Raw genomic sequence first — 115,736 nt, 5'->3', positions numbered from 1 at the left:
CAGTTCATCCTAATCTAGCAGAATACATAACACAACTTAAATTCAAATGAAGTGAGATCTCTATTAATGCTAGCATTCAATTGCCCATTCATAACCAGTATAAGACGTAGACCTGAAAAGAAATGAAAAGTTTAAAGATTGCCAAAAAACTATTAGTTACACACATTTTTGAAATCTAAGGATTTGATAAGTTACAACTTAGCATAATTATTTCTATCACATATATGGAGGTAAAAATATCTGTATTATATAAAGGTTTTTGCTATAATTAATTAGATTGAAATTAATAAAGCAAGGAGCACACTGGCTACAATTAAAATTTATATATATATATATATATATATATATATATATATATATATATATATATATATAAGGCTTAAATTAGTGTATATGGTTCGAACAAGGAAGTCTCACAAAAAGCGTATAGTAATACTCATGAATATTGATGATGCAATAAAGTTCATCGTTAACCCTCATCAAAATATGCAGAAAAATTAATGTAGTCTAGAATGCAAGCCTAGTTTGTCTCCAATGACATTGGTTGTAAACATACATCAAACATGTTGTAAACATTAACTGAGAAGGCAAGTAAACAAAGAGGGGATTTTGTTATTCCAAGTTCAATATATTCAATCAAAAAATTAAATTGCAAAGTTCAATTAATAAAAGGGTAGTAACCCCTAATTTGTCCACATAGGTTCTATCCCAATTCCTCTTAAGGTTTAATACTCTTTCTCTTTTTCTGAATTAGGTTAATTTAACAAGCAAAAATTAACCTTAAATTTCTATACGAAATTAAGCAAATCAATAAGCTCCAATCTCTCTTCCCCAAGATAAAGCGACTTAAGTATTAAACTCAGAGTTAAGCAAACCAAGTCAGAACCTCATTAAAATGAATTAGGGTTAATTAAGCAATACCCTCTCATTCAACCATTAATTTAGTTCAAGAGATTGGGAGAAAAAGAAATTCATGAAGAAGGGATTCGTATTAACATTGAAAAGCCTAGAAATTCAAGAATCTATATGAACTCACTAGGAATTATAAGGAAATTAGCCCTCTATGAGGATGGGTCTCACTATTACAAGATGAAAATAAAGAAAAACTAATGACTTCAATGTAAAAATCAAAGAGAAGTAAGAAGAAATAGAAAATCAAACTCTAGGATGTGGCCTTGGCTGTCACCCAAAGCTGACCTAGCTCTGCAAAAATGTCCCTTAAACGGAAAAAATCTAAAGTGGTAAAAAGTTGTAACCCTAAAATGGTAAAAATCTATTTATATTAAGTTTGACGTCTTTCATATTAATTATTCTCACTCATAAGAGTAAACACGCACAACATCCATAAGCTTCCTTCCCTCTGTAGTGATTACTTTCGTGTATAAAAGTAGTTACTTAGGACGCGCGTAATCACTATTGCTTGCATGAGTAAACACGCGCAGGGTCCTTCACCTTGAGGCTTTTTCAAGTGTTTACTATCGCTTACGAGAGTAAACACGCGCAGGTCTGGGTGCATCCTTTGGCTCTGGAGTGATCACTACACCATGCTTGAGAGTGGTGGCCTGTCCTTTAGAATTGGCTCTCTAAAGTGATTACTATGGCGCTGAGAGTGGTTACTCTCACTTAATATTTTCCCAAGAGCTAAAAATCTAAGCGATTTGCCTAGAAATTCCTGCACAATTAATTAAATGATCAAAATTATAAAATATATTTATAGAAATTAGTGTAAATTAAACAAAACTTAGGAAAGGTATGATATTTAATCTAAATGAGATTTTTATGTATTTATCATTTCTAAATCCATTTTTTTAATAAAAATCTATAAACAAATAAATAAAATATCTATAAAATATGGATTCATCAAATATGCAATCACAAAATACCATTATGTGAATCATAATTCATAATGTTAGAAAATAGAATAATCAATTAAGGGTAGGGAGCATATTTTAGAACTCGTAAGGAAAGGTGTTTTTTTAATTCAAGCTGTGAAAGGTGTTGTTACGAGACATGTTAAAATTTGCATACATTTTTAAAGAGATAAACATATATTTGAATTGACAAACTAAAAAGGTTCCTCCTTTCATACAATCCCTATTCAAGGATTAACATAGTATAGACATTTTAAAAGATACGACTTACAGTACCCCAAACAAGAATACAAAAAATAATTTCTTTCAACAGACTTATTCATCATGTAGTTAAAACGTAAAAAGGCATAAACTTCCATTCTTAATCCATGCATAGGACCTCAGTTTATATTGACAAAAAGGAAATCAAGGTCATTTACTAAATATTGTAAAATAAGCATACAATTACAAATCTACACTATAGTTACTCGTTACAATCATTACAATTTTTTTTACATTCATTCAAGTCTATAAACATGATTTTAAATCCCTAAATATAGATGTAAAAATATCATAGTGCAACTTTATCAATAAATTCAAAATAGAATTTCACATATACAACTTTCAAAATTCAATATGAACGTCACTGTACATAATTCCCTTAGATAACTTACATATAAACGTCTAAGATTTCAATTCTTACAAGGTGGCAATACACACTCAACCATAGAATGAGGTCCCTACTAATCACTCGGCTGGTGTAAGTTGAATGTCTAGGAAACTGTATCTACAACTTAAAACACTGTATTACAGGGAGGGAGTCTAAAAAAAATCATTTTTTTATTATGTGAAGAATGTGCGCTCTCATATTAACGTGGCGCTGCGTACCAAACTTGGTTGGGAAAATCATGCAAAGGATAAAGAAAGGTGGTATATGAGGTGGTAATGACATGCAACAAAGTTTTAACCATGATCACTCACCATCCAAGCAATTAAGAATATTTTTCATTCACCAAATAATTCAGAAGCGCGAGGAGATAAAGGAAAACATCATGCATGCAATTTGGTTGGTCCATTCTGTAGTATAGAGAGTTGAATAATGTTGATGATGCATTACTTCACATGAGATAATTAGAAAGAGCAGCACTCCACCTTACCTTAGCTTGATCGCAGGAAAGATGAAGAAGTGTAAAGGCTCCCTTTTTCTGATGTAAGATCTTGGGTAAAGAACTTGTGGTCTGCTGGCGTGGATGATTATAAGAAGGAAGCTTGGACAAGCAAGATGATGAGGCAAGTGCAGTTTAGAAGGTGACACTTAAGCTCTCTGTCCTCTTGGTGTCTCTCTCTAATGATGTTTCTTTTTTAAGAAAAAAATGAGGCAAGGAAGGGTGAGTCTCCTTTTTTACGCGTATTAGCATGCAAGGCTAAACAATAGGCTAATGCTCACTAGTTCACCTTCCTTCATCAAACACTACCTTTTTATTAAGGGCAATTATGAGGAGTCACCATCTAACCAGTCATTAAAACTCATCTTTACTCTTTCTCCTTTCACTGTGAAATTTCTACGTGACACTCACTTGCCTCCACTAAGTTATTAAGCCTCTTCATCTTACCAAAGCTATTCACACCATGCATAAAGTTACAATGACAACTGTCTAATGTAGGAGCATTTTAAGACGGGAGAGAAAATAGGAAACATTAATTAAGTGTAGATTTAGTGAAAAAAAAGTGCATGCAATTTGATGGTTAGTCTGAAAGGTGTGCTTATTGGGATCTTTAAGTGCAGGTGGCTAACTATAATGATTTGAATCATAAGGGATTGATTATGTAGCTATCTTTTAAAATTCCTTCATGAGCTTAATGTAGGGAGGGAGAATAAATATAGAATGGGTTTAATTGGTAATTAATAGGGTATATGAAGGGAGTTTGGCTAGGAAAAGTGGCGCATAGGAAAGGAAAGGGTTATATGAAGTGCAATTCATAAGGGTAGTGACAAAACAATAGCAAACCTAGGTTTTGTAGTATAGAGTCAAACCTACGTCAATTTACAGATACACATTTTCAGTCAAATTCAATTTTAGGTTTTATTTTAAAATATGCAAATAAGATTTTTGGGATTTTAAAAATTACAAATTAATTAAATTAAATTATGGACAGAATTAAAGTGAGTAAAAATGAATTAAGAAACATCAATCCACAGAATACCAATTGCGTGTAACTCCAGCTATCACATTATCTAACGATTTAAATCTACGTTTGAACAATCACCCAATTCAATTATTAATTTAATCGAATAACCTAATTGAATAGAGTTACAAATTAAATCAAATAATCATTTAACCTAATTCACCTTAATTATCAAATCAAAGCATCAATCGAGTCCTAATTTGAATTCTAACAACAAAAAAGTTAATTACGATTGCAATACACAATTCTAAGATTAGAGAGAAAAGAGAACAAACTCGGAGTAATTTAGCGCATAACTCAAGTCAAAATTACGACGTTTGGATTCTACAGATTAACTGTGATGACAACCATAAACCGTTTCGCCGAATTAAATGATCTTGAATTGGATTTCACACAATAAAAATGAAATTATTAGGGCACAAATAGGAATTGAAATAAGAAGAAAATTAATAAAAAGTGAAAATAGAATAGAGATGGAAAATGACGCCACAATCGCAAGATTGATAAGCCCAAGAACGATCACCACAAGAGTCTTGGCCTCTTGATAAGATCAAAGAAAATTGGCTCACTTAAGAACCTAGAGTCACACGCTCTCACAAGAGTATTCAATCTCAAATTGTATTCAAAACTAATTAAAAGTGTGTTTACAAGAGCTTATATATGCCTAATGCTTGTAAACTAATACTAACGCAAACCCTAATGGGCTTCTTGTGAGATAAACTAAATTCAAATAAACTAAATAAAATAACAAGATTTTATCCTAAATAATAACTCAAAATAAGTAATGACTAATATTAAAATAAATAAACTAAACATAATAATTAAATCCTAATAAAACTCGTTAGAGTCCAAATCCTCTAAGCATATGTAATTGATTATCTTGGGCTTTTCTAACTCAAAATTAAGCTCCCTTTCAAATAAGACAGCAACAATCTTTTCTAAGTCTCCATTTATTCTTTTTACCCTTGCCCTTGGGCCTTCCTTGATTCTCATCAATCCCTCATTCTTCAAGAGAATTTGCCCTCAAATTTGACTCTTTATTATCTACATCAAAGAGAAATAAATCAGATACATTAAAAGTAGCACTAACACCATATTCACCTGGTAAGTCCACTTTGTATGCATTATCCCCAATCCTCTCTAAGACTTGGAATGGTCCATCCCCTCTTGGCTCAAGCTTTGACTTTCTTTGTATAGGAAATCTCTCCTTATGCATGTGTACCCAAACCCAATCTCCGGGTTCAAATATCACTCTCTTCCTTCCCTTATTGGCATATTTTGCCTTTTGTTCCACTTTCTTTTCAATTTGAGCCTTCACCTTTTCATGCAACTTTTTAACAAATTCAGCCTTGGCATTGCCATCCTTATGTACTAAAGACGCAACATTAGGAAGTGGCAATAAATCAAGCGGGGTAAGAGGATTAAATCTATAAACAACCTCAAAGGGTGAATGCAGGGTAGTTGAATGAAATGTCCTATTATATGCAAATTCAATATGAGACAAGCATTATCCCATGATTTGAAAATTTTTTTTACCATAGTCCTGAGGAGAGTAGTTAAGCTACCATTTACTACCTCTGTTTGTCCATCTGTTTGTGGGTGACATTTGGTAGAGAATAGAAGTTTGGTTCCAAGTTTTTGCCACAAGGTCCTCCAGAAGTGACTTAGAAACTTCGAATCTCTATCTGAAACAATACTTCTTGGCAAACCATGCAACCTTACAACCTCTTTGAAGTATAGGTCCGCAATATGTGTAGCATCATCTACTTTCCTACATGGAATAAAATGAGCCATCTTTGAAAATCGGTCCACAACCACAAATATGGAGTCCTTGCCATTCTTTGTCCTTGGCAAACCTACAATGAAGTCCATAGAAACATCAATCCAAGGGTAATCTGGAACAGGTAATGGAGTATAAAGGCCATGAGAATTTACCTTGGATTTAGCCCTCTTGCACACAACACACCTTTCACAAAATTTATAAACATAATGTTTCATTTTAGGCCAAAAGAAATGTTCTTGCAATATCATTAAAGTTTTAGCCACACCAAAGTGTCCCATCAAACAACCCTCATGTTTCTCTCATAAGCAAGTCACGAATTGAGCATTTAGGCACACACAATTTATTCCCCTTAAACAAATACCCATCATGCTTGTAAAACCCATCATGAGCTCCCTTTTCACAAGATGCATATAATTCAGCAAAGTCAGCATCATGCACATATAGTTCCTTTACATGTTTAAATCCAAGCAATTTTGTATCAAGCATAGAAAGCAACACATAACGCCTAGATAATGCATCAGCCACTACATTCATTTTACCTTGCTTATGCTTAATAACATAAGGGAATTGTTCTAGGAACTCTACCAACTTAGCATGCCTTTTATTTAATTTCCCTTTACCCTTAAGATATTTCAATGATTCATGGTCACTATGGATCACAAATTCTTTAGATAAAAGATAATGTTGCCATATTTGGAGTACCCTAATCAAAACATAGAGTTCTTTATCATAAGTAGGATACTTTAAGCATGCTCCATTAAGCTTTTCACTAAAGTAAGCAACGGGATGTCCCTCTTGCGTCAAAACAACCCCTATCCCAACATTAGATGCATCACACTCCAATTCAAAAGATTTAGCAAAATTAGGGAGTGCAAGTATCGGTGCATGCATAAGCTTATTCTTCAAAGTATTAAAGGCTTCCTGTTGCTCCCTTTCCCATTTAAAACACATATTTTTCTTAACAACTTCATTTAAGGGTGCGGCAATGGTACTAAAATCTCTCACAAAGCGCCTATAAAAGCTTGCTAACCCATGAAAGCTCCTCACTTCACTCACAGTCCTAGGGGTTGGCCAATCTTTAATGGCTTTAACCTTTTCCTCATCCACATGCACACCTTTAGAATTAACAACAAAGCCAAGAAAAATTACATGATCTATACAAAATGTGCACTTTTCAATGTTTGCATACAATTGTTCATGTCTTAAAACCTCCAACACACACCTCAAATGCAACATATGCTCATCAACATATTTGCTGTAAATTAAGATATCATCAAAGTAAACAACAACAAATTTTTCTAAGAAGTTCCTAAGCGTATGATTCATTAAGCGCATAAAGGTGCTAGGTGCATTAGTCAACCCAAATGGCATAACCAACCATTCATACAAGTCATATTTAGTTTTAAAAGTTGTTTTCCATTCATCCCCTTCCCTTATTCTTATTTGGTGATATCCACTCTTAAGATCAATCTTAGAAAAATAACAAGCACGAAATAATTCATCAAGTAAATCATCCAAACGGGGTATGGGGTGTCTATACTTTACAGTAATAATATTGATGGCACGACAATCAGTATACATCCTCCAACTTCCATCTTTCTTGGGTACCAAAATGACTGGTACAGCACAAGGGCTCAGGCTTTCCTTCACTTATCCTTTCTCTAACAATCCTTCTACTTGTTTTTGAATCTCTTGAGTTTCTTGAAGATTGCTCCTGTATGCAGGTCGATTGGGCAAGGTTGCCCCTGGAATCAAGTCAATTTGATGTTCTATCACTCTAATTAGAGGTAGGCTGTGAGGCACTTCTTTAGGGAAAACATCTTCAAATTCCTGCAAAAGAGAAGAAATACCACTAGGCAAAGTATTATTAGCAAAAGAATTAATATAATCACTATGAGGACTTTCTTTACATAAAAGTAAATACATAGGCCGAGAGGCCAATAACGCTTTTCTCACCTTTTTTTTTTACAAATAAATTTTCTCTCATTTCATGTTGACTTTTTTCTTCACTTTTCTTTTCACTCTCATATTTTTCATTTGGAAGTGTCCTCACTTTTTCCCCTTTCTTTTTAAGTTTCTCCTCAAACTCACTCTTTTTCTTTTCATCTTTTCTCTCTTGCTCTCTTCTCAACCTCATGAGTATTTGATCCTCACACACTTGACTAGGAGTCATGGGCACTAGAGTGATTGTGCACCCTTTATGTATAAATGTGAACTTGTTGGAATGACTATCATGAATAGCTTTCTTGTCAAACTGCCAAGATCTTCCTAAGAGTATATGACTTGCTTCCATAGGCACTACATCACACAAGACATCATCTTTATACTTGCCAATAGAAAAAGTAATTAAACCTTGTCTATTAACAACCAACTCCCCTTCATCACTCAACCATTGTAGCTTTTAAGGCTTGGGGTGAGGAGTAGTAATAAGGTTCAATTTCTCAATAAGTCGAATACTAGCCACATTGGTACAACTAGCACCATCAACAATAAGAGAACAAACCTTTCCAAGTACCAAACATCTTGAATGAAAAATATTTTCTCTTTGTGTGGTATCATCCTCCTTAGCTAAACTACCCAAGAGACGCCTTACCATAAGCAAATCTCCCTCGTGGTATAAAGCTTCAAACTCACTATACTCTTTACTTGAAGCGTGTGATGATTGAGATGAACTAGCGCTTGAGATATCACTATTCTCTCTCAAAATCATGGTTTTCTTGTTCGGACATTGTGATGCAATATGACCCTTTCCAAGGCACTTGAAGCATTTAATTTTCCTATGTGGAGAAGTAAAAGAAATAGAAGCACTAGTAGGATTAAAAGAAGTTTTAGGTGAAGATTTACCACTTTGGACAATCATGTCCTTAGTTAATGTTTCCCCCTTCTTCACTCCTTCCTTCCATCCTTCTGAGTTATAGGAGGAGAAACTCTTCCTTAAAGTACCCTTTCTCTTTAGTTGTACTTCTACTTTAATAGCTTGGTGAACCAAATCTTCAAGTTTCACAAAGGGATGGAGTTTCACTATGTCACGGATGTCATGGTTCAACCCATTTAAGAAACGGGCCATTGTTGCTTCTCTTTCTTCAAATACATTAGCTCGTATCATGGCAACTTCCATTTCTTTATAATAGTCATCAACATTTTTACCACCTTGTCTCAAACCTTGAAGCTTTGTATGAAGCTCTCTATTGTAGTATGTAGGAACAAATCTCCTACGCATTAGGTTCTTCATTTCAATCCATGTATCTACAGGCTCCTCATCATATCTCCTTCGGTCCCTTTGAATTTGATCCCACCACACCAAAGCGTAGTCATGAAATTCTAGGGAGGCCACCTTTACTTTCTTTTCTTCACTATAATCATGGCATGAAAATACTTACTTTATCTTCAATTCCCACTCTAAGTATGCTTCAACATCATTCCTTCCATGAAAACTAGGAATCTTTATTTTAACTCCACCAATTCTCTCATTTTCTCTTATTCTTACATCCTCTCTTCTCCTTCTTTGATTCCTCCTCTCTCTATTATCTCTCCACCTATCATACCTCCTTTCTTCATCATCTCTCCTATTTCTTCTTCTTTCTCTTGAAGAACTACTAGAGTCTCCATGGGCATGTGGGGAACGATCACGTGACCACCTTCTTGCATTACTTGCCAACGCCTCTTGAACATTCCTTATTGCGTCATTTTGCCTCTCAAATATGTTTTCAAATCTTTGAGCAAGTCTTTCGACTTGCGAGGTAGGAGTGCTCTCTCTGTTTGATCCTCCTTCTTGAGACATTCTACAAAACAATAAAAGTTAATGCAAAAAGAAAAGGTTCTCTCCACTCGCTAAGTGTTTTCACTCAGTAGATATTCACTCGTGTTTCACTCTAAATTGGCTTTTGTGTAAGGATTTCTCTCTTGCCTTTTTCCCCTCAAGTGTTCTCAAGAGTTCTTAAGGAAGTCAACCTTCAATCCACATAATTAACCAAAATTAAGAGACGATCAATCAATGAGAATCAACTGAAGCCAACAAAAGAAAACTCTAAGACAAAACTAAGGAAGCCAACAAGACAATAGAAAAAAAAAAGACTAAATCAGAAATAAGCACACTCAAAAATAGATTACAAATAAGACAAAATTGGATAATTTAAAGAAGATTATGTAACGTTAAACAACTACTATTTTTTTTTTGGTATGGAATCAAGCAAAATAAGTGAAAGATTGGAAGAAATATATCAAAAACACACTTTTGTATGTTGCAATTTTTTTTTGTAGTATATTTTTTTTCTCTTTATTTTTAATGAGCAACGTGCGATGAACAGTACTTTTCAATCCAATTCTAACCAAAGCTCTTTGATACCAATTGATGACAACCACAAATCGTGTCGCCGAATTAAACGATCTTGAATTGGATTTCACACAATAAAAATGAAATTATTATGGCACAAATAGGAATTGAAATAAGAAGAAAATTAATAAAAAGTGAAAATAGAATAGAGATAGAAAATGGCGCCACAATCGCAAGATTGATAAGCTAAGGAACGATCGCCACAAGAGTCTTGGCCTCTTGATAAGATCAAAGAAAATTGGCTCACTTAAGAACCTAGAGGCACACGCTCTCACAAGAGTATTCAATCTCAAATTGTATTCAAAACTAATTAAAAGTGTGTTTATAAGAGGTTATATATGGCTAATGCTTGTAAACTAATACTAACGCAAACCCTAATGGGCTTCTTGTACCAACAACCCTAAACCTAGAGTCACACGTTCTCACAAGAGTATTCAATCTCAAATTGTATTCAAAACTAATTAAAAGTGTGTTTACAGGAGCTTATATATGCCTAATGCTTGTAAACTAATACTAACGCAAACCCTAATGGGCTTCTTGTACCAACAAGTCTAAATTCAAATAAACTAAATAAAATAACAAGATTTTATCCTATATAATAACTCAAAATAAGTAATGACTAATATTAAAATAAATAAACTAAACATAATAATTAAATCCTAATAAAACTCGTTAGAGTTCAAATCCTCTAAGCTTATGGAATTGATTATCTTGAGCTTTTCTAACTCAAAATTGAGCTCTCTTTCAAATAAGACAGCAACAATCTTTTCTAAGTCTCCATTTATTCTTTTTGCCTTTGCCCTTGTCATTGTCCTTGAAGCTCTTCTAATGCCTTCAAGTCTCTGTCTTCAGTGGGCCTTCCTTGATTCTCATCAGAATGAGAGGTTTAGCCTTCCATTAAAATGCTTACCCGACGCAAGAATGAGAAAAGAACAAGAGAATTTGAGAAAAAGTAAAAACAAAAATTCTTATTTCGACTAAGTCTCAAAATCTCAAAGCGTCTAATCACATCTCCAATTCAAAATCTTATTAGTCTATTTATAGGTTCTGATTAGGGTAAATTAAGTGGCCAAAATGCAGGCCTCAATAATATCTCAAAGTCCAAATACAATTATTAAATAACAAGGATTCAAATGCAATCCCGCAACAATATTCAATAAATCTGCCTTAACTTTAAAAAATCATAAAAAAATTGAAAAAAAACTTGAAATCCAGTGATCCATATATGCATTTTGAAGTCTTAGATGTATAGAATTCAATGCAACTAGAATCAGCCAAAAATGATATCTGCAGAAAAAGTTATAGTCAAAAGACTGGTCAGAGGTTAGAATAACAAAAAATACAAAATTAAAGCATTTATTTGTAACAAACCCAATTTATTCAAATAATTAGAAAATGATAACAACTCTAAAAATAAAGCATATGAAAAGTGTTTATTAATCAAAATAAAACTATAAATATAAACCTAAAATATGTCACATCAGTAGATGACTATAATGATTTGAATCGTAAGAGATTGATCATGTCACTATCTTTTAAAATTCCTTCATGAGCTCAATATAGGAAAGGAGAATAAATATAGAAAGAGTTTAATGGGGTAATTAATATGGTATATGAAAGGGATTTGGCTAGGAAAAGTGGCGCATAAGAAATGGAGGAATTATATGAAGTGCAGTTCATAGGGGTAGTGACAAAACAATAGCAAACGACTAGCTTATGATTGGCGCCACTTCCATTGGAGCATTTAAAAGGCACAAGGATTATTAATTAAAACAAGTAAGGAAAATTATACATTTTTCCCTTGCAATCCTCACATAAATTCAAGGCACGAAGAAAGGTAACTTCCAAGAGCATATTCTGTAGATAAGTGGACAATAATCATACCATTATTACTATAGTTTAAGAATTTTTATTTTGTGTGGGTTGGAAAAAGGTGGAATATGAAAGGTTTCTAATTTATTTGATTACTCAAGGAAGTATCATGAGGCATTTATTATTGTGAGGGATAGAAGTAAAAATAAAAATATGTTTACTCGTGTACTACTAGAACAAATTAAGGTATACATTTCCTCCCTCTACCTTATTTTAGTCTCAGAATTTATTAAAAGGAACTAGGTAATTGAAGGCATAAAGGTGGGAGTGAGATCCAATGAAGCGTAAAGACTAACACACAGAAATATTAATTAAAATTTACTAAGATAGACCTTAAAATCTCTCTTCTAGCACTTTATACTTATGGTCCTCATACAAAAATAAAAAATAAAAAATCCACTATCAAGAGAAGGGAAAGGCGGGATTCAGCACTTGTACTTAGTATGAAATCAAAGTATTTGAAATCTAAGCTAAAATGTCCACACAGTAACTGATATATCATATTTATTATTTACACTTATAGTTTTATTTTGATTTATAAATACTTTTCATATGCTTTATTTTTAGATTTTTTATCATTTTCTATATATTTGAATGAATTGGAGTTGTTACAAATAAATACTTTAATTTTGAATTTTTGGTTATTCTGACCTCTTATTACTCTTTTGGCCATAACCTTTTTCTACAGATATAGTTTTTGGCTGATTCCAGTTGTATTGGATTTTACATATCCATGGCTTTGAAATGCATATATGGATCGCTAGATTTGGAGTTGTTTTCGATTTTTTATGATTTTTTGAAATTGAGGCAGATTTGATGAATCTTGTTGCGGGATTGCATTTGGACCCTTGTTATTTAATAATTGTATTTGGGCTGTTAGATATAATTGAGGCCCAAATTTTGTCTATTTTATTTATCCTAATTAGAACCTATAAATAGATTAATAAGGTTTTGAATTAAGACAGTGTGTGCAAGCGCGTGTGATTAGACACTTTCAGTTTTTAAAATTTGGCCGAAATAATAATCCTTATTTTTACTTTCTCTTAAATTCTCTGGTTCTCTTCTTGTTCTCACGTGGGTTAAGTGCTTCGATGGAAGGCTAAACCTACCGTTCAATCTGTAGAATCCGAACACTGTAATTCTGATTTCAGTTCTGGGTCGAATTGCTCCGAGTTTCTTGTCTTTTTATCTAAATTCAGATTTGTGTATTGCGATCGTGATTAACTTTTCTGTTGTTATAATTAAAATTAGGATTCAATTGATATTCTAATTTGATAATTAATTCGAGTTAGGTGAAATGATAATTTGATCTAATTCGTGATTTAGTTCAATTAGATTATTCGATTGAATTAATAATCGGATTAGGTAAATGTTTAAACTTAGATTAAAATCTTTAGATACTGTGATAATCAGAGTCACACGTATTTGGTATTCTGTGGATTGATATTTCTTCATTTATTTTTACTCAAATTTATTCTGTTTGTAGTTTAATTTAATTAATTTGTAGATTTCAAACTCCCAAAAGTTTACATATATTTCTTAAAAGAAAATCTAAAATTGAATTTAATTGAAAATGTGTCTCTGTAAATCGACCTAGGTTTAGCTCTATATTACAAAATGTAAAGCCCCAAATTTTGTAATATTATTTGATTATTAATATATGTGTGTGAATTGATGTTTGAATGTGCATTTTATTATGTGATGAGATGGATGTGATTATGATGATAATGAGCATTGAATGGTGGTGTGAATATGTGCATAAGTACGTATAGATATGCGTACGTTTGTATAACATGATTGAAAGATGAATGTGGACTTGTAGTTAGATTGGAAATATAGGCTAAGTGTGTGTTGCAACGGTGCTCTTGCTATAGTGAGAAGGCCCTGAGCGTAGAGTATGAATCCATGACATTCTTGCTATAGCGAGAGGATTCTCACTGTAACGAGAAAGTTCTAGGAGAAATGGTCGATTCTGTTACGTTCTTGCTATAGCGAGAAAGCAATAGAGAGGGGTGTATTTCTGGGCTGCAGTCTTACTATAGCGAGAGGGTCTCGCTATAGGAAGATTCTGTGGAAACCAGAGTGCAGTTTTCTCTAAGATTTTCGCTGTAGCGAGAGGGGTGTCGTTGATGGCTTGCTGTAACAAGAGTGTCGCGACCAGAAGGATATTTGAGGGTTTTACGGTTTGAAAAATTCATTTTTCATTCCTCTCTTCAAACTCTCTTTGAGTCTCTCAACTCAAAACCCTATTTCACCGATTAAATTGCCTCCCAAGATGTTTCGGTGTAAGATTGAAGGTTGGAATCACGTTTGGAGCATTTGGATGTGAGTTTTAATGGCTAGGATTTTGGTTTTCATTCTTATTCCTTATTCTTTCAATTTCTCATGGAGTTTTCCATGTGTTTAGGACAAAATCTATTTGAGGAGCACGTTTATTGTTGATTTTGTGTTTAGGTCTTCGATTTGAGGTAGGGGGACTCTACCCTATCTCTTTATGCCTAGAATTTGTTTGTATGGTTATGGTTATGAATATTGAATAGGGTATATGATGAAATGAATTGATTGGTATGGATTGTGATAGAAAATATTGCGTGTTTGAATATAATGTGATTGATGTTGAATATGATGCGTGAGGAAATGGTTGAACCCGTTGTGGGTGATTGTATGTGGTTGTAATCCATTGAATATGATGTTTGATAGTGGTATTTCAAATAACTTTCTACACCTAAAAATTGTCAGCTACCTTAAATTACCGATTGAACCAATTCCTAATTTTCAAGTGCAAGTTGGTAATGTAAATTCTCTTGCGGCTCAAGGAATGATTCATGAGTGGTAGTTAAGATCCAGGGTCAACAATTGAAGCTCCATGTGTATTTATTGCTTATGTCTAGAATTGATCTTGTACTTGGCGTTGCATAATTGGCAACCTTAGGCCCTCATTCTTGAATTATAGCACTTTAATATTGAAATTTTACTTGAGTCATAAGTTTATTGCCTTGATGGTAAGAGACCTACTTTACCTAGCTCTACCTAATTCAATTACCTTAGGAGAATGCACTGTCCGCATGCAATATCATAAATGTTTGCCTTGCACTTTTAATACTCTAACTATCCTCAAGATGTATGGTTAGATCTTCCCATAGATATAGAGCTTAAATTGGCAATCTTGCTGCATATGCGTAGAGAGGTTTTTTTTTTTTTTTTTTTGTCCCATGTGCTTACCTCCAAACATAAATCAAAATCATTCAATTCCATTGCAAGCAAGTGTTGGTCTGTCAAGGTGAGGCCTTATAGGTATCCCCACATCCAAAAATAATAAATTGAACAAATAGTGCAAGACATGTTGGATGATGGTGTAACGCTTTAAATTTTGTAATATTAATTATTATTATATATACATAAATGTGCATGGATGTTGGAATGTGCACTCGAGTGTGTGATAAGTATTGAATGGTGATATATATATATATATATATATATATATATATATATATATATATATATATATATCTGTGTGTGTGTGTGTGTGTGATAAATGTGGATGCTCATTATGCATCGAGATTGACTATACTGAACTGTTTGAAATAGGCTGAGTATAGGGTGTTATGGGTTCTTGCTGCAGCGAGAGAGGTTTCACTGTAGTGAGAGAGCCTTGAGAGGAAGGCGTGAAACTGTCGCCTTCTCGTTGTAGTGAAAGGTCCTTCACTACATCGAGAAAGCGACAGTTTGTGGTGCAATTATGAGTGCAGTCTCGCTATAGCAAGATTTTGCAGAAACCAAGATATAGTGTCCTCTAAAATTTTCACTGTGGCTACAAGGGGCGTCGCTGTAGTAAGAGATACCTCGCTGCAGCGAGAGTGTCTGGCTGTAGCGAGAATGTCGCGACTAGAGGGGTATTTGAAGGGGGTTAGTGTTTGAGAAATTCATTTCTCATTCCTCTCTTCAAAATCTCTTCGATTCTCTCGACCAAAAATCCTATTTAACCAATTAAATTAACTCCAAAGTGGTTCGGGAGTTAGAGCGAAGGTTGAATTTGTGTTGGAAACGCTTGGAGGTAAGTTTTAATGGTTAAAGTTTCGGTTTCTTATTCTCATTCTCTATTTTCTCAGTTTTCCTTGGTTCTCATGGGATTCTTCCACGTAATTAGGACTAAGTTCGTGTGAGGAGTCTTTTTCATCGTTGATTCATGCGTGGGTCTTCAATTTGAGGTAAGGGAAAACTTTACCCTATCTCATTATGTTTGAATGCCATGTAAATTGCTATGCAATGCCATGTGGATGGTTGGAATGTGTTTGTTTGGTAGAATTGATTGTAATGAGATTGTGGTAGAAAGATTGAATAAAGTATAGTGTGTATGATGGAATAAATTGATGAATGTAAATTATGTTGAAATGTTGTGTATATGAAATAGTTGTGCGTTAAATATAACGCAAATAAATATAGGCATTTGTGCCATGTACTGTGAATGAATGTGGGCCTGTGTGCTGTATGAGAATATGAATATCGTATGTAATTGAAATGTGTGTGAATGAGGTATGTTAAATGCAGTTGTAAATATGTTATGAATGATTCAACGATATACTGGAGGTGTGGAAGATGGGGACAGTAGAAATACTTTAGGAAAGAGAGAGTGGTGGTGACACTAACAGTAAGCGTGGGTGCACCACATGCCACACACTCTCCTCCTAACTAGACCTCTGACCAACACCTTTGCCGAGCGACTTGTGACCGCACATGTGGTATCCGTGATGTGGGGGTAACCTATGGCCATCCATGGTGTGAAACTGTGATCACAGTGCCACAGTGAGCGTGACTACGTGCAGTGAGTGCACGTGTGTGAAATGTTATTAGTGCAGTGAGTGCACCGGTTGTAACTTGAAATGGAGTGTATGATGAGTGTTGTATGTGATTGATAATACTTGAGTAGAATATATTAGAATACATGTAAGTGTGCAAGGTGAGTCTCTATGTTGTTTGTGTGATGGATAGTGTAGAGTACTCACCTTTACATTTGTTTTTCAAGTGACCAAGACGATTAACACCGGGTTCAGTGAAGGAATGGATGAAATTGCTATAAGGCTTAGATTTTATTTTGAAGTTTTGATGTAATTGAATTGGACCTGTAGTAGTTATTGATATAAAACTTGTAATCCCTTATTATTTTGAAAAACTTTGATGAAACTCTGTATTGAAAAATTATATTTAAATAAAATTTTAATTATTTTCATTTTACGAAATTTATTATTTTTGAAATTAAATTAAGGTATTACATATGGTATTATTGTGCTTAGCACAAGCCCTTTCTTTTCATCTATCATTCTTGTCAAAAAGAAATATGGTACTTAGAGATTTTCTATAAATTGCATAATTTTAAATACAATTATAATTAAGGACAATTTTCCAATTTCAATAGTGAATGAATTACGTGATGAGTTATTTGAAGCGAAATATTTCTTCAACCTAGACTTGAGATTAGGTTATCACCAAATCTTTATAAATATGGAAGATAAACATAAAATTACCTTTAGAACTTACCAAGGCCACTGCGAATGGCTAGTAATGTTATTTGAACTTATCAATCCCAAACACCTTCCAAAACTTATGAATAAAGTCTTTTGTGGCTTGCTTGAGAAAATTTGTCCTTGTATTCTTTTATGACATCTTAGTCTACACTCCATTTTGATAAACTTATTTACATAATTAAAAGTGGTTTTGTAACTTTGGCAGAAGAACAAGTTATTTGCAAAGTTATCGAATTGCACTTTTGGGTTGCAACAAATAGAGTATTTGGGCCAGGTTTTTGACGAAGGAACCTATAACTAAACTATGTACTGTATGAGGATAAATTGTTTGAGGTAAACTATGATCCACAGTAAAATCAATGCAATTCAGTTGATACGGTACCATTTTGAAGCGCAAATAAAAAAAAAAAAAAAAAACAAACATATAAGCAAGCATTTTATCTGCATATCAAATCTTCAAATGGAAATTTCAAAGTCCTACATATAATTCATTAACAAAAGAAAATTGTACGAAAGAAATGAATTTCTAGTTACAGTAAGTAGAGTGAAATTTATAGGTATATGTTCTGTGGGTTGAAGTTGGGCCGCTCTTATACATACGACACCATACTCTTCTATCACTCCCCATAGGCCATGGATCACGCACAATATTATTTACATCTGAAAAGACAACAATATTGAAACAATTGTATCATATGTGTTTCTTATTTACATTGTGGCCAATCCCCTTACGGTACGAAGAGGTTTTGAGTGGTGTGAGAATTAGCATGAATATATAAAATTTCTATATAAAAAAAAAACTCTAATGCTCAGATAAAAGAGTTTAGTACAAATTTTTCATGTAAGACAATAAATAATGTTCTTGAGATTTGAAGTTTTACTTATCTTATATAGACCTTTATGTTATTTTTAAAATAAAAATTTTATTGTTGTTCGAATCTAAGTTACCAATTACGTAGCAATGAGTTTAATGTTCATGATAAATTTTAGACATAAAAATTACATTACGAGATAGATGTTACTGATTGAATTTCAATACAAATGTCGATAATATTACCCTAGAACAAATTAGAATAATTATTTAAATGTGATACCTAATTTTAGGTTTGTTAGCTTGATTTATTAAAATCAAATCATAAATAAAATATCTCGTTGTATATGAGCAAGATTTAGATAATATTTGTAAAAAAAAAAAAAAAAGCATCAAATATTTCAATTCATATTTATACACACAATTTAGAAAAAAGCAATTAAAAAGAAGCAGCATAACACTGTACATCAAAATAAGTGGATATCTAAAACAAATTTTATTATTTATAATATTAAAATTAATATTATATATATATATATATATATTCTCAAAATATATTTCATTTACTAATAATACACTTTTAGCCATCCATTTTCAGTGTTTAAAAATTATTTTCCATCTTAAAAATACAATTGAATAGTTTATCAAGAAAATCAGTTAAAAAAAAAAAAGAACGTGTGTCTGAAATCCTAAATACATACACTTTATTCTTTATTCTACAATTGTTAATTTATCGAGCATTTGTTACGTCATTTAGTTATCTGTAAAAGAAGATTAAAATCACTACGAAACCAAAAATAGTTGCTTAGTGGGCACGTTCTGAAAATCGCTAAGCAGACAAGTGAAACATTCTACCGATCAATCATCACATGATTAAGAGCAAGAAAGAATTACTTTTAAAAAAGTCTATCTAAAAAATAATTACTTTAAAATAAGCTAATCTAAAGATGGTTATTTTTAATAATTCTTTTTCAGAAAAAAAATGTATCTTTAAGATAAGTTAATTCAAAGGTTAAAATCTAATTAACTAATTACCCAAAAACAAATATAATTAATCACTACTACACATAGAACCGGTCGATCCAGCACCCGGTTCACAAAGTTAAACAGATATTTTTTAAATAAAAAAAAAGTTCACAAATTTTAATTAAATAAATAAAAGATAGGCGTACATCGTACTCATCTTTCAGTGAGGTAAATAATCTTTTAAAAAAATTATTATTTGAATCAAAAGACCTCTCTTTTTTAAAACTGCAGTGACCCTTCCTTTTTATTTTTTTGCTACCAATTTTTTTACGCAAATTAATTGATATAAACTTTTGACTTTTACATTGTACATATATATTTTAATTTAAGTAAAATTTGAAGTTTAAAAATTAAAAATTCTAAAATTATTAGGATAAATCATTTTACTTTTTATCAATTGCGTCAAACCTCGTAAATGAATAAAATATAATTTTAAACTATATACAATGCGCATCTTCTACTAAAATAAATAAATAAATAAAAATAAAAAAATCAAGTTGTCATCACTTGATAACTGTGTTTCGCTTGGATTCACACACTCACTCGTTTAGTTGAGTGGAAAAAAGGTGGAAGAAAAATAAAATTCAAATTAAAACAGAAAAAGGGTTTAATTTTTTATCTTTAGAACTCTTTTTAAAAAAAATTTCAACTAAAGAAAATAAAAAAAATTGTAATTATTTTATGCTGAAAAAAAATTGTAATTATTGTTGCTCTTTTTATATAAACAAATCATTAAGATGGGCAACATTCTTTTTTGTTCTTTTCGGTCCACAGATTGCCAACATTCAAGAACAGAGTAAAACCGCAGAGGACTGTGGCAGAATAAAAGCGCTAAGCTCTTTCGTTTTATTGATTCTCATGTCGTTTTCACTGTCTTATTAAAAACATAGGATGCATGTGCTGGCACTACTATCCACCACTTTAACTAGATTTTCTTTCTTTCTTTTTTATAATATAATAATTTATACACATATTGTCTCATCTATGTTCTATTTAATTTGCAACACATTTAATATCAAATTAATATTTTTATTAGCTGTTGAGTTGGAAGTTAATTCTATTTTCTAATTCATTTAATAATAAAAATTCCAATCAATACTAAACACAGTAAAGCACTTATAAATTACTGCTAAAATGTTTTTTTTAACATGATACACGGAGTTGAGAATGAATCATCACATGTTCCATAAGACCGTTGATCAATAATCTCTTTCTTTCCTTTTGTATGATTGAAATGTGTCGCCTGGCTTTAATAGCAAGACTTGCAGATGTCTTGAAGCCAAAGGGTGACTAGCAGATTCAAGATTTGGAGGAAAAAATGGTTAAAACTGGGAACCTGAGTCTAAAAGAATGGAACTAGGTTACCCACAAAGTGCATTTAGGAAGTGGAAGTGAAGAAAGTTAGGACCACACGATGAAAATGGTAATCCTATCCATTTGAACAGTGAGCTGAGTCAGCACCGAACATCATCGATCGGATAAACGAACATCTTACAACATTGACTTGTACAACCTAATCCACATTCCGCCATTCACAGCAATTAACCGTATATTACATTTACGTCTTCCATACACTCTCAACTCTCAACTCTCAACTCTCAACTTCCCTTCTTCTGTCTATTTAAGGACACTCACAGCTCTGTCTCTTCAAGCCTTATCCTCCTTCAATCTCTCTCCTATCTATCCAACAACACTTCCCACTTCTTATCTATCGAATCAAATCCACCAAAATTGTTGTCAATCATACATACCACAGCTGAAAACAGAGGACTCTGTTCTTGTGCTGCAAAAATGGCTTCCCTCTATGAAGTGCTTGGGATTTCAGTGGGTGCAAGCTGCCTCGAAATAAAGGCTGCTTACAGAAAGCTTGCTAGAACGTGCCACCCTGATGTTGTGGCCATGAATCAGAAGGAAAGCTCAGCTAACCAGTTCATGATGATTCATTCAGCTTATTCAACACTCTCTGACCCAGAGAAGCGAGCACAATATGATAGAGAAATCTATAGAGTAAGAAGATCAGCGAATATAGCTTCCATGTCAGGAAGAAATCAGACATTTTCCTATGCCGGAAGGAAATGGGAAACGGACCAATGTTGGTAGCAGTAGCATACCATATAAAGAATTAACCATTTTGTTCTTTTCTTTAGTATAATTATGTAGGCGCACTTCCTTGTACATGGTTGATGGCCTTGGGTGCTGCAATTTGATCCATTCGTTAATGATAACCATTGTTTCCTCTGTTCAACAAGTCTTTTCTCTCAATCAGTCACCACTCACCTGCTTTCACTGCTGATACAAAATTATATATTAATGATCTTATATTTAAGCCCAAAAAATATAAAATAAAATTATATATATATATATTCTTTTTGGGTAAAAAAAAAGAAAAAGATGATAGCATTATACCAAGCTGAAAAAATAGGGCTAGAAATTCATAAAGCTCGAACAAATCGTTTCTTGTAAATTAGCATTTGAAACTGAATTGGATTTAATTTTTTAACGTAGTATTAAATTTATTCAATTTAAATGTTACTAAAAACATGTCAAGCTTGATTTTTTAATAAACATCGGCCGAAATGAACTAGAGATTTATGGCACATTATAACTTTAAGTGCAATTTGGATAAATTTATACATAAATTTTTATAAGAGAAAAAATTAATATAAAAATTTAATAATAATTTTTTAAAAATAAAGAAAACTTTAATTTAAACAATAAAAACTTATAAATTCTTCAGAAAAGTAGATCAACACCGGATATGATATTATCTAAGAAGAGAGAAGACAAAATGACAAATAGTGTCTTAAGGGAGGCACGGGGTACCCACGCCCGGGCCACGAAGGTAGGTGGCTTTTTTTGCCCTTGAATGGTTAATTTGAAAAGAAAATGTCAAAATAAGCCTCCATTCAAAGAAATTTCCTGTCTGGGGTTGGAGTGCATGTGGCAGTGAAGTCGTCCAGCATAAGGGCGACACTCAAAGTAAAAAGCGTCCACTTATTAGACGACATAGGTGAAATCGTCCAAAAGAGAGACGACACACGTCTGACGTGGTGACCTATGACAGTATCGTCCCTGTTTGAGCCGACATAGCTTGTGTCGATATATATTGGACGATTTTAATGTCGTCCATAACATAAGCGATTTTAATGTTACCTCGAGTAAAAATTTTGTCTTTACCCAAGTTAGAATGTGTATATATAGTAGGATGAAGCTCGAAAGAAAATGCAAGTAGCGAGAAGAAAGTGTGGAGCTGAGCAGGAATAACAGTGAGCAGCTGGACAAAAATAACAGTGTGAAGCTGGACAAGAAATAATAACTATTGAGCAATCAGGTTAGATTTTAAGTATTATAAATATATAATTTATTTTTAATAGTTATGTAGAAATTTTAATTTGAATAATAATATTTAATTTATATTTTAATGGCTTTTAAATATTAATGTTGTAATTTAATTTTTGTTGTTATGTTTGGAAATAAGGCAGATAACATATAATGTAAAAAATTAAATATTTAAATATTTGTAATTACAAATAAATTTAAAAATATATTTTGTTATATTATAAATTAATTTATAAATAAGCTTGGTTTATTTTAAATGCAGGATGAATGAAATTGTTGTTATATTATATTCAAATGGTAGAATATATGAAGGAAATGAGGATATAATTTTTGAAGGGCAAAAAAAGATGATTAAGATAGAATGTGGGATCACATTTGAGATGTTTAAACAGAAGATCCACACAAAGCTGAAATTGTCAAGTTGTCACGTAATTTTTAGATTAATTTCTCGAATTTTAGTTGGGACAAATGGTCGATATCATACAACTTTAGATGTATGTGACGATGAAGACATAGATTGCATGATAAGTGCGTGTCAACAACCACATCATAGGAATGTATTTGAGATATATGTGAATGTTGCGGTGGGTGAAACATCTTCTGCTGTGGCACGTCCATTAGAAGTGAATTTATCAGTCTCACAACTTCATGGAAGTGATGATGATGATGATGATGATGATTATGCACAAAGAGAAGGTAATATGAATTTAATAATTTTTAAATTTGAAAAATTGATGCTGCAAATGCTATTAATAATATAAGTTTACAATGTACAGATGAAGATGATGAAGATGATGAATATGAAGATGAAGAAAATATTTCATTAAATGATTTTTCTGATACTAAGACAGATGATGATTGTGATTCAATGATCAATATGGAGGGTATTGTAAGAGTTAGTTTACCGCAACAACAACATGGAGGTATGTTTTTTGTAGAACTTATAGTTGTAGTAATGTATAAATTGTTATTCATGGTATAAAATTGACGAATGAATTGTTGTAATGCAGAAACTACATTGCCCTTTTGGAATATAACCCCACATTACAGTCATATTAATTGGGAACACCCTGATGAAGAATTAGATTTTTTTGGAATGAATGAAGCGCAATCATGGAAGGAAGGAGATGCATTATATGTTGGACAACTATTTGATACTAAAGAAGATGTAAGAATGGCTATAAAACATTATGCCATGAGGAAGCAACAAAATTTTTTTGTGGTGGAGTCAAATGCAACAACATATGTTGTGAAGTGTGTCAATCACAATAGTGGATGTCCCTGGAAAGTTCGAGCATCGTTGCCAAAAAATGCAGACAAGTGAAAAATTATAAAGTGGGGTGGTGCCCATACGTGCTTAAATGCTTCAATCTCTCAAGACCACCAAAAGTTGGATTCCAAATTTATTTGCTCATGCATTCTTGGTATGTTTAATTTAATATTAAATTAGAGAAATTTGAAATAGGAAAAATTTACTAATTTTCATCGTATTACATCCCAACAAATTTAATAATGAGCTCTTAATATATGACATGCAGGTATGGTAAAAGAAGAACCATCAGTGCCTATTTCGTTAATTCAAGAGAGAATTAGTGGTCAATTTGGATATTCAATTTCATATAAGAAGGCATGGAAAGCAAAACAAAAAGCAATTGTTACTGTATTTGGTGATTGGGACGAATCTTATGCTGCATTGCTAAGGTGGCTAGAGTACATGCAATTACATGCTCCTGGATCTGTATACAAAATTGAAACAACTGATTATGTTGAAGGTCACACCGTGGATAATAGATATCGAGTTTTTTATCGGTTGTATTGGTCGTTCAAGCAATGTCATGAAGCTTTCAACTTTTGTAAGCCTATAATACAGATAGATGGAACATTTTTGTACAGTAAGTACCGACAAACTTTGCTAATTACTACGACTCAAGATGGAAACAACTGTGTGCTTCCCATTGCGTTTGCCATTGTCAAAGGAGAAACCTTATCTGCATGGGAATGGTTTTTAGCCATGATTCGTATACATGTGCAAATAAGGCAGGGCTATGTTTGATCTCAGATCGATATCAAAGTATAAAAGGTGCAGTCTCTAACCCACATCTAGGTTGGCAACCTCCAAATGCTTATCATGTTTATTGCATTCATCACATTGCAAGCAATTTCAATCGACGATTCAAAAATATCATGTTGAAGAAAAAACTAATTCAATTAGGTACGTGTTCTTCGTATTTGGTTCATTTAACCTTTAATATATCAAGAATATATTTAACCTATGCATTCAAATTTTTTCTGTTAAATGCAGGATATACACCATCAAAACATATTTTTGAATCTAAGCTTAATACGTTTCGATCACAATCACCTGAAATTCAGAGTTTGATAGATAATATATCCAAGGAAAAGTGGAGCTTGGCTTATGATGATGAAGGACGTCGTTATGGCCACATGACAACAAATTTGTCTGAGTCCGTAAATAAAATTTTGAAAGGGGCAAGAAACCTTCCTATTACTGCCTTGGTCAAAGTTATGTATGCACGATTAGTAGAATATTTTGTGAAGCGTGGTGAAACCGCAATGCATGAGGTTAACAATGGAGGAAAATACTGTCAAAAATTAATGGAAGCTATGGAAAAAAATCAACAAGAAGCATCTTCACATCAAGTTCGGCGGTATGACATACAAAGAACAAAGTTTGAGGTTGAAGAGGCATTTAATCCAGTGACACAAAGGGGTGGTCATAAGTGGACAGTCATATTGTCCACACGTTATTATCAATGCGGAAAATTTAAGGCATTCTGATATCCATGCTCACATGTCATAGCTGTTTGTGCTCATATGAGCATAGATTTTTGGCAATATGTGAATCCTGTTTATACTATACAGTATGTTATGAACGCATATTCATCTCAGTGGTGGCCTCTTGGAAATGAAAGTAATATTTTACATAATAATGAGTGGAAGTTAGTACCAGATGTGGAAAGAACACGAGGTAAAGGAAGACCAAAGGCTACCCGAATTAGGAATGAAATGAATTGGGTCGAGTCACAACCACGACAAAGATGTAGATTGTGTCGACAACATGGTCATAACCAACGTCATTGTCCTCAGCATAATGATTGTAATCAGCAGTAGATGATACAAGATGTTGTTTTTCAAGAAAGATTGTTGTTGTTAATGTACTAATGGTGTTTTCATGTACTTTGTTGGTAATGCTTATCATGGTGTATTGATGTACCTTGTTGTTAATGCTTATCATGGTGTTGTACTGTACTTTGTTGTTAATGTCAATAAGGGTGTAACACGTATTTCCTTGTTAATGTTTTAACTAACTTTGTACGATATAGGGTGAATTAGCAATATATGTTATATATAGATAATATGTTCCAGTAATGCAAATAAAAAGGGTGCAACATCAAGTTAGAACTTATACATTTTTTTACATCCATCTATACGAAGCCTTATTTGAATAGCAATGTTCTGAAGAGTTATAGTACATTCTCCAGGAGGCATGTGAAACGTATGAGTCTCTGGCCTCCATCTTTCTACCAATGCTGTAATAAGATGTAGGTCAATAGGAAAGCATGCCAACTGAGCTACCCCAGCAAATCCAGCTAAGGTCAGATGAGGAAGAATCTCCATTAGAACCCCTTCCATGCCAGCCGGTATGAAATGACTCTGTCTCACCTTCAGAATTGGGTGCTCACGTCCATCCCAAATATGTTCTGATACGTGAACATACTGAAACCTCAATAATGAACCATCCTCCGGCCCAGGATTTAAAACCCTACTCTGCGATGAAGATGATGTCATCTGAAATGAAATTTGTCAACTTAAACTTCAATTACGTATGTTAAAATTAATAATATCAAAAACTCTATTCAATTAGTACATGAGTTTTATTACAATTTCAAAATTTAAAAATAACTCTAAAATTTATTTCATTTAATTATTATATTGTTAAATTTTATTAACATTTTAAAAACTTTTACATTTTATTTTACAATTATAATATGTAGCAATAAATATAATTACATGCACTCTTTTAAATATCAAAATTTACAATTACAACAAATAAAAAAATACATTAATTTAAATATTATATATAATTTTTAATATACTTTTTTCTTTCTGTAATTCAACCACAAAATTATTATTTTCTTAATTTCATTAAAGTGTTCCCTCACAATACTTAAAGTTTACTCCTATTTAAAGTTTAATTTCATTTTTATATTAATTTTTCCAAATTTTTAACGATTCAATAATTATGCTGGACAAGAAATAAAATAAAAAAAAACATTGTTTCTAAAATTTTGTACAAGTTTTTATGTTAAAGGTTGGCAAAAAAAAATTTAAAGATGTTTTATTTTTTGGATTATAAGGAATATTAGTTTTGACAATAGTTCTCACAAGATATCAAGTAATATATAATATTTTTTTCTCTTAATTTATCAATTAATTAAAATAAAAATTCTTTAATATAATAATTAATACATATTATTGATTACATTTTTAAACAACTAATTATAAATAATAACACATATATTATGTAATTTGTAATAATAAAACTTCTGTTATGTTAATTTTCATAAAATTATTATTATCTTCATTTATTATAATTATTCAATAATTACATTGTGTTTACTATATCTAATATTTTTAATTTCACTAATTTTTTTATATATCAATGTACTATCAAATAATTAAAATATATTATTTCTTCTATATTAATTATTTAATATTTTCAGTGCATTCTATATATATTTTTTCATGTTCATGTTTTTTATTTTTTTCTAAATAATATATTTATATATATTATTCTTTCCTCTTAATTTATCAAGTTATTAAAATATTATTTTATTTCAAATTTTATAATTAATATATTTTATGGATTACTATAATTTTTTTTTACATTTCTGAACTACTAATTATAATAAATAATAACATATATATTATATATTTTCTAATATAATTTATCTAATATATTATTTGTGACAGAATAAAAAAATTAATTAATAAATTCTTTAAATATTAAAATAAAAAACTTGTACACCTCCGTAGCTTTGTAAACAAGTTTGAAGGAACCTTCTTCTTCACCAGCACCCTTCACTCACGAGCATCTACCCACAATTTCACCTGCATCACAGATTCAATATTACATACATTTGCAATTTTATTGTTAAAAAGCAAAATCTATTCAAAATATTAATCTCAATACCTTTTTAATAATCTTTTACTATAAAACCTTAATACCAGAATCTAATAAAATGGTTCAGAAACGCAAGAAAAGTTGTGTTATTTTTTTTCCGGCAACTACATTCTGCAAGCGAAACGGAGAAGATGGAGGAGAAGGGTGAAGCCCACGCCCAAACGGTCAAAATTCTCTGGCACGTGGACCAATTAAATTAGTGTCGTCCCTGACCAAGACGACACTACTGAATCATCCCGGACACGACCGACATTAAGGTCGCCTCTGACTCAGACGACTCTGTAGGATTTGTACACGTGGCTTTGTTCATCCACAGCCGTCCATTCAAATTAGTGTCGTCTGGTAATTGGACGTTTTTACTTTTTGGTGTCGTCTGTCTCATGAACGACTTTACTGTCACGTGTCCACACAACCCCAGACAGGAAATTTCTTTACATGCATGCTTATTCTGGCATTTTCTTTTCAAATTAACCCTAAAAGGGCAAAAAAGCCAAGGTAGGTCCATCCCTTCCACATCCCACATCATTTTCTGAAAAATTAAAAATTGGCAAGGGATCTGCAGCAAAAAGACAACTGAAACAGGAAGAACACCTTTGTTCGGAAAGGAGCCATGGCCCCCCTACGCCCAAATTTTTAACTTCTTTAACTTTATATGTAAAATCCTATATATGCAATAAAATAATCTTCAAACTTATTTAATTTCTGATCATTTATCATAAGTTTGCATATAAAGTTCCTATTGTCTTAAGATATGGAAAGGACGTTTCACATACAATGACATTCAGTCTAAATTAGAATTTTTTACACCAATTTAGTAATTTTATTCTAACATGTAAAATTCACGACTTCTAGAGATTAATAAAATTTTGAGGCTTAATTTACTGTCGTAATTTATTTTGTGTATAAAATTACCATACATAAAATAATTCTTGAAACTTTAAACTTATGAAATAAATTGTTATTATACATATAAAATTTAATAAATGACAAAAAATAGTTTTTTTTATTAGTATTTTGTGTATTAATCATTCAAATAAGAATTGTCTAACTCCGCGAAACAGCGGAGCAATTGTTGCGGGCTGGCCAAAGTAAATTCTGGGAAATGTTACTTTCATGTAAGTTTTCCTCACGTAACTCATACATACTTTATATTATCAGCATCTCTTTTGTCGTATCATTTTTTTGTATACATATAAATGACGCTAAGTTATATGAGTGTAAATTATAAGTAGAGTTACCATTGATTGCAGTTGCAGATAGATTGTAATGACTTTCCATATGATAGATAAGTAGAGTAGATATGTCTAGACTAATTACATTTTATTCAACGTCTTCACGTTGTAGGAAAAAATATATTTCTTATACTAACCGAGCAAAAATAACGTGTGTGCTAGACAAATTACAACCGACTAAGATATTTTTCTTTGGTGTGAATGTGTCTGTTTTTCTACCAAAGTACCGCATGTTCTTCCATCATGGGTGCGTGACAGATCTGTCCTACAAACTCTACAATAGTACAAACACACACGTAAAGCAGAGTTAGACTCCATGTTATTATTATGAATGAGCTGAAATGACATGGCAGTTACGTTTTCGATTAGAATTCCTAATCAGAACCTATAAATAGACTAATAAGATTCTGAATTAGGGAGAAAATTAGACACTTTGAGATTCTGAGACTTAGTAAAAATAAGAATCTTTGTTTTTACTTTCTCTCGAACTCTCATTTTTTTCTCATTCTTGCGCGGGTTAAGCGTTTCGATGGAACCTCTCGTTCAATCCGCAGAATTCAAACGCTATAATTTTGACTTGAGTTCTACTCTAATTGCTCTGAGTTTGTACTCTTTTTCTCTCTAATCTCAAAATTATTTATTGCGATCGTGATTGACTTTTTTGTTGTTAGATTTCAAATTAGGACTCGATTGATGCTTTAATTTAATAATTAATGCGAATTAGGTTAAATGATTATTTGTTTTAATTCGTAACTATATTCAATTAGGTTATTCGATTGAATTAATAATTGAATTGGGTGATTGTTCAAACGTGGATTTAAATCTTTAGATACTATAATAGTCGAAGTTACACGCAATTAGTATTCTATGAATTGATGTTTCTTAATTAATTTTAACTCACTTTAATTTTGTTCGTAATTTAATTTGATTAATTGCAATTTTCAAAACCCCAAAAAAGCTTATTTGTATTTTTTAAAAAAAACAAAACCTAAAATTGAATTTGACTGAGAATGTATCTCCGTGAATCGACTTAGGTTTGACTCTATACTACAAAACTTTTAGAAAACTTAGTTGTTTTGATAGTGACTCGGCATCGTCTATCAAATTGGCATCGTTGTCAGGGACGCATTGTTGGTTTTGATTCGTTTTAGGATTTAGTATTGCGTTTTCACTTTCTAATTCGTAATTTTATTTTCGTCTTTGTTTCATTTTTGTCTATGTTACCGCGATTTGATATTCTTATTTGTTAGTTATATAGAGTGTGTTTAATTTCAATTTTTGTCACTTTATTTTTGTTTCGTTAAATTTAACTGTTTTAGTGCATTTTAAATTTTGAAGTTTAGATTTTGAATTTTGAATTTTGAATTTTGAATTTTGAATTGTAGATTCAGATTTTATATTTTTAAATATTAGATTAATAACGTATTGTTGCATAATTGCGTTTCAATGTAGAAAGTAACATTGGGTTAAATATTGCAGAATTGTGTTTCAATGCAGATTTTATATTTTTAAATATTGGATTAAAGAGAAAAATAACATTGGGTTCTAAAGATTCAATGTAGAAAGTAGAGATATATTTATGGGTCATATACTATGTACATCAGTTAGATTAAACATTTGATATAAACTGTAACGTTTAAGAAGAAATAAGTTTCAATATTGATTAAGTAGAAAGCTAATGTAGAAAGTGGTGAGGTATTTAAAAAAATTTAAATTGTACATCTGGTGGAGGTGAGGACTGATGTGAAAAAAATATATAATGTATGAAATTCACTTTTTAAATCAGATGTCCATAATTGATTTTGATAGTCTTGGCTCTCAAATTAGATTTAGATTTATTTGTTTTATACGTGTGATGTAACATATTTTATGTTTATATTTAATGTTTTATTTTGATTAATAAACACTTTTCATATGCTCTATTTTTATATTTTTTACTATTTTCTACTTATTTGAATAAATTGGGCCTATTACAAATAAATGCTTTTATTTTGAATTTTCGATTATTCTGATCTCTTACTACTCTTTTGGCCATAACTTTTTCTACAGACATCATTTTTGACTGATTCTAGCTGCATTGGATTCTATATATTCAGGACTTCAAAATGCATATATAGATTGCTAGATTTGGAGTTTTTTTCTATTTTTTATGATTTTTTGAAGTTGAAACAGATTTGCTGAATCTTATTGCGAGATTGCATTTGAACCCTTGTTATTTAATAATTGTATTTGGGCTTTTAGATATTATTAAGGCCCGCATTTTGGCCACTTAATTTACCCAAATCAAAACTTATAAATAGACTAATAAGGTTCTGAATTGGGAAAGGAGAGTGATTAGACACTTTGAGCTTTTGAGACTTGGCCAAAATAAGAATCATTGCTTTTACTTTCTCTCGAACTCTCTCGTTCTTTTCTCATTCTTGTGTGAGTTAAGTATTTCGATGGAATGCTAAACCTCTTGTTCAATCTGCGGAATCCAAATGTTGTAGTTCTGACTTGGGTTCTGTGCTAATTGCTTCGAGTTTGTTATCTTTTTCTCTCTAATCTCAGAATTATTTATTGCAATCGTGATTGACTTTTCTGTTGTTAGATTTTAAATTAGGACTTGATTGATGCTCTAATTTGATAATTAGTGCGAATTAGGTTAAATAATTATTTGATTTAATTCGTAACTCTATTTAATTAGGTTATTCGATTAAATTAATAATTGAATTGGGTGATTGTTCAAACGTGGATTTAAATCTTTAGATACTGTGATAGTCAAAGTTACACGCAATTGGTATTCTGTGGATTGATATTTCTTAATTCATTTTTTACTCACTTTAATTCTATTCGTAATTTAATTTGATTAATTGCAATTTTCAAAACCCCCAAAACCTTATTTGCATTTTTTAAAAGAAAATCTAAAATTGAATTTGACTGAAAATGTGTCTCTGTGAATCGACCTAGGTTTGGCTCTATACTACAAAATCTTTAGAAAACTTAGTTATTTTGATAGCAGCTCGGAAATCGTCTATCAATGTGCATGGTGTTTCAGCTGACATGTAATTGAAAGAAGTCGCTCACAACCGTCTACCTTCCTGACAGTTATTGCACTTCATGTAAAAAAAGCAGAAAGAGGAATACTGAACGTGGACATTTGTGGTTGACCTTTGAATCCCATATTTGAGGGTTTTACTGTAAAGAAGATCAATGACGAATAATTTGAAGAAAAGTGCAACTAAAGGTTAATTTGTTCTTCATTTTACGGAGGACCAAAGTCTAGGTTTTTATAAAAGTTTGTGTGAAGTTGGTTTGTATTGTATAAATCTCATTGTGCATATAAGTATTGGGATGGTTTTGTTACATATGTTAACATATATTAGGTTTAATTTGATGGGCTCTTTGCAAAATGTATGATATGTTGTATAGGCAAAGTACTGATTATCACCATAATTGTTAAGTTCATGTATTGGTGGGATTGAACCTCGTATGAGATGTGTATGTTTGTGGGCTTTATTACAAGTGTAAAAGTAGGATGAGGGTTGTTGGTTTATGTAGTGACGGCAATCATACCTTCACATTGGTTTACTTATATTATTATCGTTAATTGTGAATGTTTAATGTAATTAATCATGTGTATTGAAGTAATATTTACTTACCTTGTGTGCAGTGTATTTTAATGGCATCTACCCTAAACCCAAATCACTATAGTTTTATTTGTCATTTCATTCGGGAGAGGTTATTTAGTTAGTTAAAAGTAATGAATAGTGTAGATTTTAAATGTTACAATATGAAAATAAAGGTATTTGACTAGTTTGTAATATAAATTTTGGTTATAGCATTTGCCAAAAATTCCAGCCATTTTTTTCTAGATCATGGTTTAATGAGATTCCTCAAATTATTTGTCTGCATGACCTAGTTGGTACAACTATAAGAGTAGATGTAACAAGAGTTGAAACAAAATCGTGGCTTAGCCATGGATGGGAAACATTGGGCAAAGTATATGATTTAAAGAACAAGGGTTGGTTGAAATTTTATTATACAGGAGGAGAGTACTTTTAGATGAGAGTGTATGATAGCTTCCTAATTGAAATAGATTCTCCAAAACAAAAAATATTTTATGAAACTCCATCTTAATGTATAGAGGAAGCACAAATGGTGCTTTTGGTGATATTTTGGTTCATGAAATTGAGAACAACAGGTTCCATTTTTCATTTCAGAAATGTGTTTCTGTATTTCAGCGCAACAACTTCTTTGTAAGTTGTTTGTGTTAGTTTGGAAAATGTTTTAGCATGAACAAATTGGACATGTTAATGTTATTATATTGAGGAATAGCTAAATTTATTGTGGACAGCTTTTGCTAACCAATTTCTGTTATGAAGTTTTGGCTCAGAAGCCATCATTGGGCATTTCAACTTGCTATTTCCTCGTCAACATTGCATTCCTTTACAACAACCTGTAACATATATAAATAATACACATGTTTACTGGAATATAACAACTATGGTTATTCACTGAAATACACAGAGCCTTCACAAACCTCTTTGTTTCCATCCTCATTTCCAGGCAAATTCATGTTCAACTTTCTCTTATAATAGGTATTTTTCACCTTTCCCAATCCCTTCGTCATCCTAGTCTCCTTTATCTTTGCACTGCAAATTCTTGTTAGCCTTTGTCTTTAACTAAGTATTTCACCCCTTCTGACCAAAAACCCTACCACTTTGTTACCTCTCTCACCAAGGCTTCGTTTTCTGCTAATTCAATTTCTTTCTATTCTCACATATCTCATACCCTATAATTCAACACTGGAATTGACCATAATGTCCTTTCAATCAAGGACGGCATTGGCTTCTTACCATCTTACTAAATGACTTGTTTTTGGTAAATACAATTCAACCAGTGTATAATAATATAATATGCCACACAATTAAATCGATTTTGTAGGTCACCAATGTAAAAACAATACAAAATGGATAGTTTCTACAACAGTTCAATTATTAACAAATGTTAAATTGTCGCCATGGTTTACCAAATGTGTCATGGTTATTTACATCGGTTGTGTGCTGAACTGATGTCATAATACGACCACCTTTTACATATTGCGTATACAGTTTATTTGCATTGGTTGTGTGCTAAAGTGATGTCATAAAATGGGCACTTTTTACAATTAGCTCATAAACATATATGCATCGGATGTATGATAATAAGTTGTTAATGCCCTTTCAGAACAAAAAGTATTAGTTTTACGTTGTTACCCCTCTTCATCTGCCTCACTCATAACTTCTCTCAGCATTTGTTAACCTTTTCAATCTTTATTCTTAGTCATCTATTTTTAAACTACTCTGATCAATGTCTCAATTATGAGTCGCTTATGGGAAAGCAATGCTTTCAAACCAATACACTTATTACAAAAGAAGGGAAAATATTAGAATTACCAAAAAAAAAAAAAAAATCATTTTAGAGAAGTGCACATAATTCCTCACAAAGCAAGACATTCAACGAGGCAATGAGCTTGGCCTACTTCTGGGCACAGCACCAAAACAAAACAAGAAAACTTCATTTCAAGAATCTTCAGTTGCGTAAAGACACCGAGAGGGGAAGCTTATGTCAATGGGATGCTGCTATAATATTGCTAAGTAACACTTTGATTGGACCCCGAGCGGACATGAATTTACATTTTATTCAAATATTGTAGTATTAACTTTAATAGTTTTATTATCTTATGATTAATTTTTATTTAATTAAGAATTAAAATGTAATACAAATATAGTGTTGTCTTTCTCATCATTTAAGAACATATTTAACGCTTCATTTATATCAAGTTAATGTCAATATTAAAATATTGAGTCTATGTTCTTTTCTTTCATCAACGACAAAATCACCGTAATTTCAACATTTAAATAATATGTTTTGAATATTATTTAATAATAACAAATTAATAAAACTAAAATAATATGAGCTATATCTTTATTGTTGTTATTAAAATTTAAAATTAAATACAATTTTGTAGGAATTATTTGAAACTAAAGTATATTTAAGTCTTTGTGAAATTATTTCTATATTTAGACAAACCCTTCAAGTTGCTAGCTGCCTTAATTTTCACTTTGAAATATTCCATACAATTTTGCTTAAAATTAAATTCATACATTCCGTGGATGTTTCAATCTTCAGAATAAAGAGATTAACTGAGAAGACATTTTTTTTTTTAGTGCAACATTCAAGAATCAAGACAATAATAGATAACTATGTATTTATAATTATTTACGGTAACTTTATTTTTCAGTAAAACAAATAAATTTAAAAGTAGTATGTGATTGAATTTTATATATTCTTAATAGTATGTTTTTAATAAAATTAGTGATGTGAATGAGTAATTTTTAAATAAAATAAAAAATAGAAAAGAAGAAGAAGAATGATGAAGAAATATTAAAAGTAAATAAAAAGATTAAATAATAATTAAATTGAAAGTACATTGCAAGTAAAAGAATATACAAGTTTCAACTGAAATAGGATATTGTTAACCTCTTTCAATTAGGTCTAACATGCGTAGAATGTTGTCAATTGTCGATATATTAAATTCAAGTTTCTAAGTGAAATGTCCAAAGCGTTCCCAATTGTCAATTACTAAATTCAAGAGTCTAAGTGAAGAAGTCGTAACCTTAATCATATCGTCTAAAATTCTATTTATAGATAAGTCCAATAATTGCTTAAAAGGGTAAGTGTCTTATATGAATTGTTATGTTTTAAATATGATGTTTGTATTGTTCTAATTCGTTGTTCATATTTTATTATTATAGAGAAAATTTTCTATTTGTCCACCAGACAACATGTGAGATGCAGTATTATTGAAAAATTCTCTTAACAAGATCCGTGCTAGTATGAATAAACCAAATTGTTTATAAAATCATGTTTTTGATACACTATATGAATACTAGAGAAGTAAACAAATTTAAAAAAAAAAACACACACACACAAGCAAAAACAAACCGAAGTATCTAACTATGGAGGATTTGAAGGGTCACTCCACACTGTAGTTCTAATACCACTTCTAAACAAAGAGCTAATTTGGTTAAGTTTTATCTTTGTACTTTTAAACTTTATTATAACATTTATTTTGTATCATACAATCATTTGTAATTTATGTCTATACACACTTTGTATTAATATGTGTTATTGCATTTGTCTTAGACAAAGTTAACTGAAAATGCTCCTATTCCATCATAGTTATTTCATCATACACACCAACATAAGAAGGATAAGACCTAGGTGAATAAAAAAGTTGCACATATAAACGTCAGTTACACTTTTATGTAATTTTTCAATGTTTATTGTATGCTTTTAAGCTTATTATCTTATACTATTATTTTCAAACAGACAGAATTTACACGCATGTGATAGGAAGCAACACAAATATCATCTTTTTAAGGAACCCCTCCACCGAGTAAGTTAGAGGTGTGATGTGAGGTAGCTGGAACATAAAAAAGGAAGAGTATATGGCCTTGGATTGGAGTCCAGTGTGGTAGCTAGGAGACATTTTTATCATGGTTCAAGTACTTCATCATTCGAGTATGAAGAGAGGAACTTCAAGAATTAAAAAAAATTTAGAAGAAGTTCAAAATGAAAGGGATTACCTTCGTACTAAGGTAGCAAATATTGAGATAAATATTCAATTGATAACTAATTGTTACGAAAAATGATGGAAAAGATGGACTTCCAACCTTCTAATTTAGAATAATGCAACTTATTTGTAAAGAAGCAATAAATGAGGAGTCAGAATAAAATATTTAATGTTTGTTACCTTATATTATTATTTCTTTTTCTAGTGTGTGTTGAGTTAGAGACTTATGTATTGTGTATTGTGTATGTAATGATAGACTAATAATTTGTATTGTGTTTTAAAGACTTATGTATAATTATGTATGGAATTAGAGACTTATATAACGTGTATTGTGTATGCTAAAAGATGTCCATCATATTTAAAGGTTATTGTTATTACTGATTATGTATATGTGTCTGCGAGCTGCTGAATCAGTCTCTACAATCTGTCATCAAGACCGATCACATAATTCATCTCAAAATTGGTCACAAAATTTGTTTCTAAAATAGTTACTAAAATTGGTTTCAAGGAAAATTTAGTCACTAATTCAGTCTCTAGAATTAATAATTAATTAAATCTCTAAAATTAGTCACTAATTCAGTTTCTAAAGTCGATCACTAAATCAATCTTTAAAGTTAGTTACTAAATTAATCTCTAAAGTCAGTCACTAAATCAGTTTCTAAAATCGGTCATTAAATCCATTACTAAAGTCAATCACTAATTTAGTCTTTAAAATCTAATTCAGTGACTAAAGTCGGTCACTATTTCAGTTTCTAAATTCTGTCACTAACACAGTCTCTAAAATCAATTATTAATTCAATCTTTAAATTTGGTGTCTAAATTATTAGTCACTAAATCCATCATTAACCATTAACCACCATATATTTAGCAACTTAACAATATCAGTCAGAAAATCAATTACTACTTAGTTTAGCAACCGAAATTTTTTATTAATGACTAAAAAATCAGTGACAAATAATTATTTTTCTTGTAGTAAAACACTTTTTGTAACCGTTATTACTACATTATCTTTGCCACATGTTTTTACCTGTAATCATTAATATCCACTATCAATGTATTAAATTTTTTATATAAATCTTCCAATTTTTTTGAAATCTTTGTACTTGAAATACTTCACCTTCAAAAATAGTTTGAATTAATTTTTTTAAGAAATATTCTTTAACTTATTTTTCACTACATTTGTTGATGATTGCAATATTTTTTGAAAATACATAAAAAAAATCTCTTCAATCACTTTGATGATATAATACTTTACAACTTGTAAGAAGTCATGAGTTTGCAAGAAAACTCATCAAAATATCATCTTCTCTTCAACTAGAAATTCAATGTTTTTTTATCATAATTAGCTCAAAAAAATTTGTCAAAATGTCTCTTTGCATTCTTTTTTAGCAAAAACTCACTTTTCACCGCAACTTTTTAAGAAACTTGTGAAAAAAGAATGCTCAGAATTCCATCATCATCCGGGCCATAAAAGTGAAACTTTAATAATAAATTTTTTTTACCTTAACTTCAAATAAAAGACTCATTTCAACGAAATATATTTTTTAAGAAGAATAAATCTGATGCCTAAGATTTTTTTTTTAAGTAAAAATAGCTAACAAACATTGGTCAAGGTAAAAAAAATCATTTTTTTAAGAAAAATTATATATCTTGGAGAATTTTATTTTTCCTAAACACTATGTTAGAGATGGGATTAAAAAATTTGCATAGATGATCAATTGAATTGATGTAATGAACTATTGAGTTAATAGTTTAATTGATTAAGTATTGATTAAATTACATGTGTATATATATATATAATACAAAGTAAATTAAGCATAGCAATAGCAAGTTAGTTACATATTTTTTTAATAAACTCTTGTTGTCTAAAAAATTCATATTATACGTACATCTACTGATAAAAACTTTATAATATGGAGATTACTTTGTGAATTCTTTATAAACATTTTAAAATACATCTAATATGTATTCGTTAATAGAACAATATTCTTATTTACAAACGATTCATTTGTGAATTAACGTGAAAATAAAAGTACCTACGCAGCATAAATTACGCTTGAAAAAAATTAAAATGGAAGTTTAATTTTCGTAGCGATGGATTTGACATTGTAGTGCACGGGAAAACAAATTAAAGAAATGACATCTGAATTTACAAAGATATATTGTACGCGTGGCCTTCCGCCGCTTTCCTTTTTCCTAATTTTTTTTATAATAGGAAAATGAAAAAACAAAAATCAAAACACCTTATCAGCTATTTATGTTTTTTAATTTTAAAAATTAATTATTTTAAAAACTTAGGTTGACAAATAAATTTTAATTATTTTTTATTTTTAAAAAGAAAAATATATTTATAAAATGAAACAATCTCTTATGTTGTTAGCAGTTTTTTTTTTATTGTTTTGGGGTTTGAAATATTTGTTATTGCCATTTGAGAAAAAGCTAACGTAGTTAATTATTAGGAGATGCTATTTAAGGGAAAGCTATTTTAATTTGTTATTTAATAATTATAAAAATAAAAATATGATATTTTTTACATATTTATTATAATATAGTTTTCCAAAAAATGTTAATAGCAATTTATAGAGAAACAAAACTACAGTAGCATGCTCTGGAGTTTCAGGTGACCCAAACTTTTAAAAAGACACCAATGACAATTTTTGAAGCAACAATACTAAGTTAAATATCGTTAAGATTTCAGGTGTTCAAATTAGACCTGAGTAACAACCGAAAGCCCGCCTAAATCTAAGTTGACTGAAAGTCAAAGAATACTAATTGAGTAGGTTGGATTGGGTACGAGTTAAGTTGGATTTTATTTTTTGACTAAATAGGATTAATTTGATCATAAATGAGTTGTTATTTATGTAATTGACTAAATTTGTTCCATCTCAACCGAACAAAATCATTAATCACTCAAAGAACTCATTATAATTTATCTTTTTTTTTTTTTTCTTCCATTCTCACATTCTTTTTGCTCAACCAATATCTGAAGATCACACTCAACTTTGAACCAATTTTTCAAACCCATTAAATATGCTAACTTTACTAATTTTTTATCTATCCACGAGCTTATTTATCATTCTTTACTCAAAATATACTTCAAAGTTGGGTATTTGGACAATACCTATTTGATTTTTTGGTGAGAAAGATGAAGGGTCGTGGCCAATGTCGAAGGAGAAAGAAAACAACAAGTGAAGAAGAACCATTGCACTTAGTTCTCCTTCCTGGACTCCTCTTCTTCCCTATTTACTCTTTTAATTTTCTATTTTTTATTTTTCAATGTATTTTTGTGTCTCTGCATTGCTTAAGCACAATGTATTTTTGTGCTTCTTCACTACTTGCTTGAGCTCTCCACAAAAAGAGAACAAAGATAAATATGATCAAGAGTTACAAATTAATCAAACCCACCTAATCTATGCACATAAATATTCAAACCAAAATCTTGAGTTACTCGATAACTTGATTGTCGAAATTGGCTAAAAATTTAAAATAATTGATTTACTTTGGTTTTGAATTTTACCAACCAAATTCGACCATTACCCACCCATAACTCATATATTGTTCAAAAAATGTCAATGACGATTCTTACCTAGGTCAACAAATCTTTACAGCAATTGTCACGTTGCTGCTGAGCTTTGTAAAATTACTAATAGCGAGTTTTGACCATAGCATGTCTTTGCATGGAGGTTAAACATGGAATAGATAAAGGTAAAAAACCCAAAATCGCTGGGTGAGAGAAAATAGGATAACTATAAAAAAGAAAAAAAAACACAAAATAAAATTACACATTATATGAAATATATAAACATGTTAGTTTTGCATGTAAATGTCAAGCCTTTACTTGTATTTATTATAATCTTACCATTGAAATAAATGGACCAAAAATTGTTATTGACAACTTTTAAAAAATAAAAAACTTTTCTAACAGTCAAAGGTTGTGAATACTATTTTTTTTTTATATTTTTAACTTTTTTTTTCAAAAACTCACCAATAAAGATTTTGTTTAAATTATTATTTTTATCATCCTAAAATTGTCAATAACAACTTTTACATAAAAATATTATATTTTGATAATTTCATAAAAAAATGACTTTACTGTTGTACTTGAAACTAAAATATAGTAAAGGCATAGTAAAATGTGTTTACATTGTTAAAAGTATATTTATAATTTTTTTTATTAACTTTTAAAATTTAATTAAATCTTAATTTTAATATGTTATCAAAGTTTATTTATTTTGAATATTAGATAACATATAAATATTTATTTTTGCAAACTTCACACGATAAATATTCAATCTTAAACGTGAAGAAAGTATTACAATTTTTCATACCAGTTAAAGATGTAACTAAATTATTTTTTTTTACAAAATTTAAACAATAATGTTTAAAAACGAGTTAAAATGCTAAAAAAAATTAAACCTAATTTTTAAAGTGATATGTTCAAAATCGCATTTAAATATCCATAAAATTACGTTAACACAAAATTATAATTAATAATATGAAATTAAACATAAATTTGTGGCGGATCAAATTGAATATAAACATATGCTACTAAAAAATTCCCAAATGTGTGCTGGGGGAGTAAATGTAAGCTAAAAGATATGGTTCTCCTTTATCTCAGTTAAAAAAATAATTTGGAATTATAAATATATTTAAATAAAATTGTATATTTAAATTTAATTATATTTTAACCATTTAAAATTAAATAGATTATTAAAATCCTTTTAGCTTGTAGGTGAAGCATGACCCTTCTCACTCTAATGAGTGCAGATTTTGTAAGATGGTCCGTGACGAAGGTGAATATAATTCAGTGAAATTAACAATTTTGAAATAAATGAAAGAAGAGTAATCTATTATATCTATGAGATGCAACGTTCTACCTAAGTATGATGTGACCTTAAGCCACCAATTTCACATCATGCACAAATTCATGCTTCCTAAAGTTAAGGATTACCAATGGCCGCGATTTGGAACCCTAAAAGCGCACAAAACCTCACATGCAATGGGTTATTTCGTGGTCCTGACGTCAAATTAATTATTAAATTTGTTTGTTTCAATTTGTATAATGGCTTTTATTTAAATAATATAATTTTAAAAATTATTTCTGAAAATAAAGTCAATTAAAAATTATTTGTTTTTCAGAGCATTTTTTGTCAAATTAGTAGATACATTAAATTTTATAATACTATATTTTTTTTATTTTCTAAACTGGTATCACACATATATCTACATATATATTTACTTTAATAATGACACGTATCAAATGTTAAACGGGTATCTAGTCTTTATAATAATAGTGTTATTTTTATTTTTCAGCGACGCCGTTATTTACGTGTTAAGTATAATACTCCATGAAATATTGAGACGTGGTATTAATTTAAAATTATTTAAAATTATAAATTTAAAAATACTTAAGATTTAAATTTAAAAACATTTAAAATATAATTTAAAAAATTAAATTATGAATTTAAAAAATATTTAAAATTATAAATAAAAAATAATTAAGATTATTTTTAGATTAATTAATACTAAAATTTTATATTTTTAATATAAAAATATTTTAATAAATAAAATATTTTCTTTTATTTCTTGCTTAAACTTTGCGTTGCGTTAACTGTAATTAAACTCGAGACTGAACTTTCTATAATCTCAATTACTCATACTACAAGTATTGATTATGTAAATGAAACAATAGAAAAGAAGATAAAAACGTAATTTAACTTTGGCGAAGAGTGAGTTTTGAAATACCCATTTGTATATAATATATATATATATATATATAAACAAGGTTATTTGAAAATAAAATTAAAAGTTTTTTTAAATAATTTAGTAAATTGAAAAGCTAAATAAAGTTGAAATCAAATTAAAAATAAAAAATTAATTATAAAAGATTCTTAATTAATATTTTTTCTATTTTAATAATATTTACATTCACTGAATGCTTTAAAAAAATTAATCAATCCAACAATTGTCTTCCAAGCATGATATTTTTGTCGAGGACAAAATGACTTTTCACTTTGGGGCGAAGGGACATTGCAAAATTGGCATGGTGGACTTTCTTTTGGAGGCGCGTGTCTCGAATATGCCATTGGCATAGACGAGGGAAGGTGCGAGAGAAAGCATTATTATTATTAGCAGTAGTATTATTATGATATGATTATTAAGGAGGGAAGGAGAATGATTGAGCATGATGAGCAATGGATTTGAAACGTCCTCCTTAATGCAGTTTGGACCAACCAATTCCGCCTACTATATATAACCAAAACAATTCACGCCATTTTTACATAAAACTTGCAGAAAAACCCGTTACACCATCCTCCCCTGTAATTCTCCCTTCACGGCGGCGCCACCAAGCATGTAGAACATGCTGACACATCCCCACCGCCCGGACCCAGACCCTCCTGGGCGCCATCCACAACGCTTCCATTTCAAAATAGGGAAATGTTGATAAGATTCCAATGACAAACAAAACCCCTATTTTGGCATCGAAAACGTAACCTTGGAACTTGTTTAATTATCTCTGGTCCTGTTGTTGTGTTTTGGGGGCAGAGGTAACTATCACCGACCGTAACCATGTCGAGCATCGTCAAGGAGATCCTTGCGGGGCCAATACAGATGGCGGACCAGGTGTCAAAAATGGCGGAAGAGGCACAGAATTTCAGACAGGAATGTCTGGAACTCAAGGGCAAAACAGAGAAGCTGGCGGGCCTCCTCCGCCAAGCCGCAAGAAACAGCAACGACCTCTACGAACGCCCCACCAGGCGCATCATAGACGACACCGAACAAGTACTTGACAAAGCCCTCGTACTCGTCACCAAATGTCGCGCCAACAGCCTCGTCAAACGACTCTTCACCATTATCCCCGCCACCGCCTTTCGCAAAACCTCCATGCAGCTCGAGAATTCCCTCGGCGACGTCCAATGGCTTTTAAGAGTCTCTGCTTCTGCAGACGAACGCGACGACGAATATTTGGGTCTGCCTCCTATCGCTGCCAACGAACCCATTCTCTGCCTCATTTGGGAACAGATTGCGATTCTTCTTTCTGGGTGTTCCTTGGAGGAACGTTCTGACGCTGCTGCTTCATTGGTTTCTCTCGCTCGTGATAACGACCGTTACGGTAGACTCATTCTGGAGGAAGGTGGGGTTCCGCCGCTTCTTAAATTGCTCAAGGAAGGCAAGACGGAGGGTCAAGAAAACGCGGCCAGGGCAATTGGGTTGCTGGGAAAGGACCCAGAAAGCGTGGAGCACATTGTGAATGCTGGGGTTTGCAATGTGTTTGCGAAAATCCTCAAAGAAGGCTCCATGAAAATTCAGATTGTGGTTGCATGGGCTATTTCGGAGCTGGCTTCGCATCACCCCAAATGTCAGGATCACTTTTCTCAAAACAACGTTATACGTTTGCTGGTTGGCCACCTCGCGTTTGAGACCATTCAAGAGCATAGCAAGTACGCTATTGCCACCAAACAGAACAACATGTCGTCTATTCATTCCGTTGTGATGGCAAGCAGCGCCCCCAATAAGAAAACCGTTCAAGATAACGATGATAAACAGGGTATTGCTCATCCAATGGGGAACCAAACGAGTTCCCAGATGCACAATGTGGTCACCAACACAATGGCTATAAGGGGACAGGGACAGGGACATGAACAGGGAAATAATGGCAAACCAAAACATGGGAATTCCTCGCATGTCTCAATAACTGGAACTAGCATCAAGGGGAGGGAATACGAAGATCCAGCAACAAAGGCCCAGATGAAGGCCATGGCAGCTAGGTCCCTCTGGCAACTGTGTAAGGGAAACCTCACTATCTGTCGGAACATAACAGAATCAAGAGCTCTTCTTTGCTTTGCTGTTTTAATGGACAAGGGTTGTGAAGAAGTGCAATCCTATTCGGCAATGGCATTGATGGAAATCACGGCACTGGCAGAGCAACACTCGGAACTTAGACGCTCAGCGTTCAAGCCAACTTCCCCTGCTGCCAAAGCCGTTATGGAGCAGTTTCTGAAGATCATTGAGAAGGGTGAGTCTGATTTGCTCATTCCATGTGTGAGAGCTGTTGGGAACTTGGCAAGGACTTTCAGAGCCACCGAAACAAGATTAATTGCCCCTTTGGTGAGGTTACTGGACGAAAGAGAACCGGAAGTTTTGATGGAAGCAGCAATTGCACTCAACAAGTTTGCTTGTAACGAAAACTATCTCCACGAGACTCATTGCAACGCCATCATAGAAGCAGGTGGTGCAAAGCATTTGATTCAGCTAGTGTATTTCGGAGAGCAAATGGTGCAAATCCCTTCTATGACTCTTCTGTGTCACGTGGCGCTGAACGTGCCCAAGAACGAGACTCTTGCGCAAGAAGAGGTTCTGATTGTACTTGAGTGGGGCACGAAGCAAGCTCATCTAGTTGGAGAACCATCGATTGCAGCGCTACTACCAGAAGCCAAAAGTAGGTTGGAACTCTATCAATCAAGAGGTACCAGGGGATTCCACTGATTCATCGACGTATCCGCACAACACCGAAATCCTTAACTCTTGTCATTTTTGTCGTAGGGGGTTTTGTTTTGCTTTTGACACGCTTGGACGAGTGTAGTGTACATAGGTTACTAATCCATTAGCAAATGCTTTCTTCTTGTCCAAAATCTCTTGTTTTGGTGTCCAAATGTCTGCAACTGCAAGTTTTATGCGCAACACCCAATTAAAATTAATACCTCTTATATTCTCCCAATACTTTATCTTACATTCAAGTTTTTTATTTCTTTTTTCCCTGTTTCTCACTTTCCTTAACTTGAACAGTAAAATATATATATAAAAAAAACATGTATGATATTACCTGTTTTACAATTAAAAATAATTTTTCATAAAAATAAAAATTTTAACAAATGAATGGTTCACATTAATTTATATACATATTTAATCATATTTAACGATTCCAGATTAACAAAGGAATGATTCATATTTAATTTATATATAAATGTGTGAAAGAGTGAGTGAAAAAATGAAAATTAAAGAAAATATTTGGTAGAATATTAATTTTATTTTTTAATTAATGCCGTTATTTAATTTGTTCTGGCAAAGGTACCCTTTATATATTTTATTAATTTGTAACTCCCAATTATTATAGTTGGTTTGATGTGATCGAAAGAGAAAATAAAGGTTTGTTGGAATATATATATTGAGGGTCAGTGTCACAGTGATTGCATCATGAGCGGCCTTTGGGAAGTAAGGAGGCTTGGGTTGTGCACGTTGAAATCTAGGAGGGAATGGTTTGTGTAATTTTTGAGAGAGCTCCATTTTGCATTTTTTTTTAACACTCTTATTAAAAAAATTATAATTTTTTTTATCGAAAACATTTTTTATGATGACTCTAAAAGAATACCTTTGCAAATTTATTTCTGTATTCTCAAAAATTAATTTAAAAATTTATTTTTAAAAATTTTTAGAAATAGTTAATGATTATATAAACTACTTTTTAAAAATATAAAAACTTAATTTTAGAAATTGATTTTCGTAAGTGCAGAATCCTAATTTCAAAAGCTTGTTTTTAGAAATATTTAATAATTATGGTAATTAGTTTTCGAAAGTATAGAAACTCAATTTCTAAAATTAATTTTTAAAAGTGTAAAACTTAATTTTAAAAATTTATTTTTGGAAATGTAAAATTTAATTTTAAAAATTTATTTTTATAAATAGTTAATAATTCTGGAAATTGATTTTTAAAAGTGTAAAAACTTAATTTTGAAAATCAAGTTCAAAAGTGTAAAATCTTAATTTTAAAAAATTATTTTAGAAATAATTAATAATTTATTTTTAAAAGGTTAAAAACTTAATTTTTATGTTAATTTTTAAAAGCACATGATTCTAATTCCAGAATTTTTTTTTGAAAGACTAATCACATTAATAGGTCAACAGAAGCTAATAAAAATATCATTTTTCACGTTCAAAATAATAAAAATACTTAAAGAGTAATGATACTTGAGATACGTTCAATGAAGAGGGTGAGAAAGAACCATAAAAATTTAAACAATAAATAAAAAAATACAATGCAGGAGTGACTTTCTAAAAAGAGAAAACAATTTTAAATTTTTTAAAATAAAAATAAAAATTATTCTTAAATTTATTTTAAGGAAAAATTATAAACAAAATTAATTAAGTATAAAACGAAAAAATAAAGGTGCAGAAAACAATTCCAATTTTTAACGGAAGTAAAATTAAGTGCAAGAAATTGTTGTAGTCCTTCTCTTTAAAAATATTAAATTAAACATAAAAATAATATGATTTTAAATGCGGTTGTTTCATTTTTTTTTTCATGGAACTGAAGGTTAATTTAAAAAAAATGCTTTTAATATGATTGTTTAATTTTTTAAAAAAAATAAATTTTTATTCAATTGTTTTTAAAATTTTGTTTAAAAATGAAACTATAACTTGTTTTGTAAAATAAAAGTTGTTTTCATAATTAGAAAACAGATAAAATATAACTTCTATATTTCATAATTTTTTATAACAAATTCAATTTTTAATATATTGTTGAAAAAGAAAATTGAGGTTTAAAAAGAAAAAGAACTTTGTAACGGACGGAATATAAATCCAATTCCCCTGAAAACATTAAAAAAAAATGATATACAAGTACGGCAATTTAAAACAAATATAAATAGCTCGTGGATAGAGTTTTAAAATGAAGAGTATTGAAAAACAATGTCACGTAGAAGTATTTAAAAAAATGATTATAATAAAGTTGCCTAATGTTTACACTTTTTGACGTGTAATGTAATTACTTTTTAAAACTAGTATTATGCTTGATTACTTATTTTTATTACTAAATTTCTTATACTGATATAAATATATTCCATTATTTATACTAATTCGTATGTGATTAATATTATAATATATGCGTAAATAACTAACTATATATAGAGGGATATAGATTTGGGTAGACAAAAAGATAAAGATAAGGCAAAACGATGAAAAAAGATAGGGAAATAATCACTTTATCCGTAGGAGTGGGAATGGCTGAACAAATATAAATAGCCTAAATCAGCATCTAAAATCTAAAACCAACGTGAGTTCCTTCTCTGTGTTCACGAATGGTTATTCTCTTCTCTCCTTTTCCAACTCAAATACATAACTGTGCCTCCCTAATCGTGCCCAATGTGTCGTTGTGCAACGGGCTGGTGGCCGCTGTTTTTGTCAGGGTGTTTGTTGATTGCTGCTTTAACTACGTTTGACTATGCATCACCTGGATTTTTCATTTTCTTGGGTTGCATGTTGGCATTGATCGTATGGTATTGGGCAAATTTTCTTCTATTAAATCATGGAGAGCAGCACCAGTTACCCGAGAATGAGATAAGAGAATCTCAGAACACAAGGACGAGAGATATTGAATCTGAGTTTACATATAATTCTTTATCCATGATCGGGTCTCGCTTTATGATCAGCAGAGTAATGGCTCCAAGGCAACAACACTATCGGCAAGAAGCACGATTTTTTCCTTTTGCCCCCAAAGCACATATTGCTAGATTAGCCATGAGAGCCTTGCCTCCTACGAAAAGTTTCAATCTAGGTGAGGACAAAACCACTGAATCAGAACGTGATTGTGCCATTTGCATGGAGGAATTTAAGATCGGCGAATTGATTCAACCCTTTGGAGTCTGTGTCCATGAGTTTCATTCCTCTTGTGTTAACTCTTGGTTACACTCTGGAAAAACTACTTGTCCTATTTGCCGTGAGGAATTGTCAATTGCTATCCACTAGAGGCACACACAGTGAGATCATGTTTTTTGTTTATACTTTTTTTAATTAGTGAAAGACAATGTTTTCTGTTTATACTTTTTAAATTAGTGAAAGACAAGGTAGAATTTAGTGAAACTTTTTGTGTTTATGCTGCGTATGTGACATGGTTATTATTCCCTAACTTGTTGGCATAAACAGTTCGTATGATGTTTAACAGTATGATCCAAATCGTCCTTTGTTAAAGGATCTGATAACAGTTGTGTTTCACGTCAGATAGATGTGTGATGTTTGGCTTATGGTCATGAGGAAACAATGTTGCCACGTTTAGTTCAATTTATTTTGAACAGAATATTATTATATAATACAAAAAAAAAATTGGAACGAATCATTGGGTGGTCTTGAGTAATGAGTCAAGGAATAAACGGTATGTAAATGTAGGCGGAAATCACGTCATTTATTTCGCTTTCAGTTTTCGAAAAATTGTTGTTTTTTTGGTTTTATTATTTGTCTGAATAAACACCGAATTGCTCTTTAATTAATAGCGATGAGTGGAATCGAATTAATACTGATTTCTAAAGCATAGTGCAACTAAAGCATGGTTTCATGCGGATAATGAGAAGATTAATGATGATAGGCTACCAATGCATAAAAAGCAGCGAGAACCCTGGAATTTGATTTCCGATTCCAATATAACAAATTCTGTGGTTTCTTTGTTGCAATTTTGATTTCCTCCGTGTTAAACAATCAAAGTTCCTTAGAATATGCTTTTAGGTCTCCAATGAATTTAGCTTTAGAAGTGAGCTAAAATATGAGTTAACATATCTTCAACAATTTTGATTATTCTCCACGATCCTTTTCACTTTCTCCAAATAACTCCCCTTCAACAAGTTCACATCACCATTCTCGTGCTCTCGCTTCCAATGCCTAGCATCATTTTTAACTATTTTACTACATAATATACATTATATATATATTGTAATGTTAAAAATAATGAAATATTTGTGAGTGAGACGTGAACCCAATAGTTAGTTTATTGTTTTTAATATTTAAATTTTAAAATTTAGTAGCAATTTAAAATTGTTATTAAATATTAACAAATCATAGCAAATTTAGTTTTTTTTTCGTCAATTTTAACTTTAGTTTGTTAATCAACTAAATGAAATTTAAAGATAAATAAAATTTTTATTTAATTAATGCTAATGAGTGATTTTTTTTTTTATGTTAGAATTTGGTCCTAAATGTAACAAACAATACACTCTAAGAAATTTGATTTAAAAAAACTAAATGCTCTAAAATTAATAGTACTGATTTGTAATTGAAATAATTAAAATAAAAAAAATTACTTGTGATTTCCTTTGGCAAACAAATCAGAGTTCCTCAAGCTAGCTTTAGAAGTGAGTTAAAATATCTTCTAAAATTTAGATATTTACATATCAAGGAGAGTTCTTTTTTCACCTTTTATTTTTTTTTCTCTTGAGACTATATTTAAAGATAAAACATGCATCAAGTTAATCTATTGAATGCAACTATTAGTTTAAAAAATCATAATAATTAATTAATATACATTAAATGCAGATTAAAACTGAAAAGAGTATTCTAATGAATCCTATTATACATTTAAAATATTTTTGTTGTAATATTATTATTATTTTTCCATATCATATCACTTATCTCAAGTTTCATTTAAAGACTTAGAATTTAAATCTTAATTGTGAAAAATTTATTGATGACTAAATTAGATTTTTTTTAATGTTATTGTAATGGCATAGACCAAAATTTAATTTTTTTAAAGTATAAAGACTAATTAATATTCTTAAATTATTTGTGTATTTTAACCTTAAAATATTTATATTTTTTAAGTTATAAAACTTGTTAAATTTTAAAATATTCATATAATATATCTTTAATTTTTATAAATATTTTAGTTTAATAATCTTCATATAACTTACAGTAGATTTATTAGTTAATGATATAAATGTGTTCTCTCTTTGAATGTATTCGAAATCTATTAAATTTAAAAATAATTATACAAAATTTTAAAAGTTTTATTTGAAATTAAAAATATCCGTATAATGTATAAAAAAATTATTTGTTAAAAGAAGGGAAAAACAAAAGAGGTACCTAGATGAATGTGAGAATCAAATGTGCAAGTACTTTTAAAATTAGTTTTATAAATTTTAATCTTGAAGACACATTTTAAACAATAAAAGAAAGCATTATAGAAACAATATTTGTTATAAAAAGCAAAACACGCAAGAAACATTATTAATAAAAAAAATATAATTTTAGTGAATTAAAATTGATATTAATAAAATAAAATATCGATCTCTTTGGTGATTTAATTTCTATTAACAGGCGTTACTCTAAATAAAGATAAATGGAAAGTATCGTTTCGAATCGCTGCAAATTAGATCATGCATTTTATAAATCGAAACATAAACGGTTTAGGAGTCAGAGACAACTGTGAATTGTTTAATTTTAAAATTTAAAATGTAATGTCATTAACTGAAAACTTAGGGATAAGAAGTGCATCATTTTAGAACTGATTATAATTAAATTAACTTGTGGGGGGTAAATCCTAAGTGATAAAGGCATAACCGTGTGAAGAGATATTTTGGGGAAGGGTGAGAAACAGGAGGAGGGACATAAATAAGTAAAGAATACAGAAAACAAAGTTAAAAAGGGTAAAGAAGGAGCGTTGACCAGTCCACTGGGATGAGGAAGAAGGATCCAACGATCAATATGCACGATGTAATGAGGCAGCGTCCCCCAACCGCAAGATGAAGTTGCGAATCCAAATCGATTTGGTTTAGAAGGGTCGGAGACCCGGGCCCACAATGAAAAGCCCAATAATAAAATAATGAAATGGTGACGTGTCGATCCCTAATGGCGAGTGGTGGAGATATAAAAGGAGGCTTCCCTCAAGGGGTAGCCCTAAAGAGAGGGTTTGAGAGAAAGAATCGAAGATGAGTGGAAGAGTGAGTGGGAAGGTGAAGTGGTTCAATGACCAGAAGGGGTTTGGATTCATAACCCCTGACGATGGTAGCGAAGAACTCTTCGTTCACCAGTCCCAAATACGATCCGAAGGGTTTCGGAGTCTCGCTGAAGGAGAATCCGTCGAGTTTGCCATAGATTCTGACTCTGACGGTCGCTCTAAGGCCGTTGATGTAACCGGCCCCGATGGCACTAACCTCCAGGGGAGCCGTCGCGGCGGTGGTCCCGGCGGAGGCAACAGGGGCTATGGTGGTGGAAGAGGCGGTGGTTACGGTGGTGGTTACGGCGGCGGCGGCGGACGTGGAGGTGGAGGTGGAAGAGGAGGTGGTGGTGGCGGGGCTTGTTATAACTGCGGCGAGTCGGGTCACATGGCTAGGGACTGCTACCAGGGTGGCGGTGGAGGTAGGTACGGAGGCGGGGGTGGGGGTGGCGGCGGCGGCGGAGGAGGCTGCTACAACTGTGGGGAGTCTGGGCATTTCGCGAGAGATTGCCCTACAAATGCCCGTTGAGATTACAGTATAATGTGTTTGGTCTTTGCTTTTGTTAGGATATTGGGATGGGGTGGGGTTTTTGGGGTGGTTTATGGTTTGTGGTTCGGTTCAAGTGTTTTGTTTTGAATTAGTTTTAGGGGTTTTAATGAAGGATTTATCCAGATGTGGTTTTTTATATTATATGCAAGTTAGGTGTGGTTGGGACTTGGAATTGGATTTTGTTTTATGGCTTCGTGTAATGTGGGGTTTTTGTGAAACCCTCATATCATTGCTCTCTGTAAACAAAATCTGCTTGCTCTTACGTTTTGCTTTCATTAAACGTCTGATTTCGTTTATCACTGCTTTATTCAATGTTTCTGCTTTAAATTCTGGTGATTTGGCTTGAAGATTGTGTGGTGTCGTTTGGGTATGTGATTGTTGGTACTGAGACAACGAATGATTAAATCAAGCGTAGTTTGTTTATTTTTCGCCGGACTAGTGTTTTTAGTTTTTGTTTTTGTTTTCTGAGGATCCAATCTGCTGATTAAACCATTGTTTGACATGTGTTAATATGTTGTCTCGATGTCCGGCTTGTTCTGAATAATGCGTCTGTGCAACCGAAAAATTCAGAAAGCCTTTTGGGAATAGAATTAATTTACTATCCATCTTCTTTCTGATAATTGTTAGACATTGTGCAGGACGAGTTACGCTACACTACTAAATTGTGGTTTTTACCCCCAAATCATAATTTCAAAAGTTGGATATTGTGGAATAAAATCAGTGATGTGATTGTGAGAAGAACATACTTATGCAAAAACTGATAAACTTATGAATTGAATTCCCGCAAGCAGCTGCTGCACTACTCAATCATTCTAGTTCTTTTGTTATTGTTTTATACTCCTAATTTGACTGATGAAATGTGTAAAAGCTTAGTAGATCCCGACATTTTTAAAAGTAGCTGTGCTAGTTTTTTCTAAAGAAGTCTTGTGCATTTTTTAGTTGGAATCGTTTCCAGATTTGGTTGAAATATCATGTGAAAAAAGTTTTAATAAATCTTATATAAAATAAGTTTTTTATTTAGACGTGCCCACTGAAGAGTGATTTTTGTAATAGTCTATATGAATTGTATAAAAGAATTGTTTTTTAAAAGGTAAATGTATAAAACGGATATAAAGTTATGGGTTATGCTTACTTTTGCGTTAAGTAATTAATTAATATGGATAGAGTAAGAAAAAAAAGTTAAACTAATAATTTTAATTATTTTTATTACGTCTTTGCTTTTATAAAAAAACACAAAAAAATAAATTATTTTTTAATTAATACAAAATAAGAGTGAATAGTATTTTTAATATTTTTAAAATAATAAAGAAATAATGTTTTTCAAACAAACTAAATTTAATGTCATTTTACTGATTTTTCAAAATTCTCAATTGATTTTAATGATAAATTTTTAATGTAACCCAATTAAATATAAATTATTATATTTGGCTTTTGTTTGAATTTCTTAACAAAATAATAATAAATCTTGAAAACCAATTTCAGTATCAAATATCTCGTCAAGATCAATTGCTACAATCTTGAATTTAATATATTTATCTTTTATTCCAACTATCTTAAATCTAAAGTAGGATATATAAGTTAGAAATTTACTTATTCGGAAATTATTTTGTGGCTTTATTACGATATTTTATCTGATTTTTTGTATCCCACTTATTATCTGTTAAAACTCACTATTTGATATAAAAAATAAAAGCTATACAGTATAAAATATTAGATAAAAAAGGGGCTTCCTTGTATTGGAATACGCTATTATTCCCTTTCTCTACAAATTTTATAACAAAAAAAAACGATTATGAACTTAAAAATATTAGATAAATAAATTTTAAACAAATTCACAACTGCTGAATTTATAAAAATATGAATAACCGGTAATTTAAATTATGAGACTATAAAATAGTTTGGTATTATAACTTGATAAATAAAAATATCTATGAGCATAAATATTTGATTTGATTTGGACTAGCAATCTAGCAAGTTTAATATCTAAAATTTAAAATTTAATATGGGAAAAAATAAAAAAAAATTGAAATATCAGTTTGATTTTTGCATTATATATATATATATATATATATATATTAGATTGGTTTATAAGTCTCTGATTGGGTCACAAAACAGTCCATATTAAAAGCCCGAAAACCATATCCTACAAATGCTTAAAGAGATCTGTGTTTGGGCTTGATTCTCCTGTAAACCCAATCTTCTTCTTATTCTCTGGTTTTTGACCCAATATGCAAAAAGGGATCCGTTTGGATTTTTGACCAGTTTCCCTCCATTTATTCATCAAGCAGACTCTCATTATTTAGTCACAATGATCTCTGGATTTCTAACCAGAAAAGCTTCATGTCAGATGCTTTTTAATGGCATTTTTTCAAAGGAGATGGTAACATAAATAGAAAAGTAAAATAGCAAAGGGCAAAGCCTAAAACAATTCAATCCAACATGCTAATATTATACTACATGACAATTTATTATAATTAGTCTAATTATAAGTGATAATAACTTGCCAAAAAAATTGCATTTGATAATAGGAAGAGCGCATTAAAAGGGAGAATTATAACACTGTTTAAAAAATCCTAGACTGAAAACTATATTGTAACCCAAAAAAAAATCTAAAAAGTATGTCAGAGCTATATACAATGTTTAATGCTCATTGTTTTCATTTTCATTTTTATAAAGTTAAATTATTATAATCTCTTTTTATTTTAAAAGAATTGTATAAAAATGTTAAAAATGCAATAAAAATGTTGTTTTTACTATTTCTATATAAATATTTTTTAAAAGGTAAAATTAGGTGAATTTTATATAATTCAATTTTGTTGTTCATGATTTAGATTTTTTATCAAATTTTATGGAGTGGTTTTTCTTTTCTCACTTGTTGCTTAATTATAAATTTGTGTTTTTTTTTCCCAGTTCCCGTCAGTAACACATAATGTGGTGATTAAGTTAATTTGTTCACTTTGGCTTCCCATTCACCGGCATTCAAAAGTCATTGCAGGTTAATTTCTGACAACCTTCTATGCATGTAACACCATGCATCCCAAATTCAGAGTGTAGAATTATTTTTTGTTTGTTTGAAAGTCTGATTCAACCACTAAATATTTAAAATAATTTGTGAGACTACAGAGATCAAACAACTTAAGTCTTGAAAATAAAATAAAAAAATATTTTTTTCCTTTACGAAACACATTTATTTTAGTTTTTTTTATATATATTTTGTTTGTAAGTATCATTTTACCCTGAAAAAGAATAAGTGAACATGGTTTTATAAAGTTAAAAAACAATGAAAAAAATTTAAAAATTAAAATATTCAACCTAGGGTAGGTGGGTAGGAATTAAAAGACGGCAAAAGAGAACCTTAAAGTAAAAAAGGGATCTGCTGCGTGAAATTTGCAAGCTTACAATAATGGAGTTCAATATACAGAAGGTTCCGAGTTCCAAGAAGAATGAATGGCTCCGTTACTCTTGTCTTATTTCATTCAACAAAAAGTAGATGAAGTTCACTCCTTTAACAGAAAAAAGATAAAATTCAATTGAATCCAAAAATGGCGTATTTGAATCAGCCTTAAATCCTCTCAAAGATAACTACATTTTAACTCGAAGTTACACAGTACGTTGAAACATGTTTTAATATTGTAATCACATTAAAATGCACATAAAATCAATCTTTTAATGCTATTATATTTATGTTTATAAATTTTGTAACCTATTTTTTTTTTCGAAAAATAGAGGAGCATGTCTCCAAAGTCGATAGCATGGTGTGTTTGGGGGGGGGGAAAAGGAGAGCCACTTAAACCAATTAAGGAGAGAAGATGAACTTTAACTGAAAAGTTTCTATGCTTTGTTAATTGTTACTATGGTTTGCAGTAATTTGTTGTTTTCCTTGATATTCTTTTATCGTTCTTTCCCGGGTTTTGCATGCCTGTTGCATGAAAAAAGCTGTGTATGGTCTCAGAACTCGCATGAAAGGTCTGTTTACTTTAATAGATGGAAGATTGCATTGTCACTGTTTATTCCACTAACCTTTCGTGGGAAGGAGATGTATAATTATTAGATTCCCCACCCAACTCTCAGCATATGTTGCATTATATATATATATATATATATATATATATATATATATATATAGTGTCAATATATTACTACAGTGTATAGCAGCCTTATTTGTTGGCTCAACACATGCATGTACGTCACAGTAAATATTGTTTCCCTTTGTTCTTTAATTGTTTTGGTTTTGTTTGATTTGGGCTTCTCCTTTTCTTTCATAAACTCAGCTCTCTCTGCTGCTCTTTGAATCCTTGAAAAAGTGTGGCGAAGCAAAAGAAAGATGCTCTGGATTCTGGAACTATAGTTCCCATATCGAAGCTCAACTTTACACCTTTATTTCATCTCTAATCATTTTCAAGCCTGCTCACTCTTTGTTGTAGAGCAAAAAGGTAGTGAGTTTCATTTTACGTTTTGCATTTCCGAGGACATGGATCACCATAGCTTTCTTTGCTTTTGTCACTTCAATTTTGGAAACTTTTCAGTCTCGCAAAATTAAGATTTAACCAATACAGAGTTGTACTTGAATTACTTTTACGTTTTGGCTAAACAAAATGTAATACAATAAAAATCAATAAATTATATTATATTTTATTGAATATTTCTGTTTTTCTTTCATTATTATTTTGAAAAAAAATAAATTGATATTTTTGTTTAACAATCTTTTTTTCCTTCTTTTCAACCATATCTCAATAAAATGTCCAAATAATGATATGATGTTTTTAATCTTTTCATTCTATTTAATTTATACCACAATTTTATTTCATTATTTAGTATCCAAAATTAGCCTTTAAATTCCTTAGCATAGTGCAGTTGCACTAGTAAACAAGTTCATACTGAAATTTAAGAGGCTTAGACACAATTATTAGTGTTATTTCATAATAAACAATGTCATTTAATCTCATTAATCGCTTTAGATTTTAATCATTAAAATAAAAGCAATAATCATTAAGATAATACATCGGTTTTGTCTACTAAAAGTTTTGTCCTACTTAATTTGCGCCTGCACAATGTAACAAACCAAGAACTCACCAAAAATATAACTGAACGTTGTAACTTTTATTTCGTTTCTAAGCATTTTCATGATCTAAGCACATTGCCAAATAAGCTGGCAACAACTGGCAACGAATTAAGTTGTTTCTGATAGTTGATTAGCAAAGTTACTTAGCTGATTTCCCTCTTTGTACGGCTAGCTACATTCTAAGTAAACTTTTCGATTATTATAATATATTGAGTACACTGTGATTGTTCTTCAAATTCAATGATTCAATATCAAGAATAACTACACTACTGAATATTCATGCAACTCATCATCAAATATTCGACGATAGCCTTAAGTTCCTAGGCATAGAGGCATGGGTACAAGTTGCACCAGTAAACAAGTGTATATAATGAATTTGTGATTGCAAAATGTAGCCTAAAATCCCTTACAGAAAATAAGACGATTGAAACATTTTTATTTCATCTGAAAGTTACACATCTATAATCATTTTGAAGATCTAAGTGTAGGTAGAATGTTTCACTTGAGTAATTAATAGCAAGTAAAGGCACAAACGTTATATCCTCGTTTAATTGAGTTTATTAACCCTCTAAATTATTAAACGAACAAGTATTAAATATTTTTAATATTTGTAAGACATTAAATAATTTATTTTTTATTTAATACTATCTTCATATAGCAGGGAGAGTATTAACAGGAGACATTATTGTAAAAATGATCATACAACAGCGTCATGTTTAATCAGTTAAAACACAGACAAACTTTGTGCAATTTCATAAAACTTTTTTTGTTTTATAATTTTTTTTGGTTCATCTTATCAAAGCTGCCCATGACAAAGTGCTCAACTACCTTAAGACTATATAAAGAGAAAGAAATTGAAGAAGAATATGTTATGTTTATGACACGGCCAATACATCATAAATGCAGGGCATGACTGAACTGTGATTTATCATTCTCCATAACAATAACATGCATTGCCCCATTAAACATTAATCAATGCTCAGTGGCCATGATGAGGGTGGTGAAGAGGCGAAGGTGCGGTGGCATTGAGCTGTTGTGACGGCATAGGTGGTAAGGGTGGTGGGGGACATTGGTAGCACTTTGTGAAGAGTCCAAATGTGTCAATCTGGTGAATGAAATTAACCATACTGGCCCACCCACCAAATCCAAAGCCAACCACTAATACCCACACCACCACAAATGAGTTTATAATGTACGTTCCCACCCATCTTCCAACAAATTTGGGAGGTTGTTCCACCGCATTCTGCATCACAGCCATTCAAATTTAATAATAATTGATCAAAGCCTAACTATACAAAATGTAGAATATTCTCCAATATTTATGCGTTTGTCTTTAGGTTATGCAATATATTTTTTGGTTAATTGAACCAAATTAAATTAAAATAGTGCCTATATAGTAAATGAAAGAAAGGATGATAAGGAAGAAATCAGAAAAATATCAAGAAATGATCGGTTTAGGAGAAAATCCCGGGTTCGGTCTGCTAGACGGTGACCATACGCTAATACTTCACAATCATAATTTTCCTTTCCTTATCTTATTCCGTTGGTTTTAGACACAGTAAAAGCAAACAGAAAGAAATCGGAATAGATTACTTAAAATAATGAATGGAATAAATTCTAACACTGCCACGCTGCTGCCAAGTCAAACTATTGGGTTCCGACAATAGTGTTTCAGACATTGGAAGACCCACATGGCTGGCTACCTCTTTTTTGGTCCTACATGTGTTTATTTTGAATTTGTTTTCTTGTTTAGTTTAACTCTCTCTTTTGCTACTCAATAAATGACTAAAATGTTCGAATTTATAGGTACGAATGAACGTATTTGTTCTAGTACTTGTAGGAGGGAAGTTAAAGCAATATCAAAAGACCGTGAGGTACATAGAACAATTTTTTAACGGTGATAAGATTGTTATGAAAATCATTTAAAGTATATGCGGGAGTATAAAATTTTATTGAATACCTATTCATGTTTAAATGCATGGAATGAATTAGAAATTACAGACCAAAATTATTACTTAAACCATGTATTGAAGAATGATATGTATATGTGACATGAAAAATATATATAGTACCTGTCGGGCAGAGGGTGATTTGAAGGTGAAGATGTGAGCAAGGGCGGGGATGATGTAAACGGTGAAGCTAACAAGGAGAGAGCCAACGGTGGAGTTGATGGGACCAAAGAAGGGGAATATGATGGCTAAGAACCATATAGGGATCACCACCGGCAATCTAACCAATGCACGTTTGCACAGGCTCTTGCATTCGTGCATCCCTATTGCCTTCTCCCACACGAAGTATAATGGGGTGCATGCAAACCCGAATGTTATAAACTGCAATTCTCATCATTCAATTTAATTAGTATTATTAATTAAATAAAAATGTGATCCAAAATATTATATAGTATGCATGTATATATAATGTGTAATATGTAGTAATAACCGATAATAGATGTGTAATGAATGAATATATATGCTTGCCTGGTGTATTAGCATTAAAATGACAGCCATGTCTCGGAAGGGTGATCTTGGGAGGAGAGCAAAAGCATTGGAGTGATTTAGAAGCATGTCTCCAAATGCCCAATACACTGCTGCTGCCGATGGAAGCGTCAGTGTCAGCACATACAGGGTAGCCAGTAAGTATATGGCTTTGAACTTCTGAGGCTTCCACATAGCGTGCATTATCTCCCTGTACCAGTACATGTACCATTAATATATTTATTCATTTCATTTTATTTTACAATAATTAGTAGCATATAATTATAGTAATTACCAAAGTAATAATAATAATAATAATAACCCTTCTTGCCTAGCTGGTTATTTTGCGCAGCCAAAGTAATCTTAGGTGTCGTTGAATTTATCTTTGGGGCTTGCTAACCTACTCATGATAAGGAATGCATAATTTTTAATTAAATTATGTTTTTTATATATAACTAGAATAAAGGCGCTGATAAAGATACCACTTTTCTTTTGGGTAAAAAGAGATCAGAGAATAAGAGAAGGGAATAATTTGGGCCAAGGTTTGATTTTGCTGATCTGTGAGAAGAGACCTGAAAGCTAAGAAGTAGCAATCACTGAGGAAAGCTGGATCTCTCAGGGAGGGTCCTTCTCATGATAAAAAGCATCTAAGCATAGAACCATTTTAGAGAAAGAGCCTTGGCTTTCTCCAACCCAAAAAGAAACTCAAGAATAACAAAGAAAAAAGGCCACTTTTTTGCCTCCCACGCCTACCGAGGGTATTTTGGGCAAGCGCGCTACTGTTATGGAATACTGAATATTTTTCGTTTTTTATTTTTGGAAACAAAAATAACTTTATGTAATAACTAATAGCCTAAGATGAAGTTATGGGTATTTTCATCCTTTAATAGGGAAAAAGAAAATGACTTTAAGATGGGTCATTATATCTATGTTCAGATTATGTCTACAAAAGTCCAGGTTTAGTCATTATCAACACCAAGTTTAGCCCGAATTGTTGCATTGTTATTTCGCTTTCCCGTTTGGCATTATCTTAATTAGACTCTACTAACTAGTTATTCGTCCAAAGACAAGGCCAAGTGGTGAGAAAGAAACGTGGGCATATTTGTGAAAACGTAAAAGACACGAATATATATCTAAGATTGTCTTACACAGTAACAGCATGTCCCCCGAATGTGTAGAGAATGTTTGTGGCCCCCGTAAAATATAGAACCAATTTGGTCGGACCCGAATGCTTAACTCCGTCCACCTATACAATCATATTAACATTAGGAAAGCATACTATTACTATTATAATAATATATAATTTGCATATAATTAATAGTTTAATATCAGCAATAAGAAACAATACTTCTAGATTTTAATAAATAATCAATTATTTGTAACTAGGATTATTACCTGACCGTGAAGGAGAGAGGCAACTGTGAGGTACCAAGCAGTGTAAGTGGTCATGAGGAGGCCCAAAAAGGACCAGATTCTGTAGTTGTGAAAGGAAGGAATAAAGACAGTGGTGGCACAGCATGCTCCGAAGATGTAAGTCCAAGTCCTCTTGTCCAGATTGTCATTAATGTAATATATGTTGCTGAACAACATTAAAACAATATTCACACCCCAATGAAGTTGCAGCAGGTAGATTATTATCAGACATGCATGTGATGTGGGTTCCTTGTTTTAACTTAGATAAAATATATGTTATTATAATAAAGATAAATGTTCCATCTAGCTACAACTAATAAATAACGAAGAAAGAGTTAAAGGAAGGGCATTGAGTTGGAGTAGGTACCTTGCACAAGCTATGAGTTGTATAACAGATCCAAACAGAAGAAATGTGCAGTTAAAGGCCAAACCCACGTTTCTCCAATGCTTCCCGAGGAGCCCATCAAGAACCTCAAACCACTGCATAATTAATTTGTTTAAAACCAAAGTTAAACTTAAACTTGAATCAAGCGGTTGTACTTTGAACAATTAAATTAAATGACGTTAACTTGGGGGTTGAACCTGGATGACATGGTTCCGGAAGTTAACTTTTTCTCTCTCTTTTCTTGTTCTGTATTCAACGTAGAGTATGCTAATGAGGTAAGCAGTCCAGCTACCCAGCAAACCGTAGAATAGTTGAAAAAGTATGCCAGAGAGCATTCCCAGCTGGGAAAATGAATATGGCAACGTAAGCAGAACTTGAGCCACCTGACATGCATCAGAAAACCATTTATATCATTAACAACATAAAGAAAGAAAGCACATGGTGTTGTTGGATTCATATGCTCTATGGAATGGAACAAAAGATACAGCGTTCTCAAAAACATAAACATGGAAAGGATTTAAAAGAATATATTTTTAGAAGTAACCGACCTGGTTGGAAGCACAGCTAAACCAAGCATCATAAACAGAACCACCATGCCACAAGAAGCTTGATAACCTTGATTTTACGTCCTTGGGCTTCCCTTCAGTTTCCATTTCCACATAGTTCCCTGCTATCACTGTTTCTACCAGCTTATCCGATGCCATATTCTTTGTCTTTCAGATATCTGGATTACTTTGGCTTTCTTTCCACTCTGAGGTCTCTCAACTATTGTATTATGGTCCACTCTAGCTCCTTTATGTTGATATTCTTTACAGTGATGGGTTTGAGACTTTAAAAAATGCTAGGTGGGTGTGGAGTGGTTGAGGTTGGAAACGAGGATGGAGAGGAGTTTTGGAGTGGTGATATATATACAAGACAAGACACAAAAGGGTTCTCGAAGGTTGGGAGAGACTGTGTATGAAAGGTATTGTAGAGAGCGGTTTTGGGAAGTGAGTAAATCCGCTTTTTGAAGAACTAAAAGTAAAAGCTCCCGAGGTGCTTTGACGAAATCCCTTGGTTTTGGAGTCCCTTTTTGTAATTACAAATTTTATTATTTACCTGAATGCTCACGTCTTGGTTTGTTTGGTCATGACCCATTAGTCATTAACATAAGTTTATTTAAATTATATGATTAAAAGGGTCTGAAATGACATATTTTACTAGCTACTTAGGAAGCGTGATGGCTTGTGCGCACGAGCGGGCCTCTCGCTTCCCGAGTTGATGATAATTGCAAATTTCCCTTTACCCAATTTCACTGTTTTCTTTATTTAATTTGCTCAATTTGTGAATATTGTTTAATTGGTTTAAGATCGGATAGAGCTGAACGAACACTATAGTTATACAGTTGTTTTTCCTCCAATGTTCGGTGTTGAGGACTCAAAAGGTTCCACCCTTCAATTTGAATGGCTTTACATTTGCCAAAGTTGAATCTAGCTTGCTTTGTTGATAGTTTTATAGGAGGCACAAATGAAATTTCAACCAACCTTGTCCACACCTTTGTCTTAGCTTAATTCTTAGTATTGGAATGTGGAAAACAGAAGGGCTAACACGGCACATCAAAAGTAAGTTTGTTGGAGAACAAGGTCAATTTTGGAGAGGACAAAAGGATGAAAAAAGAAATAAGCAAATGAAGGAGTGTGGGAAATAATAACATACTAGACCGCATCATTGCAGCCAAACGGGCGTGGTCGCTTTGCAAGTCGAAGAAAGCTGCTTTTATCACATGGCCAACTCTTTGTAGACTCGAGGATCCCTTCCACCAAATTCCATGCTCAAAACCCAATTAAAACTCTTATATTCCACATGCAATATTTTTAATTGCATTTGTATGTGCATAAAAATAATATAATGGCATAGGGGGTTGAACTAGGACAAATACATAGATACAACATTGGTAGAATTGTTAGATCATGTGCCCCTTCCCAGCTGCACCTCTAAATTGTTAATATTTATCTCGTTTTTATTTGGTACACTAATATATTCTCTAATATCTCCTTGAAAGAAAAAATATTCTGTGTATATTATCTTAATCCTATAGATTCTCTCTGTTTTTTTTCCTTCATCCAAAATATAACTGCTGCCATTAAGATTTTCTTATTCTTTTTGTTACAGTGCCACTTTTTTTTACCCTCAAATAAAACAAATAAATAAAACCAACCTTTCTTTAGTTGTGTCATATATTTATTCAGCAATTTTGAACCACTAAAAACTACATAGAAATACATCATATTTCATGGGTTGGTAAAATGGTTCATTTCTTTCAGCCCTCGTTTTCATAGTCTTGAAAATTTCTGACTGTGGTCCTAATGATGCAGGAAAAGTTACCGGCGTTAATGTTTGTCTTTTTTTAAAAATTTGAATGAGTTGGCAAAAGAGCTCGCTGATTATTCTCCTTCTGCTCATGATGATAAACCATGATGAGTTTGTCTTTTTTTATGAATTAAGATAAGAAAATCATTTACCTAGTGGCACTGCTGATCATACTACGGAGATGAATTAAAATAAAAAGGGAAGCATGCATGACTTGAGGGTCTAAAAAGCATATGGTTTTGGGGCAGCTAAACATATTCATGAAGAATGTTGGAAGCCCACATACCACTCCTTGTTTGGTCATGCTTTCTAGTCACTGGGACCAGAAACATTCTCTGTGGCTTGTGTCTCCTTGACCACCTTCATTCTATTACCTATCTTCTAGTTTGTTCAAATTTATTCTTAGCATAATCAGCTACCTTGCACTTCATTGATTAGTATCACACTATCACCTCTTGATGGTATTAATACACTGGTGCAGGGAAATGTCCTTGTTATGTTTCCAACGTTGTTTCAACTAGGATTTCTACTGACCATCATTGTCAGGTGAATTGGTGGTTAACGTGGGTGTCTGCATAATTAGCACATTCAGTATGTTATGCACGTTTTGAAGCAATTTCGAAGCAAAATGATGTTTAGGGAAATTCCATTTTCTGATTCAATTATGATTCTTTCCTAGCTCATTTCCTAGAATAGTGTTATATTTTCTTATGAAAATGTTGCTTCATGTTTACTCCACAGCATGGTAACCCCATGAACCTTAATAGGCCATATCATGAATTTGGAAGTTAATACTAGTGACCTTTTGTGTCACTTTTGTTTAAGTTGATTTTGGATATATCAAAGTGACTCAATGAAAACAAAAAATTGGCTGCTGGTATCAATTGATAAAAATAAGAAATTACCAAGAGAGGAAATCATGAAGAAATAGTGTTTCTAAGAAGCTGGGATAAAAAGAATTAACACAGGCCTTGCCAGTTACAAAATTGTTTTTGTTGAATCACATTACAGTCCTTAATTAAGGTAGGGGACCAAGGGTGAAAAGTTGCATTTTTCGATTTCAATGATAATGTTGAAACAGAAACAAGATTTCAAGTTTTAACTGCATGCTTGTATCTGTCGGAATCAACAACACACAACTAACGATATCTAGTATGCCTGCTAAAGTTGGCAGCACGCTATGCAGTTTAGTGGTGAACTTGCAAGAGATTTTGGGAAGTCAAACCTATAAAGAGCAATCAGCAATGATTCTTCAAAGTTATTGCTCAATTTGGTTAAAGTGTGGAAAGGAGTATGTGTTTGATGCTTAACCACTCAGCTTGCTTATATTACTGTGGAACGTTATCATACCATAATCATCAATTAAATCCACTCTCAATTTTAAGCATGCAGCTCTAGCTATATGAAAGGCTATAATAAAATCTGAAGCTATATTTTATTTATCTTATGCCTATTGCTTAAACATGATAAAAATTAACCTTAAGTATTGCTTTCTTATATTTCCTTCTCAAGATGATTATGTACTACAATGATTAAAACTCCTATTGTAGGTCAATACTCAATCCTTTTTGGCACCCATATCTCCTTTCTTGCTGCGCTATTTTTGAATGTGGGTCTCCCTCTTCCTATTTTGATCATCAAAGATTGACGTTAGCACTTTTGGCTTTTGGTGGGCATGGAACAGCAAACCTGCATTGACTTGTGATTCAATTGCATAACGTGGATCCCTACTATTGCACCATTAGTACTTGACTAGTTGTTGATGCAATGGTTGTCAACCTTGTTGCCAAAGATGCATGTCTATGTTTATATATGCAATATAATTGGCATGATGTAATTTATCCACGAACATCATCATGTTAGGCCATCTTTATTGCCTCCATGCTGGGACCTCTCCTGTGTCCAAAAGAATCCTATCATGAAACACAACTTTTGCTTCACTTTAGTGCCTTCTTTTGCACTGTGATGATCCAACAAATATTCTCCAACATTTGCCAGCTACTTCGTCTTGGCAATTGATAGTTTTTGCAATTTTGTTGAATAAATAGCCTCAGGCCAAGTCATTCAATATTTCTTCATAATTAAAGTTGTGCCTTTTTCGGCTGACTGAAAATAGTTTTCATATTAAACGACAAATAGAATCACTGACATGAAAACAAAGATCTTCACTTATTAAAATAAAGACATAACGATAACAGTTTTGAGTTCACTATAGAAGTGGCCCATCTCTGAATTCTCATATCTACTTATTTAAAGTTGTAAAGATATATATATATATTTTATGTTAAAATTTTACTTGATTTACTTTTGTTTTTAACTAAAAATATATCGTTTTATTGTTTGTTTCTTGTTTCAAAGATATTATGACAGAAATAATGAAAGCAAAATTCTATTATTTTCAAAACTGTTATTAAAACGTTAAAAATAACAAAAAATATATATAAACAGTGATATTTTTATCATTGATAAAAATAACAAATATACTCACTACCACCTTATCCGGTCATTTCCATTTACTTTCCCCCTTTAATGTTGATAGATTCAATGTTAGTTCACCGACATCATTTTTTTACTGAAGACAAATACTATTTGAATTATATAAAATCACTATAATAATAATAATAATTCTCAAAATAATTGAAACTCGAACTTTAAAACAACATATAATTTCTCTTAAAATAATTTAATCGAAGCACACTCCTTTTCTTTTTCATTCTGGTGCTTTTTGTTTTTTAGGTCATTTTAGGCCTGACATTCGTAAAATACATCTTGAGGCCCAAATGGGCATCTCAGGAGAATGAAAGCAAACCCACAAAGAGGCCCAAAAAGAAGTAAAGAAAGCCCGGTACCCACTATGAAAGCTGGGAGATCATGATTCAGAGTAAATGATAAAAAAAAAAAAGAATCTTGATTTAGAGCAACCCCCTCCCTTATGAAGAAAAAATAATGTTATCATTAATTTTTAAAGTTAAAAATGACACATTTTTTTAATTAAAAATAATATATTTATTATATTTTGAATAAAATAATTTTTTAATAAAAATTATTAATTAATTTTAAATTCATATACAAAACAAAATAATCCAAAAATCCCGAATCTAATTTCGTTTCCTGGCATGACACGTAGGAAAAAGAGTCAAACCAGAAGCAGATATATAAGAAGCTTATGCTGCAAAAACACTGCATTTATGTGTCTTTTTCTTGATGAAACACTTGTGCTGTGCCATAACATCGTCTTGTGCGAGCTTTTGGTGTTGAATTATGGAGGCTTTGCCCCTCTAATCACTCTCGCTGCCCATGAGCTGAGCTCCAACCTACAACATAACACAACACTCATTGAGTTGTGTCAGGTACTTACTGCTCATTCATCCTTCTCTTCTTTCAGGAATTCCACATTTACATCCACATGTAGTTAAATACTATCTTTATTCTTCTTTTTGGCGGAACCAAACTATACTGTGTCTCTCTTGTGACGTTTATTGGGTTTATGGTTCGCTCTGACACAACATTGGTTTCAAGTCAAATGACCTTTCAGCTTGATTCCCTTTTGAGGCTAATTGATAACTGTTTGGGAAAGAGAGACAGGACGATGTTGCCTACTGCGCTCTTTTATTTTTGGTACTAAATGCTTACTTTACTACTCTTTATTGTAATAAGCATTCTCATATATTTAGTAGCAATTAAGGTTAAGTAGATCTGGGGCCACTTATTTTGTGATATGTTTCTTTTTAGTATACCAAAAAGAGTGGACATTTACTTCAGAGGCTTTATATTTGTAGGCTCCAAAATTTAAAAGTTGATAACCATATATCCTTGCTAACCCACTTTCTGGCTCTCACAAGACAAAATGTCAGGTGGACAAGATGGATTTTTAACCCGACCAAAGGCAGAATGGACACCCACTCGAGATGCATACTTGGTTGAACTTCTCATAGAGCAACACAAGAGTGGAAGAACAGCTTACAATGAGTTCAAAAATGAAGTTATTAAGTCTGTCACATGGGAGTTCAACAAAAAATTTGGGTTGAACTTGGAAGAGAATCAGATAAAAAATCGCTATAACGTTATGAAGAAAGATTATGGTGTTGTCAGGACACTGCTTAGCCACAAGGAGTTTGTCTGGGATGAAACTCGGCATATGGTTGTAGCAGATGATAAAGTGTGGGACAGTTATATCATGGCAAGTAACTAAGTACTAAGCATATGTTTTATTATGTATCAAAATTTGTTCCTACTTCATTTCATATGTACAAAATTCTAAAAGTTGTTATGTTTTGCTCATTAGAAAAGTTTGTGTAACTACATTTAGGTAAGGTGTGAAGCAAGACCTTTTAGACGCAAGAGCTTCCCACTGTATAAACAAATGTCCATCATATTTGAAGGTGAAGCCCTGACAGAATCTCTACATGGTGTTTCATTGTTTGTGGGGTTGGATACCAATTTATGGCTTGTTGAATGCAGGCGAAAGAGTGATTCCAAAAGGCCAATTTCCCAGTGGTGCAATGGCTACAGCAGAAGAAGGAAATAGCAACACAGAAACAGTTCGTTCTTCAGAGCCATGTAACCTCCCAACACAAGTAATTGATGGTACCCTTGACTCTGATTCAATAATCCGCATCAATGACATGCTAACCAAGAAGCACAAATTTAGCAATCCAGCAGAGTCCATTCGGAAAAAAAGAGCACACCTCAAAATTGGTGAAACTATAGAGAACACATTGTACGAAGTTTTCACAGCAGCCAAGTCCAAAGCTAAGCAAAGAAATGCATCCAATTCAACCACAATGTATAAGAATTGCTTGGAGGAGTTGCAGAAATTGGAGGAGTTGGATGACAATGAGTTTGCAAAGGCTGTTAATGCACTTAAGGATGACAAAAATGCTATTGCCTTTATAACAATTAAAGGGCCTAGACGTCTAACCTGGTTAAGGTCTCTATGGCACTCAGAGTAACATATGTACCTTATTTTAATTTTTATCATTTGAGAAGCCTAATGAAATGTTTGTTCATTCGTCCTATCTAAACCTTCTAGTAATTTAAGCATCTTCAAACCATATTTTGTTGAGATTATATTTACCCACACATTTGTTGGTTTTGTATTTCAATTTGCATCATGTTTTATGGTTAAAGCACATTCTGTAAAATTTTATACCATGATCACATATTGCAAGTTAAGAACATGCAAAGTCTTGGGACCTGGCACAGCTGAATGACATGGGGTCCGATACGGAGTAAGGTTGTGCTTCTGTTATGTGCCGGCAAATTAGCTGTCTTGTTCTTTTATTTTTTTATTTTTCCCCCCCTAAAACTAGATTAACTCAGAGTCATCTTAGCACAAATTAATGGATCAGATCAATGGCTACAAACCTCGAGCGCTTCCTAGCAAATGGACTCTAATTATTTATCAAGAAACAATTTCTACAAAATAAAATTATGTCTAATTTGATGTTTAGGATGTGCTAGTGACTAATTATGTTATTAAATATGAGAATTGTAGGATGAGCCTACAAAGGGAAAGATGGAAGATTGATGAGTGGAATCATGCATCATAAGTTCTATTCTGCAGTTAGTATAACCTTCGGTTACATGCCAAAAGTTAAAAAATATATATACATATATTAAAAAATGAAAAGGAAAGGAAAATCTTTAATTTTTTTTGGTGGTAAGGGAGATTATTGGAGTAAGAAAGAAACAGTGAAGAAGTGAATCAGCTTACGAAAACAGAAGCAAAAAGAAAGGGAAGAAAAAGAAAAGGAAAACAAAAGAAGATGCAAACCCCACGCACTCAGCTTCACAAGAAAGTGAAGTTATTTGGTTTTTTCTGAATCAATCTTTCTTCAAAGTTTTCTTCTTTGGTTATCCTTCGTCTTCCACATGGGTCGCCTTCTTCTCTTTCTCATTATTCTCAGCTTCGTTGCATTATCTTTCCTCTCAGGTAAACTTCACAACCACTCACAAATTAGGATATCACAAAATCATCATTGAAACACTGTTGTGTGGGTTCTTTCTTTGACTTTTGGTCGTTGAAGTTGCAGAGGTTCAATCAGCGTCGTTCAAGATCGTGAACAAGTGTCGTTACACGATATGGCCGGGATTACTCTCCGGCGCCACCTCACCGCCGCTTCCCACCACCGGATTTGCCCTCAGAAGCGGCAAGTCAAAGACCATAAACATCCCGAAATCTTGGTCGGGTCGGATATGGGCACGGACCCTCTGCGGTCAAGACCCGGACGGAAAATTCTCTTGCGTCACCGCCGACTGCGGTTCCGGCAAAGTAGAGTGCGCCGGCGGCGCCAAGCCGCCGGCCACATTGGCGGAGTTCACTCTTAACGGAGCCGATGGATTGGACTTCTACGACGTGAGTTTGGTCGACGGTTACAACCTTCCGATGCTGATCGTCGCCAAGGGAGGAACCAGGGGCGGATGCAGCGCCACCGGCTGTCTCGTCGACCTTAACGGTGGCTGTCCGGCGGATCTCAAGGTGGCGCGTGTGAACGGCACCGGTCGCAGCGTCGCGTGCCGGAGCGCATGCGAGGCTTTCGGGGATCCTCGTTATTGCTGCAGTGAGGCGTTCTCCACGCCTGACACGTGTAGTCCTTCCGTGTATTCGCAGTTCTTCAAGCATGCTTGCCCACGCGCCTACAGCTACGCGTATGATGACAAGACGAGCACCTATACATGTGCCTCCGCTAACTATTTGATCATTTTCTGTCCCATGCCCTATACTAGGTACAATTACTCTTTCACCATTGTGCATAAATAATTTAATATACAACGTGTAAAGGTAATTTTGACTTTTTGTTGGAAGCGTCTTCCATGTGGATGAACCTTGCTTTATAGTGGGGTTGAGTAATGCACAAACATGTTCTGCTATGTTTATGTAGAAACAGTACTTTTCCGCTCATGTGTATTGTGTTTTCTTCGTATGTTTAGCTGTTCATCTAGATAAGTACTATTTTCTCCAATGAAATAAACTAATTATCATGTGCTAATAATTGGACTTGTTTTGTCATGTTAATGAATAATTGGAGTGATGTTGAAATAAGTAGAGTGACATGCGACAAGTAATTTAGTTTTTACATGCCACAAATTATTTATTAGAGTATGTTTAAGTATATTTCTAGTGACCCACTTGCTCCATTGAGTTACGGGAAATGGTTGATTCACACAAAGGATTAGGCCTGCAGAAAATGGGGATTGTTGGATCAAATTCCTATATATTTTAATGAGCTCTGCAATGTTGTATCCCTTAGTAGGTTCTTTCTTGAATCAAATTTCGTGATCTCGTCTCAACCAAAATGAATATGAATAAACTTTGTATTCTCTTTCCATATTTCAATGACACGCGTATGTATATGCTTAAAAGTGAGCGTGCCCCCTTAATCAAAACTTTTCTTATACGTGAGTTTCTCTCCACTAAGTTTCTACTTTCCAAACTTGCTTTTCCTTTTGGTGTTTGGATTTTACTTGTTTTTGCTTTCATGGCCGACATCCCACCCCTAAAAATCACATAATAGGACAAAACCGTGTATGGACGATGAAGATTTGGCGTCTTTTAGGCTTTATTTTTACTTTTACATTATCTTTTAGACTTGTCATCTAGATAGTGTTTAAACATCTTTTAGACAATCACATAATTATTAATGTTGTGTGGTCTTGAGCAGCCAAAAACTGTTGGGAGCACGCAAAGATGGGGCACAGCTTCCTCTGGTAAATAAAACAATGATGTACTTGTCAAGCCTACAATCAGGAGGTTCTTCATCAATATCTCTGATTCAAACTCAGAGTATAGCTTATGTTGCCTCTATCACGGTGGCTTTCTTCCTGTTCTACCGTCTTTAGCATCCTTTCTGGCTTACCTTTTGCTTGGACACTCCTGGTAGACAGTGACACCAACACTAGCTGGTTATTAATGTAGCCCGTATAAGCTCTTCATGCTGTCTCCCTTTCTACTTTTATACATTAAAGTATCAAATCATAGCTGTGCTGATTCTGCTCATCGTGCAGGACTTGAAGGATATCATATAGGAAACACTGTAAATTCTTCCCTTTTTTTTTTGTTTATATTGTACCCTTTTGTTCCCGTCAACATTTTTGTTGTTGATCTCTTGCGGACCCTCAATTCTGATTTTGTTAACAGAGAGGCATCACCAATTTGCAAAGTATTATAGAATCAAACATCTGACAAGTTATCAGAGGCTCAATATTAGCATTAGATACATATTGTAATAAGTGCATCAGTGTATACATGAGATAGTGTTGTGGAGTTATGCTTCATGCAAAATTTTTCACTTCAATATGCTCATCTGTATGTGCGGCACCGTGTTGGATTGACGGGCTTATTAGAATATGCTTAATTATTTATTTCTAGGTACTTAAAATGTTCTTGCTAACTAACTTATGGCAATTGTTGAAGATTCAGCAAAGAAAAATCTTTAGTAAAAAGTCACGGTAGAAGTGTCCTGAAAATTACAGTGAAAATGTATTAAGTTTTCATTAGATTAGCATCTATCTTACTTAAGAAGCAAGTGTTAAGTCAATAAGGTAATAATGCTAACTAGTATTTTAAGAGTATTGGTTAAAGAGATGAAAGTAAAATAAAAATATGTTAAAAAATATTTTCAATGCAGATAATATGCCATAGTAAATATTGTCATTTAAATGGAAGAAATGTTTTTGCTCAATTGTCATTATTCAATTATAAGGACATGGAACAGTATAGGAAAAATAGACAACACATCTGAAACCTACCACCAACATGCTCGAGGACTTCCAAGTATCCATCAAAGGCGTCTTACTTTTATTCTTGCAATCTGGTAGTCTCTAAAATAAAAGAAGTTATATTGATATCATGTCCAATCCTTTTTGCATTTCTATTGGAAGAGTAGGCAAAAACTATTCAGGCTATATCAGATCATATCAGCCAACTGTAAAATGTTTTGGTAATGTATGTATCATCTCTACGAAAAATAGCTTTCATGTTTTCTAATGTCAAGTTGAATCAACAGGCAACCCCAAATTTCAAACACACGTCATCTGTGAATTTTATGTTTCAGGTGTTAATGAAAAAATGATAAAAAGTAGTGTTATGAAGAGAAAGTCCTATGTCAATAACGAAGGTTAAATATAAATAAATATACAAGGATTCGTATGCCAGCCTAATGATTTAAGATTTCTTATTCAGATATGATGTTAAGCTTAAAAGTCCTAGTTGGTATTTGTAGGCTTCTGCTTCCCACAATTTTGTTTTACATATTTGCAGTAAACTTTGTTATTTAAACCATTAAAAATTCATATTTAATACACACTTAACGGCGTCCACCTGTGCTAGACAACAACATTTTAACTCAATCTTCCATTTAGTGAACTCTATTGATGTTTTAGTACCCTGTTTGTTTTATATTTTTGATAAAATTAATTTAAAATCTTTGACCCTGATTGGATTACAAGCCTAAATTAATTTTAGCTACAAATTTTATATTTAAAGTTGTGCTATAATGTGTGAAATTAATCAGCGGCTAGCCAAACAAACACTTATTCACTAGCAAAGATGCTAGGCAGGTTTGCTACTATCTATTGATGTCTTTCAATCACTTTTTTTCTTAACATAATTACACTTTTATTTTCTCTTTCTTTTCTATCCTCCTCATCTTCCTCTTTTTCCAGCTATTTAACACTTCTAAATTGAGTGTCAAAAAATCAATTTTCTTTAAATAATATTTCGTGGACACACGTTGAAATTTACAAAAGATATGATTTGAACCCTATTTATGTTACCTGTGTCCTGCTAGACCTCACCACTAAATTATGTTACCTGCATCCATTAACGGAATGGCCTTACGACATAGGTTTTTTCATTAACTTGACCTTTTCAATTGAGAAATTAAAGAACCAAACAACTCCAAAAGTGCTAAGAAAAAAAAAGTGAAGACTATTTGAGATTTCGATAAATCACGAAATCTTATAGTTTGTTCAATGTTTAGAAGATTATAAATCTTAGAATAGTACATCTATTATTGAAAATTTAAACACTTAAATTTTTCAAAATTGAAACATAACCTGATTAATAGATCATAACTACGAGGGTACCCCAAGTGAATTTGTAATTTAGATTTCTTGATAAGATGCTTGAATACATTAACGCACAACGGATGCTTATTTTGTATCGTCCATCCGACACAAATATTCTTTGAGGAGAAAGTTAACTTTAGATAAGTTAAAATTGAGAACAAAGTGGGGGCTCTTTTTAAATCTTGGACGTGAAAACAAACAACCATCATCTAACTTTTTTTAATAATCATTCTTTTTATTTTTTTCATTTTGGTCAAATGACTCAAATGGGCCACAATTTCATTATGCTTTGTCTGAGAAAGGATGCTTAAATGGCCTTTGAAAATCATGTGTTCTAAACTTTGCTGTGTTAGAAATTTTTGAAGTTTCTGTTACTGCAGTGAAATAGTTCCCTGAACCGCAACTTGTCAATTTCTTCTCTTTTTGAGGGGAGGAGGAGGGGGAATAGACAAATTTTGCTCATGAGGATTCATTTTCTCGCCTTATTTTATGATAATAAAAACAATACTAGAAATAATCATGAAAATAATAAAATATTATAATTTAATAATTTTGTCAAAAAAATATGTAATCAATTGTAACAAAGTGTTAAAATTTAAAAATATTTGAAAGTGTTTACAAAATAAAAATATTTACAATTTTTATTTTTATTTTATTGCTAAACATAATGATATTTTTGGGAGAAAAAAAAAAGCCAGAAATCAAGAGTGTCAACAATAACAAGTAAAATATTTAGTAAAATTATTATTTTTACTGTTAGTCACATATATTTTTTAATATTAAAATCGACCAAGAACGGCATGTGAATTTGCAAATTTTCTTGTTATAACTAATTTAATTTTTAACCTACTTTTTTAATTCTATTTTAAATTTTAAAAATAAAAATCATTACTTTATTTTTTTTACTACTTTTGCATAACCTTCTAAATTTTCATAAATATTTATATTTATAAAAATTTCTTATTATCTTATATTTCGTAGTAAAGTTAAGTTAAAATAATGTTTAAATTCTTAAAAAAAATATTTTACATGCATGTATATAATTATTTAAAAAACTTATAATTTTTTTTAATTATATATATATATATATATTTGAATAAAATAAATGAGGCTAGTAACCAGTACGTAATATAATAACTAATAATAAATAAACTATCGTAGTTGGGTTAAAAAGAAAAATTAAGATGCATTATATATTGTATTGTTTTTTTCATATTCTTTCCGGATAAGATTTTTTTTTTTGTTCAACTGATAAAAGTTTAAATTGAAGGGTTATTTTTTCTGGTCTTATGCTCTTTTTTTCCCCAATATAGATGGTATTAGACTACTTCTAATTCAATTTGCAATCAGTGTATTAAAAATTTTATGTATCGTGTATCATGTTCATAAAAGGAGAATAAAATGAAACATATATTGTGTGATCATAGTTACACATTTAAAAGACATGTCATTTACTTGGAAAAATCATAAATATTTTACTGATAGGAAAATTTGACACCTTTCTTCGTAAAGATTAATTGTTTGTTCGTTCTATTTTTCGTATCACTTACATTATTAGCTTGAAAAAAGTATAATAAATATAATGAAATGTATGCGATTAATTCACTCTTTATATTTTAGTTTGGAATTATAACGTGATAGAGCATAAAGATAGGTTAGATTCGATTTTGTGCCTAACGAATTTGAAAGTGACTAAACTTTTTGTTTTTCATAAATACTTAATTTAAAGTAAGGTTAGATATATAATTTAGTTAAATCTTTATTTGATAAAAAATTATTGCATAAATATTTATATTAATTGTGAAACTTCTTAAAATAAATTTAAAAATTTTTTAATAAATATATCAATAATTTTTTATAATAAAGTAAAAAGTATTGGCTTTTAACAAAAAAAAGAAACTTGAAATGTGAAAAGTGTTATCTTAACTTATTTTTTGTATTAACAAATATTACCTTATTTTTATTTTTTTAATTTTCTTGTGAACAAAAAGAGTCTGCACCGTTTCGTATATAATATATCCTTGTAAAAGAAAAACTCTTTTCAGTCTGAACCAAAAGTCAAAAAAGGAAATTGAGAAACCCTATAAATAAAATATAGTATGTTTTATTTTTATTTTTAAATAAATAAGTATTGGCTTTTTGTGTTTGGAAGGAGAAACGAACCTTAAGAGTGTATTAAACGAACCGTAAGAGTGTGTTTTTATTTACATTTTGGGTCTTGTAAAGTTTGAAAGTCAAGATTTTCAGGTTTCGACGGTGTACCTTTGTGCCATAAAAAGAAGAGAAACGAAAATGGAATCCAATGCGTCTCACATAATTGCTGTGCGCTGCCACTGCCACTCTGCAACGGTCAATGATCTATAGTCTACGTGGCTACAGAGATGGTCCCACCTCTCACCTTAATTTGGATTTTATTCTCAATGTGTAATTCTTTTCTTAAATTGTAGGAATCTAATCCTGTAAACTAATTTTACAGAAGATATGAAAGTAAAGAAACTTGTATTATGAAATTGGGACGAACTCAAAACTAGTGAAATCAGCGTGATTAAAGGGATGTAATAATTATAAATAATATCATTATAACATACTTTTTAATGGTACAATTTATTATTATTGTTGGGCAAATAAACATCCCTCGTTGTCCTTTTACCCCGAAAACCCTCTCCTTCGTCGTTTTGTGGCTCCTAATTGGTAAACTCATTATCCAATCCAAACACTTGCAACACTGCTAACTCACTCACTCCCTAACACCAGGGTCTCGGCCCTGAACCTTGCATTCATTCTACTATCTCTCAGACTCTCACCATAACATAATAATCAAACACCTTTTTCTCCTAAACTTGAACCAGCGTATGGATTCCTTAACTGCCTCTTGTTTCACTCTCATTGCCCTCCTACTCCTCACTCCCGAAGGTACAAACATTCTCTTTACTAACACTAACCAAAACACTTTCTCACTTCTTCTTCTTCTTCCTCAGGTGTTAAGGGTGCTACCTTCACGTTCGTAAACAGATGCGAATACACAGTGTGGCCGGGTATTCTTGCAAATGCGGGTAGCGCGCCACTTGACAGCACCGGCTTCGAGCTTCCCAAAGACACTTCTCGCTCCTTTCAAGCTCCCACAGGCTGGTCCGGTCGATTCTGGGGTCGAACCGGTTGCAATTTCGACGGATCAGGTTCCGGGTCTTGTCTCACCGGCGACTGTGGCTCCGGCCAGCTCGAATGCAACGGCGCTGGAGCAGCCCCTCCGGCCACGCTCGCCGAGTTCACGCTGGGCACGGGAGGGCAAGACTTCTACGACGTGAGCCTCGTCGATGGCTACAATCTGCCTCTGATCGTGGAAGGGACTGGCGGGTCGGGTCAGTGTGCGTCCACGGGTTGCACGTCGGATCTGAACCAGCAATGCCCCGCGGAACTCAAGGCCTCGGAGGGAAGCGCGTGCAAGAGCGCGTGTGAGGCTTTTGGTAGCCCCGAGTACTGCTGCAGCGGCGCGTATGGTTCACCGGCCACTTGTAGGCCCTCTATATACTCCGAGATGTTCAAGGCTGCATGCCCCAGATCGTATAGCTACGCATACGATGATGCTACGAGTACATTCACATGTACTGGTGCTGATTATACCGTTACCTTTTGCCCATCCTCTCCAAGGTTAAAACATTAATCTATCTCTTTCTTTTTGTTTTACAGTGTCCTATGCTTTTGTGTCACAGATTTATAAATTTGGGGTATGATCTGTGTTAATTTAATACCTAACTTTTATCTTAGTTCAGTACTGTATTTTACTGATTTTATTGAAGTCTTAACTTTGAATCATCTCTGTTACAAGGACATTAGTTATAGTTTGATTAAAAGTTTTTATAATATATTTTAGCTGATAATTAGCTCACTTATTCTGCACAAGCACATTCCTTTGAGCATCCTGCATTTTGGGAGCATATCTATCCCTCTACATTTGATAGCAAATTTATTTTCTTTTAATGTTACATAATCATTGTTAAATTTATATGTAATGTATACTTTTTTCGATGAATACATGTGTGTGGCGTCAAAAATTCATGTAATGGAATGATGATTTATTTTATTCTGAGTGGGAGAATTTCCGATATGAGTGCGGTTGGTGGGTGTTCCATACCGCCAAAGGAGAACTTTTTAATGCTCAGCTATGAATAAATTGATTGTTATGTGAGTCTTGATGATGGTTGGTGCTTGGTGCTATTTCCATTACCTAATGCTATACAATAACATTTATATATGCACACGTATTTATGTGGGAAACGGATTCCTGCATTTTGCGCGGGAACTGCGGCCTGCAATTAAAATGAGTATAATGTATTGAACAGGAAAGTAAGCAAGCACTAAGTAGACTTAATTTTGTTTGACAAATTGATGATTGTCTTAGTATCTGCATGATTTGGTGTTGCAGTCAGAAATCTTCACGAGATACGAGTCCCATGACATCAACAACAACATCACAAGGGGCAGGGGCAGGGACGGGGACGGGGATGGGAACAGCAATGACAGGGACAGGGACTGGAACAGGGTCGGAAGGGGCAGTGGTATACACGGGTGCGGACACGGGCGTTGGGTATTCAGTTACGGATTCCGGTTCAAGTTCAGGATCCGGAGGAGAGACAATGCTGGCAGATGGGTCATATTTAGCTGGTTTAGCGATGGGAGACTCAGCTAGAACTGTTTCCTCCGCGTTTCTCTACTCTGTTAGCTTTTTGCTCATTGTCTGTTTGCTTTAGTTGCAGCAGCACAGCATTCTTGTGGCTCTTGGTTTGCTAAATGTAAATGGGTCTTAGATTTACGAGTTTTCATGGGTGGGTTCACGAATTTTGGCTTTGCCACTAAAGCTGGCAGATTCTCTCTCACTGTAAACCACCCACCTTAAGATTCGCCAAAAAAAATATTCCATGTTTCATTCGTTAAAGTGCTTGTTTTTATATTTTTAATCTTGGGAGTATTTATCTCCCCCATCCAAGCTTTTTTGAATTTCTATGATTGTTGCTAGTTTATAAAGCTAACATATTTCTGCATTTTTGGCCTGGCTTTGTTGGTTTCACATGTATGATGATGATGAAAACAATATAAATATCAGTACGACATAAGAGGAGAGAGGTTTTTTACACATAGTGAACTACCTGTTAAATGTCGTATCTTGCGTCTGAATTGGAGTTCACTTTGCGGCTGACGCAAGTAGTTTGATACTTCGATTATTGGCTTCTGTTTTTTTCTGTGGCGTGGGTGAAAGAATTTGGAGGGGCGATTGGTGAGTTTAACATTGTGGCTAGACAAAAAGAAAAAACGTTAATTGAGGCCTGAGGATTGAGATAGAATCGTAGAATACAGCAGCATACCAACTTCAATTATTGGCTTCAATATGGCGAGCCCAAACGCCCCATTGAAAATTTAGATTCCTGTTTATGAAGTCTTTTTTGTCATCAAGAATAGCAAGAATGTTATTCAATAAGATCGTATCGTATTAAAAGTGCTTCAATTTGGGGTTGAAACTAGACCCTTCAAAAAATTTCAACAAGAAGGATCATGATGTCCAAATGCGGCGGTTCAGCGGACCTACCACAAAGGTTTTTTCGATTAAGAGTGCGAAACATAAACATTTTTATTTATGCATTAAAATTTATTAACAATTAAAAAACACATGCGTAAACCCCATTATATTAAAAACAAGACCCATATATTTTATATTTTTTTTATTGATTTTAACTAATAAATTAAGAACAATGTATTACACAAGTTGTTGCTAACATTTGTTTTCCCAGTATATAGTAAATTTAGAACTTCAGTATTTGAATACCTCACATGATGTAAGCCGAGAATTCGTGGTTGTATTTGTCCTTTACTGGAGCTACGCTTGCGTCAATGGTGCCTGCTTAGTTTCTTAAACCTTTTTCTTTTGCCAAAATTTCGGGGGCTACTAGAGTTAGAAAGAAATTGTAACTCACAAACTTGGATAATACTCTTTACTTTCTACCTGTATTTTTACACCTTTCACAATCTACTTGAAATAATGGATGCGTAATGGAAAGGTATATATGCTAAGTATGCGGGTCCTTCATTTGCCATTGTTAAACGGGTCGTGGAGTACAATTGATTCTAACTTCCCATCTATCGTATCCAACAAAAATCTTTATTACATTCTCCATGCGCGAAAGCAAGAAAAAGAAATTATTAAGACAAGAATTTACAAATAGAAATTAACAGTGTAGTTTCTAAGACACTGAAGTCATTCGCGAACATGGTTGCTAATAATGGGTTCTAGTTTATATGCTGTCTCAAAGAAATGCAGAAAATGACCAAGTCTCTGCTCATAGAACAAAATGAAGTACGGCACTGCTGACAAACCCATTGCTACTTCATAAATGGCTACACTGATTGGCTAGCTACCTCTGCACTGATGTCTCTATCATTTCAAAATCAAATATATTGAAAGCTATTCGTTAAGCTGGACTGTGTACACAAATTAACAGAAGAGTACACAAATTAGAAACCCAACTCACAGCAAATTCACTTCTGAGAAATAATTACCATGCATTCTTGTTAGTTTGGCCATTAATTTGTGTTAAATTAAATAAACTTTCACCCATTCAACAAATCCGTTGTAGTCTAGGTGGTTAGGATACTCGGCTCTCACCCGAGAGACCCGGGTTCAAGTCCCGGCAACGGAAAATTTTTTATATAAAAATTCAATCACCTAACATATACATACCCAAGTTGATTACTTTCATTATGTGTTGGGTCATTTTTTCTTAATTCTTTTTTAACTCCCAAGAAGTGAAAAGAAATCTTTTAATTACATGTTATGAATTGGTTAATAGCTTCACAATGTAACAGGAAGATTGCAAATGGATTCCATTTATGAACATTTTTTGGATAAAAGTTTGCAAAGGGCACAATTACTGAAAATAAAATAAATAATAATGTGATGTTTATCAATTAATCTCTGAGTAAGAAGTGACATAATTGATGACTGTAAAAACTTCATTTACAAAATAAGCACAACAATACATATCTTGTTTGCCAAAATTTAAATTTTATTTTAGTGTAATTTTGATTCTCAAATCATTGTTCAAGTGAAAGTAAAAAAAAAGAAAAAACAATTCAGATAGGGCATAAGCTTCCTCCTTCATTGAACATGGTGTCAACACAATACAACACAACATCTAGTACAACAATGCTAAGGATTACAACCTTAGATTGCCACTATCCCAATTTGGATCTGGAAACTAATGACTTTCGCTAACTACCAAACGACACCGACTTTGAAGAACACGAGAAAACATCCAATACCACCACACAAAATCATCAAACAAAGTGCATAATATTTTTCTACCAAAAAACCCGCACAACACTAAATACACTTCCTACAAGTGGAACAAAAAGAACTTCATCTCACTAATATTCCTTCCAACAGAATGCTAATGAATCAAAATGGAATTGAAATAAATGGTCTACTTTTATTCAGAAAAATAAAATGAATTGACATTGGGATATCATTGAGCATAGAGTTCATCAATCCCAAGATTGTTATGCCATCTTGTGTGCCCCATTCCGGCTCATTGGCTATTTGATGTCCCTAAGGATTTCCTTGGATTTCTTGCTCATGGAAATCTTCTTGTAAATGTTCTTGGTTCTAAATGACAAAAGAATGTCTAAGAAGAACCCAACAATGCACGCTCCTGTCATGACTATGAAGACTAGCCTATAACAATGACCTCCAACGCAGGTGTTGCCCCCTCCCTCTATTGTAGTTGCTTCCATGTCATACAATATGCCCGCAAGCAACCCAGAAAAGAGGAAAGACCCCAGTGGAAGGTTAAGGATGAGAATATTATAGATGAGACCATAGTATTTGAGTCCAAACAACTCAGAGGCTGTTGGCACTGTAATAGCAAGCCTCACTCCATAACATATGCCAACTAAAATAGACCCAACGTAAAGGGAACCGGGCATAGCCAAGGCCATGAGTATGTAACCCACAGCCATCAGAAGCTGAGATGCTGCCATCCAAAGAGGTCTAGGTGTTGCTGCTTTCCTGTTACAAACAAAAAAACATACACACTTCAAACTTTTATGAACCAACGATAGTTGTAGTTTGATAGTTTATTGTCTTTCTACACAGGACCAAACACAATAGGAGAATCTAACACCCATCTAATATATTTCCATTTCGGATAACATGCATTTAACTCCAATTCCCATAACAGAATACAGAGTTGAGGATATATAATAAAGAATTGGCATCGCAAATTCGAGTACTAAAGTAGACAACAAAACATAAATGGGCACATCTTTAAAACATGACAATGTGAATCTTACTACAATTGACAAATCATGTTCAAGTGAAGTCAAACGCAAACATGTACTTATCAGTTACGACCAAAAAGCAACGTTCCAGTACTATAACATTGAGATCGAAATCTACCATTGAAAAGATAATAAAAAAAAGAATTTAATTTTGAAGACGTCAATATAAAAAATCTTATCATCTAATTGATTAATTATGTGGTGTGTCACTATCCCCGGTTGATTGCTACGCTTTGTTTCTTTTGGGCGCAATAACCAAAAAAGTATGCTACTGCCCAACAATTTATTTAGACATCTCAGATAAAGTTTAACATCATTTAAGCTCATTAATTGATATAAAAATGTGTTCTGAAAGAACAATATAATAATATATCAAAATTATATTCTAAATTAAAAAATCGTTATTCTGATACTTTGTTTAAATATTTATGTTTTATGCTGTTTGTTTAAAAAAGGAAAAAATAAAATAGTAAATTAATTCCGTTCCTTTTTTCATTAACCCTTTTCTTAATATCCTCAACTAAACCAACTTGATCACATTTGAATGGAATCGCACTAAGTCAAGTGGGTAGAATATTTTCATACTTCAATGAAATTCATTTGAAAGGTATAAGAAAAACAAAAAGACAAATGAAAAAGGAAATATATATATTTTTTAAAATCATATAATAATAGACCGAGTTGATTGGCGATTTGGCGTATTCAGAATACTTCAAAACAAATATTGATTTATAAAATATAATCATGTTGCAACTTGAACAATAAAAAATTACGATCGTTTCTAACATTATATATAATTTATTATTTTTTATGTACACATTAAACACATTGCCTAAAATTAAATGATATGATGTTTATTGTTTAAAAAAATTGTTAACGGTGAGCCAAATCAAATACATTTTCTTACAGCAGTTGTATTTTAATTTATTATCACTTTGTTTACTGCATTTTTCTTTTATCTTTGTCATTTGTTACGTCTTTTTTCCTTATTTAGAGGGTGTAAAACTATCATTTTTTTTTTTTGTTTATCAGCTCAAGCTTGTAGAGTTCGTAAATCAGTCTGAATCTGCTAACAGCTCAAACTATTTTTTGGTGAAATCCCTAATTCACAATCAAACTTACAGATATTTCACGTGTAAGAAATTTTATTAAAAAACATTTAGCTGAATCATTTATTAAAATATCTCTAAATCCTAGAAAGACTGAATTAATTTTATATGACCGTATATTCATCATGTAAATGCAACCAAATAGCATGAAAGATGTCTGATAATTGCTTTCACGAAAGAGGTTAGTGGGAATTGCTTTCATAAAAATCGTAGTTTGAATATTCAGCAAAAAGAAAAAAGAAAAAGCAGGACTAGTCGGAACTTGGAATAGAGAAGTCAATTAACATAGCTGGAGGAAAAAGGACTTACTTGATGGATAGCTCCGAAACAGAACCCGATATGATCCGTCCGAAAAACCCCCAAATACTCGTAAACGACACAAAGAGCGAAACATCACTGTAACCAAGCGCCAACCCGATTTGACCCATATTGTTCATCACGGCCAAACCCGTTCCAACCCCGCAAAGAAAAGACACAAACAAGATCCAAAAGTCAACGCTCCTCAACGCCTCCATTATCGTGTGCTCCTCCCCCACCACCGGTACCCTCTTTACCACCACCACCACTTCCTCCACCACCGCCACGCTTTCACTCCCCTTCTCCTTGCTTTGAATCAACGGTTCGTTCACCCGCTGCTCCTCAACGTCATTTCCCGCTCGAAACCGCTCCTTCAAGTACGAGTACACCGGGACCCCCAGCGGCGAGACCAACAGAATCAGCAAAACGGCGACGAACACTCGAGACACCAACGTGTTAGGGCTGGGAATGAACCCATAAGCCAACAAGTAAAGCGCGACGACGACGGCGATGGCGTTGAAAACGCCGAAGTACTTAGTCTCATGTGTGTCTTCAGAAGGAGGAACCTCTCGGAGGAAAAAGACACCGGTGAGACAAACGGCGAAGGGAATGATAGCGAGCATGACGAGGAAGGAGGCAGGGTCGTCGGCGAAAAGAGCAGAACAGAGGTTAGTGAAAATGGCAGTGCTCAACCCCACAAAACCCTTGAGAATGCCCGAAACAGGACCCCTGTTGCTTCTAAAGTTTCTTATGGAAGTCACCAAAACCGCAGTATTCATCCACGTTGTGCTATTCCCTCCCATGCACAGAAACACGCACATCTGTATTCACCGTATAATCATTTATAATTGATTTAAAAAAATTAACGAAAACAATAGCTATTAGGTTGATTAATTAGTTTAATTACCTGCCAATAGGGAAGCGGCTTGATTCTCTGGCTAACGACGAGCCACTGAGCGCCGTAGCCGATGAGACCCTCGACGGAGCCAATGAGAAGAATGACCCAGGTTGGGAAGCGATCGGAGGCGAGGCCGGCGAGAAGACCGAAGGCTTTTCCGACATCTTTAGCGACGGATAGGTTATTGAGTTGGACCTGAGTGAGATGCATGAGGGATTTGACAGCGTCGGAGTAGTTTGAAAAAGTGTAGTTGTTGCCGGAGATGCATTGGATCCAAACGGCGGTGACGAAGCCGAGCCATTTGCTGGTGGTTGAAACAGTAGAAGGAGTGAAAAAGGTGCCCATGACTTGAACAATCAAACTTTATTTAGGGACTAAGACATAGAATTCAGGGACCCATTTGGGTTATATTTATAGCAACCTGTTAACTCGTTTTCTTTCTCCTTCAACTTGACGTTGAAGGCGAGTGCAAGCACTGTAGCCACAACAGGACGGGAACCGTGGAGATTTTTTTTTTCAAATTAAACGGAAGAAAGAATATAAAAAGGGCAAATTGCAGTCGTACTGTGTGGGGTCCAGATCTTTTGGATCATAGACCGTACCAGTTTGATTTTTGAACATTATATATCTTCTCCACTTGATATTTCATGGTTCAAAAATTATACTACATAATATATAATACAACAAAATGAGTTGTTTATAAAATGTCTTTGATACTTTAAAAAAATACTTTTCTAATATTTGTTCAAAGTTCTTTTAGAATTTATTTATTTTAAAGTTGATTATAATTATTTTTTACTTGTTGAACATGGTTGTAATAAACGCCAAAATTAATTTTAGGCATGTGTTTTTATTAGAATAAGTTTATTTAATAAATAATGTGAGAATTATTTTTAACAGTAACCAAATGGATTCGTTTATTCTATGAATAATGAAGTTATCTTTTTTAGATTCAGAAATCATTTAATTATAATTTAAAAACATTCTTTTTACTAAAAAGCATTTTATTTTTCATTTAAAACGAAAAAAATAAAGAGTTCCATATTTTAACTAAACAAATGAGGCTTTTTTTAAAAAAAAAAAACATAAACTACAAAAAAAAAAATTTCACAAAAAAAATATATAGCAGGACTAATTAACTTTTTAAATCATTTTTTATTATTTATAGGACTTGAACATAAAAATTAATTTGAGAAAGATTAAATATTTATCATATAAACCAATAATCCATTCTTTAAAAAGTCAGACCTCAAAAAAAAAAAATTCGAGTTCGGATCAACCTTCAAAAATAATTGAGCAAATAAATTAAACTCATATTTGAAAATTGAAAAAAAATAATCTGAATTCATTTAGTATAAGCCTAATCCAATCTGATTAATCGCCATTCATACGTTTACGAAAAACTAATAAAATAACATGAAAGTTTTAAATTTGTGATAACATTTATATTTAATAAACTAATATCATATTCAAAATGAAATTGTATATTACTATAATAAAAATATAAAGACATAACCTCTACTCTGTTATAAATTATACTCATTATGTTAATAAATTTTTCTTCCCAGCCAAATATATACAATGTGACTATGGATGAATCAGTAGGTCCAAGGTAATTAATTAGAAATCCAATATAATGAATAGATTTGAAAACCCTAAAAGAGAAAAAGGGGTATTATCCATACACTAATTCCAGTCAAATCGTAATGAGTCAGCTGAATTTTGGCCCAATTTGCTTCCGGGTTCCAATTGAAGGCGTCGTGAACGAGAGACCCCACACAAATGCATTACATAATTGTGGTATATTTTGTTGCCCTCTTCTGGAAAAATGCTGAAACTTTAGAACTCAGAAATAGGGAACCGATGTTGCTCTGAGGGGAAACCATTCTTTTGGCACAATCAATTCATGCAATTGCTTAAAAACGATGGAGAAAAGAATGGTTTTATTGCTTTTTACGGGAAGCAACACAATTAGAGACGACACGTGTTTTTTGCGTGTCCTGGTATTTTTAAAACTATGGTTGAACATTATCGCCCTCGCTGCATGAACGAAATTCATGACCCAATTTCAGATCATATTGGAAAGGTTATGTGACAAACGCAGTTTCTAATTTTTTAAATATGTGACGCCATGGGATATATCTTGTGGTTACTATTACATGTTCTAATTTTTTATGATGAACCTTTGGTCAAAGAATCACGTAGCCACGTAAAAATAATATCATATTTTCATCTGTTAAAGCTGTCATAGTTTCATAAAATTATCAAACTATCCTTCAATAATAAAATTTAAGCATTAAATACCTCAATAAAATTCTCTATTTTTCTAAGAGATGGCAACTTGCTGTATCCTTTGACATAACAGATGACCTACCCTGTTCCGTGAAAAAGAACTGGAGAAAACACAAGCTACGTGGAAACGTCGTTACCATTATAGCACCAATGCTTTCTTTACCTTCTCAGGAATCTAATTTTCACAAGGATAACTTTACCTCTCGATCATAATTTTACAATAATTCTTATCTATATAATAAGATGAACAGTATCAAAAAAACAAATTATAAGTTGTAATACTGTAGACCTAAGTCGTGTATTAATTATCGTAGAGAGGTAGAGAAGAAATAATCATGGTTTAAGGTGGTGTTATGTATTAAATTATATAGATCCCGCGTATTTAATTAAAAAACCAATTACACTTAAGTAAAAATTATCAACAATATAGTTAGACAAATTTTTAGTGATTTTTTTTTTTGTATAAAGCAGCACCAGAATCTAAAATCTTAAAAATAATTAAATATGTATCACTTATATTAACTATTTAATGTTACGATCAAACTATTAGTTTAACTCCGTAAGTAGAAGACAAACATTAATTGAGTAGGCTCCTATTTTTCTATATGACGTTGAGAAAATTATGTGTTTGAAGTCTGACAATTTATGTATATGCATGTGCTTTAGTATATATTAAAAATTGACATAGAAAAGAGAAAAATATATGAAACAGAAAAAAAAAAAAACGAAAACAGCTGTCCTGCACTGTACGGGCGTAGCGCATGTGGTGTCTGCTTGATCTGTCACATGACATGACAAACGATGAAGGAGGTTTGCTTTTTAATGGTGATAAGATAAGATATCGCACCTATAGATTCACACTGAGACGTACGGGTCTCAGTCATCACCAAGCCACAACATGTTTTACACTTTCTTTTTAATTAAAATTTCAATTGAAGAAACAATTAAAAAAAAAAAGTACTGAATTTGAAACATCATGATGAATCAAAACGAAACTAAGTAGCAGGACCGAGAGAGAGATTTCATGTGCTATGAATCCAATGATGCCGATGCGTGCTGGCTGCAGTCATGCCTCGTCCCATGGATCTAGATCGATTCATGAACGTGATACTCTTGTTGAAAATGTTTTTAAATGATAAAAATATATATAAAAAATTAATCAATTACTATTTTTAAATAAAATTTATTTATTTATTAAAATTCAAAATCATATATTTTATTATAAATCGTTAGTAACAATTTTTAATATCATATCTTTGTAATTTTTATATTCAGTAATTAATTTTGCCGACCTTAATCTTACCTTAATTGTCAGTGGAAAAGAAAAAGGGGTGGTGTCTGTGGGTCCCCCCTACTTTAATTTGTTTTGCTACCCAATTGCATTTGCGTGCGTTATGGATTGGTCGTTATTATATCTTAGCTAACCACTTTAACGCCGTCTGAATTTGATATCCTGTTTGAATTATGGATACATTCGACCCTAACTCTCATAAATTTTAATATTTTTCAATTAATAAGTTAGAAAGATTATGTCGTCAGTAAATTAATATTTTTAAATTTGTTAGTTTTATTAAGTATAAAAATAGATTTTTTTAAAAAATATATATGTAACGAAATTTTCTTAAGAAATAAACTCCTTACATTTGAGTCATAAAAGATTATATAAAAAGATTTGCGAAGGTTTTGAAAAGAATTATACAAGAATGAATAAAAACTAAAAAAATAAAAGTAATAAAAAAAGAATGCTTTTTTTTCTCTCCACCATCTTTGCGCGTAGCTTTGACGCAATTCGCATCTTTGTTCAAATATTGATGCCCTGCCGCAAGTTGCAAGCGACGTTGTCTTTTAGATTTGTAATTAAGTTAACTCTTCAATGGCCTTATCTTAACTCTGATTAGATGAACCATCTACTAATTAGCAAGTACATGACGTCAACAATATCCCCAGCATTAATATTTCTTAAAACATATTAATAATACAATATTTCAAATATATATATATTAATTTTGCATGCCTTTTTCCATTAGTTGATTTTAAAAAATATGTATTTAACTTACCAAAGTAGCTGTTTGAAAATCATATAAAGTATATTACTATCATTCGCTGTATTTTCGATTAAAAGATAGTAAATCAGCAGGATGAGTTTATCCGGAGAATATGCTTGTGCATATGCATGCAACAAGCTCTTGCTTACGACTTACACAATAGGAAACATTGTTCTTGCAAATTTTGTATAAGCAATTTTATAATTGAGATAAGGAAAGAAGACAAATAAATAAAACATATAATATGATAGAACAGTGTAAAAAGAAAAAAGATCTTATAAACAATGTATATAATTTGTGTGAATTATATTAATTTCCTTTCTAAATTACATCATTTGTATTTTTTTTTTAAAAACTTACACAAAGTTGTCATGTATAAATACTGTTATATGTGAAAATATAATTCTAACGTGCTCACGAAAAAAAATTCACACAATGAGTTTTGTTTTTTAATTTTTATTTATCAACTCACAACTTTATTATTTGAGTGATACATACATCCGTAAGTTTTTTATAGGCAAAATATGACACAATTACACCTAATAAACAATAGAAAAAGCTAATAAATTTGACTTAACAACTACTTACTATTTTTAATATTTTATAGCTGACATTGAATGGTTATTCAACTAAAATAATATAGAAACAACTTTAACACTGAGTCATTAATTTGTTAAATTAACAACTTGTAGTACCAATTGCCAAGTTTATTTTTTAACATCCTCCCTTAAACTTGGATTATTTCAAGCATTATCTTCAACTTATAAAATAACTTAACTTAACTTTCAACAGCTTTATAAAAATATCTGCAATGTGTTCTTTAGTGGAACAATAATTAATATTCACTTCTTTCTCGGCTACTAGTTCTTAGATATTGTGAAATCTAATATCAATATGCTTGGACCACCCATGAAAATTTGAATTTTGGTAAAGTGTAATTGCAAACTTGTTATCACAAAATATTATTATGGAGATGTCTTGCTTCTTGTGCATCGTATCAAGCATTTTTCCCATTCTTGTATGTGTAATACAACTTGTTACAGCTATATATTTTACCTCAGCTATTGAGAGTATAATTGTTAGTTGTTTCTTTGAGTACCATGATACTACCCTAGTGTCAAGATGAAATGCATATCTAGACGTGTTTTTTCTTATTTCTATATCTCCTACTCACTATTTATGTATCCTACAAGTTTTACATAATTACTATTAGTATAAAAAATTTCCTCAGTCAAAGTACCTTTAATGTATCTTAGAATTTTTTTTTGCACCCTACAAATGATATGCATGTGACTCTTCCATGAATCTATTAAATAATCCAACTTTAAACACAATTTCTGGTCTAATAGCAGTCAAATATTTGAGATTTCTAATCAAACTCTTGTAGTATGTTGAATCAGCCCTTTTTCCATCACTATCTCTTTTCAACTTCAACTTTTCTTCAACAGGTGTAGAGATTGACTTTGAATTTTCTATCTTGAATTTCTTTAAAATGTATGCAACATACTTCTTTTGAAATATGAAAATTTCATCATCATGTTAAACAATGTTCAGAGGGCACAGGTACCTGTCAAGAAATAATAAAAGATTCTAAAATAAGTTCTCAAAATATCGTCCTACAAAGATTGATTTCCAATTACTAGGAATTGCTTAATTTAATTGTTTGAGCCTAAAAAATGTAAAATTAAGAAAGAACCAGAATTTAATTATAAAATTAATTACGAATAAAAACAAATAACATAACACACGTCTTGATTAAATTTATAGGAGAGGAACCTATGGCATATGAGTTTTCTCATTCAATCTTTTATGTTATGTTTCTATTTAAGTCTAAATTTGATTTACTTATGATCACTAATTATTCATACAAATACTATTAATACCCAATGATCATGTAATACTAATATTATTTTCTCTAAATTAATATCCCCAATAATCATGGAAGGCATCAATTAAAAAAAGTATAAAGTACCTATGAATTTGTTAATTTAATTACAATTGGAAGAAAAAGATTGGTTTAGTCCACCTAATCCTTTGTCTCGTTTTATCATAAAAATCTATTAACCAATTGAGGTACGGTCGTCTGACAATATAATTAAGTAAGATTATAACTATGCGCAATAGGGTAAAAGTTAATCACGAACAGAAACTAAATATAGATTCAAACTTTAAAATCTCATAAATTCATGACAATAGTTCTTATAACCCTAGCTATGAACTTAGTTGTTCATGCTAAAGAAAAGAACTAAAAAAATCGTAAACAAAGCCATAAAGAAAAGTAAACTAAAAATAGATGATTTTCTGGTCTTCAAGTACGGTCGCTCAAAGCTCCAAGTTCTACTAAGAGTATGTCAATGATCCCATGCAAGAGAGATAAGATGAAAGTTATATCAAAGAGCAAAAGACAAGATGTCAAACAAGATGCCTATGGTATCTCTTTAATTGGGTTTGTCGCAGATGAACATGGTCATGCAAGGTCTAAGCACGACTGTGCATGAGCTCGAAGCACTCTCGTGTTTGATAATAGGATTTGAGCCTGCTAACTACTGCAAAGCTCCATTTTTTCAACCAATTTGGGTCCAAAACACATCTTAAACCTAGTTATGGCCTTTTTATGTTAAATTGCACAATATACAAATAAATTAGTGTAAAATTCAAATAAAATAAAGGCCAAACATCAATATATGCAATGTAAAAGAGGGACTAATTACAGACTTATAAAAAAATCTCAATATTAAGAAAGCATGACATTAGACCCAAATTTGTCATCTCAAAGCATATAATAATGGCCTCCTTGAATTCTGCAATTATCTTTAGATTATTGCCAGTAAAGATTAGATCGTCAATATAAAGGCACACAATAAGAATATCATTAGGTTCAACAAACTTGATATACAAAATAAGCTTATACATGCATCTTTGAAAACTATTTTGCATAAAGTACGAATCAATTTTTTTGTACCATGTTTTGAGTGTCTGCTTCAAGCTAGACAATGTTTTCTTCAATCTATAGACCTTATCTTATTTTCTTTTAATCACAAAACATGTAGGCTGCTCAACATACACCTCTTCTTTCAAAGTACCATTCGAAAAGGAAAATTTAACATCTATTTGATAAATTTTACAATTATTTTGAGTTGAGTTAGATATAATTATACGAACTATATCTAATCTCGCTACAAGAGCAAATGCCTCAAAACAATCAATACCTGATTTTTGCTTATATCCTTTTGCTACTAACCTCACTTTAAAGCAATCAATCTCTCCACTGGGCTTGTACTTAGCCTTGTATACCCATTTCACTCTAATTGGTCTTTTTTCTATAGATAAATATGTCAACACCCATGTTTCATTCTTCCCAATAGCATGAATTTCTACATCATAACTTCTTTCTAATTTTGATCATTAGCAACTTCTCTAAGAGTCATTAGCTCATAATCTAAAAACAAGGCAAAATTGATAATCTCCTCATCAGATGGGTCATTATTATTACCTACAACATAATCCTCCAATATGATTGATAATTGGCAATACCATTGTGGTTTATTGGAAGACACTCATACATCAAGTGTTGGATCCTCTCGCCTATCTTCTTCTTCAAAATTGTTAAGAATCACAAACAATTCCTTTTGAGTCTTCGTGGTCCAATCCCACATTCCTTCTTCATCAAACATCAGATCACAATTGATAATCACCTTTTTTGTCTTTGGATTGTAAAGTTAGTATGCCTTTGAATTGGTGTAGTAGCCAATGAAAATACACTTTTCTCCTTTGTCATCCGATTTCTTCCTTAGCTAGTTTGGTACATTGGCATAAGCAATACACCCAAAAACTCTCAAGTGAAGTATTGATGGTCTCCTTCCACTCCATGCTTCTTTTGGTGTGTTGTCACAAACACTCTTTGTTAGGCACTTATTTTGCCTTCAACATGCATCTCACCATGTTCATGATTATCATGTTTTTCCTTTCAACAACTCTATTCTAATGAGGAGTGTATCTAGTTGTCAATTGATGATGAATTTCATGTTGCTAAAAAAATTGCACAAACAATGTATTCTTGACTTCTATCTGTTCTTAATGCTTTAATCTTCAGCCACTTTATTTTTCCATAAATGCCTTAAATGACTTAAAGACATCACAAGCTTTTAATTTTTGCTTCAAAAAACACACCCAAGTTTTTATGTTGAAATCATCAATAAAAGTAATAAAATACCTGTTACTACTATGATTGATATCTCAACAGTGCATAAATTTGAGTGAATAATCTCCACTGACTTCTTTTCTCTCCATGATTTTCTTGTAGGAAATGATTCTTTGTGTTTCTTTCTCAATTGACAAGTCTCACATATATTATTGGAAACATTTACAATAGGTAATAAGAAGTATATTATTTCTTTTGACAAATAATTTAATCCAAGAAAATGAAAGTTTCCAAAATGCATATGCCAAACCAATCCTCCTTTGGTATAACATAACTCAAATAAGAATATTTTTCATGTTGAATTTTCAAAGAGAATAGGCAATTTAGTGTCATTTGTACCTTAGCTACAAATCTTTCATTTCTATCAATCAACATGCGGTATCCTTGATGAATATGCATGTTAAAACCTTTCTGTGATCTTTAAATTTTAAAATCAATTTTAGTAGTTACTTAAATTATTATTAATATTTGTTATTATAAATTAAAATTTTTAGTGACAATAAATTAAGTTTTTAGCAACATTCTTTATAATTGCTTGTAAAATTTTTCTTGACATTAAATGTAATGACAAATAATTTTTAAATTTGTAATAATTATTTTTATAATCACTAAAAATTATAACAATTATGGCTAAAAATCATTTTTGATGTAGTATTGCATATTAGATTTTGAGTTTCTATTTTGAAAAATAAATTAAGTTTTTTTATTTTTAAAATCTACATTTATGATATAAACATGTGAAATAAAATATTTAGAGAAGTTAGTCAATTTCACAATTTGGCATATGTATTTTTTTGAAATTAAAATTATCTAAAAATAATGTATGAAATACATTTTAATTATTTTATTTTTAAAATTTTTGATTAGTTTTACCTAAATTTTAAAGATAAAAATTGTTAATCTACTTCTATTACTACTTTACATAAATATTGAAAATTTTTACAATTGTATATTTTATAAAATTCATAATACTTCATATATTATATTTATTATTTTAAAATAAATTATAATTTTATTAAATATTTTTCATCTAAATACATGAATAAATTTAAAATATTAATTTATCAAATTTTAATATTTTAAATAAATTTATTATATGTTATTTATATATATATTAAATAAAATATATGCACAGTACTCAGTACTAACTAGTTAGGTAAATATTTATAAAAATAATAAATTGATCTTAAATTTGGTTATAAAATAATTTTAAAATTTTAAATAAATAACTTAATTATTAAATTATAAAATGTGGATTGTTTTTTATGGTATAAATTTAAATTAAAATATATTTTTAAGAAATTTTATTTTAGTTAAAATTTTAATTAATGTCTTTTAAGTGAAAAAATTTAGAGCAATTAATTAATTTAATAAATAATTTTAAAAAAAATATAAGTTTAAAAATTTTATATAGAAGATTATTATAAAAGTTCAATGTCATATTAAAAAAAAAGACAAGTTACTAAACTTTTTGAAAAAAACTCAATTGAAATTTCAATTAATTGGGTTTGAAAATTAATATAAATTTATCCTAAATTTAATGTAAATTAAATTATAACTTATAACAAATAATCTAACTTATTTTTATTCCTATAATATTTGAAAGTAGTTAATACAATACATGGTACTCCAATCTTTCATTGGTTGATGTTAATTGTGGTTGACTTAAAGATAATGCTTAAGAATGAGAACTAAAATCACACATATTTAGTAAACATGAGGAGAGAAAAAATAATAAGATAAGATATATTAAAAAATAATAACTTTTATCTTATTTTAATTTGATGTACATTAAGATACACTACTAAAAAGTCTGTTTATACAGACAGATTTACAGACGGATTTTTAGAGCATTACAGACGATTTTTTCTATTACAGACGGATTTACAGACGGATATAAACCGTCTGTAATATCCTCGTCGGTAAATAATTACAGACGGATTTGAAAATCCGTCTGTAAGTTACAGACGGTAGAATCTGTCTGTAAATCACAGACGGTAAAATCCGTCTGTAAATCACAGACGGAAAAATCCGTCTATAAATTTTCCGTCTGTAATCCGTCAATGATATATTTTACTATAATTGATATTTTTTTATTTGTATAGATAGTTATTTCCTGCTATTCTTGATTATCACAATTTATAAACAAAATAGAAACTATAGATTCGGCATCTAAACATTCCAAAATGATTTATAAAATATAAAATTTAAATGTTGTTACAAAGGAAGAAAAAAAAGCATATAAATAAATACATTTAAAAATAAAATACAAGTCTTCATCAGGAATAATCTATATGGTCAGAATCCGAAGGAGCATCATCATTAGTAGAAGAGGAGTCAGTAGAAGAATGATGCATGGAGGTGAAAACCGGTGGTGCTGGAGCTGGTGGAGGAGGAGGAAGAGGTGTGGAGCTGCTTGCTCTCATGAGCTCAAAATAAGCTTGCATCTGCTGCATTTGCATATGCTGCTACGTCATCTGCTGCTGGACCTCCCTTTGTATTCTCGACGCCACCTTCTTCTCTATCTTCTTCTCCATTTTCTTTGCCCACTTCTTCTTCCATGCACTTTCTTTGCTCTTCCACATCTCCTCATTCTGCTTCTGGAGTTCTTCATTGAGGGCATGGACCTGAGTGCGGACCATGTCCTCCACATCCTCAGGTGCAAGAGAAGGGGCATCTCCAGTGACAGATGCAGGGGACATGGAGTCTGCAAAGCGGCCCCCCATGCCATAAATGCGACCTTTATAAAGGCCACCCACTGTCTGTGACCACATAGCATCCTCATCTACTGACTCTGGATTCTGAGAAGATGCTTCCTCAAGCCTTTGAATATAGTCATCCTACAGTTCAGTTCAGATAATTAGATATTAGTTTGGAGAACTATTTAATAAGTCGCTAATAATAACATATATTATCAATAACTATGACTTACATATGTGGCCTGAGATCGTGTATCAACCCACAGGTTTTTGTCCTGCCTGCGAGTGTGTGTCTCTTTAAACAACTCTCCAGTAGTAGGTGGCCTCTTCAACGACTTCTCCTGCAATTAGAAATAAATCACAATCTCAAATATGAAATTATAGATAGAGTAAACTGAATTTTAAAATCACATACCAAGTTTGCCTTACTGCCAGCCAAAGTCGTAGACCCACCAGTATGCAGTGACCCCCCTTTATTAGATGCCCTGTTTGTCTTGTTCTTTACAGAGAGATTTTTAAACTCATATGTACCCCAATACTCCTGCAAGGCATGAAGAAAGTTGGGTGCTATCCAATCAGCAGTAGAAGGGTCCTGGCGAGCCTCAGTATACATCTGTCTTAGTCGCTTTGCAGTGCGACTCTTCTAGGCCTTGAAAATCATCTTTTCGTCCTGGGGGGGAATGGAGAAGTTGCTCTACAGAAACACAATTTCATTAGAAGAGGTACAAACAGTCATATGTAATTACACTTAGTTAAAATTAATACACTATTATTACCTTCCAATCTTTGAACCATTCTATCTTTGTATCATTTGGCACCTTTGCAAAACTTCTGTAAGGCGCATCAAACATCTTCTTAATCGTATCTGTGACCTGATGGAGACCTTTCTGTGGTGGTATCCAACTGATAACACAATAAAATAAAACATAACTACTAACATTCACATAAAATACGCAATAGGCCAACAAGAATATGGTTTATTAAATTGATTGTTTGGAGCGAACCCATCAGCACATAACCCTAACCTTACATTTCTAGGATCGGATGCAAACTCAGGATACACTTGATCAAAATGTTGCCAAGCCTGACCATGAGAGGGATGAGTCATTATCCCATCATTCCTTTTATTTTCAGCATGCCACGTCATGTAAGGAGCTGAACTCATAGATGCATACAACCTTTTTAGCCTAGGAATCAAAGGCAAATAATGCATTCTACTTTGCGGTACATCTTTATGTTTACCACTTCTACCACCTCTTCTTGGTTTAAACCTAGGCTCTCCACAGAATTTGCAATTGGTCAAAACAGCATCATCTTTGTAATACAGCATGCAGCCTTTCAAACAACAATCAATTTTGACTTCTTTTAATCCAAGTTTGGAAACTAATTTTTTGGCTTGGTAAAAGTCCTTTGGGATGGAGTCAGGTTCGGGACTAAGCTCACTAATTAATGTAGCCCATTGATCAAATGAACTCTGACTTTGATTGCCTTCTGACTTTATGCTTAACATTCTTATTGCTAAAGATAACTCTGAATGCACACACCCATCCCATAAAGGCTTGTTTGCTGCTTCTAAAACATTATAAAACTTTGCAGCCTCTCCATTAGGTTCTTGTTCAGCTTCAAAATCATGAAAAATTCCAAATTGAGGACCAACAGCATCATAAACCATTTCTTGATAACGACTATTGCTTTCTTCCCAACTTACATTACCTACATGACCACCTGATTGTAATATATTTGAATTACCTACTTGATTTTCTAAATTAACTTCTTCCCCATGCTCAGTCCATATCCAATAATCATGTTTAAATCCAAACTTATACAAATCATATCTAATTGAATCAATATCCAAAAACTTTATACACTTGCACTTAGAACATGGACACCTAACGACCTGATTGGTGATGAATTGCTGCGAATTACAATAGACGCGTATAAATTCCTCTACACCCTCAAAGAATTCAGGTTTTATTCCCCCCCGACTTAGGTGCAACCTATCATACATCCACTGACGATTTCTGAGAAACATCTTCCTCAAGAACTATATAAACCTAATACAAATATACAATGTGGTATCAACCTTCTAAAATACATTACAGAAAATTTTAATATAAATTTTGGCAGAATCTCCCCTAATACATGTTAATTTCCTTACATTTGTTTACTATTTTTTTACAAAAATGAAAATTTCACCTAAAATCAACTAATAAATTATATAACAATAAATTATTCGATACATCAAACACAAACACATCACAATCCTAAACCGTTCTAGAGCACATTCCCTTGTAACTCCACAACATGCATATTCTACAAACTCCACAAACACAAACAATCCCACAGCACACAATAATCAGGTTCGGAGAAGGACCTCTACGCCCTTCCCCCCAGTCATACAATCTCCAATCCTACAACTCTATCTTAGAAATTTTAAGTCTCTAAAAAACATAAAAAATTAAAAAACTAAACCGATTAAAAGTTAGAGTATCGTACCAGGAATACAATGATGCAAAAAAACTTTCAAATGGTTGCTCCAATAACTCGCAATGGCCAAAACACTGAGCTCTTAGAGAGAGAGAGAGGGTTCTGATGGGGGAGGGGAAGAGGAGACGCGGTTTTAATGGGTTTCAGTCATTACAGACGGAAAAATCCATCTGTAATAGGTTTAATGAAACGGTGCGTTTCAGGAGGCACATTACAGACGGATTTTTCCGTCTGTAAATGCGTCAATCCCATTTATAGACGGAAAAATTCATCTGTAATGTGCCACCTGAAAGGTCGGCTAAAACCGCCATATTTACAGACGGGAAAATCCGTCTGTAATTTCCCGCTATAATATTTCATCCTATTTTCAAATTACAGACGGAAAAATTCGTCTGTAATTACTGTCTATAACGTTTGGCGCCAAAAGGCGGGCAAAATACAGACGAATTTTACAGACGGGAAAAATTCGTCTGTATTACAGACGGATTTTTCAGAAAAAAAAAAATTATTTCACAAATTCGTCTGTAAAGCCGTCTGTAATACAGACGGATTTTTTTCCGTCTGTAAAATCCGTCTATATTAAGCGCTTTTCTAGTAGTGATAGTAAAGTAAATAATATTAAATTTTTTAATTTTAATATTTGAAATAAATAAAACTAATAATAAAATAAGATATAAATTATATATAAATGATAATATTGTTAATTTTATCAAACTTGATATATTTTATAATAATTTAAAACAAAAAAATTAAAAATTAAAATTAAAATTATTAAATAAGTAAAAAATTATAAAAAAATTTGTAGGATATAATTTTTAAAATATTTTTTATAAAAATTTATGATTATATTTTTCATAAAAAATATTAAAATTAAATTGATAAATAATAATTTTTTTTATAAAAAATATTTAAAAAGATAAAAAATACGAGTAAAAAAATTATCATATTTCTTAACCTGCTCTATTCTTCAATATAAAAATTTGAAATATAAAAAAGAAATATAAGATAAGATAAACTATCACATTTTATTATTTATTAAATATTAAAAATAAAATATGATACGATAATTTATTCTATCTTATTATTTTATTTTAATTACTAAATTAATCTTAATTAACACTATTTATATTTTGTAGAGATTGAAGTCGCATTAAGCATTGTATTTGTTACTATTCTTTTTGTCTAGAAAAATAAATTTTTTAAGCTAATTTTATTTTATTCAAAATAATAGTTATTTTATAATTTTAATGTGTTATTATTTCTTCTTTAAAAAATTATCTTTAAGATAATTATTGTCTCAAAATTTATCTTTTAGTTTTATTTATCTATCATATAAATAAATTTTAAATTAAATATAATAGAAAATTTTATAGTACTTTTAGTAAAAATAAGATAAATTTTAACCATATTTTTTTTGTATTTTTTTTTTTTAATGAAATTGAACTTTACGATGAATGAATTTAAATTAGTAATTTATAGTATTTTTACAGTGTTTTTTGAACTGCTATTTCATGTAGCGTTTATATTTATATATATTTTTTATTTTGTTTTCATCTTCACTGCCTTGCTATAATTATTCTTTTGTCACTTTCAATTCTACAAATTCTCTACCAATGAGGATATTTTAAGAAGAGAATATAAAAAATGATCATCTTAATTTTTCAAATTACAAATTATTTAAAATAAAGTAAAATATAAAAAATAAAAACCATTGAAAAATATATATAATTATCAAATTTTAAGTTAAGGTAAAATCATTAAATCAAAAACATATCCTGGGCTATTGACTAAAAGTTAGTTTATTGTAAAAAAAATTGAAGAAGCTAAGTAAACAACGAAAGGCAACAACAGATTGTTTAGATTATTGGAGGGTATGATGTTGTGAGAAATGAAATAAAAAAATCACAGCTTTAAACATAATCTCTTACTCTTTTCAATTTTAATTATTTTAACAATGGCAGTGGCTGTTTTCCATGAAAGGGTGAGGCATAAAGAAAAACTACAATGGCCAGATGGGTCTGGGCTTTCAAAATATTTAAGGTGCTTTTGTCGTATGCACAACCAAACATGCAAAGCAACCATGTGGGTCTTGTGCCTTGCTCTGTCTCATGTCTGATTGGGCTTGCCTAGTTTGCATCATGTTCTTCGGTACCTCTTAGCTACAGACACCTATCCACAAAATTATGAGGACAAGAGAAACCTTCTACCACAATAATTAAAATAACATGATATCTAGAGGATCAAAATAGGCGTCCAAGAGAATATCCTCTTAATGAAACAACTCTATTGTTGAAAGAACTAAGAAGTAAGAACAAGCACTTTTTTTATAATGTCTGACCTAATATCATAAATGAAAATAAAATTCGTATATTAAGTTAAGGGCGAGGAACATTTCATTGCATAAAATTCAAAGTTCCTCTGAGAAAACTACTTGCTGCATGATTTTGTTTGCCCCATCAGATAGATCTAGTAGCCTTTTCAAAAGTAAAATACAAAATTCTACAGTATTGTCACTGATCCTGAGAGTTTCAGAAACCATTTTCTGTTATTGGATTAAACTAAACAATCTAGAGATGGGAGATAGACACATTAGATTAAAGAAGTGTCCTTGTCCATTATCCAATAGAGCGCCACCAAACAGCTGAGAAGTTGAGTCCAACCAAACACACAACAACGTTATACCTCAGCCACCATTCAAATCTAATACCCTCAAATTCTCGTTCTCTCTCTTTTGGTCGATAATCGTGTGTGATGGGTAGTAGCGGCGAGGATCCCAACTACAAACCCGATTCTCTATACGAGTCTGCAGCAACACACCCCTTTCTAACGAAACCCCAATTCCCATCTTCTTCTTCGTCTCCTCCAATCGAAGAAGATGGTTCCCAAGAATCGGAGTCAAACCAGCAATACCTTCACATCACATACAATCACGGGCCTCGCTCCTTCAAGGACCTTCCTTTGCTCATCCTCTTTCTCATCTTCATCCTCTCCACCTTCGCTTTCGGCATCTTCGCAATCTTCAACAGAAACACTAACTACTCCTCTCTCTCATCCTTCACCTACGACCCCAACACCACCTCTTGCATCAACCCTTCTGCCCTTTCCACGTCATCATTCACCATCGATTCCTCTTCGCATTTTGTGAAGGGTTTGACATGGACCCTCGTCATCACCTTCATTCTCAGCATCCCCATGTGTTGGGCTCTGCTTCTCTTACTCAAGCATTATACCAAACACATTGTCTACGCCTCCCTTCCCTTCTTCATCGCCATACCCATCTTCCTCAACGTCTACTGGTTCGTCGCCTGCACCGTAAACGCTTCGTGTAGCAACGCGTTCCCACTCGCCTACCGGATTCTGGTGATGGTGTTCGTGTTCTTGGTGATAGGGGTGATCGTGTGGATCTTGGTGGTGAATTGGCATCGCGTAGAGCTCACGGTGAGCATAATTGGGGTGGCTTCCGACGCGCTCTCGTGGAACCTGGGGTTGTTTGGGGTGCTGCCATGTTTGACCGTTGGGTTGGTGGTTTATTACGTGCCAATAGTGGTTTTCATGGTATTTTCGAGGTTTAATGGGAAGATTGTGGCAAAGAATTTGAAGGGTAAATATGAATATGGTTGTGTTTGGAAGGAGGACTCGTGGGTACCCGCTTATTTTGCATTGGCAATTCTCACCATGCTTTGGTCTGCAGCAGCCATGCTTGAAGCACAAGTTTATGTCATCAGTGGGACTATAGCCAATTGGTATTTCTCCAAGGACTATCAAACTCCCCAGCGGAGTATTAGAACTTCTCTCAGGTCTAACATCAATTTTCTTTTATTTATTTCTTCTTGTTGTTGCTGCTGCTTTGCATTTGTTTGCTTGCTTGTATCATGTTACATTCTGATCATATGTAGTTTGATTCATACAATTCTTATATGTAGTCTTCTTTCATGGTAGTAGCATTATAACCGAATTCCATTATGAATGTGTACTTTATATTTTCCTGCCCCAATGTTAGAGTGCTTAGTTTGAGAACCTTTTCTCTTATTAGTCATAATTTCTTGTTAATGTCTCTAGTTGGTTGCTTACGGAGTTTCCTTAGTTCTAGACTGTCATTAATTGTGACATGTCTTGTAGCTTCCTGATTTAGTCATTCTCTGTAGCGTGCTCCTTGATTGGTGGATAGGAAAACAGATGGAAAGAAGTCTTCAACTCTGTTGAATAGTTTTCTCTTTTAGAGCTGTATTAATGGTGAGAATTTGGCTTGCAGAAATGCTTTTGGTCCTTCTTCTGGCACGATATGTTTGTCAGGATTGCTTATCTTTGTTGTTCGAGTGGTGCGTTCTGCGGTTGATAGTGCTAGACAAGAGGATGCTCCTGGGATAGTTAACCTTGTATTGCGGTGCTGTGTAAATGCTTTATTGACAGCAGTTGACTTTCTTAACAAGTTTACCATAAACTTTGCTGCTATAACTGGTGAAGCCTACTGCTCATCTGCAAGGATGACATATGAACTTCTAAGACGTAATCTACTCTCTGCTGTTTTTGTGGAGACCATCTCATCCCGCCTCCTGGCTGGAATTGTCTTTGTCCTCTCTGCAATATACACAATTTTGGTACGTGACATTAATATTACTCTTTTTAATCCTTGTCTTGTGCTAAAATGCGAAACCTCTTAGTGTAGGCATAAATTTCAGCAATTCCTATTGAAGCATGAAATAATTTGTATAGTTAGTGCTCTTACAGCTGTAACCTGTGGATATCGACTATTGATCATCAACCTGCAAATTACAACATATTCTTTCATTAGTATCTCCGCATTCAGGGACGTAACTAGGTTCAACTAAATAGGGGCAGTTGCCCCCCTCAAGGATCAAAAGTCTATGGATATTTATATTTAATATAGTGCGATGCCCCCATAAATTTGACAGTTGAAATGAAGTATATCATTGATAAGCGATTTCTTTATCTTACAAGTAGTTCTATTTACTTTTGCAAAGTATATGATATTTTATTTTTCTTAAATTACGTTTAAGACAAGCATTAATAATAAAAACAAGTCATTGTTGATTTTACTTAACATGTGTTAAATTTTTGGCCCCCTTTACCTATTTTTTCTGGCTTCATCCCTGTCTGCATTTTCATTTGGCAGCCATAACTGTGATCCATTCGTGTTTCTTCTCTCTTATCTTGGCATTTGTTTTGAGGTTAGAAGGTGGTTGCAGGAGGATTTAAGTCAGCTGAAACTTCATTGTTTTCTCATAAAACTCCAAGCAAACAATGTCTTAAAAATGATATGAATCTTCTTGTCCACCATGGCCTCTATTGTTAGACTTTTGAGCGAAAAAAATTATGCGAGTTATTCTGTTCTGTCTATTTAATAAACTGATACTAGTTTGTTTTGCTATTTTGACGGTTTTGTGTCTCTTCTATTTACGTTTGTCCTAATTGTTTGTATACAAACAGGCCTGTGTTATCTTAAAGGCTGGTACCAATCTTGGAGCTGATTCATATTTTGTAGCTGCCATGGCATGGGTGCTTCTCATAGTAGTGCTGGGTTACCTGGTGCATGTGCTAGACAATGTCATTGACACAGTCTATGTCTGCTATGCGATAGACAGGGATAGAGGAGAGGTTTGTAAACAAGACGTCCATGAGGTGTACGTTCACCTACCCATTAGTAGAAGTCTCAGACAACCTGTTATTACAAGAACTCTAGGTGTGTAAATAATTCTTGGGATTCAAACCTGGGATTGTTTTTTTTGTGGACAGTGTGGAGTTAGATTTGTCTGTCAGCTTATTGTGCATACTTTTGAATGCTGCTGCTATAAATTTTTGTTTTCTAATTTACAGAGGGTAATTTTAGTTAATCTAAAAGTTGACTTCAGTTTAACCTTAATCATGTAATTTTGTTTGGGGTGAAGAGGCAAAAGTTTACACTGTTAATAAAAAAATTGTTGAGCTAAGCATCAGTTTGCTTTTACAGCTTTTATTCTCATTTGTTTGGTGCATCAATTTGCTTTTCATCTCCTTTAGGGGGCACTATTCTCGTAGTCATGAAGAACTGTAAAAGCATCAAGCCAAGTATGTACCTGTTTCTTCTGTTTTCTTTTTGGTCGAACATTGAAAAATGGTTTGGCCTGAAATTATGTAGTGAGGTAATTTGGGTCTTGGGATATTTATGGTCCATTAAGGGCTTGTGCATATCACGTTTGTTGCTTATTATGGTGGAAAAATTCAAATATATTGGAAGACTAATACTCGGGTAGTTTTAGAAGTAAGCAGAAATGATTTTTTTCCCCTTCAATTTAAAGGCTCATATAATTACTTGTGACTCACCGAAAAAACATATAACTTATGGAGAATAAAGACATATAAGGTTTTTCAAATAGTATTTACAAAGACTTGTATTTATCTCGGTTCAAGGAGATAATGAGAACTCGAAGTAGTAACCTAACGTGTAAAATTGTGTCTTACTTTACATAACCAATTTTTTGAAGTTTTACTCAAAAAGCATTTTGTATATGAAAAATGTTAATAACACATTTATTTTATTCTATTAAATAATAAATATGATTCACTAAATAAGTTTTACAACTATGGAATTTAACTCAGTAATGGATAATGTAAGAAAAAAGTGTTAAAAGAACATATTATTAATATTTCTCTTCCATGTATCGTTGATAGTCTCTTTGCTTAGTCTTAAAAAAATGAAACCAACAAAATGAAAAAGAGAATAAAAATTTGGGCTTAGCAAGTTAACAGGCTTTCATTTGCAATTCCGAAAGTTCTTTGTTCTTGGATCCCATACTGGAGAGCTGGTGGTGGCAGAGTGGCAGTGCCAATTACTTATATCACTCTCGCTGATTCTTCTCAGTTCAGTAAAGTTTGTTAGCAAAGAAATCAGCCACATGCCTCAAAACCTCCAATAGATGGTGGCTTTCAGCAACGATGGGTTATTCCAAAATTTTACTTCGCTTGCCGTTTGGTAGCGTATAGAATGAATAGCTTTATAATTTATTTCATACATTTAACTTTGTTGTACATCATCTATATAATATATATGGAACAATACAGTAAGATATTATTGTGCAAACTTATATAAAGTACAAATAAATGATTAGATGATAACTAGATGATTCAATCTGGTTGCTGTGAATGTTGAATCAACACACCAACACATAGGTTATCTTATTCCCACCAAAGCTTCTCTTTGCTTGGTAGGTTGGCAAAGGTTGAATTTGACCAACCGATAATACAATATAACCTACAATTCGGGTCAAACTAACCCAGTTCCCAATGGAAGTTCAGTCCAATAGAATTTAGCCCAACCAGGTTCTTAACGACACAGACCCAAGGCTACATGATTTATATTTTAACGTAGATTGTTGTAATGCTCTTAGTATTTAACATTTTTTTTATTACAACTATCGTTAGGCTTTCTTTATCTATAAATATGTTCATCGTTGACGCTTTATAATTTTCAATGGTAATTAGTTAACCAGAAGGACTCAGAGTTTATGGTTTTATCAAAGGCCCTAACATACTTGTGACTGAAACTATATTTAAAGGTAAATGAAAAAGAATATAGTGTAATAAAATAACTATTTTTATTATGAATATTTTATATTGAAACGAAAATAAAAAAGGAAAGATTAATGGTCTCTCGTATCTTACATTCGAGGGACAGAAAAGGATTGATTAATAAGCTCACGAATAGTAATCATTTGACACCTCTCATGATATATATATCTCAACTCTCAAGTGAGAAAAAAATTGATAAATAATACAACAGAAAAATAAAAATAATAAATAAAATTATAAGTTTAGTCTGTTATATATATTTTAAATTTAATCCTTTAAATTATGTTTCTATATCAGTCCTTTTTGTTAATTTCGTTACAGCACATAGAAGAGGTGGTGTTAACATCATTAACCTTAATCAAAATAACGTCATTTGGTTTAGAATAATAAAGGATAAGAGTATATTCAAAATACTTTTGTGGTGATTCAATTAATATTAGGTTAGATAAGAATAATACTCTTTCAAGTATTCAATATCTTCATCCATACTTTATCCCCATGGCTATCGGCAAAGTACCACTGCAATCTCCATGGTTGCCAACATCACCTTCTTAGTTCATCTATAATCCATCTCTTATCACCTTGCGTTTATACAAAAAATGCAAAACCACGCCACCCCCGTCTCCGTGGCTGAGGTTGATCATGATGGAGCTTAGGTTAAGTTTAGAGGTGCTCATGTTAAAACTATTTTTCTTAACATTGTTTTAAAAAGTTCTAAATCTATTTACTGATGAAACCTTGTTTTTTATGTTAAAATTTTGTTCTTATATTTTATATCTCGCTTGTACCATCAAATTAATTAATTACTATATTTTTTTAAAAACAAAGTTCGTTTTTTTTTTCCTAAACTTTAGTTGAGGATATACTTTTTGTCAGTTTTTTAACTAAGAAAACAGTGGTTAAAGAACAAAAATAGAAGAATAAATAAAGCAATACTAAAAGTAATCTGATACCTTTTTCTTCTAGTTGTAGATATTCAAAGAATGGAACCTATCACAAAATAAGCTGAGTTAAAAGAAAAGTAAAAAAGGAGAAGGTTTTCTAAGCTTATTCTATTCATTAATTCTAAAAGAAGTGCAAAAAAAAAAAAAAATACAGTATAAAAAGGAGGTCAAAATAAAATAGGCATTTTTTCTCTTATTTTCTTCTATATTAACTCAAAATTATATAAATTTAAACATCAAATTTTTTATTTTTTTTTACTAGACCTTACAATAACTTCAACAAAATATTACAATTTAACACATAAAACAAATAACTATACACTACTAAACTGAAATCACGCTAAACAACATACTAAAGAAACTTAAATGCTTCCTAAAAACTAAAATAATATTTTAACAAGAATTACTAAACAATAAATAAATAAATAACTAAACTACAAGCGGACACGTTTTTCGTTCTAAAATAATTTCCTAACACTCTTAATCTAAATTTATTTTTAAAATATACTTTTATATATCAAATTAAGGCACGATGTTCTAGAAGTAATTAATTTCTTTTAAAATGACACGTGTCATTTTTAATTTTATTTTTTGACTTTAAATTTAAATTTATCTATTTAATTATAAATATCTTTCGCACAAATTTTTATATATTTTTTATTTATTTAAGTGAACACAAGATTCTAACTTTTTTTACATGAATTAATTATTCATATTTTTTATATATTTTTAAACGTTAAATATTTTTTCTTAAATGATGATTTTGGGAATGTCATGAGATTGATATGCGAAGGAATGAGAAAGTGATTTGTGGCTTGGTTGATGAGAAGTATTTTGCCAGAGGTCATAGAGATTAGGATGGTGTTTGGCTGGTGGCCATGGAAACGAAGGGAGTGTTTTGTCGACAGCTTAGAGATGGAGTTAAGATGAAGAAGGTAAGTAAGAGATCTATAATCCAAAACCGCCTCATTTTGACCAAGATCAATGACGTTAACGTCTGTTAAGTGAACCAATGGAGCTAGCAGAAAGGAGTAAAGTGAAATTAAAATATAAAGGATTCAGTTAAAAAAAACAATTAAAGATTAAAAGTTTTGGTAAAATAATATAAAGAGTGTAAGGTATAAAAAAATCATAATAGGAAATGAAATATTAAAATTTGTAAGTTTTATTTCATTCCATCTTATTTTAAGCAGTCCAAAAACTTGAAGCCTAAGATAATTTCATTGTTGTTTACTTAATTAATTCCATCCATTCCCATCATCTAAACAGTGTGAACGATACCTGAACTTTATATGCTGAGGGCCTGACGATCGAGGCCATGTGCTGAAGCACAATCAGAATGAATTAGTGTCTGATATTCTATTAACTTTGTTGCATTGAGCCATTATGGCTTCTAAGATTATCGTTTGCCATTTGTTTAGCGGGGGCTCCGTGCCCCTTTAAGTTAGCTTTACATGGTGCACCACTTCTTCTATACCATGCCAATCTGGTTCAGCAAGGAATCTAAACTTGATGTAACTCTAGCCTGCAATTACTTAAAAGACAGAAAATCTAAATGATTTAATTTCTAGGTTCACTTTTATTAAAAAACGTATGTTAATAGAAAACTTTGCCAGCTGTGATTCTCATAGCTGGTCTCGTGTATATTTAGATAAATTGTGTTAGGCCTTGGATAACAAACGAAAATTTCATACATGGATGTTAAGCCATACAAACTGCTGATCTTGTGGATTAGATCGAGAGAATGGAGATCATTCTGAATCAGAATGTACAAGCAGCACATAAAATATGATATGTACATATGTTGTCTCTCCCTTTAGTTTGCCAAATAGAACTTTTTTCAGTTATTGGGGTATACAATAATAATAACTAATAAGCGTAGTATAGGGTTAGAATCTGATGAATGCCTAATGTTGACAAGCCAGATAATAAACATGTAACCAGAAAAAGGACCAAGAGGATAAAGTTAGGCTATATTATATGCCGTTTTGTCAAATTGAGGATTAATATGCACCACAAAAGTGAGTACTTCCATGCAGAAGAAGCTCCTCTAATATCAAAGTACTTGATTCTAATGGTCTACCACTCTATCTCAAAGTAGTTAGACATCATGCCGAACCATCCTTTGCTAAACAATTTATTTATGAGAAGAAAATGTTGGGGTTGTGTAGCAAGGAACAAATGAATCATGCCACCTCAACTTGTGGGCCTAATCAGGAATTTATGAAGTCAAGAAGAGGGTCCTTTGTTCGATACACATGCCTCCCTATTCACCTGCACAAGTTATCATGCTGGCTATTTCACTGGATTTTAGTGTTTGTAATCTCCATTTATCCTCGCTCACTACCATGGGCTAGAACAATGCATGTGGGAAAATATAACATAGTGACACAAGGAACGGAATGTGTGACTGTGATATTGACTTAATAATAAAATAAAATATGAGTCATTGCATATGTCTGAATTTCTATCACTGTCTCAATATCAACTAAATGATATGACATTAGTTGCGGTGTTAACTCCACTGCCTTCGTTTTCTTAGACAAATGCATTGGAAAACTTTAGCCCTTGGGGCGTGAAATCTCGAAGCTGAAATAAGAACCAATTAAGAGGTTTATATAAAAACAAACGGATGATTGCCAAGTTCAAGTTGGCAAGGGAAGTGAACGGTGATTGGCAAGATGTACGTACATACATAGTTTTATAATGATTTATCAGAAAAAGTTTTTTCTATTGTAGTTTCTTTTTTTTATTTTAACCTTCTTCTGTGCTTTGCTTTCACGCGAAGACAAACACACTAGTGTGATGGAATGTGTGGGAGTGATCCAAGATATACAGGACCACGGTTATAGACTTCTAGTTCATAGTTCATACTACAAACTAATATTTTGTGTTAAAATACGATTGAATGGTGAGTGTACGTATTTGTTTACAGGGAAAAATATATTTAATCTTGATTGAGTTCTGTAAAAAATACCCTATTAGTTTGATGTCCTTTCAGCTAATTTCAAGATATTAATTATTATTCTCATAACTTTTTCCGTAAAACCCCTTTTAAGTGGCTAATAAATCTTTTATTTTTATGTAATCTGGATTTTTTACTTGATTCTAGATTCCAATTTTGTTGAAGTTTAAATGCTATGTGAAAATTAAAACAAAGATTCTTCTCACTAGAAATAGTTTGTTGTTGAAAATATTGCTGTTGATCTGGTTATCCATCCAAACATGGGTCTTCTCACTTAGTGACTAACTTTAAATGAATTTTAAAATTTTTTTATGCTATATTTCTATAGTTACCACCTTTTTTTAACATATAAAAAACAAATACTTATTTTTTAATGTATTAATTGTAGAATTCTTCTTATTTATTATCAAAATTTATATTAATAAAATATATAAATAGATAATGTTAATTTAATCATTTATTATTATAAATATTTTTGAAATGTACTATAAATTTATGACATATGATTATATTTTATTAATTTTAATGAATTATTTTTTTTTTTAATAAACAAAAATCCCATCGTGAGTATTATCTAGGAGAAAAAAATTGCTCGAGAATTGAGATTCCTCGGGTCTGAACGTCAACTCCTTTGTTTTAATATTCAGATTTTGTTTTCCTTTTAAAGGCAATTGTTGACTCATTTGAAGAAAGGAAAGGTTAATAGCTAATGAACGTAAAACACTATCATGTGTTTGGATTTATTATTATGGAGGGAGAACAATACATGGAAAATTGGAGGCTTTTTCATGCATTACACATTTTTATTCAAGAATTTTAATTCAGCTCTCCCTAGTGGTGACCCCAGGATTTAAACTCATGAACTTGTTCACAAAATTTGTTTAGGGTCAAAATCTACTTTAAATGCAATCAAACATCAACAATTGTTGGGATTAATTTAATATATTTATATGTGTCTGTGAATTATGTTTATACATTTTAAGAACTAATTTAACATTTTTTATATAAATTGTAGGAATGTAGGCCATATAGCCTTAACACACCCATCAAATATATATATTATTAATAGACTTTTATGTTGCGGATCAAAATGGTTAGTGATAATTAATTAGTTATCAATTCTTTTATATTTGAGTTTTTTTAAATTATGTGTTCACAGATACATGATAAAATAAAAATATAAAAAAGTGGAAAAATTTTAATTTTGCTAATAAATATCCAATAAACACTACTTCAAGAATTAATAAATTTAAAAATATTGTAGAAGTGTATCAAAGGGGTTAGTACAAGAATTAAAAAGTAGATGTAATGTTCTCATTTTTATTTAAATTATCACATGATTTTTTTTATTATCTTCTTTGATCTTTTATTAGTCAATTACTCTTTTTTTAAGTTAATAATATAATTGATAAAATGTAATTATTATTGTTTTAAACTTTTAAAAGTGATAAATAGGAACATTTTTTTTTCTAGAAATGTGACAGAAAAGAAAGAATAAAGAGAACAATTATTAATAGTTGTAATTTTAAAAATAAAACAATTTAACCTTAATATTAATTAAATTTGTAGGATTAACTAAGATAATTAGATTTCAGGGGAGAATCATTGCGTTTTCCCTTGTTCTATTACCAATATTGCTGAAAGGTGTTGTGGTTTTATTCTTTTAGTGGTTTTGGATGGAAATTTTTATTGTCCTTTTCATTCCTTATAATTATTTCGACATCACACTGATGCAATATAGATTATAGACACAACACATCACACCTTTATGGGATTCAATTAATAATGTGACCATTTTGGGTTAAGTCCATCTCTAATTTCTTTTGTTATGCTTTTGTCGTCTTTGTATTACAAACTTTAGTGCTCGTCGTTGTCACGAGTTACCAGCAAATAAATGTCAGTATCCTCCAATTTATGTTTGAAACTGTATAGCTGGTTTAGTCACCCACAAGGCCACAATTTTCCCAAATGATAATTTATTACCATTTAATATTTAATGATATTATAAACTCTATATATGGAAACAATCAAATAGATATCTGATTCATGTTTTTGGGTGACATGTATTATTCAGTATTTATTTACTTTTAAAAGGATTTTTTTTTTTTTATCTTTTCACTCAGAAATTAAAAAATTAATTATTTTGATTTTTACTACTTTTAAAATATTTTTATATTAGTTCCCCCTCAATCTATGTATTATCTTCCTAAATAAATAAAAACCGAAGAACTAATGAGAAAGGAAAGTAATTAAACAGAGAAAATCCCATATTCTTTCTAAATAAGAAACTATTAAATAACTTATATATTTTTTATTTTTAAGATATTACTTGTTCAAATTTTTTGTATTTAATGCCGTGTGTTTTAATTAATTTAAAATTTTTAGAAAGTTTTATCAAAAGGATATAGTATTTATTAAATAAGTTTATATTTACTGAATAAATTTGCTATTATCCTTCTATTGAATTAAATAAAATATTAAATGATTTTACGCCAATAAAATAATAATTTCTTGTATTTTTATTTAATATTTTAAAATAAGTTATGAGCAAATAAGGGTGAATTTAATTTCAAATTATTTAATGAGTGAAAAATATAATTTTTAAAATTAAATTAATAATAAATATGTATTCAAAATTTTTGAAATAAGCATGTATTCAATTACTTTATAATTGTATAGAGTTTTTTTTAGGGGAACATTTCTCATTTTAATTACCAGCATTTCATTTGTTTGTGTACTAATAAAGCTCAGGTCCTTGGTACTACGGGCATTTACTGTGGGCAATTAGCTTATGTTTCTCGTTGCCAAAAATGTACATTTAGTTTGTGTTAGTTGATAACTTTCTTCAATTATAATAAAAATATTAACTACAAATAAAGAAAGGATTTAATTTGTGATCGATGACCGTTCGACTGAGGTACTTTTTACATAGTATATTTTCAATGAGTAATGTATAAAAAGTATTAAATGGAAAGGCTTAAAAATATATATTAAAAACGATATTAAATATTTTTATTCAATAAATAAGAGGATTAATAGGAAAATTTTGTAAAACAATAGTTAGATTTTTCTTAAAAGTTAATCCGGTATTCCATTTGACATTGAACTCCAAGTGAGGTGGAATGGATTGTCATTCTATTATCGTACTAACCAGGTTTCAGTTATCGGGTGAGGTATTTGCCCACAAAACTGAAAGGTATAGCTGAAAGGCTTTAATTGATATAAAATACATAATATATTAAATTAAAATTCAAAATATTAATTAATTTAATTTTTAAATTTCTAAAATATTATTTTATTCTTTAAAATTACTTAATAATGATTATTTTAATCTTTAATATTCTGAAATGATGATACTTTTAAAATTATCAAAATTAAAATAACTGATATTTTGTAATTTTAAAATTTTGGAGGGTAATTGAATGTGTTATTGAATATAAAAATAATAGACATAATCCAGGACAAAACTGTAAATAAATGAAATACTAATGGCAATCTCAAAGAGCCCCTGCTTATATATTGACTCAAGTCCCACCCCTTACCTTCAGATTCGTCAACCTTTCATTCTTAATAAGGAAAAGAAAAAGTGAGACCAGCTTGGTTTTCCTTCTCAGCTGATAACAATGGCGATGGCTTTCAAAATGGTACTACTGAACCGCGTCTTTAAGCCTTTTTTTCATTCTTTCTGTTTAGATTTTGATATTCGCAATACAATTACGTGTGTGTGTTTTTGTTTGTAAAATGCTCAATTAATTAATGATGAAATTGGGGTATTCAATTTTATTGTGTATAGTATTTATATACATAGTGACGAATTGGTCGTGAATTAACAATTAACAGGCTACTACTGGGATGTGGGTGACGGATGAGTGCAAGAACTCGTTCATGGAGATGAAGTGGAAGAAGGTGCACAGATACATAGTGTTCAAGATAGATGAAAGGTCTAGGCTTGTCACCGTCGATAAGGTGGGTGGTCCCGGCGAGAGTTATGATGATCTTGCTGCTTCCTTGCCGAACGATGATTGTAGATATGCCGTGTTCGACTTCGATTTTGTCACCGTTGATAACTGTCGCAAGAGCAAGATCTTCTTCATTGCATGGTATAATTCAATCAACCCTTTTGTTGTATTCACCATGAGGCCCTACTTGTGTTAATTTTTGACTCTAATGTTTGAAATGTAATGTTTGGGAAAATGACCCATTACCCAGATAGACACTAAAAGTTTATTTTTTCAAGGTGCAAGTGCAATTATCGTATGAATTTTAATTTTTTTTATTAAAATCTTCAGGGCTCCAACAGCATCAAGGATAAGAGCAAAGATGCTATACGCAACATCGAAGGATGGGCTGAGAAGAGCTCTTGATGGAATCCACTACGAAGTTCAGGCCACCGATCCAACTGAGATGGGATTCGATGTAATTAAAGATAGAGCCAAATAGATGCCCTTTTTTAAAATTGGAATGAACTTCTTAATCATGTGCTCAGCTAATTAATCAATTAATCCGTCAATCTTACTCTCTCTTATTAGGCATAATCAAGTAACTACAATCCAATGACTGTATGACATGTGCTCTTATTTCTGGCTTTTATGCTAGTTTAATTATGTTGGTTTTGGCACCATTGTCATGTAAGTGGGGCATCTAATCTTCAATCTTTAGTCATAATAATAAGTTATATGTAATATATGACTGTCGGGTGTATTATAAGTTAAGGGCAACCACCTGTGGTTGTAATCTCTTTAATGATGAAAATTGTTGAAAAGAACGGATTAGCTCAACTTTCCAAATGAAAAGTTGATGCGTTACCATATATCAATGATGCTTTTGCATTCCACATCCTATCCTTGACGATTCTAGTTTGCTTCTTGGGCTATTTAGTTTTGTGGCGTAACCAAGGCACTTCTAACAATGCTTCACTCATGGATTTGTACAAAACCAGAAGTGGAAAATCAGAAACAACGATGATTTACTGGGATCTGAGACTACTTTAAATTAATTAAACAATGGAGGACCTTTAACAAGTCAAAAGTAATTTTTTATACCTAATACTTTCTACTTTATTTGGGGTTCAGACAGAGGGTGAATACTGAGTACACCACAAAGATATTACTTTAACCGAAAATTTAATAATAAAAAATAATGGGTTTAAACATGTTTTTATTTTTTTTAAAGATCTTAATTTTAATTAACACTTATCATATTTAATGATGACATAATTTAATACAATAATGTCACGTAAAGACTAAATTAAAAAAAATAAAATTGAATTCTCACAAAAATATAAAAATTAAAAATATTTTTAAATCAAAATAATAATATAAACAATTGTCTGTCTATTACTTAGCGGTTAAACTATCTATCTATTATTTCACATAGTTTCCTTGTCGGGTTTTTGTTTTTTGGACCTTTTCTTTTGGTTTTTCTCTATCTTTTAGACAGCCGACCAAATTGAAAAGATGTAATGCCGTGAATTAATTTGTAGTATTTGGTTAATATTAGGGCAAATGTACCATCGATGTGCAATTTTTTTACAACACTTCAAGAAACTTTTGTATATTTTTAGAATAAGTTTCTGTATAATTTAATTAATTTTATTTAAGATTTTTTATATGAAGGTTTATGCTATAAACTTAATTATAAAATTTATTAAAACAAGTTAACAATTATAAATTATCTATAAATTTTTCTAAGCACACTCTCTTACTTTAAATTTCTAGGACTTAGCACGCTTGCTTGAAAGGTTATAAATAAGTTAGCCGCCATATCAAGATGGAGATATACACAACATGAAAATTGTAAAAGATTGAAAGTGTTAAATATTCTAAGAGCTTTTTTTTTTAAATACAGTTTTTTTCTCTTTAAAAAAAAACAAAAATAAAAACCATGTATCCCATGTGAATGTGAAGATATCAATGTAACCAACGTCTCTCAAAATTATACAGATTAAGGCCTAAAATGTTTTGTATGCAGTTTCTTCACTCAGAATGAAGATTCAAGCCAAACGTTGATTCAGACATTTTTTTTGGAACAAGACTTAGAGAACTAAACTTCGTACATGTTTTTACTTGTCCGAATTGGTCAGTTATAGTGAGTAGATTGTGCTGGGCTGGGCTTACAGTTCATCCGTTGGCAGAGCATGACTAAA

At 31.8% G+C, this 115,736-nt stretch overlaps 13 protein-coding genes and 1 non-coding gene across 15 annotated transcripts; 11 read left to right on the top strand and 3 right to left on the bottom strand.

Annotated features, from left to right (window-relative positions):
- Positions 1–21,039: 21,039 nt before the first annotated feature.
- On the top strand, positions 21,040–21,884 carry LOC113865961 (chaperone protein dnaJ 11, chloroplastic-like). Its single transcript, XM_027500796.1, has one exon. It carries the CDS (start codon positions 21,176–21,178, stop codon positions 21,482–21,484), a length of 309 nt encoding a protein of 102 aa, XP_027356597.1. The 5' UTR covers positions 21,040–21,175; the 3' UTR covers positions 21,485–21,884.
- Positions 21,885–23,405: 1,521 nt separating this feature from the next.
- Positions 23,406–25,952, top strand: LOC113866394. Its single transcript, XM_027501297.1, has 4 exons — positions 23,406–23,646; positions 23,734–24,147; positions 24,262–24,935; positions 25,026–25,952. The coding sequence occupies exons 3-4, from the start codon at positions 24,716–24,718 to the stop codon at positions 25,520–25,522; spliced, it is 717 nt and encodes a 238-aa protein (XP_027357098.1). The 5' UTR covers positions 23,406–23,646; positions 23,734–24,147; positions 24,262–24,715; the 3' UTR covers positions 25,523–25,952.
- A 188-nt stretch (positions 25,953–26,140) lies between these two features.
- On the bottom strand, positions 26,141–33,773 carry LOC113865237 (serine/threonine-protein phosphatase 7 long form homolog). Its single transcript, XM_027499655.1, has 2 exons — positions 33,684–33,773; positions 26,141–26,533 (listed from the first exon to the last, which is right to left on the bottom strand). Exons 1-2 carry the CDS (start codon positions 33,771–33,773, stop codon positions 26,141–26,143), a joined length of 483 nt encoding a protein of 160 aa, XP_027355456.1.
- A 9,558-nt stretch (positions 33,774–43,331) lies between these two features.
- LOC113865985 lies at positions 43,332–45,248 on the top strand. The gene has a single exon (XM_027500832.1). The coding sequence runs from the start codon at positions 43,332–43,334 to the stop codon at positions 45,246–45,248; it is 1,917 nt and encodes a 638-aa protein (XP_027356633.1).
- A 2,652-nt stretch (positions 45,249–47,900) lies between these two features.
- Positions 47,901–48,503, top strand: LOC113865236 (receptor homology region, transmembrane domain- and RING domain-containing protein 1-like). Its single transcript, XM_027499654.1, has one exon. The coding sequence runs from the start codon at positions 47,901–47,903 to the stop codon at positions 48,501–48,503; it is 603 nt and encodes a 200-aa protein (XP_027355455.1).
- A 2,921-nt stretch (positions 48,504–51,424) lies between these two features.
- Positions 51,425–52,260, top strand: LOC113865710 (glycine-rich protein 2). The gene has a single exon (XM_027500432.1). It carries the CDS (start codon positions 51,449–51,451, stop codon positions 51,983–51,985), a length of 537 nt encoding a protein of 178 aa, XP_027356233.1. The 5' UTR covers positions 51,425–51,448; the 3' UTR covers positions 51,986–52,260.
- A 5,787-nt stretch (positions 52,261–58,047) lies between these two features.
- On the bottom strand, positions 58,048–62,293 carry LOC113864672 (auxin transporter-like protein 5). The gene is made up of 8 exons (XM_027498662.1): positions 61,889–62,293; positions 61,538–61,723; positions 61,323–61,435; positions 60,938–61,121; positions 60,691–60,788; positions 59,546–59,753; positions 59,141–59,398; positions 58,048–58,311 (listed from the first exon to the last, which is right to left on the bottom strand). Exons 1-8 carry the CDS (start codon positions 62,042–62,044, stop codon positions 58,048–58,050), a joined length of 1,467 nt encoding a protein of 488 aa, XP_027354463.1. The 5' UTR covers positions 62,045–62,293.
- A 5,243-nt stretch (positions 62,294–67,536) lies between these two features.
- LOC113865234 lies at positions 67,537–68,641 on the top strand. The gene is made up of 3 exons (XM_027499648.1): positions 67,537–67,869; positions 67,999–68,071; positions 68,151–68,641. The coding sequence occupies exons 1-3, from the start codon at positions 67,537–67,539 to the stop codon at positions 68,639–68,641; spliced, it is 897 nt and encodes a 298-aa protein (XP_027355449.1).
- Positions 68,642–69,433: 792 nt separating this feature from the next.
- Positions 69,434–71,952, top strand: LOC113864949 (thaumatin-like protein 1b). The gene is made up of 3 exons (XM_027499215.1): positions 69,434–69,624; positions 69,725–70,418; positions 71,354–71,952. The coding sequence occupies exons 1-3, from the start codon at positions 69,564–69,566 to the stop codon at positions 71,529–71,531; spliced, it is 933 nt and encodes a 310-aa protein (XP_027355016.1). The 5' UTR covers positions 69,434–69,563; the 3' UTR covers positions 71,532–71,952.
- A 4,571-nt stretch (positions 71,953–76,523) lies between these two features.
- On the top strand, positions 76,524–78,674 carry LOC113865081 (thaumatin-like protein 1). Its single transcript, XM_027499446.1, has 3 exons — positions 76,524–76,673; positions 76,739–77,408; positions 78,184–78,674. The coding sequence occupies exons 1-3, from the start codon at positions 76,613–76,615 to the stop codon at positions 78,506–78,508; spliced, it is 1,056 nt and encodes a 351-aa protein (XP_027355247.1). The 5' UTR covers positions 76,524–76,612; the 3' UTR covers positions 78,509–78,674.
- Positions 78,675–80,376: 1,702 nt separating this feature from the next.
- Positions 80,377–80,449, top strand: TRNAE-CUC. Its single transcript has one exon. It is a non-coding gene; the product is annotated as a tRNA-Glu (tRNA).
- Positions 80,450–80,890: 441 nt separating this feature from the next.
- Positions 80,891–84,808, bottom strand: LOC113864809 (protein NUCLEAR FUSION DEFECTIVE 4-like). Its single transcript, XM_027498945.1, has 3 exons — positions 84,402–84,808; positions 83,507–84,315; positions 80,891–81,816 (listed from the first exon to the last, which is right to left on the bottom strand). Exons 1-3 carry the CDS (start codon positions 84,735–84,737, stop codon positions 81,345–81,347), a joined length of 1,617 nt encoding a protein of 538 aa, XP_027354746.1. The 5' UTR covers positions 84,738–84,808; the 3' UTR covers positions 80,891–81,344.
- Positions 84,809–100,451: 15,643 nt separating this feature from the next.
- On the top strand, positions 100,452–104,060 carry LOC113865211 (CTL-like protein DDB_G0288717). Its single transcript, XM_027499617.1, has 3 exons — positions 100,452–101,913; positions 102,369–102,714; positions 103,565–104,060. The coding sequence occupies exons 1-3, from the start codon at positions 100,868–100,870 to the stop codon at positions 103,823–103,825; spliced, it is 1,653 nt and encodes a 550-aa protein (XP_027355418.1). The 5' UTR covers positions 100,452–100,867; the 3' UTR covers positions 103,826–104,060.
- Positions 104,061–112,533: 8,473 nt separating this feature from the next.
- LOC113864954 (actin-depolymerizing factor 5) lies at positions 112,534–114,300 on the top strand. 2 transcript variants are annotated; one of them, XM_027499223.1, is made up of 3 exons: positions 112,534–112,542; positions 113,432–113,691; positions 113,881–114,300. In XM_027499223.1, the coding sequence occupies exons 1-3, from the start codon at positions 112,534–112,536 to the stop codon at positions 114,029–114,031; spliced, it is 420 nt and encodes a 139-aa protein (XP_027355024.1). In that variant the 3' UTR covers positions 114,032–114,300. The 2 variants fall into 2 exon arrangements, with proteins under 2 accessions (XP_027355024.1, XP_027355023.1); XM_027499222.1 differs by lacking the exon at positions 112,534–112,542 and adding an exon at positions 113,138–113,235.
- The last annotated feature ends 1,436 nt before the right edge of the window (positions 114,301–115,736 follow it).

Source organism: Abrus precatorius, unplaced genomic scaffold (genome assembly GCF_003935025.1).
Source record: "Abrus precatorius isolate BTA unplaced genomic scaffold, Abrus_2018 Scaffold4, whole genome shotgun sequence".
Taxonomy (NCBI): domain Eukaryota; kingdom Viridiplantae; phylum Streptophyta; class Magnoliopsida; order Fabales; family Fabaceae; genus Abrus; species Abrus precatorius.
This window is presented reverse-complemented; position numbering and strand designations above follow the sequence as displayed.

Coding starts and splice junctions, on each gene's coding strand:
- LOC113864672 (XM_027498662.1), bottom strand. CDS start 62,044: ATGGCATCGGATAAGCTGGTAGAAACAGTGATAGCAGGGAACTATGTG. Junction 61,724..61,888: donor TTAGCTGTGCTTCCAACCAG/GTCGGTTACTTC, acceptor GATGCATGTCAG/GTGGCTCAAGTTCTGCTTAC. Junction 60,789..60,937: donor CCTCTCTCCTTCACGGTCAG/GTAATAATCCTA, acceptor ATGATTGTATAG/GTGGACGGAGTTAAGCATTC.
- LOC113865961 (XM_027500796.1), top strand. CDS start 21,176: ATGGCTTCCCTCTATGAAGTGCTTGGGATTTCAGTGGGTGCAAGCTGC.
- LOC113864949 (XM_027499215.1), top strand. CDS start 69,564: ATGGGTCGCCTTCTTCTCTTTCTCATTATTCTCAGCTTCGTTGCATTA. Junction 69,625..69,724: donor TGCATTATCTTTCCTCTCAG/GTAAACTTCACA, acceptor TTGAAGTTGCAG/AGGTTCAATCAGCGTCGTTC. Junction 70,419..71,353: donor TGTCCCATGCCCTATACTAG/GTACAATTACTC, acceptor GGTCTTGAGCAG/CCAAAAACTGTTGGGAGCAC.
- LOC113865236 (XM_027499654.1), top strand. CDS start 47,901: ATGTGTCGTTGTGCAACGGGCTGGTGGCCGCTGTTTTTGTCAGGGTGT.
- LOC113865237 (XM_027499655.1), bottom strand. CDS start 33,773: ATGACGAAGGGATTGGGAAAGGTGAAAAATACCTATTATAAGAGAAAG. Junction 26,534..33,683: donor ATGAGGATGGAAACAAAGAG/GTTTGTGAAGGC, acceptor ATTTCATTTCAG/ATGACATCATCTTCATCGCA.
- LOC113865234 (XM_027499648.1), top strand. CDS start 67,537: ATGTCAGGTGGACAAGATGGATTTTTAACCCGACCAAAGGCAGAATGG. Junction 67,870..67,998: donor TGTGGGACAGTTATATCATG/GCAAGTAACTAA, acceptor AACTACATTTAG/GTAAGGTGTGAAGCAAGACC. Junction 68,072..68,150: donor AATGTCCATCATATTTGAAG/GTGAAGCCCTGA, acceptor TGTTGAATGCAG/GCGAAAGAGTGATTCCAAAA.
- LOC113864954 (XM_027499222.1), top strand. CDS start 113,215: ATGGCGATGGCTTTCAAAATG. Junction 113,236..113,431: donor TGGCGATGGCTTTCAAAATG/GTACTACTGAAC, acceptor AACAATTAACAG/GCTACTACTGGGATGTGGGT. Junction 113,692..113,880: donor AAGATCTTCTTCATTGCATG/GTATAATTCAAT, acceptor TAAAATCTTCAG/GGCTCCAACAGCATCAAGGA.
- LOC113865985 (XM_027500832.1), top strand. CDS start 43,332: ATGTCGAGCATCGTCAAGGAGATCCTTGCGGGGCCAATACAGATGGCG.
- LOC113866394 (XM_027501297.1), top strand. CDS start 24,716: ATGGGAATGGTTTTTAGCCATGATTCGTATACATGTGCAAATAAGGCA. Junction 24,936..25,025: donor GAAAAAACTAATTCAATTAG/GTACGTGTTCTT, acceptor TGTTAAATGCAG/GATATACACCATCAAAACAT.
- LOC113865211 (XM_027499617.1), top strand. CDS start 100,868: ATGGGTAGTAGCGGCGAGGATCCCAACTACAAACCCGATTCTCTATAC. Junction 101,914..102,368: donor AGTATTAGAACTTCTCTCAG/GTCTAACATCAA, acceptor TTTGGCTTGCAG/AAATGCTTTTGGTCCTTCTT. Junction 102,715..103,564: donor CTGCAATATACACAATTTTG/GTACGTGACATT, acceptor GTATACAAACAG/GCCTGTGTTATCTTAAAGGC.
- LOC113865081 (XM_027499446.1), top strand. CDS start 76,613: ATGGATTCCTTAACTGCCTCTTGTTTCACTCTCATTGCCCTCCTACTC. Junction 76,674..76,738: donor CCTACTCCTCACTCCCGAAG/GTACAAACATTC, acceptor CTTCTTCCTCAG/GTGTTAAGGGTGCTACCTTC. Junction 77,409..78,183: donor TTTTGCCCATCCTCTCCAAG/GTTAAAACATTA, acceptor TTGGTGTTGCAG/TCAGAAATCTTCACGAGATA.
- LOC113864809 (XM_027498945.1), bottom strand. CDS start 84,737: ATGGGCACCTTTTTCACTCCTTCTACTGTTTCAACCACCAGCAAATGG. Junction 84,316..84,401: donor AGCCGCTTCCCTATTGGCAG/GTAATTAAACTA, acceptor CGGTGAATACAG/ATGTGCGTGTTTCTGTGCAT. Junction 81,817..83,506: donor GTTTCGGAGCTATCCATCAA/GTAAGTCCTTTT, acceptor TGTTTGTAACAG/GAAAGCAGCAACACCTAGAC.
- LOC113865710 (XM_027500432.1), top strand. CDS start 51,449: ATGAGTGGAAGAGTGAGTGGGAAGGTGAAGTGGTTCAATGACCAGAAG.